The 144,179-nt window shown below is 33.8% G+C and overlaps 2 protein-coding genes, 1 long non-coding RNA gene, 1 other non-coding gene and 2 pseudogenes across 4 annotated transcripts; 1 reads left to right on the top strand and 5 right to left on the bottom strand.

Annotated features, from left to right (window-relative positions):
• The first annotated feature begins 48,239 nt into the window (after positions 1-48,239).
• Positions 48,240-49,342, top strand: LOC114371537 (annotated as a pseudogene).
• Positions 49,343-58,048: 8,706 nt separating this feature from the next.
• On the bottom strand, positions 58,049-58,543 carry LOC114371536 (B3 domain-containing protein At2g33720-like). Its single transcript, XM_028328947.1, has one exon. The coding sequence runs from the start codon at positions 58,541-58,543 to the stop codon at positions 58,049-58,051; it is 495 nt and encodes a 164-aa protein (XP_028184748.1).
• An 8,753-nt stretch (positions 58,544-67,296) lies between these two features.
• LOC114371535 lies at positions 67,297-87,211 on the bottom strand (annotated as a pseudogene).
• LOC114372709 lies at positions 75,322-75,428 on the bottom strand. Its single transcript, XR_003658278.1, has one exon. It is a non-coding gene; the product is annotated as a small nucleolar RNA R71 (small nucleolar RNA).
• A 10,441-nt stretch (positions 87,212-97,652) lies between the features above and the next one.
• LOC114371151 (zinc finger AN1 and C2H2 domain-containing stress-associated protein 16-like) lies at positions 97,653-103,858 on the bottom strand. The gene is made up of 2 exons (XM_028328583.1): positions 103,555-103,858; positions 97,653-98,610 (listed from the first exon to the last, which is right to left on the bottom strand). The coding sequence occupies exons 1-2, from the start codon at positions 103,651-103,653 to the stop codon at positions 97,873-97,875; spliced, it is 837 nt and encodes a 278-aa protein (XP_028184384.1). The 5' UTR covers positions 103,654-103,858; the 3' UTR covers positions 97,653-97,872.
• On the bottom strand, positions 102,216-103,547 carry LOC114371152. The gene is made up of 2 exons (XR_003658020.1): positions 103,054-103,547; positions 102,216-103,022 (listed from the first exon to the last, which is right to left on the bottom strand). It is a non-coding gene; the product is annotated as an uncharacterized LOC114371152 (long non-coding RNA).
• Positions 103,859-144,179: the final 40,321 nt, after the last annotated feature.

Raw genomic sequence — 144,179 nt, 5'->3', positions numbered from 1 at the left:
AAAAAAAAATCAAATACAAAAGTAATAAAAAATTTTAACACAACAATGAAAATGGACAGAAACACAATAACCATACACAAACCTAGAAAAAGAAGAATCAAATGACAGCTTCACGGCTGGATATAGAAGAAGTCAAACAGTACTAATCAAAATGAGAATGACAATGAGACAAAGGTTACATTTATTTTTAGTCCAAAGCAAAAATCAAAATGAGACAACATTTGTTTTCAGTCCAAAACAATATACAACCTAATACAACGAAACTAAATGACAATAAAAATGAGACAAAGCTCAAGTATATTTTTTTTTCAGTACAAAGCAAATATACACAAAAAAAACAACTACAAAGGCAAAGCTTTAAACATGAAGGAAAATGAAGAGTCCAAAACAATACACATAAAAAACAAACACAAAGGTAAATGTTTTTTAACACATGCATGCAAACAAACATAAAGGCCAAAACGAGCACATGCATGCAAACCTGTTTAAAAAAAACAAAATAGAAACAGTTGTAGGCATCAAAACGAACAGAAGGGCATAAACAGTAGCAATGTAAATCAGAATCAAGCAAAGCTCACGCATGTTCTCAGCAAAAGAAACTAAAAAAGCTAAACTGACAATTAACACATAACCAAAAATAAAAAAAAGCAAATGCAACACAAACCAAAAGTTCATAAAGCAAGCGCAAAGGAGAGAAATAGTGAACGAAGTGAGCACAAAAAATGCAAAAAGAAGAAATGGGAAAAAAATGGAAAGCAGAAAAGGGAAGAAGCAAAAAGGGACAGGACAGACGAACATAAACAAAGAGGACGAACATAAACAAAGAGACAGCACACACGTGCACAGAAGTGAGCAATCAACAGGACAGGTGGCAACACACGAGAATGAGGAAAGAAGAAGCATTAAACACGACAATGAGCAAAAGAAGGCCTATAACTGGACAGGTGTCAACAGGACAGAGAAAAAGTAGTTAGGGCCTTGTTTGTATAATTATATAGATGATTTGCAAAATCAAGCCATGACATATCTATGGTTCGGAATTAGGATAAAACACTTACCTGTGTGAGGTTGATACACTTTGAGTGATTTTCTTCTATTTTTGTTGGACCCAGTGTTTCCTCTAAATGGTCATTTAGAAACAAAATGCTATCATCCAAAATCTCATTTATGGTTATGAGAAAATTTTATCAGCATACTCTCCTTCCCCGGTAGACACATTGTTTTTCATCCGAAAAGCATATGTTGCTCTGATCAGTTGGAAGTTTTATCTCTTTACTAAAGCATGTTCGCATTTTTAGTGAAGAAAACACCGAGACTATTTTAGTCTCACAGTTATCTAGAACTACGTAGGTCTGAGTTCCTCATTGAGGATACGTAGAAGCAAGAGCCTCGCTTTTATCGGCCGCCCCACAATCTCTGTCATACTAACCCTGAGGTCATGTGACATGCAGAGACAAATTATGGTCATTCCGCACCTTTTCGCCATTCGGAGACGATCGTGTCCGATGGCACGCAGAGACAAATTATGGTCATCCTGCGCCTTTTGTCATCTAGAGGCGGCGAGCCCGATGACATGCGGAGACAAATTATGGTCATTCTGAACCTTTTCGCCATCCGGATACGATCGTGTCCGATGGCACGCAGAGACAAATTATGGTCATTTTGTGCCTTTTGTCATCCAGAGGCGGCGAGCCCGATGACATGCGGAGACAAATTATGGTCATTCCACACCTTTTCGCCATCCAGAGACGATCGTGTCCGATGGCACGCAGAGACAAATTATGGTCATTCTGCGCCTTTTGTCATCTAGAGGTGGCAAGCCCGATCACATGCGGAGACAAATTATGGTCATTCCGCACCTTTTCGCCATCCAGAGACAATCGTGTCCGATGGCACGTAGAGACAAATTATGGTCATTCTGCGCCTTTTGTCATCCAGAGGCGGCGAGCCCGATGACATGCGGAGACAAATTATGGTCATTCCGCACACCTTTTTTCCATCCAGAGACGATCGAGTCCGATGACATGCAGAGACAAATTATGGTCATTCTGCACCTTTTGTCATCCAGAGGCGGCAAGGCTGGTGACATGCGGAGATACCTTTTGGTCATCTGTGCCTTTCGTCAACCGAGAGGAATGAATTTGGCAGTATCAGGATGATGTTGGTCGTTCGGTGCTGATCATTTTCAAAATTTTTGCAGGTTCCGCTGGCGGGGATATTGACCGGCCGAATGATGTTCTGCTCGAACGAAATTAGTGTCTTATCTTTACTTCCCTTTTATCTCCAATAAAAGACAAGTAAAGAAGGGCAACTGTCATACCCTAATTTCGTCTGGGGACCATCTGTTTGGTGGTATGTGACCTTCGCTTGACCACTTCGAGGTACTTGGCACCCATCATTAGGCAATCCGTGAAGTTCCATGACATGTCAGAGGGTCCATCATTATTTTCCCCTTTCAACATCATTAGCACTTGACCAACGCCTTGAAATGGTCCTTTTCGCTTTTATTGGTTAAACGTGGATTTTTTGAAAGCCTAAAGCCAACGCATAACTTTGTTACTAGTTTCAAAAAAATCGAAAGATCGTTTAATAGTCCAACGCCTTAAATGACTTTTTATTCAATCAAAATATATCTTGCAAAAAAGAATAAAAACAACTTAACCAACGTTTAGTTCTCAAAGAAATACGTAGGTCTGATTTCCTTGTCACAATTGAGGAATACGTAGGAGCAAGGGAAACACCCTTGTCGACCACAAAAAGATAAAAAATTCAAAAAGGCATAAAAAGACATAAAAAATGTAAAGGGGAAAATAAAACAAATTGAAGTCATGTTTGCACGCTTGATTAAAGGTTGTCGTCCCTTGGGACGGACGCGTGGGGTGCTAATACCTTCCCCGTGCGTAAATACAACTCCCGAACCTTTCACACTTAAAGTTCGTAGACCACGCCTTTTCCGGTTTTTCCGACATTTTCCTCGAATAAAAGTTGGTGGCGACTCCGCGCATTTTCCTTTCCTGGAAGACGCACCCGTGAGCCCTCGTGTCGCCCTCGCGCCGAAGGGTAGGTTGTGACACTTAGCAAAGCTAAGATTCATTCAACTTGCTCTAGTTTCCTTCGTCTAGTGGACTAACAACATTACAACACTTGTTCATTTTTCTCAGAATGTTCTCTTGTGATTCAAAAACCTTAACACAAACATCTTCAAGATTTACATAGACTTTAGAGCTTTGATCCGTTGAGAGATCCCAGCGAGCCGTTGTCTAATAGCGTTGGCATTTGACATGAGGTTGCTACTGTGCAGAGAGAGAGAGAGAGAGAGAGTGGAACCACAAATACTTTTTGCATTATATCTTCGGAGAAGTAGAGTTTGCCAGTGCTACCTAGTGCTCAAAGCTGACTTTTTGTGTACAAGTCAAAGGAAACGTTAACAACATAAGACAAGACAATTTGAATCTTCCCATTTGTGCGCTTTTGCACAAGTTTATTACTCAACATATGGACGTTACTTTTTTGTGATTGTTTTCAATTCTTAAGGATCAAGTAACTGTTCCATTTCTTTTGTATTGCGAGTCAAGTGCGAAAACACTTGTCTTCTCAGGGTTGGATGCAGAAGTTGTATCGTCTAGTGACTGATACTTTGTCTATCATCGAGATCCTTTTTGTTCATGCTTTTCTACTTGTATTTCATAGAAATAAATAAACCTGTAGCTTAAGCATGAGAGGTTAGTACATAAATATTATACTTTGTTATCATTGAAACCCGAGGAATTTAATTATTTGTTACAATCCAATGTGACTTGGACGCAGCCAGGCTCAACAACTTCCCCTTTGAGTTTTTTAACCCTAGCTTTCTTCCCTCTCAAATGGCCTCTACAAACACCCTCGTCACTAAAGCCATCCTAACCATGGAAATCACCACCATTCACACTGAAAATGAGCCTTCCATCCAAGTAGAACACTTTTTTGATATTTAAGAACTCGAAAAAGTAGGTCTAAAGTTGAATGAAACCCTGTTGTTTTTTGGTGCAAGACACTTTTTCAATCTAGAGTTGATAAGGACCTTCTAGCTATATGTGGAGTTCATTAACAAGAAGACCATATCCTCCAAGGTTGTGGGAGTGAAGGTCGTACTATTAAGTGACACCATTGCTAAGGCAACAAGGTGTTTGCGCGAGGGTATAACTTACCAAGAAGGTTGGGAGAACATGTTACTACAGCTCTCTACTGAGACAATGCTGACAAGGCTAGTGACTAGAAGACCATTGTCTACAATTTGATGTGTGAGAAGGCGAAAATCTAGGCCAACATCCTAAACAAGAGTGCACTACCCAAAGTTGTCTCCAAGACAACCCTCTCTGACCTCCACTAGTTTGTGTTGTTTCACTTGATGGAGAACCTCCAATTTGACCTTCCACATGAAATATACATCAACATTATAAGGAACCTCAAGGGCTTAGGTGGTTTGGATGACATCTACTATGAATCCTTCACCAACAAGCTTCTATAGGATTAGGGAGTCTTTCATGTATTCAACAAGATGGACAAAGATTCCAAGCACACCTTAATAGTTAAGGGTTCAGTGGTTGCAAAACTAAACTGAAGACTATGAAGGTGGCCTTGGAACAAAGCTTGAAGGAGGCTCTAGTAGTGGACGTGGAAGCCATCAACTAGCAAAAACAAGAGATTGGCCAAGTCCATTGCTAATGAGGACCTTGGTCTAGACAACTTTGACATTACAAGGAAAATCAAGAAGATCATGGTTGAACAACAGAAGAAGAAGAAAACCATGAAACAGTCCCAAAGGGATGAAGAAGAAAATGAGATGTTGGAAAAGAGACCAAAAGAAAGCATGAGTCTGTAAGTGAGATTGATGATGATGGTGAAGGACTGGTATGAGTGGCCCTCCAAAAGTGGAAAGTTGTTGCTTCTGATGCACCTGCTCCTAAGAAAGCAAAAGAAGGCTTAACCTGTAGCTGAACCAAGAGCATCCATTCTTCCTTCAACCATTCAACAATGGGTCAAGACAAGGGCTACCAAGGCCAACCCAAAAATTGGTGATAAAGAATGGGTAGTTTCCTTCACAGGAAACAAGGAAGATCCATCCTTCACTTCATCATATGGTGAGTCCACTGATGACACTCCCATCACACCACTCCACAAGTTTGCACCAATCCATAACTGTGTCTACCTCCCTCTCCATTACACCTTGATATGTTCAGAAGGGCCACTTTGAGGGAGCCATTGACAGATGCTCAACATTTCCCTCTAGACTTCATTCATGATAATCTTACACTATTTAATCCTTTCTCTAAAGTCATTTTCACTGAACCCATAGTGAGGGAAACCATATCTACGGAAGCACCCTGATTTAGCTCCATGTGGAGCTTGTAGGACTTGGATCTTCTTCATCAATGGAGTCCTTTGCTTCTTGAAGTTTAATGGTAGCGGAATGGAGAAGGAGGAAGGTGATTGGAGATGCCGCTTCAAGGAGAAGATGAGTCAAGAGCAAGCTCACCACCATAGGAAGCCATGGATAAGAGCTTGAAGGTAAGAGAAGATGAGTGGAGGGAGAGGGAGAGAAAGGGCACAAAATTTATGCCTCAAATGAGGTCTGAACATTGAAGTGTAATTTCTCAAATGATCAAATTGAAAAAATGCACACACAAGTCTTGGTGGGATATTGAGAAGCAATGTGTCCTCTTCCAAAATGTTTAAAGCACTTTATAGAGTTAGTCTTCTCTTGCATACTAGCCTAAGGGGGTTGCTTTTCTATTGTCTTCCCCTTATCATCTTTGTCCAAAATAATGAACAATTTTCAAGCAAATCAAGCATACACATTTTTTGTTGTTGTTTTGAACATGTATTTTGATGTTAATCTTTATCACCTTTTCTTGCTCATTTTGTTTTCTTTTTTGTTCATTCTTTTTCCATTGTTTTCATCCAGATGTCTATTTTATCCAATTAAAATTTCAGCTCAAAATGCAAAGTATTCAAGCCATGGAGGAATTAAGAACACAGTGTGCCAAAACTGACATCAACCAGAATTTCAACCTAGAAATCAAGAGTAGTGTTTATGTTGCTTAAGACTTGGATAGTTACAATTTGTGTTTGTTTATGATCAATTGTCTTGAATAACACAATTCAAGAGAGCTTAAGACTTATTTTGACTCACAAATCCAGCCACAACTCAGCACCACAACTGAATTTCCTCATAGGCATCATATTGGAAACTTAGAAAACAAAAAAAAAGTTCAACAACAAGACTACTTCTAGGAATTGATTTAAAACATGTTATGAACTAAATAACATGCACGAATTAGACTCAAAATTCAAATGATAGGCTAAGATATGCAAGAATAAATGTATCTAGAATTCAATCAACAAAATCAAAATTGAACACAAACTTAGAACATAATGTGACAATTATTATGACTAAAGATGACTCTAAGACAACATGAATGAAGTGATTTACACTAAGATTTTTTTGTTTTCTTTTCTAATCAATACTTTGCAAGAAAATTCAGATCTAAAGGTTCAGCACAATAAGTTTATGACTGAAAAATGATAGAACCTAAAATCAACATAAAAACATGATTCAAGAGTAGATCTATAAAATTTGAACCATAGAAATGCAAGAACAAGTGTAGATCTAAGATTTAATCGGTTTATTTTTTTTGAATCTACTCTAAACAGAACCAAACCACAAGACAATGAAGGAGATACATGGGGAAGAAGATGAATAACAAGGAATTAAAGTTAATTGACTGAACAAAAAGATAGAGGAAACAAAAGAACATCACCTAGATGAAGATGCTCTTGATACCACATGATGTAGCTCCATGTGGAGCTTGTAGGCCTTGGATCTTCTTCATCAATGGAGTCCTTTGCTTCTTGAAGATCAATTGCAGAAGAATGGAGAAGGAGGAAAGGTGATTGGAGACACCACTTCAAGGAGAAGATGAGTCATGAACAAGCTAACCACCATAGGAAGCCATGGATAAGAGCTTGAAGGTAGGAGAAGATGAGTGAATGGAGAGGGAGAGAAGGGGCACAAAATTTATGCCTCAAATGAGTTTTGAACTTTGAATTGTAATTCCTCAAATGTTCAAAGTTGAAAAAATGCACACACAAGGCCTCTATTTATAGCTTAAGTGTCACATAAAATTAGAGGGAAATTTGAATTTCTATTCAAATTTCACTTGAATTTGAATTTGAATTGGTGGAGCCAAATTTGGAGCCAAAATTTCACTAATTATGATTAGTGAATTTTAGCTATGGTTCAGCCCACTAATCCAAGATCAAGTCCAAGATTCTCCACTAAGTGTGCTTAGGTGTCATGAGGTATGTAAAGCATGAAGGACATGCACAAAGTTTGACTATATGATGTGGCAATGGGGTGTAGCAAGCAAATGCTTACCTCCCCCTTAAGATGGTCCAAAATTTAATTGGATTGGGCTTCTCCCAATTCAATTAAATTTATCTCCCAACACACACACATCAAATAGTGCACTTTATGCATGTGAAATTACAAAACTACCCCTAATACAAAAACTAGTCTGGGTGCCCTAGAATATAAGGGCTAAAAAATCCTACATTACTAGGGTACCCTCCCTACACTATGGAACCCTAAATACAAGGCCCCAAAATAATGAAACCTTAATCTAATATGTACAAATATAAGTGGGCTTATACTTAGCCCATGGGCCGAAAATCTACCTTAAGGCTCCTGAGAATCCTAGGGTCTTCTCTTGCTTCTCTTGCCCAATCATTTTGGAGTCTTCTATCCAATGCCCTTGGGGGATAGGATTGCATCACCCCCACCTGGATGCGCTTCAACTATCAGCACACTCCAACTGAAGCCTTTAAGGCTCTACCCTCAGATGCTATAGTCCATTTGCCAGCTCCAACTTGGTCTCATCCAGTGTAGCTGTCTGTTGTCAAGATGCCTCCTCATTGGCTAGCACTTGGCACACCTTATAAAGTTTGTCCCTCCATTGAGGTGACTGCCTCTCCAGCTTGGCGCAATGTGAAGAAGCATAAGAGCTCCTAAGGTAGTATCTCTCAAGAACTATTTGGTAAACAAAGAAGGGACCTTTCACAAGAAACGTAACCTCCCAAAGTTCAGTTCAAGAAAAAGGTGCACCTATGGATGCTAATTACAGGACTATTTCTAGTGCATCCTACAAATATCCAACTCTCAGCTAAGGATTGCTCATCCCTTATCAAGTTACATGAAAAAATGTACTTGCATGATCAAGCCATGATATACCCTCCTGGTCTGCATATATTTAGGGCAACTAATGTCAAGATGGTTGCTAATAGGGTCTGCTTTCATTTACTAGTATGGGATGCTAGCAAGAAGAAGGGATTCAAGTTGTATTACAAGGCACAAATGCCCTCAAGGTAGATGAAGGTCGAGATTATGAACCATCCCTGTAATTGGAGCCCACTATTTCATGGGAAACAATTGATCTAAACTCTTGATGCTTATGATGCGAGGACCTTCTGGAGTCAGATAGTGTGGATAGATTCCCAAAAAACCTCCACCTCTGGCTATGATGGCAGTGATACTATTGTGTACCATGACATTGTTCAAGTTTTACAACATACAAGGAAGTATCACTTTGATGATGTCTATGTCTGCTTCATAAGAGATGATGACAACTACTCCTTTATCCAATGTCTTCTCATGCTTCCCATCATTCAATATGAGGGAACCTACAAGTTGAAGAAGATGACAGAAGCTCAAATGATAGCCTATGTGACTCAACTCTATGAGGCTCAACAAAAACAGAGAGCTGAAGATGCTACTGCTATGATTGCTAAGCAAGAAGCTGCTGAGAAAGAAGTTGTCACCATCGATTAAGTTGAAGCATCTACTAAAGCTGTGGACAACACCATTGGGTGTGGGGTCTTGAGCTTACAAAAAATGGTGTCATGGATGAAACTGGTAAAGCGTCCAATGCAGCTATGATTGATGAAATTGAACTAATCATTCTAGATCCTACGTCTAAGCAGCCAACAATTTTAAATGAGGCCATCTCTCGAGATAAGGGTGACCATGATGCTGTAATTGTATACTCAACAAGTTTTAGTCCTACCCCTCTCAACTACGCACAACCTGCCACCATCATTCATGATCAGGTTCAAGATATGATAGGACAAGTAATAGAGTCCTTTGCAGAACGTCAATGGCAAGAGAATAAGAATTTCTACCTCTCTATGCAGAATGCCATTACAACACATTTCTGCAACCTTGGCGTCATCCTCGTATAGAACATCCAACAAGCTCAAATGTCAATGGTTGGAGCTATTGTTGTACCTGCACCTGCACTTGTATCTCAACTACCCTCCTTACTTGCCTCTCTTCAACCTCCACCACAAGCCTTGGCTCCGATACCACCACCTCCTCCATCCTCTCCCCCACCTTCCCAACCTCTACAACTACCTCCCTTTCAAGACTAACGATGATGTTCTTCAATTTTTCTATCTTCGAACCCATTTTTTGCTTATGACAAAAGGGGGAGAAATAAGAATGATTGTAATGAAAAGTGTCTTTTTAATAAAAAGCAATCTTAAAGTCTTTATATATATATATATATATATATATATATATATATATATATATATATATATATATATATATATATATATATATATATATATATATATATATTCTCTTTTGCATGTTATATTTTGCTGCTATACTTATCATTTTTATACATCAATTTCTTGCCATGCTTGAACTCTGGGGAGTTTAACTACGTTACATTTTCTCTCTTATAACTCTATTTTCTTAAATCAAAATTTATACTATTTGTCATCATAAAAAATGGGAGATTGTTAGGTCTGGACGACCATGTGTCTCATGCACCTTAAATTTTGATGTATAACATAAGTATAAATTATTGATATTTAAATAAGTTTTTGACAATTTGATAGGATTATTATGTTAAAGGAATTTATAACATTAAATATTGTTCAATACTATAGAGAACATGCTCTGTTTTAACCTAGCGTCCAACATGCTATATTTAGTGAGCATCCATTATTGTGCATAACAGTATAACATGCTATCATAAGGTAAACTCGTGCATTAAGTCTCAAGGACTGAGTATCATGAAAAAGGGAAGTTCATATATACTGTTTTATTTAAATATCTTATGTCTCTATTACGTTTGAATAGCTAACATTTGATTTTAAGAAAAGGATAACATAGAAGAGACTAGAGGCCTCCTTGGAATATCCCCCGAAAGGTTGCTTTCAGAAAGGTCAAAAAGCACATGGCATTGTCTGCAATTCGTATAAAATCCTTTCCATTCAGAGCTTGACACATCGACCAATTCCTCTATATGAGACCGTGGTCCTTTCAAGATAATTACATGGATTCCACAACGGATACCTCACTGAAGTCTATAAAAGGATGTCTCCCTCAATGAAGCAACTGGAGAAAAATGCAAAAAAGAAAAAGAATAAGAGCACATGAAATATTTAGAAAGTGAAACTTTGTTAAAAACACTACACGCTCTACACTGTTATTATTCTTTGCGAAGCAAAGTAGTTTGTATATGTACTTAATTGTATATTCACTCTTTGAGTGTTAAGAATACTTGTATTCAAATCAAACTTTTGTTTGTGAAAGCCAGGAGTGGCTTAGTGTTAAAAAATACTTGGGTTCTTAGATTCAAGGGGAGCCTAAGAAGATACTAGAAGTGGTGTTAAGAATACTTGTAAAGCCAGGAGTGACAGGTTAGAATACTTGTTTTGTAAACAATTTTTAATTAGTGGAACCATTTAAAAATGAGTAAAGGAGAACTTGACGTAGCTCAAGTTGAGTGAACCAAATAGAAACCAAGTGTTTCTATTTCTCTCCATATAGTTTTATCGAGTATTTTTATTGTATTTTCTAATATCACTATACATCAAGTGCTTATTGGAAAAACTGTTTTAAGAACCTTTTATTTGTCATTGGATGACCACTTTATTCTTTATTACATATTCCTTTTATCCTTAGTGGAAGACCAATGTTTATCTTTGTATTATTCATACTATTCTAGTTATTGCAAAAAGTTTTTATCTTTGATATATACATTATTCAACTCCCCCTTTTAGTGTGTATCTTGTAGTTTTAGTATGGCAGCAAATTGACAAGGTCATGCTCCAATTTGGATTTTGTCAAGACATACCAAATCCATTGCGAAAGCAAGACAAAGTCTATCATACTAACATGAGAGGACATAGAGACACAAATTGGGCAGAGGAACATTAATGGTGGATTGTAATTTGCAAGGAAAGACACAAATATGTGTTTATCGGCCAACCAATTCTAGGAAAGATTGAACATTTGAGTCATTACATGAATTGGTACTGAGCAAATTCAAAAATTTTCCTAACATGGTTTGCAACTCATCCAAACGTTGCCACCACTTCTTGTTTAGCTTCAGACATGGAAACTGAACAACATCCTCCACAACAAAGCCCACCAATCATTGCCAGCTTGCATGACGAAGGACTACAACCACATGACCAATCATATGAATTCATGGCACAACCTCATCATCACTAAGAAGATTATGGATACAATCTGCAACTCTTCAATGTAGTGGAGTTGACTTTATGAGCAACCTCATAGGTATAGATCTCCAAACACCAGAGTTTGCTTATACGTACATGCAAAGTATGCCCATGCCTTCATTTGCATACTTCGATCAAAGTATTGCGGTATTTCTCCCACTATTGATTTCATCCACGAAAAGCATCCTGTTGTTCCTAATGAACAACTTGAACCACAAGAATATGGACTAGTACATCGACAACCGACAAGAAACAGGCAACCTCCTAGATGTGGAACTAGTGGACACAAATGACATTAATTGCTTGTCATTGTTAATTATGTCGTATTATGATGATTGTGAGTTTGCCTTTATTAATGAAATGAACATTGAACAATGCATTAATTGGCTGAGCCTTACATTTTTTTTATACGAATTGATTGAACATTCATTTCTTTGAGATAATTTGACCCGACGTTGCTTTTCCCCATACAAGTTGACCTCACATTGCTTGTTTGGAGACAATGTGACTGTACAATGCTTTCTACTAGACGATTTGACTAGACACTATTTTTTCGAATTGCATAAACCAAACGTAATTAATAAAGACTCAATCTAAATCATTTATATTGTCAGTGTGACCACCTAAGATATATAGCAGTAGGAGGGTTAGATGCAAATCAATACCTTTATCTGATATTCACCCTATTGCTTAAAACATGGAGAATGTGTCCACTCTTGTGTATTGCGATGGTGACATGATTCCAACAGATGAAGAGGTAGTGTTTGAATACCTTATTGATCCAAAAGTCATCATAATACATAAGGACATGTTGGTTGTTGCCTTAAGGAAAACAATTGTTGGTGCCAAAGGAGGTTGCAAAATTTTAATAAATCATTTTTACCGTCAACCAATCTATGTGGGTGATGGTTGTGTTGAATATGAATGTATGGAGCTCAAATGTAATGATGATGTGGGAAAAATGTTTTTCATCTGTTCAAAATTTAGTACCAAAGGTCTGATTGAGTTGAATGCAACTTTTGGGCATTTTATAGATGAAATCTTTGCCTTGCTGTGCAAACCAAGGAACCCAAGAACGACTGATAATATAATTGCTCTAATGCGTGATGAACCTGTGTAATCATTGCACAAACTACTTGTTGTTACTTTTTTAGAATAAACTTGCAATTCATCATTAGAATTCTGTTGTTACTTTTTTTTTAATATTTTCTACTTTAATCATGTTAGTCCTAGAGGATTATGATGTTTACCTAAGCTTTATTTATCTAAGACTTTTTTTCATCTTCAATCTAGATAAACTTAGTTTCATTTAAGGATTAATTATTTTTTTTTAATACCATTCTAGATAAATTATATTTAAGTACTCATAGTTTTATATCAATCATCAATGCCTACTATTAAAATTGAACATGTTTTATTTATTTAATTTGTTTAGGTAAAGAAATTAGATCACTTAAATATATGCATTTTTTTTATAAATATTTAACTAAATTATGTTTATATTGAGTATTTAAATATATGCATTGTTCTTAAATACTATTCTAGATAAGATATGCATTTTTTTATAAATATTTAACTAAATTATATTTATATTGAGTCTTTAAATATATGCATTTTTCTTAGATGCTATTCTAGATAAGTTATATTCTTTATAAACATTTAACTAAATTATATTTATATTGAGTATTTAAATATATACATTTTTCTTAAATACTATTCTAGATAAGTTATATTTTTTTATAAATTATATATATATATATATATATATATATATATATATATATATATATACAAGGATCCTATAATTCCTCATCCATTAAAGGAATAACAGCTGCACAAATTATCTCAGCTGTAATAAAGCCTAAATTACAGCTAACATAATATTTGATTGCCTGATATTAACTAATAGAATATTTGACATATCTTAACACCCTCACTCAAGTTGGTGCATGGATATCACACATTCCCAACTTGAATAGAGACTCATTAAACACTCTACTTGACAGTCCTTTGGTGAGAACATCAGTCAACTGCAATTCAGATCTTACAAAGGGAAAGGAAATTATTCCAGCTTCAAGCTCCTCTTTGATGAAATGTCTATCAATCTCCACATGCTTTGTTCTATCATGTTGGATAGGATTGTGAGCAATTGCTATAGCCAACATATTGTCACAATACAAACTCATAGTTTCATTTGGTTTAAAGCCTAAATCTGATAGTACATTTTTAACCCACAAAAGTTCACATACACCGAGTGTCATGCCTCTGAATTCTGCTTTAGCACTAGATCTTGCTACTATGATTTGTTTTTTACTCCTCCAAGTTACAAGATTCCCTCCTACAAAAGTAAAGTATCCAGAGGTAGATCTTCTATCATTTTTTGAACCTGCCCAATCTGCATTAGTGTACCCTTCTGCCTTTAAGTTTCCATGATTTCAGAACAAAATTCCTTTTTCCAGGAGTGGACTTCAAATGTCTCAAAATCCTCTCGACAACATCCATATGAAGCTTTCGTGGGTCATGCATAAATTAACTAACGACATTCCCTGCATAGGTAATATCTAGACGTGTATGGGACAAATAAATTAGTTTTCCTACCAGCCTTTGGTATCTCCCTCTATCTATGCTTGCTGAATTTGAGCATTGAAAGAGTTTGTGATTTTGTTCAATTGGTGTATCAACCGGTTTACCTCCAAGCAGCCTATCCGATAGTAAGTCAAGAGTATATTTTCTTTGGCATAGAAAAATACCATGTTTTGATCTAGCTACTTCAATACCCATAGAATATTTGAGGTTTCCAAGTTGTTTCATCTCAAATTCAGATGCAAGGTATTGTTGCAAACTAGAAATATCATCTTGGTCATTTCCTGTAACAATCATCTCATCTACATATATAATCAAAGTTGTAATTTTTCCTTTTCCTCTCTTCAAAAATAAGGTGTGATCAGAGTTACTCGCTCTATAGCCAAAAGCCTTCGTAGATTTGGTAAACCTTCCAAACTATGCTCTTGGGGATTGTTTTAATCCATATAGAGCCTTCTTTAATTTGCAAACCTTCATTCCATTTGAATTTGTCATGCCCGGTGGGGAATCCATATAAATTTCTTCTAAAATTTCTCCATGTAGGAAAACATTTTTTACATCAAATTGTAGAAGAGGCCAATCTTGGTTTGCCGCTAGCGACAAAAGTATTCTTACAGTGTTGAGCTTGGCTACCGGTGCAAACCTCTCTTGGTAATCTACACCATAAGACTGAGTGTAACCTTTAGCCACAAGTCGTGCTTTATACCTCTCAATAGTTCCATCAGCTTTGTGTTTGATTGTAAATACTCATTTACAGCCCACAGTTTTCTTCCCTCTTGGTAAGGACACAAGATCCCAAGTGTTGTTTTTTTTCTAAAGCTGTCATCTCATCAACCATTGCTTCGGTCCATCTAGGATCTGCCAAAGCTTCCTGTATATTACTAGGAATAGAAATTAAAGATAATTGAGATACAAATGATGCATATGACTGGGATAACTTGTGATATAACACATATATACTAATGGGATATTTAACTTTGGCTTGGAGGTCTAGTTCATATTTAGCTGGAGGTTGACCACGATTAGAGCGGGGTGGAAGATTATATTGGACAATAGTAGACTCGGTGTTTGGTGTGCTGGTGGTCTCACACAGACAAGGATCAATTTCATGATCGGTTTCACCTAAATTAGTATTATCAAGGGTAGGATCAAGAGAAACAATTTCATGATCAGTTTCATCTACATTAGTATTATCAGAGATAGGATCATAAGGTACCTCTAAAGAGTTAAGTCGAACCTGTGGAGAAGATTGAGCCAATTGGTTATGCCGAACCTGTGGAGAAGATTGAGCCAATTGGTTATGATCAGAAGACATTGTATTATCCAAAAAAGAATTTCCCATCTTTGGGATTGGCTCACTTCCTACAGAATGATCCTCACACGATAATTTATTTTCACAAGAATCAAGAATCAAGTTTCAAGATTCAAGCTTCCAAGAATTAAGATCAAGATTCATTCAAGAATCAAGAGAAAACTTAATCAAGATAAGTATTAAAAAGTTTTTTCAAAAACTGAGTAGCACATGAATTTTTCTCAAAACCTTTTACCAACGAGTTTTTACTCTCTGATAATCGATTACCAGATTATTGTAATCAATTACCAGTAGCAAAATGGTTTTCAAAAATCTTTCAACTGAATTTACAATGTTCCAATTGATTTCAAAATGTTATAATCAATTACAATCTTTTGGTAATCGATTACCAGTGTGTTTGAACGTTGAAATTCAAATTCAAATGTGAAGAGTCATATCCTTTCACAAAAAATTCTTTGTGTAATCGATTACACTGATTTGGTAATCGATTACCAGTGATAGTGATGTGAACCTTACGGGGCGGAACGTTTGATACAGGCTACAAAGTTTTGGATGACGCCACTTCCAGTGAAGGAAGATAAGTCAGAGTAGACGCCACAAGGATTACCTTGATAAGTCTGAGATTGGTTCAACAAGGAACCCAGAGAGAAGCTCTCACCAAATTTTATGAAAATGCCAAAAGTTCCTTTATTGAAAACAAAAACCAATACTTATAGTGTATCTGAACAAAAAGATAAAAATAGACATGGGCCTTCTAAACAGTTTGGGCCAAAATTACAATAAATAAAAATTATTAATAAAAATAGAACATATTTATTATGGGCCTTCAAATTAATATGGGCCTTTAGCAACAATTAATAGTCTTGATAATGTCTCTGCCTCTGGGCCTTCATCCTTCTCCACTTGGGCCTTCATCCTTCTCCACTCGGGGGCTTTGTCCTTCTCCACTTAGGCCTTTAGCCTGTATTTAGCCAGTTTTAGGATTCTCATCATTCCCTCCTTCTTGGAAAACATTTGCCCTCAAATGTCCAGGATCATCACCGGGTTCAAGTACCACTTCCTTCCTTTTATTGTTGGCTTGCTTGGTATAGCTTTCATTCTTCTTTGCAATTTGCACCTTCACTTGGTCATACAATCTTTTCACATACTCAACTTTGGCCTGTGCATCCTTATGCTGAGTCTCTTGGGGCTTGCTGTTGTAAGTTGGCCTATTAGGCAATGAAGCTTCTGGAAGGAGATCAACTTGATGTTCTATGCTTCTTGAAGGTGGCAGTCCATGAGGAATCTCCTTGGGAAAGACATCTTTAAATTCCTGCAATAAGGGTTGAACACTAGGAGAAACATAAATAGCTAACTGATTAGAATTATCACTCTCTCTCTTGTGTATCACTCCATCTCTCAAGTGTATCACTCTTCCTTCTTCTATTCCTCTATGATGCCTCACTATTGTCTCTCTCTTGTTCTCTCTTTTCTCTCCTTCTGATTTGGTCATCACACACTTCTCTGAGGGATAGAGGTTTATGAATAATTTTCTGGTCATGGTGCTAGAAAGAAATCTTGTTGGTGAAGCCATCATGCACTGCTTTGGTATCCTCTTCAATGTTGGCCCCCACTAGTGTCATCTCCATCTCCTTGTCCTCAACAATCAAACTTCCCTGGGATAACCTCTGGAGTCTCTGTCGCATGGTTCTACTATAGCTAGTTGGAACATACCTCTTTCGCATAACCCTTCTCATCTCAGTCCATGTATCTATCTCCCGCCCTTCTTCTTTCTTCATCTCTCTTTGATTTTTCTTCCACCAAACAAGGGCAGAGTCTGAGAATGTAGCTGCTGCTAACTTCACCTTCTGCTCTTCCGGATAATCATTGTAGGAGAATGCATGTTGAATCTTCATCTCCCAGGTAAGGTAGGCGTCTAGGTCACTCTTGCCTTTAAAAGAGGATACATTGAGTTTTACTCCCTCAATTTTGTCGTGCTCCTCTATTCGGTTCGATCCATCATTGACCCTTTTGTTGCCACCATAAGGTCTCCCAGCATTTGGATTCACTTGGTGCTCTAGTCCTTCTATTCGCCTGTAGAGCTCTTCATTGTTACGTTTCAACAAACGTTGCATTTGTGTAGTCATCGCGTCCAGTAATAAGCGTTGAAATCCGTCTAGTTGATGATATACACCACCATTGTCACTAGCTCCTTCCATGATTAAGGAACAAAGAATTTTGCAGTAATTTAAAAAAAAAATTCAAGACCTCACCACACTCTACTCACATGTTTCTCTCTTTGATGGTAGTTCACTCGTGTTTGATGCTCTCAATATAGGCTTTTGTGTAATGTATTCCCTCTTGCCTTTTACCACTCGTGTTCCCTCTTAAGTTTCTGGATGGACCAAATTAGACACACAAGGTAGTATAAAATAAAAGGAAAGACAATATAATTATCACAGACTGAGTAACATATTTGATTTGGGATAACAACTTGGACTTGATTTGAATAGCAGATTGGATTTGATTTGGATAAAAGATTAGATTTGATTTGGATAATATATTAGATTTGATTTGGATAACAGATTAGATTGGATTTGGATAACAAATTAGATTTAATTTGGATAACAGATATGATAACAAATAAGATAATAGATAAGATAACAGATATGACCAGTAAACTTCAAATGCTCATAACTTTTGCTACGGTTGTCCGTTTGAGGCCCACTTTATATCAAAACGCTCAGAATTCAAAGGAGAATCCAGATAAGGGGATTTGGTACATGATTTTCGGCCAAAAAAAAAAGCCTTTAACTGCCTCAATTTCGTGTTCAAAGATCAAACACCCACTTTCTTTCTTTCTTTCTTTTCTTTTTTTAAATTTCTGCAACTTTTTTTTTTTACCTGAAACAAAACTCAAATAGATTTTTTTTTTGACACAAAGTCTGAAAGACATAAGAAACAAGAACAAGAACAAAAAACGTGACAAGAACAAGAACAAGAATGAAACAAAGACACAAACAAGAACGCAACAAGACGCAAACAAGAAAACAAATAACAGAACAAGGACAAAACACGAACCTGGACAAATTACAAAGAAAAATAATAGGATAGGATAGAACCTGTATCGAGTCGAAGCTCTGATACCAGATGATGTGAACCTTACGGGGTGGAACGTTTGATACAGGCTACGGAGTTTTGGATGACGCCACTTCAAGTGAAGGAAGATAAGTCAAAGCAGACGACACAAGGATTACCTTGATAAGTCTGAGATTGGTTCAACAAGGAACCCAGAGAGAAGCTCTCACCAAATTTTATGAAAATTCCAAAAGTTCCTTTATTGAAAACAAAAACCAATACTTATAGTGTATCTGAACAAAAAGATAAAAATAGACATGGGCCTTCTAAACAGTTTGGGCCAAAATTACAATAAATAAAAATTATTAATAAAAATAGAACATATTTATTATGGGCCTTCAAATTAATCTGGGCCTTCAGCAACAATTAATAGTCTTGATAATGTCTCTGCCTCTGGGCCTTCATCCTTCTCCACTTGGGCCTTCATCCTTCTCCACTCGGGGGCTTTGTCCTTCTCCACTTGGGCCTTCGTCCTTCTCCACTTGGGCCTTTAGCTTGTATTTGGCCAGTTTCAGGATTCTCATCAGATAGTTTCAAAACAAATCAAAAGATGTAACTCTTCAAATATTTTTTGACTTTTTCAAATTGGTTTTAAGTTTTTCTAAAGGTCATAACTCTTCTAATGGTTCTCTTGACCAGACATGAAGAGTCTATAAAAGTAAGGCTTTGTTTTGCATTTGATCATCTATCTTTTCCAATTCATTCTTTACACAAGCAATTTTTCCACATTGATTTCTGAGTCTCTTTGAACTTCTTCTTCTTCTTCTTCTTTCTTTGTCAAAAGCTTTCTAAAGTTTTCTGGTTTTCTAAACCTTGAAAGCTTGTGCTATTCATTCTTTTTCATCTCTTCTCCCTTTGCCAAAAAGAATTCGCCAAGGACTAACCGCCTGAATTCTTTTTGTGTCTCTCTTCTCCCTTTTCCAAAAGAACAAAGGACTAACCGCCTGAATTCTTTTGTGTCTCCCTTCTCCCTTGTCAAAGAATTCAAAACGGCATAGTCTGAGAATTCTTTTGATTCTTTCCTTTCCCATATACAAAAGATTTCAAGGGACTAACCGCCTGAGAATTCTTTTGTATCCTCATTCACAAAGTTTCAAAGGTTTAACCGCCTGAGAACTCTGTCTTAACACATTGAAGGGTACATCCTTTGTGGTACAAGTAGAGGGTACATGATGCAATCCTACCCCGCAAGGGCATTGGATAGAAAACTCCAAGTAGATTGGGCCAGAGATGCAAGAGAAGGCCCTAAGGTTCTTATGAGCCTTAAGGTAGATTTCAGGCCCATGGGCTAAGTATGAGCCCACTTATCTTTGTAAATGTTAGATTAAGGTTTCATTATTTTTGGGCCTTGTATTTAGGGCTCCATAATGTAGGTAGGGTACCCTAGAAATATAGGATTTTTCAGCCCTTGTATTTTAGGGCACTTAGACTAGTTTTTGTGTTAGGGGTAGTTTTGTAATTTCACATGCACTAAGTGGATATTTGATGTGTGTGGTTGGAAATAAATTTAATTGAATTGGTAGAAGCCCAATCCAATTAAATTTTAGAGGGGGAGGTGAGCATTTGCTTACTACACCCCATTGTCACATCATATAGTCACACTTTGTGCATGTCCTTCATGCTTTTCATGCCTCATGACACCTAAGCACACTTAGTGGAGAATCTTGGAATTGATCTTGGATTAGTGGGCTGAACCATAACTAAAATTCACTAATCATAATTAGTGAAATTTTGGCTCCAAAGTTTGGCTCCACAAATTCAATTTCAAATTCAAGTGAAATTTGAATTTCCCTCCAATTTTGTGTGACACTTAGGGTATAAATAGAGGTCATGTGTGTGCATTTTTTTCAACTTTGATAATTTGAATATTAAACTTCAGATTTCAAAGCTCATTTAGAGCATAAAATTTCGTGCTCTTCTCTCCCTCTTCCTTCACTCATCTCCTTCTTCCTCCAAGCTCTTATCCATGGCCTCCTATGGTGGTGAGCTTCTTCTAGACTCATCTTCTCCTTGAAGTGGCGTCTCCTCTCTCTCTTCCTTTCTCCATTCCGCTGCCATTCATCTTCCAAGAAGCAAAGGAATCCATTGATGAAGAAGATCCTAGGCCTACAAGCTCCAATGGAGCTTGCATCATGTGGTATCAAGAGCATCTTCATCTAGGTGATGTTCTTTTGCTTCCTCTATCTTTTTGTTCGGTGAATTCTCTTTAATTCCTTGTTCTTCATCTTATTCTCCATGTATATCCTCCATTGTCTTGTGGTTTGGTGCTGTTTAGAGTAGATTCAAAAAAAAATAAACCGATTAAATCTTAGATCTACACTTGTTCTTGCATTTCTATGGTTCAAATTTTGTAGATCTACTCTTGAATCTTGTTTTTGTGTTGATTTTAGGTTCTATCAATTTTCATTCATAATATTCTTGTGCTGAACCTTTAGATCTAAATTTTGTTCCAAAATATTGAGTAGAAAAAAAAAACACAAAAATCTAAGTGTAAACCACTTAATCCATGTTGTCTTAGAGTCATGTTTAGTCATAGTAATTGTCACATTATGTTCTAAGTTTGTGTTGAATTTTATTTTGTTGATTGAATTATAGATACATTTGTTCATGTATTCTTGTCATTCTTAGCCTATCTTTTGAATTTTGAGTCTAATTCATGCATGTTATTTAGTTCATAACATGTTCTAAATCAATTCCTAGAAGTAGTCTTGTTCTTGAATTTTTTTTTTTTTTTTTTGCTTTCTAAGTTTCCTACATGATGCCTATGATGAAGTTGAGTTGTGGTGTTGATTTGTGGCTGGATTTGTGAATCAAAATAAGTCTTAAGCTCTCTTTAATTGTGTTATTCAAGATAATTGAGCATAAGCAAACACAAATTGTAACTATCCAAGCCTTAAGCAACATAAACACTACTCTTGATTTCTAGGTTGAAATCGCTGGTGCTGGCAGCTTGAACATACGAACTTGTATAAATTACTGGGAATTGGTCACTACGTTTTTTGAGCTGAAACTTTTACTGAATTTTCTAGACATCTGGAAAAAAATTATAAAAAAAGAACCAAGCGATTTGCATTAAAGGAAAAAATAAGAAAAATCTCACAAGTTGGCAGAAAAATCAGTGTCCAGGAAAAAAAAAAGTAAAAGGAAGGTGTGCTTGTTGTTTTGGCTCAAAATTTGTTCTATAATTGGTGCCTATTTTATACCAATCCTAGTTCTGAAATTTCAATTGAAAATTATTGTGAAAACAAGTGCCAAAACTAGAGGTTTCTTGAGTCTTTTTTTTAGAGTTTTTCTACTCTACTCTAGAGCCATTCTAAGTTTCTCTTTGAGTCCTAGCTTGCTTTTATGTGCTTTTCATTGCTTTAATTGTTGAATAATCCTTGAAAATTTGTCTTGCTAAAACTCTATTGGTTTAGCTTTCATTTCATTTTTTTGGTCTTTGGTTATTGCTTGTCTCTTTGTTTCCTTGCTTGTGAGTTGCCATATAGGGAATTGGAAAGGAGGATTGGTGTCATATCTTGAAGAATTTGAGTCAAGAAGCAAGGGGCCAACCACCTTAAGAGCTATTGGACTAAGAAGCACTCCAAATTAAGTGAAATAGTAAAGAGAGAATAGCCACCATAATTGAGGACTTTTTTCTTTGTAATTTTGTAATTGACAATTTGCTTTGCTTTCAAATTTTGTAACAAAAAGGCCTTTCATTGGAAGTAAGTTGGGAGCCTCCGCTAGGTCACCCTACTTCCATTTGTGTGTAATAATTTTAGGCAATTTCCCCTTAGGATAGTGAGTGTTTTGTTGGGAACCTTAAATGAGGTCATCCAAACACTCCTAGGATCCGCCTAGTTTGCATTTCTTGCACTTTAATTTCTTGCTTATTTTCATAGCTTATTTCCTTTACCCTCCATTGTCAAACTGCCTAGATAGCTTGCCTTTTACCAATTAGTTTTTACCTTATCTTTCACACCTCTTTTAGTGTTTATTTTGGCTAGTTTCAACCATAGTTTATTTTACCTTTTGTTTTCAAACCCCCAACAAGAAAGAACCATAACTTAGGAACCAACATGAGTCTTCATTCTTCATCTAGTGTTAATGGTGAGGGTTCTACTCCTAAGGACCCCTTGTATAAGATATTAGATGAGTTGAGATCCCTTAAGTTGTGGAAAGAAAAACAAGAGAGAAAAGAAAAAGGTAAAAAAAGAGTGGAAGAAATAAGTCAAGATGAAAGAGAGAAAATAAGAGAGGAAGAAAGAAGAAAAATAATGAAAGAAATGAAAAGAGAAAAACATGTCTCCTATAGTAGTCATAACTCTTGCAAGAGCTTAAGTGAAGAACTTCGTGACTATTATGAAGGAAGGCATAGGTCACATCTTAGACCTCACTCCCATAGGAGAGAAAATGAAAGAAAGCCTCAAGAGGTTAACATTAAACTCCCATACTTCCATGGGAAGGACAACGTAGAGGCTAATTTAGATTGGGAAATAAGGGTAGAGCAACAACTTAAAAGGAAGTCTACTTCAAAATCTTATGGCTCTTACTCTTATCCAAAGAAAGACCAAGGTAAAGGAATCTTAGGGGTGAGACCTTCTAAGCCCAAAGATGATAAGGGGAAGACAATAGGAAAGAAACCCCTTAAGGCTAGTATGCAAGAGAAGACTAGCTCCATGAAGTGCTTTAAATGTCTTGGAAGAGGACACATTACTTCTCAATGCCCCACCAAGAAAACCATGATTATGAGGGGCCAAGACATTTATAGTAGCCAAGATGAGGCTACTACTTCACCTTCCTCTAGTAAAAGTGAAGAAGCAAAAGGGGAAGAATCTAGTGAAGAGATCTACCCCCAAGAAGAAGGACAACCTTTAATGGTTAAGGAGGAGTGTAAGGAGGTAAGTGTCTCCTCCAAGTGGTTAGCTAAGAAGGAAAGACATTTTGAAATAAAGACAAATATTAAAGAAATTTGCCTTTTTAGACAACCTCCACATTTTCTCCTTTGTAAAAAGACACTTGTTAGCATTGCCACATCTCTTAGGCTTGAGTTTATTCCTCAAGTAAAGGAGTTGTTGGATGAGGGTTTGGTTCGCAAGAGATTAAATCCTTGTGCTTTGTTGGTGCCCAAAATAGGTATTATTAGGCACCAAATCCCTAAAATAGGTGGTGTGATGAAAGCTTTGGGTGGTGCAACACTCTTTTGTAAAATCACTCGTGCACCCAACATCTTCATGATTTGTGTACATAGGGACTCATTAGGTAGGTTTGTTCTTATTTTTAGTTTCAATACAAACTTAGGCACTCATATGGGACACCTTAGGTTTGTCATACTTTTTGGTAGGAATAATCAACATGAAAATACAGAAAAAGGTATGTTCTATTGCTTTACTTTTCTTAATTTTTTAAATTGTGATCAAGGGGTTCCCATGAACCCTAAGAGAATAAAGGTCATTCCTGAATGACCCGCTCCACCAAGTGTAAGAAAAATTTTGGGCTTCCAAGACTTAACAAAATTTTACAAAAGGTTTGCCCCATATTTTTCTATACTTGTAGCACCACTCATTGAGTTGGTGAGGAACCATATTCCTTCATGGGAAGATGCCCAGGAAATGAGTTTTCAGACCTTACCTTACTTCAACATACTAAACACCACTAATACATATGTTTTTGTTCTTTTTACAGGTGTTGAGGAAAAAAGCCCAGAGTTTCAAGAACCTCGGGATTTGAGGTCAAATCCTTTTCAAGGGGGAGGGAATGATGCAATCCTACCCCGCAAGGGCATTGGATAGAAAACTCCAAGTAGATTGGGCCAGAGATGCAAGAGAAGGCCCTAAGGTTCTTATGAGCCTTAGGGTAGATTTCGAGCCCATCGCTAAGTATGAGCCCACTTATCTTTGTAAATATTAGATTAAGGTTTCATTATTTTTGGGCCTTGTATTTAGGGCTCCATAATGTAGGTAGGGTACCCTAGAAATATAGGATTTTTCAGCCCTTGTATTTTAGGGCACCTAGACTAGTTTTTGTATTAGGGGTAGTTTTGTAATTTCACATGCACTAAGTGGATATTTGATGTGTGTGGTTGGAAATAAATTTAATTGAATTGGTAGAAGCTCAATCCAATTAAATTTTAGAGGGGGAGGTGAGCATTTGCTTACTACACCCCATTGTCACATCATATAGTCACACTTTGTGCATGTCCTTCATGCTTTTCATGCCTCATGACACCTAAGCACACTTAGTGGAGAATCTTGGAATTGATCTTGGATTAGTGGGCTGAACCATAACTAAAATTCACTAATCATAATTAGTGAAATTTTGGCTCCAAAGTTTGGCTCCACAAATTCAATTTCAAATTCAAGTGAAATTTGAATTTCCCTCCAATTTTGTGTGACACTTAGGGTATAAATAGAGGTCATGTGTGTGCATTTTTTTCAACTTTGATAATTTGAATATTAAACTTCAGATTTCAAAGCTCATTTAGAGCACAAAATTTCGTGCTCTTCTCTCCCTCTCCCTTCACTCATCTCCTTCTTCCTGCAAGCTCTTATCCATGGCCTCCTATGGTGGTGAGCTTTTTCTAGACTCATCTTCTCCTTGAAGTGGCGTCTCCTCTCTCTCTTCCTTTCTCCATTCCGCTGCCATTCATCTTCCAAGAAGCAAAGGAATCCATTGATGAAGAAGATCCTAGGCCTACAAGCTCCAATGGAGCTTGCATCAGTACATCTACTTGGGTTGTTAACTGAGAATAAGAGAGGGTACATCTCTTGTGGATCAGTTCTAGTGGAGGGTACATCCACTAGGTTGTTCAAAGAGAACAAGGGAGGGTACATCCCTTGTGGATCTTTGCTTGTAAAAGGATTTTTACAAGGTTGAAAAGAAATCTCAAGGACCGCAGGTCGCTTGGGGACTGGATGTAGGCACGGGTTATTGCCGAACCAGTATAAAAACTCTTGTGTGTTTGTCTCCTTCTTCCCTACTCTTTTAATTTATGCCATACATTTTAATTCTTGCTTTTAATTTTGATTAAAATTCTTTTCTACTCTTTATTTACTTAACAACATAGTAAAAGCCTTAGAAGAATAAATTTTTAATTAGTAAAGATTTAGGAATAATTAATTCAACCTCCCTTCTTAATTATTCTGAGGCCACTTGATCCAACACACATAATCCTCTGCCGTCTCTCTCCTCAGTATCAACCTGCTCATGCTCCGAATATCACTCTTTTCCAACACATTCTTGATCATTCAAACGTCATCATCATCATCATTATCATCATCATCATCATTCTTCAACTTCTTCGTATTTCTTGAACCAACGTTGGTTTTGTTGTAAAGCTTCCTCTTCTTGGTGGAAGAAGAACCAAATCCATTTGTCATAGCTGGGGTGCAAGTGCAAGAACACATACCCAATGTTCAATGGGTACAAACGAAACCTTTGCCATAACCCATGATGTCAACTTTCTTTGTTTTTCTCTCACTCAAACAATTTTGTTTCTTATTGTGGCATCAAGCTATTACCTTATATAGCTGGGTTTTTTTTTTCATTCGTTTTAATCTTTCCTGATTTATAATCTTTAAGTCTATCCTTTTTATCTTTCTTGATCAACAATCTATTTTGATAGATTTAATTTTTATAGCCTTTAAAAAATAATTAGCATTTCACATTTTAAAATCAGTGTGTCCATCTTTTTAAAAAGTAATTAACATATCAAAATAATGAGTCGTTTTTAAAGTGTGTACAATTTTAATAGGTCTTATTAAATTGAAAAGTAAATTTGTTTAAAAAAACGAAAATTAAATCATCAAGCATTAACAATAAACAAATAGTATTGTTTTAACTTAAACCAATATAAATAAATAAACAGTTTTTTGAAAAAAAAGTACCAAATTGACTTTTTTTGAAAAAAAAGGTAATTAGGCATAAAATACAGGGGGAAAAAAATAAGTAATTAGGCATAAAATAAAATAAAGTCTTAGCTATGTTCGCTAAAAATAATAATCACAGAAAATACTAGCATATTTATTATGCGGACTTTTATGCAAATAATAATCCACGGGAAATACTTGTGGATTTCTTTGCGGAAAAATAATCTGTTGAAAATAACTTCGAATCTTTTAGTGGATATATATTCACAGGTAAAATTTACTAATATTATAATAATTTGGCAGGAAAGTTTGTTGATAAATTTTCCTGGCAATTTTGTTCCACGGAAAATATTAAAAAAATTATTAGTTTTAAAATAATTAAAAATAATTTTCTTAACAAAATATTATCGTTCTTTATCAATTATAAACATCTAATTGTTTTTAATTTTAATTAAAAATATTACGTAGATTAAATATTTTTTAATTAAATATTCAATTAAAAAGAAAATTATTTACTTATTCCCTATGTTATGTATGTATATTCATATATGAAGAGACGTATATGTTTTTGGTTCCTCATAAATACTAATTTTATGTTTGGTCCCTAAGAAATTTTTCCTTCGAATCGGGTTCCTAATATTTGAAAATTTTTATCTGAGGTCTCTATCGTTAGTTGGAATCCATTATTTGTTTATGTGATCGTTAACCGGCCATGCAGGCATGCCACATGCACTCGCTGCCCGAGTGAGATTTTTTTTTATTTTTAAAAAATAATTACAACGTCATTTGAAAAGCCACTTGATGTAATACTTCCCCCAAGGGTATTGGATAGAAGACTTTAAGAGCATTGGGCTAGAGCTGTTAAAGAAGACCCCTAGAGTTCTAATGAACCTCAGGGTAGATTTCTGAGCCCATGGGCCAAGGTTGAGTCCACTCTTCTTTGTAAATATTAGAATAAGATTTTTCTTCTTTTGGACCTTGTATTTTGACCATTCTAGTAGTATAGGATTTTAGCCTTGTATTTTAGGGCATTTTGAGTAGTCTTTGTAGTAGGGACTTTTTTGTATTTTTATGTATTTTGACATGGGGGATAGTTTATCTATTATAGGGGGGTGTATCTAAGCTCTAGCTTCTCATCTCATGGAGGTGAGCTTAGCTATTAGAGGGATGTGTGTAGCTAAGCTCTAGCTTCTCTAGGAAGCTTCTCAAGGAGATGAGCTTAGTTATTAGTGTGTAGCTAAGTTCTAGCTTCTTAAGGAAGTTTCTCAACAAAGCTTCTCAAAGAAGCTTCTCAAGGAAGCTACCTAGGTTATAAATAGAAATATGTGTAACACTTGCTGTAACTTTGATAAATGAGAGTCTTGTGAGACACACTTCAAAGTTTAACTTCTCTCCCTCTCTTCCTCCTCAATTTCGTGCTCCCCTCTCTCTCTTTCTTTTTCTCCATTGAAGTTTCCTCTCTAAGCTTCTTATCCAAGACACTCTCTTGGTGGTGAAGCTCCTTCTTCCATGGCTTATTCCCTAGTGGATGACGCCTCCTCTCACCTCTTCTCCTTTATCTTCTACTACAACTCCATGGTGAAAAATCACCATTGAAGGACCTTATTGAAGCTCAAAGATCCAGCCTACATAGAAGCTTCATAAGCAAGCTTCCATCACCACTCCTATGTTTCTCTACTGGAGCAAAACGAGACCGCTGCCACACCTCGGTTTCTCCTTTGTTTATCTCTTCCCTCTTTCCAAGCCTCAACAAACATCATACCAGAATACAAATCGACAAGCCACTCTTCATCCCTAATCTTGTGCCACTCTAAAATTCAGATTCACAATCCCAAATCAAAACTCCAATTTCAGATTCAAATAAAAATTGGGATTTAGAGTTGATGGTAAGAGTTTTGCATGTGCAATGTTTACAGTGATAAAGGGAGGGTTGCATGCAAGATTTTGGGTATGGGTGGAGCCGTGGAGGTGGTTGCGACGCATGATAGTGGTTTTGATGTTGTTTTGTTCGGATCTGGTGACGGGTGATGGTTTTGGGTGCGGATTTGACAGATCTAATGATGATGATGGTGATGGGTGATGGTTTTGAACAACATTTGTTTCACGCGTTAAACATGGAGAAAATTCTAGCTTTTCCAACCCTTTTGGGTTCTTACGTGATTACAAGTTTTCAAGGCAGTCCAGTGCCAAGAACACAAAAACCTTGCATGCCCATTTGCTTATAACTCGTGATTTGCAGTCTAATATCTTCTTGATGAACTCTTTGCTCGATTTGTACTGCAAATCCACTGATATGGTTGTTTCTCGCAAGTTGTTTGATACAACTGCTCTTCCAAATCTTGTTTCTTGGAACATCATGATATCTGGTTTTGACCATAATCAAATGTTTGAAAAGTCATTGAAGATGTTTTGTAGGATGCATTTGCTTGGTGTTGAGCCTATGAGTTTAGTTATAGGAGTGTTCTTTCGGCCTCTTGTGCTTTGTGAGCTGCAATATTTTGCAAACAAGTTTATTCACTTGTTATGAAAAATGATTTTATTTCCAGTGGTTATGCTCTTACTCGAATGATAGATTTTTTAAGAGAGATGGCGATGCTCGGGCTGGGCGGCAACAAAGAACTTGGAGATGCAGGGTGGACCAGGGGTTCGGCGGCGGGGACCATGGTGAAGAGGAGTTCTGGGAGGATCACGACAGTGTACTCCACCATGCCATTCCTAACAGCGAGAAAGGGAGAAGAGAGTCAACAGAGAAAGGTGTTTTCCAAAGGGGCAGACTGGGAAAGGAAAGAAAAAAAAAAGAAATTTTTTAAGCATACACGTATAATCCCAGTCAGAAAAAAATCAAACATGACATGCCTGCGTGGCCAATTAATGGTCATATAAGCAGTTAACGGATCCCGACTAATGGGAGGAACCTCGGACAAAATTTTACAAATATTAAGAATCTGATCCGAAGAAAAAATTTATTAGGAACCAAAGGCAAAAAACAAATATTTATCAGGGACCAAAAACATATTTAAGTCTACATCAAAATAACCAATCCTTCTTAATGTGTGTGTACATTAATTAATATGTCATCTTAAATTGAAAATAAAATCACCAAGCATTAATTTAAAAAATGATGATTTCACTTAAACTACAAATGGAGATTTTAATTTCGAACTGAATTTTTTTTATGAGTATGGAACTGTATTTATTAAATCAAAATATAATTTTTTTCCTTACCATCTGAGAAGTAATATTCTGTTTCTTACACATTAAACTAGTGTGACTCTGTGTCATACCCAGATAAATAATATTTATGAGCATTTTTATAAAATAATTTAAATGTATAATTATTTTTTGAAATTTGTTTTAGGAATTATTTATGACGTATAATTATTTTCTCAAATATTATTAGTTATTGGTGTACATTATACATATATAGTTGATTGAATATGTGGTAGACTATATTTGTTAAAATACAATAAATGAGAAAATTAAAAATTAGTTATTTGCTAAGTAAAATAGTAATTTAAATAGTTATTGTGAAATAACATTTCAATCAATTTGAAGAGTTCCTAGTTACATTTAAAAAAATTATAAAAGTGACATTTTTAATCACATATATTTATAAATTAAAACTTAAATTCAGGCAACGCATGTTCCTGTATGACATATGATAATGGATAAGTCTAGTTAGGATACTATGAAACTCGTTTCCATACTCACTTTTAAAAACTACCATATCTGAATTCATATCCGCTAGGTAGTAATTTTAATACTTGTTTCTTTTCTCAAACTTTTAATGCTCCCCGTATCCAAATCCATATCCGTTGGTACCTAAATGCACATATCCATAAATATTACTCACACTTTATTAAATATGGAAAATTAATAAATAAATAATAATGATTAAAAAAAATAGTGATTAAATTGAAACCCATTCAAAGATATATTATAAACGCATAATCATAAAATATTACAAAAAGTTAAAATCGTATTAAAAATCTATTACAAAACATATATGATCTTCAATTTAGCAAATAAAAAACGTGGTCTATCTTCATAAGAGGAACGTAAATTTTTTATTTATTGTGAATTGAGGAATTCGAATGTCATATACGGATTAAGGGACGATATATTTTTTGGGCAAATTAAAGAATGAGATATTTGTTTTAAATGCTTATAGTTACAAAAAAATTAGGTGAGTTGGTTTTGAAGGCTTATCAAGGTTAGAACATAACTTAAGACTTAATGAATACTTATAAATAATTTTCCAACAACATTCTCGCATCGACTGTAGAAATCAAAACAACGTCCTTGTTGGCTCTTTCTCTTAAATTATTATTATTATTATTATTATTATTATTATTATTATTATTATTATTATTATTCAGACTACTTTTTAATAAATTTGATAATATTAAATTATTTATAATTTAAAATATTGTATATATATATATATATATTATTTTATTTAAAAATTTTATCTTTATATGTATAAAAGGATGAGAGTGGGGTAGTTGTGGAAAAATATTTTTGGTGTTTTTTGGTCGATGTTGACTAGGTTTTTTGTGCCAACGTCGACTGGGACAATTTTTTTGTTTGTGTCAGCTATGGTTTTTTGGTCAACGTCAATTGAGGTTATGTTTTGGCCGATGTCAACTAGGGTGTTTTTGACCAATGTTAGCTGATGATGATTTTTGGCAGATATTGACAATAACAATTTTTTTTTTAACATCAACTAGGGTTTTTTCGGTCGACATCAGCTGAGGCTATTTTATCTTTGACACTGGCTATGGTTTTTTCAATAAGTTGTTAGCTGGGACAATATTTTTGCTGACATTGGCTAAGTTTTTTTAAAATGATGTTCGTTGGTGATATTTTCAGTCGATATTAGCCAAAAAAATAGTCCAAACTAACGTTGATAAAAAAACCCTATTTATGCTAGCCGAAAAAAAAGTCTCAACCAACATTCATTGGAAAAAAGCTTAATTAGCTAATGTCAATAAAATAAATAGTCATGATCGATGTCGACCCAAAATTCTAGCCAACAACGGCCAAAAAATGACATTGGTAGACATTGATCAAAATAAAACACTAACAAACATCGATCAAAAATAGCTTCAATTGATATGGCCGAAAAACATCATCAGTCGATGTTGGGCGATAAAACTCTCGAAGACACTAGCCAAAAAGTGGGCCCCATGAAGTTGGCCAAAAAAAATATAGCCGAAATCATGCAAAAATTGCATCAGTCAACATTAGCTGAAAAACATCATCCACTAACATCGGTCATAAAAAATATGGATGATGTGACACCCTATACCCCGATATGCATATTTATATAATAAAATACATGGAAATGCGGAATTACATAAAATATTTTATATTCAGTGCATAAAAGAGTTCATGTGGGTAAAAGGTTCACATCCACGTTAATCATTAAATTAAAAACATCTCCGGTCCAAAATAAGGTCGTCCAATTTTTTTTTACAAAAGAAAAACAAGTTAAGCAGTGGAACAACACAAAGTAACATGTTCAGAGCTTCATGCAATTAATATAGAAACTCATGTCCCAATGTCACATCCTATCAGAGCATTGTGTTCCCAGTGACTTCTAACACAAGGTTCTTTAAAAGTTATCCACTAATCATCTGCTCTCACGAATACAAGGTTCAAGATCATCATAGGATCTAAACACAAACAACACATAGGGAGTGAATTATCACATTCCTAAACAGGTATAGATAAACGAAAGCACATATGTGTGTGTGTGTGTGTCTATATATATATATATATATATATATATATATATATATATATATATATATATATATATAATAGAAGTATAACAAGTTCAACTTTACACAATTCGCATCATTTTACTACTCATTGCATAACATCACTTGTCCCAAGGATTTAATCACAAAATCACATTCCATACCTTCACATTAATCATGTGTTCAAAACAACACATCTCAAGTACAACACAACATCTCACACTCATGCAATTCACTACCCATCATCACGTAGCAGGCCACAATGATCATTACACAGGTTTCGTGCAACACATACACTAAGACTCAATCTTATATGCAATGTGGTACCATATCAGTGAAAACCTCATCGGACGCCTAGGAGTACATGACAAGACAAACCACACACTGGTAAGTCAGGTCACTCTCACTAGGTAAAATCATGGGGAGACCAGTCAAGGTCACATTGTTTTGCGTGAATGCTCCAACCATGTGGGATTGACATAGGCTTAAAGGAGCACCCAAACTAGGTGTATTTATCCCCAAGGCCTAGACTCCGAAGAGTCGTTTAGGACCTTTCCCTCCTAATTCAGGTTCAACCCCATAAAAATATTTTAACACGCAAACTCTATCTATAAACTATACAAAACACATGACTCCTCAATTGTTCTCAAAATAATTTTAACTCGTTGTATCTCAAAATGATTCAACTTGTCTGGTTCCCATAGTAGATCTCATCATAATACTTGTCGTTCATTAACTCATCACCCTTAAAGGTTCTTATAGTCATATGATTATATAATTCATAATTCACAACTCAATGCACACAACATCTCAATACACGTGTGATCTCACAATTTAACACATATTCAACCTGTCACTTACACACAGTTCATCACACTTTCATAATCCTAAGATATCACATTATCATGCCTTATGCATCATATACATATCACACTGTAATAATATTAATATGTTATGTTCATATGACTAATCATCTCATTGAAAATAGACATTTAAAATCATATATGTGTCATTGGAGTTTAAACTATGCAATACACACAACTATTCAGGACAGATCCAACGGTTAACGAGTTCGGGATCATAAATTTACTAGGGCAGGTTTGAGTGTATGCAGGAAAAAGAGAGAATTTTGGGAGAGGAAAAAGGAAAAATGAATTTGCGACGAAGAGAGAGAGCATAGAAACATATCCTAAATGTAAAAACTGACCCAATATGTCTCTATTTATAGTTAGGGTAATTTGAGCCTATTGTTTACTCTATTTTTCTTTATTTTATCATTTTATAAAAATGAACTCTATTGTACTCTTTCATTAAATAAATAACCAATTAAAATATCCCTTTATTTTCTAAAATATCATTTTACTCTATTTATTTTCTAATACTATGAAACCCTTATGTTAATTAAAAAAACTCTTTTCTCTTATTTATTTAATTTCTAAAAACTCTATTAATTTTTAAACAAAACTCTTTTTATTTATTGTCAACCAAAAAAAATTATCGGCCAACGTCGTTCAAAACACCTAGGGCGATGGCTACTAAAAAATAGTCCCGACCAAGGATGACCGTAAAAAATCCTAGCCAAGATTGGTCAAATATTGCCCACAAATTCTTTTGTTATTAAGGTGGGTCAATTTTGATCCATTATGCATTGATTAGAGGATCATTAACCATCCCTAAATTAAATGGATGAATTTGAATCCATCCACCTATTTTATTTTATTTTTTTGTAATGGAGGGATTGGATGAATTTATTGTGGATGAATAGTAGATATATGGATTCATTTGTCACCCCTAATTTATCACTTATAAACATAATTACTTTATTTTTAATTAAAAATATTATGTAGATTAAATATTTTTAATTAAATATTCAATTAAAAATAAAATTATTAACTTATTCCCTATGTATGTATATTCATACACGAAGAGACGTATTGCATAATCTATACCAAGTCTTATAAAAGAGTTGTCTAGGGAAAACCCTATTGTGCCCATGCTCCAGCTGTTGACATGTGTCCATTTTATTGGTTTTTTGGGCATTTCAGCATCCCACTTCCAGGCTGTTGGTTGCTCCACGTAGTGCTACAGGTGTCTTCTTTTGGTTAAATGGTTACAAGTGTCGTGTGCTGCTGTGTTGGCTTTGTTTCTTCTTCATTTTGTTTACATCTGAGTGTTGGGTTTTAGTTAAAAGTTTACATTTTTGTTTTCAGCTATTATTCTCTGGTTTTGGTTTTTCCTGTTCGACTTTTGTTTCATCGATTTTGGTTTTTGCTGTGGGGATTTTGTTTGACATTTTTGTTTTCAACTATTATTCTCCGGTTTTGGTTTTCCCTGTTTAGCTTTTGTTTCGTCGATTATGGTTTTTGCTGTGGGGATTTTGTTTCATCAATGCATGTTGTGTTTGGTGAGAAATGTTGTTTGTTTTCGGTGTTTTGGTTTTGTACTTTGACGTTTTGTTCCGTGCATGCACTGTGTGTTTTTCAGGGATTGTTGTTCCAATGGTGAGTCTTCGGTGGTGCTTTACTTGGTTTGTTTGCTTTGTTTTTTATGCAGCCAATTCTTTTATCGCTTGCAAGTTGGCTATTAATTAGCGGGTGGAATGGAGGAACCGCTTAAATCTGAGGTATTTTGCTCATCTTTTATGCATTTTTCCCTTGCCTTTGGTCGAACTATTTGGCAAGTCATTAATGTTGAGTGTTGGATGGTGCTTCACTTGCTTTGTTTCTTTTCTTTGTTTTGCATGCAGTCAATTCTTTCCTCCCTGGCAGGTTGTCTATTAATCGGATGGTGGACTGGAGTCAACAACTTAATCTGAGGTATTTTGCTGATCTTTTATCCATTTTCGGCCTGCCTTTGGTGGGGCTATTTGCCAGGTTATTAATGTTGAGTGTTCGATGGTGCTTTACTTGCTTTGTTTCCTTGGTTTTTTTTTCATGCAAGTATCTTGTGTTCTAGTTTACCTTTCCTCTTGCTGACACTTGCACTTTTGTGTTCTGCTTATGATGGTTTTCTTTTGTTCCGTGCATGCACTGTGTGTTTTGTAGGGATTGTTGTTCCAATATGCATTTGGTATTTGACAGAGGGATGATGATGGTGGATGGAATGTTTCCTAACATATTTATGCATGTTTAGTTGTTTCCTTTTTGTCATCCAGGTGGTCCCTGAGGCTGCCTTTTGTCCTTTTGAGGTTGATGTCTAATATGTTTTGTGGCTTATTCATTTTGTTATCGGTTTTATTTTATTGTTCCTTCCATTTATTTATGCTTTTTTTCTCGAACAGATATGGCTTATACAACTATTTTTTGGCTGTTGTAGGATGGTATTCATTCTTAGTTAGCAATTCTTTGCTCGCTTGCAAGTTGCCTATTAATCAGTCGATGGAGTGGAGACACCACTTAAATTAGAGCTATTTTGCTCATCTTTGATGCATTTTTGGTCTGCTTTTGGTGGGGCTATTTGCCAGGTTATTAATGGTGAGTCTTCGATGGTGCTTTACTTGGTTGGTTTCTTTGTTTTGTTTTTTTGCTTTTCTTACTTGGTTTGTTTGCTTTGTTTTTTATGCAGCCAATTCTTTCCTCCCTTGCAAGTTGGCTATTAATCAGCGGGTGGGATGGAGGCACCGCTTAAATCTGAGGTATTTTGCTCATCTTTTATGCATTTTTCCCCTGCCTTTAGTGGAACCATTTGCCAGGTCATTAATGCTGAGTCTTGGATGGTGCTTCACTTGCTTTGTTTCTTTTCTTTGTTTTGCATGCAGTCAATTCTTTCCTCGCTGGCAGGTTGTCTATTAATCGGATGGTGGACTGGAATCAGTAACTTAATATGAGGTATTTTGTTGATCTTTTATCCATTTTCGGCCTGCCTTTGGTGGGGGCTATTTGCCAGGTTTTTAATGCTGAGTGTTCGATGGTGCTTTACTTGCTTTGTTTCCTTGGTTTGTTTTCATGCAAGTATCTTGCGTTCCAGTTTACCTTTCCTCCTGCTGACACTTGCACTTTTATGTTCTGCATATGAGGTTTTGCTTTTGTTGTCTTCCTGGTAAGTTTAGTTGCATATGCATGTTTTTTGGTGGAATTGTTTGTTTTTTGGCGTTGATGTATAATATGTTTTGCATCTGATTGATTTTGTTATCAACTTTATTTAATTGTTTGTAACATTTATTTATGTTTTTCAACTTATGCGGCTATTTCTGGTGCTGGGTGTTCGTTGGTGCTTTACTTGCGTTGTTTCTTTGCTTTGTTTTTCATGCAGGTATATTCATTCCAGTACATGCGGCTTTGTGTTCTGCATATGAGGTTTTGCTTTTGTTGCCTTGCCGCTAAGTTCGGTTCCATGTGTATATGAGGTTTTGCTTTTGTTGCCTTGCTGCTAAGTTTAGTTGCATGTGTATGTTTTTTAGTGGAGTTGTTTACTTTTTTTGTCATCCAGGTGGTCCCTGAGGTTGCCTTTTGTCCTTTTTAGATTGATGTCTAATATGTTTTGGAGCTTATTCATTTTGTTATCGATTTTATTTTATTGTTCCTTCCATTTATTTATGCTTTTCTTCTCGAACAGATCTGGCTTATACAACTATTTTCTGGCTGTTGTAGGATGGTATTCATTCTTAGTTAGCAATTCTTTGCTTGCTTGCAAGTTGCCTATTAATCAGTCGGTGGAGTGGAGACACCACTTAAATCAGAGCTATTTTGCTCATCTTTGATGCATTTTTGGTCTACCTTTGGTGGGGCTATTTGCCAGGTTATTAATGGTGAGTCTTCGATGGTGCTTTACTTGGTTGGTTTCTTTGTTTTGTTTTTGTGCTTTTCTTACTTGGTTTGTTTGCTTTTTTTTCTATGCAGCCAATTCTTTCCTCCCTTGCAAGTTGGCTATTAATCATCAGGTGGAATGGAGGCACCGCTTAAATATGAGGTATTTTGGTCATCTTTTATGCATTTTTCCCCTGCCTTTAGTGGAACCATTTGCCAGGTCATTAATGCTGAGTCTTGGATGGTGCTTCACTTGCTTTGTTTCTTTTATTTGTTTTTCATGCAGAGTCTTGGATGGAACAATTTTTTGTGGCTTTACATTTTAAATGTAAAATGATACATGTCATATTGTTAATTATATCAATTGTAGATGTTTGAATATATATAGCTGGAGTTATAGTTTTTATTCTGTCATTCAATATATATAATGCATTTATTATATTTTCCCAAAACCGTGCTTTCTAATTATATTGATAGTGTCATTTTTTTCCATTGCAAATATTAATCATGGAATTTATAATGTTATTCATCATTTAGCATAGATATAGTAAATGATTAATATTAGTATGAATTATGGAAATAAAATATGGTTACCATAGTTTGTTTTTATAGAAATTTTATATGAAAGAATAGATAATATTTTACTGCATTTGTGTTACCTATTTTTTTTTCCAAACAAAAAATCAAACTTATTTTATCAATATTTCAAAAAAAAAAAAAAGCAATCTCCATTTTAGTATAACATGTTTACCACATTATTTAAATTTAGCATATCTGATTATTATATTGCTAATTTGGATTTAAATTTTCTTAAAAAAAACATGATATCATTTTCCTTACAAATGATAGGAGTCTATTGTTACAACTATATTTAAATTGGGGCTTCAAAGTTTACAAGAACTTGTCTTCTTTTGATTATCAATTAGCACAACAATTTATATTGTTACAGGAAGATTCCTGAATTCAAATTAAGCATTGATGCTTAAATGATTTTTATTAAAAAATAATATGCAAATTAACAAATGATTTTTTCTTATTGATTAAAAGTTACCACTTCATCAAATTCTATTTTATTTTATTATATTCATTATTACTATTATTATTATTATTATTATTATTATCAATAAACTCTAAGTCGGTTTTTTTCCCTGTTGTTATGCTTTAACCTCAAATACTATCATTATTATTATACCCTGTATTTTTAAAAATAATATTGTAATAACCTCTATTAATACAAATTCAAACATTCCTAACTTTCACCAAGATCGCTTCACCTTCAACACTAAAATTATTAGACATCCATTTCTTAAATAATACACACAAATAAAACACATTCGAGGGAAAAAAAATCCCTATTTGTTGGTTTTTTGGGTATTTGATTCTGACTCCAACTGTCACTTTCTGCATGCATTCACAGTCATTCCTTCAACTACTACTCCAGCTTTTGCGTGCATTCCCGATCATTCAAGAACAAAGAAATTCTTACTCTGTCTTTGCGCATTCTCTCACTCTTTTCTTTCCTTGGTTTGGTTTCTTTTTTTTTTTTGGTTTTTGTTCCTCCATTATTTAAAGTTTGATTTTGAAAGTGCTCTCAGGCCTTCCATTTTTGTACGCATTTGGTATTTCCTAGACTTTTCTTGGTTCTTAGGTTTAAATTTTCCAGCTGCTCGGACTTTCCATTTTGTGCTGATTTCCTATTGTCGTGCATTTTGGTTTGAGTTCTTGCGTTTCTGTTTTTGTGTTTACATTTATTTACAGTCACAACTGTTTTGCTTTGATACATGCATGTTTAGTGTTGTTTATGCATGTTTGTTTGTTACCCTCTTTAACGACCGGCCTGTTGGGTGGTTTTTTTTTTTGTATGCTTTTAGCCAGGGCAAACAAAATCGGGTTTAAATTTTCCAGGTGGTCAAAGTTTCCATTTTGTGGAGAGTTCGTGTTGTTGTGCATTTTGGTTTGAGTTCTTCCAGTTTTGTTTTTTTTCTTTACATTTGTTTACGGTCACAACTGTTTTGTTTTAATACATGCATGTTTGGTGTTGTTTATGCATGTTTGTTTCTTACTCTTTTTTCCTGTTGGCTGGTGTTGTTTTTTGTATGTTTTTAGGCAGGTCAAACAAAATCGGGTAATAGCTAAGCTATCATTGCGAGAGTACTATTTTCCTATCGAGGTCACCTTGAATGGCTATACCTGCAATGTTTTTTGGTTGTGGGGCCTTAAGTTTTGGTCCATATTTATGCATTGTTTCCTATTCGCTGTTTTTTTAATTCATGTTTTCTCTGATGTTATTCATCATGACATAAATTTTTTATGCTTGATAGATACTATATATTGTTGTTCCTTTTTGGTGATCCTGTTGGTTGTCGAAAAAAACAGAATCAGGTCAGTTCCATTATTCTTTCTATCTTAGTCATCCTATTTATAGTCTGACTTATCATTGTTTTTTTTCAATAAATAACATTCTATTTGTTGTTGTTATCAAGTTATCTGGTTGTTTTGTGGTTTCAATTTCTATGTAAGTGTCTGACTTTTTGTTCATACTAATGGCCCGTATTGCTGACAAAATAAAAACCATCAACGGATCTAAAGAAACTCTGAAACTTTCTGTAAGGATAATCGATCTCTAGTTTGTTGGGACACCGGGCAGGTCTGAACAAGCTGAGATGATCATTGTTGACTCTGACGTATGCTCTTAATTTGTTCTTTTTGTTCATGAATTGGTTCTGTTTGTAGCCGTTAATTAGATATTTGTATTATTTATAGGGTGATCAGATCCACGTGGTCTGTAAGCAAGACCAGTTAAAGGCATGGAAAATGGATTTGAATGAAGGTTGTAGTTATGTGATGCACAATTTTAAAGTCACCAAGAATGATGGACAGTACAGAGTTTGTGATCATCCATATAAATTGACATTTATTGGAGTTACGGTTGTCAGACAGTGTGGCTTAGATGGCCTTCCTTTAAAAAAGTATAGATTTGTAGATTTTTTAGATATCATTGCTGGCCAATTACAGTTTGCCCTATTAGTAGGTAAGCGCAGCTAGATTTACATTTCTAATTTCAACACCAGTATTTGTGGGTTTTGTTTTCCATTACTGATTTTTACTTGATTTTTTAGACATCATTGGTGTTGTTGACGAGGTTGTCTTTCATCATATTTCACCCAGAAGTAAAAGAGTTGTTTTTAAGCTTATGAATTTGAGGTAAACATCTTATATGTTCTATGAGTTAATGACGGTTGTATCACTGCATGGTTGTATGTTGTTAATTCATTGTTTTTATAATGAATTGTTTTGTTTCAGTAACGAATTGGTGTCTTGCACTCTATGGGACGATTATTGTGTCCAATTTCTGGAATATTTGGATTAGCATGAGAATGAAGGGCCTATTATTGTATTGTTGACCAATGCCAGAATTAAAGAAGGCCAGGGTATACTATGATATATAGTTAGTTGTTTTTCATCTTCATTGGATCCAACTTATGCTTTCATTTCTGAGTGGTACAGGATCATATCCATGCTCGGTTAGCAATTCTTTGAAGGCTTCTAAACTGACTATTAATGAGCCACTGGCACCAATTGAAGAATTCAATCAGAAGTATTTGCCTCCTATTGTTATTAATATATGTTTGCTTCTTTTTCCTTCGGTCTGTTATTGATTTATTATGTATAGGCTTTTAGAATTAGGCATTGAGATCCGGTCAGTTTTGACACGTCGTTCCCAGTAGAGTTCACAACCTTCAGGTTCTGCTTAGTTATCATCAAGGGAGACATTCATTTCCAAGTCAGAGGCAAAGAGCATTTCTGAGATAAACAACCTTTGTGAAGTAATTCACTTATATATGTTTACCTGTTTATCGCTTCTTTGGATGCCTCCTGCTGAATTTTATAGTTGTAATATTTCCTGCAGGAGTTTGTTTGTGTTACTGTTGGTACAATCACAAGGATTGTTATGGACAATCATTCATGGTGTTATCCATCTTGCATTCAGTGCTATAAGAAAACAGATGTCTATCCAAAACCATTTGTGTGCCCATGTGGCAAACATAATGATCGGGCTGTGCTTAGGTCTTTGTTATGCTTTTTAAATTTCTATGCCCCTATATTTATGTTTTAATTTCTTTTTAGTATTTAACCCTATTATATGTGTTTCCAGATATAGAGTTGAAGTCATGGTCAATTATAAAGATGAAAATAAAAAATTTCTCCTATGGGATCGTGAATGCACTGAATTGAGATCCTATTTTATGGAGTTGTTCCTCTTCATTATTGTTATATGTATATCTTATTTATATGCTTATTTATTTTTGATTGACTACCGGTATCAATTAACATCTTACGCAGACATGTTCAAAGATTGAAGCTACAACACCGTTTGATTCCAATGATCTTGTCCATGATGAATGCGTAAGTTTTAAGTTTTACCGTCTTATTGCAATATAGCATTTGCATAGACATATTTGGACTAGGATTCTAATCCACATTCATAAACATTATCAAATGGGATCAAGAATCCCGACTGCCATTTGCATAAAGTTCAGCTTTGCATCGACTTATTGTTATTGTTTGTTCTATCCAGCAATCCATTTCTATAACAGTAGACCATGATCCACTTATTGGACTTCCCTTGACACCAACAAAATGACAGTCATTTAATGACTGTGATGATGAAGCAAGAAGCTCCCAGATTTCACCAGCTCAGTTATCGTCCAACAAATTAGCAAAACATGAGAAGATAGAATAGATTTTGTTGCTTAGGAATAGCCAACACTTTTTTCTTTTTTGTTGGTTTTTTGGAAATTGTAATTGAACTATCTTTGTTTTATCTTGGTGTGTAATCCTGGATGGCATGGGCTATTCCAGTATAACATTCTGTTTATTTGTAAATTGTAATAGAACTCTTTAATTTGTTTTATTTTCATCTATCATTCTGTCAAACATTATGCTTATACTAGCATGCATTATTCCAGGCTAACATGATGTTTATATCTTTTGCACAATGTTTAGATGTGTTAATTTATTAACCGAGATCATGATTTATTATTTTTTTATATCATATTTTTTAAAAAAACATTATTTATTCCACGGTAACTGAAGCACGCATGGATGATTCAATGTTTATAATTGAGTAAATGTCTTGATTACCAAATTTGGTCAACGCCTCTGTATAGCTTAATAGCCTAAGCTTAATTTAATTTAAGTTAATTTATCATATGTATCGAGCAAAATCTGGTATCCACTTTCGCATCTATACAGGAAGAAACAAAAATTGCTCTCATGTATTCATCATATAATTTTGTTCACTTTTATAAAATAATAAAATAACATAAGCTGTGACTTTAAAGAAGGTCAAGCTAAATGTTTTATCAATTAATTAATTAATTATACTTCTGTTCGTCACAACATACTTGATATTAAATTCCTTATCAATCAACACCTGTATCGAGCTTAATATCCTGAGTTTAATTTAATTTAAGTCAATTTATTATATGTATCAGCCAAAATCTGGTATCCAGTTCCGCATGTATACAAGAAGAAACAAATATGGTTGTCATGTATTCATCATGTAATGTCGTTAACTTTTTAAATATTATACAAGATATGACTTTAAAGAAGCCGAGGCTAAATATTTTATCAATGAATGAACGCTACTTCTATTGCTTGCAACATAGTTGATATGAAGTTCCTTATCAATCTTACCAATCCATGTCTATAGGTACATGTGTCATTACTATTTAAATTAAAAGTATCCAAATTTTGCCAACTGTAAATTCCAAATTTGTTATTACACTCTTTTAGTTGCATTTCATTACTTACTGCTTAAGTTAATTATGACAGAGCTCATTTGAATAAGCTTTAACCAAAAAAAGTTCAACTACAACGTCCTCAACAATCCTCATTGTTTGTTTCTGTCTTTTACCATTTGAGTTTGCAATATAATTGTTCCTTCCAACAACACTCCACTGTCCAAATATAAACTACAATATCATCAACTGAAGACAACAGGAAGATGGAAAACCATAGATTTATAAGCAAGTCTGATTCAGCAAAAGCCAGGAGCAACAAAAAGCGTATTAGACAACAAAAAGTCCATCTTGATGTTCAACATAGTGTCCATGCAAGTTTCAATCCAGCTTCATCCCATACTGAAGATGATTATAACCAACCAAAGACACCACCTCATAGTGTTCATGCAACTGCCAATCGGGCTCCACACGATGCTGAAGATCATTGTGCGTTATCAAAGTTAACATTTTTATATCTTTACATTCAGCTCATATCAGTAAATAATGTTAATACAATATCCATATATAGTTTGTTGTTAAAATGTAAGGAATTCGTAGATTTGATGCAAGATTATACCAATGCATGTCATTTCAGCATTCAGTTTGAATCATTATCATTATTTGCGAGTGAATAGGCAATTTAGTCCCTGAGATTGTACCCATTTTGCATATTAGTCCCTAACTTAATATTAAATTCAAAATAGTCTCTATCTTTGCATAAGTGTTACAAAATAGTCCTTCCGTTAAATTTTAAAGTAACGCTGTTAGTGAGGTTAATTTTAGTGCCACATGGACTATCCAACGTGGCACTAAAGGATGGCGTGGCACAACACGTGGACGTACCTCTTAAAAGATGCCACGTCATTTGATGATAACAAAACGAGTAAATAGGCAATTTAGTCCCTGACTTTGTACCCCTGTTGCATATTAGTCCCTAACTTAATGAAAAATTCAAAATAGTCCATATCTTTTGCATAAGTATTGTAAAATAGTCCTTCCGTTAAATTTTAAAGTAATGTTGTTAGTGAGGTCAATTTTAGTGCCACGTCATTTGATGATGATAGAATGAGTGGCTTCTTCAAATTTGATGGTTCTGAACCAATTGAGGCATATATACGAAAAAGAACCCACACACACTTGCACAAATAAAAAGAACCAAAAATCCATAGCAACAACCTTATCTCTGTAGCCATCAACACCAATGGGCGAGGTCTGCATAATCATTCTCTTTTCCTTTTTTTTTCTTCAATTACCATCAATGTATCATTCCGGGTTCTGATTTTTTTTTTTTTTTTTGTGTTTTGAATAGGAAGAGAAAAAACCAGAGGAAAACAAAGTGGAGGAGAAAAAAGCAAATGAAGAAGAAAAGAAAAAAGAGAAAAAACCAGATGAATCAAAAGATGACAAGGAATCCAAAGAGGAATCTGCGCTGCAACTTTCGTAGAATCTGAGACTATTTCTTCAGTTGGATATCCAAACTGTGAATCCTCGCATCATGATTCTTCAATGGACACAGGAGGTAAATGTCTTATAGAATTCTTTTTGTTTTTCAAATGACACAATAAAACATATTCTAAACTATTTTGATGTTCGCTACCAGTTAATGTTCTTATATCTATTTTAGCCATTCCTATGAAAAAAAATTCTCGATGGTTACGGTTATGGTCTAATATCTAATGTTATTATTCCAGAATATTTTGATCTTGGTGACCAGCTCATACAATGTAGACATTGTAATGCTAAAATATGGTATAATGAAAACATATCAAAACGTTCAAATGGCTCAAGCCCACGATTCAACCTATGTTGTGGAAATGACAAGATTGAACTTCCATTGATACAGAATCCACCTAAATTTTTGCCGCAACTTCTATTTAAGCAAAATGCAGCTCATGCAAAAAATTATCAACAGAACATAAGAACTTATAACATGATGTTCGCATTTACTTCTGCTAGTATTAAATTTGACAAAACAATTGGTCATTCGAGAGGTCCTCCTACAATCAAAATTCAGGGTCAACCCTGTCACAGAATTGGAAGTCCATTACTAATGCCTAGAAAAGAACCTAAATTTGCACAATTATATATCTATGAAACAGAAAATGAAGTTCAAAATTGAATTAACACCATGAGGTAGTTAACAACACTGTGTCAATATAAGATCTGTGATTTAGATTGATGTCCATTGTTTATTTTACATTAACATCCTCTTAATTTTTGATATATTTGAATATCTGGATTTTCAGCCACTATAATGAAATAGAGGCACATATTGTCTCAAATTTGCAAAAAATGTTGGATGAAAACAATGCTCATGCAAAAAGTTTTAGGATGGCAAGGGATAGATTGACAAACACTCAAGTGCATAATGTCATACTCAAATTGATTGCTGGTCGAGAAAAAGATGGTCGTACATATAATATACTAAGTGTTCCAGAAGTTGTTGCACTTATTGCAGGTGATATTGATGCAAATTCGAACAGAGATATTATTCTTGAAACTCAAAATGGGCAATTACAGAGGATACATGAATTACATTGTAGTTATCTAGCTCTACAATATCCTCTATTGTTTCCTTATGGAGAAGATGGATATAGGACTGACATTCTACATCGTGATTCATTAAGTGGGAAAAGAAAAAAAAGGAATCGTCTTACAATGAGAGAGTGGTTTGCTTATAGACTACAACGCAGACCCAATGAAGGTCAAACTCTGATGCATTCTAGAAAACTATTCCAGCAATTTGTTGCTGAATGATACACAATGATTGAATCCGAAAGAATCTCCTATGTTAGAAACAACCAAAAGAAACTCAGAGTTGACAAGTTCTGTAGCTTGCAGCAGTCATCCGAAGCTGGAAATACAGAAGGTTTAGCCCAAGGCAAGAGGATCATCTTACCTTCAACCTTTGTTGGCAGCCCACGTTACATGAATCAACTTTATTTTGATGGCATAGCTATATGCAGTCACGTAGGCTTTCCAAATCTTTTTATTACTTTTACCTGCAATCCAAATTGGCCTGAATTCATAGGCTGCTAACACCTTTGAATTTGACAACAATAGATAGGCCAGAAATAATCTCCCGCATTTTCAAGCTTAAATATGAGCAGATGTTATCAGACCTTACAAAGAATCACCTGCTAGGCAAAGTCGTCGCATGTAAGTTGATGCTAATTCCTATTTGTAGTGTTACAAATAGATAAGCCATTTATTGTAAATTATGTTTTCTTTAATACATTTCTATTAATCATATTTGGTTACAACTACAGACATGTACACAGTGGAATTCCAAAAACGAGGGTTTCCTCATGTCCATTTATTGTTATTTTTACACGCCAACAACAAATATCCATCTCCAAACGATATTGATCATATTATATCAGCATAAATACCTTCACAGAAAGATGATCCAGAACTCTATAAATTAGTGCAAAATCACATGATTCATGGTCCATGCGAAATTTTGAGGCCTGCATCTCCATGCATGAAGGAAGGCAAATGCAATCGATTTTATCCAAAAAAGTTTCAGGCCACAACTCTTATAGATGGAGATTGTTATCCTGTATATCGTAGAAGAAATACTGGTCGGACAATAACCAAGAATGGTATTATAATTGATAATAAATGTATTGTATCCTATTATCCAAAATTACAGAAAAAATACCAAGCACATATAAATATTGAATGGTGTAACCAAAGCACTTCTATCAAATATTTATTCAAGTACATCAATAAAGGATACGATAGAGTTACCGTTGTGATGGTACATGATGACAATGAAATAGTTCTGCATGCAAACACTCCAAATGATGAAATCAAGGAATATTTGGATTGCAGGTATGAACCAAGTTTAATATGTAAATCATCTTATGATTGTATTTTTAATATTTTTTTATTATAGATACATTTCTCCATGTGAATCTGCTTGGAGGATCTTTGGTTTTCCAATACATGGTAGAAAACCTTCTGTAGAGAGGCTACAGTTCCATCTTCTAGGCCAACATAGCGTTCTCTACCAAGACCATGATGATATTGATGATATGCTCTCTAACCCAAGCATTTCTGAATCAAAATTTATAGCTTGGATGAATACAAACCAAGTTTTTGTTGAAGGTAAAAACCTGACTTATTTTGAATTTGTGACTAAGTTCGTGTATAACCAGAAACAAAGATGTTGACAACTTAGGAAAAAAGGTTATACTATTGGCAGACTTCAATGGGTTCCTCCAACTAAGGAATTATTTTATTTAAGGATGATGCTGACTGTCTGTAGAGGACCAATCTCATTTGAAGATATCAGAACAGTGGATGGTGTTGAATATTCTACATATAGAGAAGCATGTTTTGCTATGGGTTTTTTACAGGATGATAGAGAATTCATTGCTGCAATCTAGGAAGCAAAAGACTGGGGCTCAGGACCTTATCTAAGGAATATTTTTGTATTATTACTTTTGACAGGTACCATGAACAAACCTGAAGAAGTATGGGAAAAAACTTGGCATTGGTTAAGTGAAGATATTGTATATAGTCATCGCAGATCATCAAACACTCCAGGTTGGCTTACATATAGCTTGACACAAAAAAATTTAATCATAAACATTATCTAACTTCCTTTTCAAATGTCTTAGGATTACATATTGATGACTCCAATCTGATGAATCTGGTATTGCTTGAAGTTGAAAAGCTGTTACAAGCCAATCAAAGATCACTTAAAGACTATCCTTACATGCCATATCCTGAGAACGCAAATTTACTAACACATGCAGACAACCACCTCATTTTGTCTGAGCTAAATTTCAACAATGAAGAACTTAGATCCAAATTCCTTAACCTTTTTTCTCAAATGACAGGTTTATTTATTGTACTAACTTGCCTTCCTTTTTTTCCTCCCTTGTGTTTCACTCTGAAATTTCAACCTGTTATTAAAACCAGAACAATCTTTATGCCTACAGACCAACAAGCAAAAATTTATAACCAAATTATTCAGGCTGTCAATAAAAATGAAGGTGAAATGTTTTTCTTATATGGATATGGAGGAACAGGAAAAACATTTATTTGGAAGACACTTGCAGCCTCATTGAGAGTTGACAATAAAATTGTTATTATGGTTGCTTCTAGCGGCATAGCTTCTTTGTTATTGCCTGGAGGAAAAACAACACATTCCAAATTAAAAATTCATGTTCCTATATTTGAAGACTCGACATGCAATATTCATCAAGGAACATAATTGGCTGAATTATTGAATGAAGCAAGTCTTATAATATGGGATGAAGCCCCCATGGCTCACAAATTCTGTTTTGAAGCACTTGATCGAAGTCTAAGAGATGTTATTAAGGTGAAATCAAGTTCTGATAAAATCTTTGGTGGCAAAGTTATGCTATTTGGTGGAGATTTTCGGCAGATTTTGTCAGTCATTCCTAGGGGTAGTCGCTCTGATATTGTTAATTCAACTATTAATTCATCTTATCTATGGAATCATTGCCATGTTTTGGCACTGTCGAAAAAACATGCGTTTAGAAGCCAATACAGATGCAACAGACAAAGAAGAAACTGCAACTTTCGCGAAGTGGATCCTTAATATTGGTGATGGAATTGCTGACCAGCAAAATGATGGCTATGGTAATTCAATTGAAATTCCAAAAGATATGTTAATCACAGAGTATGATGACCCACTCTATGCAATAGTTAATTCTACATTTCCAAATTTATCTCACCATCATACCAATCCTAAATACTTTCAAACCAGAGCCATATTAGCTTCCACAAATGAAACCGTACAAGAAGTTAATGATTATATACTATCATTGATACCAGGTGATTATAACATACCTAATCTAATTCTTATTATATATAAATTTGGACTCTATGTCATTCTTATCAAACATTCTGCAACATTACTAATCAAATCTATTAAATATTTTTTCTCCATAATGATCTTCTAATTTTTTACTCTTTTTATTCTTTATCCAATATGATAACCTGATAAAAAATCACAGGTGACCAAATGGAATATCTAAGTGCTGATTATATGAACAAATCAGAAACACTAGAGAGTTCTCACTTTCGATCACTAACAACAGAATTTCTTAATTCATTAACAACATCCGGTCTACCGAATCATAACATCAAAATCAAAATTGGATCACCTATCATGTTGTTAAGAAACTTAGACCAAACTCAAGGACTATGTAATGGCACTAGATTAATTGTTACAAACTTAACTAAACATGTGATTGCAGCTGATATAATTTCTGGCAAAAATATTGGTCAGAATGTTTATATTCCAAGAATGTCTATGTCTCCTTCACAATCATCATGGCCTTTTAAGCTTTTGAGAAGACAGTTCCCAATAATGCTTTCTTATGCAATGACAATTAACAAGTCCCATGGTCAATCACTATCCTCAGTGGGTCTTTATTTACCTAAACCTGTCTTCTCACATGGACAATTATATGTGGCATTGTCAAGGGTTAAATAAAAAAAAGGCCTTAAAGTTTTAATCCATGACAAAGACAAAAAAAATTCAAATTCTACAACCAATGTTGTCTTCAAAGAGGTCTTTGCAAATCTTAAAAGGTTAATCCATTTCATATATATTCTCAATGATTAGTTTGTATGCTATAATATTCGATAGTTGCTTATTCATTCTCTAACATGCAGTTAGATACAAAATTATAGCTGCCAGCTTTCGACACATCAATTCCAGTTCCTACATATGAAAGCTCCATTTTTGCTGCAACCTTACAAAATAATCCAGCAAAAAAAGAGCTTAAGCCAAAAGTTCAAGATATAGGCAGAACCATATTCTTCATTCATGTACTTGAAAAAATATTTGATACAAGTATTTTGCTTACACCATTTAATATTTAAATGTGCTTCCTGTATTTTTTTCAATTCTGAATCATAGAGCTGAATATATCTACCATCAATTATAATCCCTTTGTTGGTTATTGTCCCATCAGCATTTCTTGACTTCTCTTATTTCCCTTCTTCATACATAGACACAAAAGCCTCAAAATTCCACATGAACCATTAACCACATAATTTTGTAGTAAAAATTATATCTGTCTTCGAATTTGCATCAATATCACCTGCAATAACTGCACCAAATTCTGAAACCATTGGCATCCTAAAACTCTTTGAATTAACATTAATAGAGGATGCAAATGTCTAAGGCAAATCTATTTTCCTGATATTTCATTCAATAATTGGTACTGTCCAGCAATCCAGCAACAATCTATATATATATATATATATATATATATATATATATATATATATATATATATATATATATATATATATATATATAGTAACATAGAAAGCCAGCATTCAATATTAACAATCATCCAGAGCAAGTTTAATCATTCAATCAATGCTATTGTCCAGCAAATACATAAATAACTTAAATCACATTATTTAATTAACATGATTTTAGGAAAACAAACTATATTTATACCATATATTCATTGATTAAATATTTAGCCATTTCTGGAATACCAAATTTACTATGAAATACTATAAATACGTTTAAACAAAAAACTAAAAAAGATACTTAATCTTTAAATTCTTTACATGAAAATAAAAAATTTAAACTTTATTTTTTACAAACACTTATTTCTTACAAATATCATCTAATACTCATCAATCACACCATATTTCAGGTCTTCCATTTAATCATCAGCATTTGTACAAACAACACTTTTTCTTCCCTTCATTTTTTAAGATATATATATTGCTCATGACATTCAACCACTGAAGGAAAAGTAGAAGGTAAAAGGAAAAAAAAAATATACACACGATCTAAACCATGATTCAGCTCTTGGATAATTTACAACATTCTGTGGTGTAAGGGAACAAATTCACTATTACCAAAATTCAACTGCCCCTACATGTCCAATCCATCGGACCAGCATTCAATATTCCACGATTTGCAATTTACTTGCCACGCCTCACATCACATATGTTGGCTAACCAACACTTTACTGACTAATTTATAACACAAACATCATTTCCTTACAAACATTCACTTCTTTCAACTTTGCTAAAAAACAATAGCAACTGAGCTCCGACTATGAGTTCAGACTCATCAACTGCTTCAAACAAAGTAAAATTCTTGACTCTTCTTTCCGATTTTGACTTCTATTTTTGATTCTATGATGAAATTTATTATCTACATTTCAAATTTCCTCACTTGGTTGCAGAATCCTTACCGACTTTTTCTTCTCTCTCAGTTAATGTTTTGAATTCATGCACCCATATATTTTATGTTTTATAGTTGACATCCATTCGACATGTCTAAAATTATTCTACATTAGGACTATATCAATTATTTGGACTGTTGTTTCCGTATGACCTTCAGTTTGTCTGCTTTGGAAATTTCTTTTTTGTTTCATGCATGTTGGAATGCATTCTCCAGCATTGCTTCAACTATTCTAACCATGCTTCCTCTGTTCTGGTCTTTTCTCAGTTTGTTGATCATTTTTGTATCTTCATCACTTCCACTCGATTTTTTCGCCTGCTCACACCTTCCATTTTGTTATGGCTTTGCTTTAACTTCAACCTTTCTTGCTTTTTAGATTTCATTTCTGTTCTTGCTTACTCTGATCACCCATTCCTAAAACTACCATATCATAACTTAGATCTTAACTGAATTTCCTAGCTCACAAAACCATATTAAATAATTTCATACTATCAACTATACTGATTATTTCAACTATTCTTTTCATATCGTGTTTATTTGTGCATGTTAGCCTCCCTCATTAAATTTTGTTGTTCATCATTCTATCAGCATAACAATGAAAACACTCCAGCTCAAGATTACTTTTTCTTACATATATCTTTAAAACATTCCATTAAACTTTAATTCTCTTTAATTCCCTGTATGTTTGATCAGCAATTGTTCAAGTTTATATCCATCTAAATGTCCTAATCTAGAATTACACATGCCTATAGAGGCTTAAATAACTAAATGAACACGACAAAAGATTAGAATTGAGTTGAGTATCTAACAAAGTTGTTAATATAATTGAATTAAATGTGAAAAAACCAGTACAGCAAGATGGCTAATCTGTGATGCTAATCAAGCTTAAGATAAGATGGATATTACATGGTCTGTAAAACATAAGCAATCAAATAGGCAGCAAATAAATATGAAATTACTGCAGCACGGAATGGCTAACACGAAACTATGTTGATGCGACCATCAATTGTTTTATTCTTGAATAGCTTTTATACTTTGTTTCAATAAAATTACAGCAGAGAGGAAGAACATGGATAGACATCATTTTTCTATCATTTCAGCATATTGTTCGACAATTTTACTCCTCTAAAATGACTAACCATATTTACACTTTCTGTACCGGCTTCATAGATTAAACTTTATTGCTTTGTTTCTTCCTAACTCCACATCTTTGATTATTATCTATCTGAATAATACAGCTATATTGGTTTTTATGTCCAATCTCATTCTAGGAAGAACTTCCATTTATCAGAAAACCAGCAAACATGCAGTTTAGAGCCACATTCCACAACGACAGGGTAATATTGGATTAAAACTCTTTTTTTTTGTTTTCTTCCCAGCTTATTTATTATAATTTTACATTCAATATTTTCTTGCAGGACATAATAAAAGTCCCGTTTTTTTACCGCATTCAGTGGGCACCAAAATATCCCGAATATGTTCGTTTCAAATATAATGAACTTATATATCAAATCCAACTCAGACTTCATAAGGGAAAAATCTTCTTTGCTGAAGGACTGAAACAGTTTAGAAAAGAATTGGCCATTTATGAATCCACCATCATCCATTTCTTTGCAATCGACCACATCTCAATATTCGACCTTCATTTCAGTCCATCGCTGGAACACCAGACTTTCGGGAGACCCTGGATGATATCCAGGCGGCATATTTGGACACTTGAAATAACACAATCAATGATTGACAGACCGCGGCCTTTGGTAATGATAAAATTTTTTATTATGACTCATATAAATACAAAACTAAATATTATTATTATTTATCCTCTTTTGCAGAATCTTCCAAACTGTATAACTAGACATCTAAATGTCTGCGATCACCACATGGCAATCCTTAGAAAATTTGGACCTCTGTTACAGTGGAATGTTATTGTTCTTGATATTGGAATTGACCAAACATATGTTCTGCAACCTTGGTATCAATTCCTTGAAGACAGTAATTTTTCTCATGGTGATGAAATCTCATTCTACTATAGGCATCATGAACAAATTTGGAAAATTATTATTTGGAGACAAAATAATTGGAATAACAATGATAGTGATAGTGACTAAATTAAGTTTAGGTTATTTCTTTTGTTTACTAACATTATCTTCGTCAATGAAATACAAACGATCTAATTATTATTAATATTACCCATATTTGTGTTCATTTTTATTCTGTTTTATTGAATAAATTAAAATTCGTACAGAATAAATTACAAGTGACCCGTGCATACGCACGGGTTACCAACTAGTTAATAATAAAATTGTATAAAATTGAAAATAAAATTCTATAGTTAATGATTAAATCAAATTATAAAAAAATAATTTTTTAATATTGGAAACTTTTGTCGGTTTGTGTCTTACTCATGTGTCCCAATCCCATAGAAAGGTTTTTTATTTTACTAAAATGCATTAAAAATGAAAAATAATTACCATATGGGTTAATTAAGAAAATATTTATTAAAATGAGTGGTTTTTGTCACCTTGGAATGTAGGAGGTTTAGTGCTTTTTATTTATCATGTGTATTTAGTCGACACAAAATATTTGTTTAAGATTATAAAACAGAAAAAGTTTATTCTATTAAAAAATACTTTTTAAAAAAATTTTAAATGAAACCACTGATTCTATTTTTATTTTAATTTTTAATTAAGCTTATAAATATAAATAAAAAACAAAGTTTTGGTGAAGTTTTGGATTAGCTATTAATTTTTTAAGAAAAGTTTTGGTGAAGTGCATGAAATAAAGATAAAACAAAAAACTAATTATGTTCATTTAAAGTTTACCTAATTGAATACTCATTTAGAAGGAATTTTAGTTTTTTTTTTTAAAAGTCTGGGATCATTTAATTCTATATTTTTCTTAAATAAAGTAACTTACAGTGTCCACTTGTACCCTCTTTTTAGGCTTCCCAAAATAGAATTTTTTTCCTAATTAGTTTATATGAAAGTTCTACTTTTAGGTCTTTATTATTTGAAAACATTTTTTTCTAATTTGGCCGTTGTTTGATCATTTATAAGAAAATTAGTTGTGATTTACTGAAAAATACTTAACCAAAAAATTGTACATGAAAAATTTGAGGTTCAAACTATTTTTTATTTTGTCTCACAGAGATATTTTTTATTTATATTTTAAAGTTAAAATTTTCACTCAATATCATACAACAAAAACTTATACAAAGAGGGGTATAAGAGGGAAAAAATATAATGATTTTTGTCGATATGATTTGTAGTATATTATAACAATACTAAATTACATAATGTTCTTGGTTACCAAGAGAAATAAAAATACATACGTGTGTTGTTTCATTCTTTCGTTACAAACAATAAGTACCTTTTTTCTAATTAATTATACATTTATACTAATTATAAATAGTTTCATCAATATAACACACACATGATTGGTTGATATGAAAATAAATTGTTAAGTTAAGAGTTTAATTTTAAAGGTATTTTGCATTGATCTGACCCATGCTAAATAGAGTGAAAATGTGTCAAGTGATCTTAGTCATTAAACGAATATTTAGCGATGGTTTGCTAGTAGGGTTCCTCCATTCTTGTGTTATAAATATCACCATATTGATAAATACTTTCTTGACCAATCTATATTATGGTAATTTGTTTTTGTTTTTAAAACATTTTGTTAAAAAAAATATGTATCAAAGTATAATAAAAAAGGATTTTAAAAGAATTTTATTTTAAAAAAAAATCTTGAGATGTTCAATCATGATTTTTAAATAATAAAAATTAAATAAGTTATGCGGTATTCAAATAAGACTACTAAGATGTTTTAAGAAATTCAATAAAGTCTATTAGTATTCAATTAAGATTTTTTACAACTTAAAAAAAGTCTTTTAGTATTCTAAAGTATACAAATTTCCTAGATTCTTTCTTAGGATGAATTTTAATAAATTTCATAAGACTTTTTAGGAGAAAATAACATTAAACCATATCACCAAAATCCTTGAATTTTATGAGACTTTCATTCTTTTTTTTTCTTTTCCTACAAATTGAATGTTTTTTTTCTCACACATAATTCATTGTCTCTTTGTTAAAGACATTTTTTATTTTATTTTTTTACTCTTTTGACTAATGGTCAACATGCTTTAAATTCATGTGATAAGTGAATAAAATTGATTATCTTTATCAATAATTTTAAATGTTCTTTTTTAAATTAAGTCTTTTGAAATCTTAAAAATTGAAAATATTCTTTTAAATTTTATGAATTCTTACATAAATTCATTAAAATCTAAACTACAAAATTCTAATGATTAAAAGTATTTTAAAAATTCTTTTAAAATCATATTGCAATACACCCAAAAAAAACTCAATTGAAAGTTCTCTTCTTCTATCTATCTGATTCGCTTCTTCTCTCTCTCAATCTGATTCACTCTTTTTTTTTTCTTCCCAATCTATCTATCTGTTATTCTTTTTTCTTTTGAGAAACGTTTTGCAATTTGGAAAGTTCATTGGTTTTTGGATAATTTGTTGCTTTGCTTGGCTCATGTTCGCATCGCATGCATGGCTCACGTTTTTGTGATTTTGAATTTCGAGTTTGAAATTTGAGTTTTCTTTGCCGCAATCTCCGTTATATTTGCTTTAATCTGATCCTTTTTCCTTTTCTGTTTAATAAAAGTACGAACATAAGGCGATCGTGGTTTTGGGTAGTGTAGTTACGATGCTCATTTATTTCTAATTTGTTATATGAATTTTTTGTTTCTCTTTTCTATTTGATTCTCATTCTTGTCCAAAAATCACATGAACTTGTTGGAATTAGGATTCAATGCTTGAATCTGAAATCACTTTTGTTGTCCATTTATTACTTGATGAAATGCCAATTTGGTGTGTGCCTATCCGATGATTTCAATAGAAAATTTATTCTAATGAATTTTCACTGTGTAAAAATCACATGAACCTCTGTTAATGCTTAAATCAAGCATGCTAAGATTTTTGCACTGATTCGGGAATATCACCAAAAAGGCGATTTCCAGTGAGCATTAACACCTGCAGGTTCATAAGCTGTCAAAATTCTGGTGGAATTGTTCCGATGAATCATTTGAAGCCAAGTTCAAGAAGATGAGATTTGAACACAGAAAAGGGTTTGCCAATTCCTGATTTCCTCAGGAAGATCACCACTTGAATTGTTCTGAGTAAGGATACGAACTTCTAGCTTCCCTGGAGAAAAAATGCTTCCCGGAATAGGACCTTCAAGGTGGTTTGAATGCAGGTTAAGTATAAGCCAAAAAATGATTCTCATAAGCAGCAAAAACTCTTAGACTGGTCCAATTCCCCACCATAAATGGTATCAAACCACTGAAGTGATTGTCGAAAATCTTGTAAACTCTCAAGGCCCTGAAGTTCCTAAGGTATCTCTCCCACGGTCCCACCAACAAGTTATTGGAAAGGTTCTATGTTTTGAGTCTCCTTAGAGCACCCAATTCTGGTGGAATTGAACCTTCTAACTTGTTTAAATATAAGTCTAGATATTCAAGATAAAATAAATTATTTCCAAAAGCAGGTGGAATCATCCTATGAAAATCATTATTTGAAAGTTCAAGCACTTCAAAGCTTTGAGTCTGATGAGAATGAGCTTCTCCACAAGTGAGTGAAACCTTCCCAGGAACAGCAATCTGAATTGTTGGCATTCCATGCAGAAACTCTGAGCTCTTGTATGATAGCAAGTAGTATAGTTTGTTCCTGGGACTCAGAACCCACAAGCAGAGATTGACAGATACCAAGTTAACAGAAAATGCAACAAGCATAGAATTCTCATCACTGAATACACCATCCTCCAAAAAGTTCTTGGAAATGTGAAAATTTATGGAACGAAGAAAGCTACTATTTGCAACACACCCTCAGATGAAGATCAGTTTTACTTATTGCTTCATTACAAGAAAAGAGGTTAATTCACACATTTTATCCTTATTTTCTTAGCATTCAGCTATGTTAGAGTAAACATTGTACTGTGAATTCCTCTCATTTTAAATAAGCTTCTAATTCCAAATAGAGCTTCTTAATCTGTATTGAATATGTTATTGATTTCTCCTCAATTCCAAAATGTTTGAATCCCTATCCAAATAGTTCTGCCATGGGGCCGAGACATGCATCTATGTTATAAAATAACTCCTAATCACAAGTAGTTAAAGCAAAGTTTGCCACTTCAAAATGACACCCATTTGAAAGAAGGGAAAAGTGTTAAGGAAAAAATAAACAAACCAAGAAAACAATTATCTATATAAGCAAAAGTGACAGAGATTAATTAATCCTGAAAATTAAGATATTTCTCCATGTTCACATGTATCTTATTCTATGGCATAAACTAAAGTAACTATTCTGTTATGATTCATGCTCCGCTAAGTAAACTTTAAAAGCATCTTATCTATTTTAAATTCAAATTCAACAACACAAGCTAACTTGAATTTAAATTGAGGCAACATAAGCTTGTAAAAACTTAAGTCTGAAATTTCTCTATAGATAAGGAACAAAAATGGTCAGACCAGACCAACATCTTTTCACAATACAGTGTTTCTGATATTTTTGACTCAGAAATTTCCATTCATCTCATTGGAAAAGTCCAACCCACATTTCACTGTATATTAGATTCAACTTCTTGATATCATGTGCTAACGAAGCACAAGATTTAGACTCATGATATTGAGTTCGGGATACTCAGAAATTTAATCTACAATGGGCATTTTGTTGAATAAAAAGCAGGCAAAAATTAAAATGAACAAAATCATGCCAATAATAACTATAGAACATTAGACAACACTGACAAACTTAGTCGCATTAGCCACTAATTGAATAACAGAGCTTAGTTGCAAAATAGTAGTAAGCCAATAAACATACACAGAACTAGACAATTAAGAAAAAAACCAAAAAGAGACAAAACGGGGGATATAGTTGTAGTTCAAATTTCACTGGAAAAGATTACAGTAGAAGCATATATGTCTATACATAAGACCTTCAAAACAAGACTTTGAAGGCTTATAATAAATGGAAGAATGGTTAGAACCCCTCATTCTACACAATTGACTACAGTAAAAAAAAGAATAACTACACAATTGACTAGTGGTGCCTATCCCATGTAGTTGACTTGAAGAACAGAGAATTCAAAGCCATTCTTGAATGGATTCCATTGAAAACCAATCTCATCTCCTTTCCTTAAACCCCTTCTTGCAACAAAATCTTTAATCCAATTACCAATGAAGACATAGCTTCTTGAAGAGACCCATCTCTTGAAAACAAGAGAGTGCATGGAGTTGGTGTCCGCATCCCAAATCTGAACAGAAACTCCACTATCAATCTGATCAGCATCATCCCCCAACACAGGCAGCACAAACTTCTCTGCCATTTCTCTCGTCAGTATCAACCTGCTCATGCTCCCAACATCGCTCTCTTTCAACACTTTCTTGATCTTCCAAACCTCATCATCTTCATTCTTTAACTTCTTATTTCTTGAACCAACATTGGCTTTGTTGCAAAGCTTCCTCTTCTTGGTGGATGAAGAACAAGCAAAGCTTGGGGTGCAAGAACACATACCCAACGTCAAATGGGTGCAAACACTAGCCATTATACTGGTACGAGAAGAGGTTACTTAGTACTTATCACTCAAGCGGTTGTTTGTTGTTTTTTTTTTCTTACAATAACATATATAAAACATAAAACTCCCATCTTCTTTTATAATATATTCGATCCTTATTGATAGATTTAGATAATATAGCCGTTAAAAATGTAATATTTTTTATATAAAAAAGATTACATCTTTTTTTCTTTCGGTGAATGGTTCAAAATGTAATCTTGTTCAGGATTGTTAAAAATAATTATTAAAAATAATGATAATAATTACTCACACAACACACAACTGCAATGACTGTCCGAATCAAAAATAAATAAAATAATCTAATCCGAACAAACTAGATTAATTGTCCTGAAGTAATCTTGTTCAAGTTTGTCTAAAATTTTATATCACATGAAATATATGTAAGAAAATATATAAAATTAATTTAAATTAATTAACATTTGACCTTTAAAAAATAATATGTCCATCTTTTTTTAGTCAGTCCTTCTAAAATGTGTGTTCATTATTTAATATGTTTTATATCAAATTGAAAATAAAATCACCAAGCATTAATTATAAATAAAAAAATCATTTAGCTTAAACCAAAAGTAGGAATTTTAATTTGGAACTGGATTTATTTTATCAGTTTGGAAATGTTTTTTATTAAATCAAAATATCAACTATATAATTACCAACAAGGTCCAATAGAGTTGGTCAACAAAGTCCAATAAAGATGGTAGATGGTTAGATTCTTTAAGCATATTGATTGGGTTTTGTTTCTCTGGTTGAGCATGAACAAACTTTGTTAGAAAATACAAAACTTACTTCAATGGTCTCTATCCCTTTGAGATTAGTCTCATGACTTTCGGCTATAAGAATACCTTATTTCAAGCAGAGAAAAAAATATCAGCTATATAATTTACTTTTCTTACCATTAGAGATATAATATTTGATTTCTTACATGCAAATTAAACTAGAGTATCTCACTCGTGTCATGCACGGACAAATGTTATTTATGAATATTTTATAAAATATTTTAAATATATTATTCTAGAAATTATCTACAATGAAAATATTACATTTTTAATTATCAATTTTGGTGTACATTATAGATATATAGTTGATTATATATTTGGTAGACTATTTTTTTAAAATGAAATAAATGAGAGAATTAAAATTTTTCTATTTAAATATTTATTTTAAAATAACATTTCAATCAATTTAAAGACTTCCTTATTACAATAAAAAAAATTATGAAATTATATTTTCCATATATATTTATATATTTTTTTAAATTAAAACTTAAATTCAAGTAATGTGTGCCATGTATGACATATATGCTAATAAGGATCACATTAGGTAACATCCTAAACCTTTTATAAATTTCTACCATTAAAAAATAATTCATCACCACCATAGTTGTTTCCAGCACCACCACTATTATATATCAAAATAATGAGTTATTCTTAATGTGTGTACATTATTTAATACAATTTAATGGTCATGTACGACCAATATAAAAGAATTTTACACAATCATGGGTTGTGATTAGATAATGATGTAAAACTTTTATAATACTTATCTTAAAAGTCAACAAACATACCATACTCATGGGTGTAAAACTTTTTACACGGTCAATGTATAACTTTTTTTCTATTTAATATGTCTTATTAAACCGAAAACTTAATCATCAAGCATTAATTATAAACAAATAATGCTAATTTAACTTAAAACAATAAGTAATTAAGTAGATAGAATTGAACAAAATAAATAATAGAATGACCAAATAAGTAATTAAGTCTAAAATAAAATAAAGACTTAAACATTAAAATATTATTTAATTTTTTTTATGCACTTAATACTTTGACATACTTGGTGTCCTGAATACTCTGTAAATTTCTATCATAAAAAAGTGACTCATCACCATTGTCATTGTTGTCACTACTGCTATATATGAAACCAATGAGTCATTCTTAATGTGTGTACATTATTTAATATGTCTTATTAAATAGAAAATTTTGATCATCAAGCATTAATTATAAAAAAAATAATGTTGATTTAACTTAAACCAGTATAAATAAATAAATAATTTTGAACAAAAAAGACCTAATGAATTACTTGTTTTTTAAATAAGTAAAGACCAAATTGAATACAATAATAAATAGTGACATCAAATAAGTAATGAAACCTAAAATAAAATAAAGGTATACTTAATACTTTCACGATTATCATCGTTATTGTCATCATTATTACTATTATCATTATTATCATCATCTCTATTACTATTGCTATTTTTGTCACCATTATCACTATTATATCATGATCATCTTATCATTATTGTCACTATACTATCATCATTACTAATATTATCATTATTGTTATCACTAGCACCATGAAAACTATGACATTAAGCTTTTAGAGTTTCCACCATATACCAGGGTCGTGGTTGCCTCGATCAAGGCAAGTTTGATTGTGGCCTTAGGCCCCAATTTAAGTTCTTAATAGTTTTTTATATTTTTAAAATTTAATTTAAATTTAAATTAGTAGGTTGTATATTATATTATATTTATTTGTAGTTAAATTGCTACTAAGATTATACAATTAAAAATATGTATATACATAAATATTATAACAAATTACATGTGCCTTTCCTGCATTTGAGACTTATTGCATTCACCTCCCTTTTTATTTTGACCCTAAGCAAAATCCCCTGCTCCTTAACAATGCTTAGCCTGTTAGCAGAATTCGGCACATGATTAGCATATGATGGGGTTATATTTTTTTCTTCCAAAATTACCCTCCTCCCCTTCCTTCAATTGCCAAAACCTAGAACATGAATGTGAAAAAAAATGAACTTTACTGTCCATCGTCAGGAGACCAATATTGATTCACAAAATGAAGATGGTGTAAAATAAAATTCAACAATCTATTCATCACAATGGTTTCATTATCCCAAACAAAGTTCACCAAAATCGATATGTTTATACCCATTAACATCATTGTTGCACATCATAAAACCAAAAATACAATGAGATATTTTTTCAATGTTAAATTTAAAAAACCGCTGCAAAATCAAAATCAATAATCTTAGGGGTGTATCAAACAAATACTTTTTCAAAAAAAAAAGTCATTTATCCACTTATACACGGTTAACTTCTCAAAGTTCATTAAAAATAAAAATATAATCAAGAAGCTCTAAATTTAAAAATTGTGAAGATCTCTCAAATAACACATTCTAGGACATGTTGTTGATGGGCTAAAAGAGTAAAAAGAAATTATAAATATCTACAACTTTCAACAAAGAGACATGAAATTATGTATGATAAGATAAGAAAACATGTCAATTGACAAGAAAAGAAAAAAAAGTATAAAAAATCTCAAGATTTATGTGAGATTGTTTAATGTGTATTTTTTACCAAAAAATCTTGTGAAATCCATTCTACAAGAGAACCCATTGAAATTTATATATTTTTTAATATTATAAGATTTTCTTTAAGTTGTAAAAAATCATAATTGAATATCAACAAATTTATTAAATTCCTTAAAAAATTGTAATAAGCTTGACTAAATACCACAAAGCTTATTTTTATTATTTAAAATTTTTGATCCAATACCCCAAAACTTATTTCTTAAAAATAACTTTTAAAATCTTTTATAAATGTTAATTGAATACATTTTTCTTAATGTTCTTTGTCGAGCTTTGGATGGGAAATAAAGTGCTGTCTTTAAATGCCTCCAAGAGATCAAAACAAATTAAGCCTAGAAAATGTAAGTGGTTCAATCCTTCGAAAGACTTGCGGATGAAAACATTGAGATTACTAATCTTGGAAACAAATAGAAAAAGAAGCCAGAGAACATGGGAGATACGCGCGTATGACTCCGCAAACACAGCGGCAGCACCAATCCTTTGTTGCCGGATATTTTTGCACAGTACGCAGCCTTCCATTGTGAGAATAGGGTTAACTTGAAGGGTTTTTTGTGACATTTCACTACAAGCTAATACTGTCAATTAACAGAATTGACATATAGGGATGTCAAAAAAATGCATTTTATCGTAGGGGAGTGAACTCTAATCAGTCCTAAACATAGAAGAGATGGATGTAATTTATTCTAAATATTATCCTAAATTATTTAAGAAGTTTTATTACTCATTAAAGAAAGTTATATAGAAAAATCATTTTATATTTGTTTTAATGTCAAACAAAAAATAGCATATTGAAATCTCAAATGAACATATAGATTAAAATTCATAATAGTACGATCTAATGTATGTATAAAAATCAAACATTCAGTTGAAGATTTTTTTTTTGGATTTTATAAAAAAATATCTCATTTAAGTCTTGATTTTTTTTATATATATCAAATCGATTGTGTTTCTCTTATGTAAAGCTAATCTAAACAAATTTCAAAACATGAAATCACTTTTGACTTTTTTTAAAAATTTTAAAGGAGAGAAAACTTAGAAATATATATATATATATATATATATATATATATATATATGTATATATATATATATATAGAACAAATTTAAGTATTAGTGACTATTAATTTGATATTAATCAAATTAAAATGCATGTAACAATTATAGAATATTATTAATCATATTTGTAATTGTTATCATTCTCAAAAGTTTTGTAAATTAATTTTTTTAGATTGAATTTAAGATCATCTATGTTGCAAGATAACAAAATCCACTTTCAAAGAATAAAATCACGTTCACGCAAAATCTTTCTCCAAATAACAAAAACATAAAATTGACTAAAAACATTTCAGTTTATATTGTTTTTATCAACCCTTGCACTTTATGTATGTGTATAAGGAAATTGCCAATTAATTATACTTTACAAAGATTTCCATGGCATGAAGCTTTTCCTGGCATCACAGATGAAAAGAAAGAGAAAAATAAATAATTGAATTTGGAATATAGAAACCAATATTTCCATATATATCTTGGACCTAGAGCACCGTCAAAGCAACATTGCTTGGAAACCTTACCATTTTGACCAATAGTTAACTTCAGCAGGATTTCTTCACCAACTGCTAGAATATATAATTCGGTAACAAGTTTGTTATCTGATGTGAACTTGAGTAGGAGCGGATCGCTTGATACAGGTTGTAGAGTTTTTTGTTTGACGCCACTTCCGGTGAAGGAAGATAAGTCAGGGTAGACGCCACAAGGATTACCTTGATAAGTCTGATAATTGGTTCAACAAGGAACCCCGAGAGAAACTCTCACCCAATTTTATGAAAATGCCCAAAAGTTTTTTTATTCAAAACAAAAACCCATACTTATAGTGTAGCTGAACAAAAAGATAAAAATAGACATGAGCCTTCTAAACAGTTTGGGCCAAAATTACAATAAAAATAAATTATAACTAAAAACTTATTTAACTTAGACCTTCAAATTAGTTTGGGCCTTCAACAACAATTAATAGTCTTGATAGTGTCTCTGCCTCTGGGCCTTCATCCTTCTCTACTTGGGCCTTCATCCTTCTCCACTCGGGGGCTTTGTCCTTCTCCACTTGGGCCTTCGTCCTTCTCCACTTGGGCCTTTAGCCTGTATTTGGCCAGTTTCATGATTCTCATCATTCCCTCCTTCTTGGAAAACATTTGTCCTCAAATGTCCAGGATCATCACCGGGTTCAAGTACCACTTCCTTCCTTTTCTTGTTGGCTTGCTTGGCATAGTTTTCATTCTTCTTTGCAATTTGCACCTTCACTTGGTCATACAATCTTTTCACATACTCAACTTTGGCATGTGCATCCTTACGTTGAGTCTCTTGGGGATTGCTTTTGTAAGTTGGCCTGTTAGGCAATGAAGCTCCGGGGAGGAGATCAACTTGATGTTCTATGCCTCTTGAAGGTGGTAGTCCATGAGGAATCTCCTTAGGAAAGACATTTTTAAATTCCTGCAATAATGGTTGAACACTAGGAGAAATAGAAATAGTAAACTCATTAGAATTATCAGTAGAAATTTTACTGTCTTTGCAATACTGTAGATTGAGTGGTTCATGAGCAGGTAACACTTTCCTCACTTCACTCGCCTCTGCAAAATAATTAAATTTTCTCTCATGTGTATCACTCTCTCTCTTATGTGTATCACTCTTTTCCTCGGGTGTATCACTCTTCTTTTTCATATTCCTTTGTGGTGCCTCACTATTTTCTTTCTCTTGTTCTCTCTTTTCTCCCATTCTGATTTGGTCATCACACACTTCTCTAGGGGATAGAGGTTTAAGAGTAAATGAGGAAGATTTGGCTATTCGTCTGTAAGGCTTTTCTTTGTTACGGTTCAACAAACGTTGCATTTGTGTAGTCCACGCGTCCATAAATAAGCGTTGAGATTCGTCCAGATGATGATATACACCACCATTATCACCAGCTCTTGCCATGATTAAGGAACAAAGAATTTTGCAGTAAATTAAAAAAAAAAATTCAGGACCTCACCACACTCTACTCACGTGTTTCTCTCTTTGATGGTAGTTCACTCGTGTTTAATGCTCTCAATATAGGCTTTTGTGTGATGTTTTCACTCTTGCCTTTTACCACTCACTCCTTCTTAAGTTCCTGGATGGATCGAATTAGACACACAAGCTAATATAAAATAAAAGGAAAGACAATATAATTATCTGAGTAACAGATTTGATTTGGGATAACAACTTGGACTTGATTTGGATAGCAGATTGGATTTGATTTGGATAACAGATTAGATTTGGATAAAAAAAATTGATTTGATTTGATTTGGATAATAGATCAGATTTGGATAACAAATTAGACTTAATTTGGATAACAAATATGATAACAAATAAGATAACAGATAGGATAACAGATAAGATAACAGATATGACAAGTAAACTTCAAATGCTCATAACTTTTGCTACGGTTGTCCGTTTGAGGCCCACTATATATCAAAACGCTCAGAATTCAGAGGAGAATCTAGATAAGGGGATTTGTTCCACGATTTTCTTTCCAAAAAAACACCTCTAAATGCCTCAATTTCGTGTTCAAAGATCAAACACCCACTTTTTTTTTTCAAAATTTTGCAACTTTTTTTTTTACACAAAGTGTGAAAGACACAAGAAACAAGAACAAGAACAAGAACAAGAACGAAACAAGAACGCAAATAACAGAACACAAGACGCAAACAAGAACGAAACAAGATGTAAACAAAAACGCAAATAACAGAACAAGGACAAAACACGAACCTGGACAAATTTCAAAGAAAAATAATAGGATAGGATAGAACCTGTATCAAGAGCCGAAGCTCTGATACCAGATGATGTGAACCTGAGTAGGAGCAGATCGCTTGATACAGGCTGTAGAGTTTTTTGGTTGACGCCACTTCCGGTGAAGGAAGATAAGTCAGGATAGACGCCACTTCCAGTGAAGGAAGATAAGTCAAGATAATTGGTTCAACAAGGAACCCGGAGAGAAACTCCCACCCAATTTTATGAAAATGCCCAAAAGTTTTTTTATTCAAAACAAAAACTCATACTTATAGTGTAGCTGAACAAAAAGATAAAAATAGACATGGGCCTTCTAAATAGTTTGGGCCAAAATTACAATAAAAATAAATTATAACTAAAAACTTATTTAACTTGGGCCTTCAAATTAGTTTGGGCCTTTAGCAACAATTAATAGTCTTGATAGTGTCTCTGCCTCTGGGCCTTCATCCTTCTCCACTTGGGCCTTCATCCTTCTCCACTCGGGAGCTTTGTCCTTCTCCACTTGGGCCTTCATCCTTCTCCACTTGGGCCTTTAGCCTGTATTTGGTCAGTTTCATGATTCTCATCACTATCAACAACCAGCAGCTTTGAGAAATTTATCATAGGGACTTGCTCCTGGAAATTTGAACAAATGAGGATGATTCTGAATGGTTGCACATAGCAATGGAACAGGATAACAAGTTGGTTTGATTGAATCCATAGCAATATTCTCATCAAAGAAAAGTTGCTCTCCTGCATGGTATTAAATTTAATGAGGTGCTAAAGTAAAAAATTGTAAATATATGTAGATGATTATGTCACAACCTGAAGGCATTAGAATAGAAAGCAGTGTGTGTGGGTTTAACATCCACTCAACATATAAACTTCTATCTTGATAGCCATTATTTCAAGCTGAATTGAATATATATAGCCACCAAAAGTGAGTATACGTATTTATGAAATATGTACTGCAATCATGAATTTCTAAATCAAGGAATTACCTTATGAAAATCTACATCCAGCACGTGGGAAGTGGGTCCATATTTTTGAATTCATGTTCATGATTTTCTAAAAGATATTTCATCAAACATTCATGCTCCTGTTGGGCACTCATCAATCGGGACATTTTTTGTTTTCCCATCCGAAGTACCTCACAGTTATGCATCATATCCTTGTAAGGCATATCATATGTAATTGATATGGAAATCCTCCTAGCTTCATTAGGTGTGTCCGAAACCTACAATCATGATGTACGCTGTTAATCTTCTTATTTATATGAGAAGAGCTTCAAAGTTCGTAGTTTCAAACAATTTACGATGTAATAAACAGTTGGCATACTACTAATTCCAAAAGTTGATTAGCACTCAAAAGACTAGGGACCTCCATGGACAATCCTGGATTTTGTTTTATTTTACTATCAAATATTTCAATAATATTATCATCGCCAGCTGAAACTACTGAAGCATCCTATAAAATGCGAAGTAATTACATCAGTTGCTGCTAACAAGCTTAATTATAAACAAAGAAACAAGATATGGCCATTAGTTTCCTAAAAGATCCATCACTTGAGATCCATTTGACATACCTTTTCTGGTATATCCATGGTTAATTGGGATCCAAGTGGACACATATCATCTGGTGAGAATTCTTTTAGTAGCGCTTCCCTCATTGAGGATAATTCAGGCTGCACAAAAAGGCATCAGGATTATGGTGTATAGAAATGCAAATGTTTTATCTCCACATACTGTCCAAAATAATATTGACTTTGATATAACAAGTAGTAGCTTTACTTCTGATAAATTTACCAAGCTCCTGACAATTTCTGAAACAAATAATTCTTGATCTTGGTGGTTAAAAGTCGATAACTCTGAAAGTGTTTCTAAAGCCCTATCGGTATCTTCTTTTGATCCATAAGCGATCAGATTGTCGGGTGCAAAGCTGACAGCTTGTAACTTGTGATCGTCAATCACATCAAGGAAGGGATCAACCTGCATCCAGAATATAAAACTTCAAGGTTATATTAGATTATTTACTTCCAAGCAGGAACAGGATGCAGAAAAACTTCAGAACCAACTTACCTATCTCTGTAAGTACAGCCCCGGCACTATGGACAAGAGGGACAATGTTGTATGCTTTTGACGAAAACAGAATCATTGAAGTTGCCAAAGTAAATAGTGATCTACGATGTGATGGTGGCAATGGCCCTGCAGCAAAAAGTAGGAATTAAGAGCTGAAGTGAAATGCTTGATTTCCAAAACCATAGTCAATCTGTTCCTTCATGACTTACAGAATCATATGGTAAAACAGGAATTGTTCAAATCATTGATGTTCCACAATCAATTTTGTTTAATAAGTCTGTGTTAGTCAATATCAGATTGGATAGTCTTCTAAGGACAACCAAAATTGTTTAAAAGAAATATTCAGCAAAGAAAACGTATGTTGCATACTATGGACCAGGACCTCATGGAACGAATTCTGCAAGACAATAAATTTGTAAAAGATGTTAAAGCCAAAGAATTCCCATTCATTAAAATGGAAAAAACAAATATTAGACAGAAGATATCAGCATTAATAATATTGACTAGACAGCTTTAAGCTTTTTTTTTCTGTTTTAGCAGTATCAGTATGGCTCCAGGAAAATTCACACCAAGTATAAGAACTTGTTAAATCATGGATGTTTATGACACAGTCATAAGGACAATTTGAGCATTGTTTATTGTAGCATTATGGAAGTATGATATTTCTAGCAGCAGAAATGAGTCCAGAGGACAATATCAAGGACCTATAGTATTACGATTATAAATGAAAAACTACTACATCAAAGTTGTACACAACATAAAAATGATCAAGGGACTTTGTTCCTGAAACTTGACCTCATTGCCATAACCAATTTATAAACATATAGACCAAGTTTTATCGATGCACATGTGACTATTGCTTGTTTGTGTTATCCCGGATTGTGAAAACCATATTTATAACACTTCACATTTTCCTTATTTTCAGCCCCCAGCCCCAAAAAAACATTAAATTCTTTTGAACATTCAAATACTCCAACAGTAAGCACCAATAATAATGTATCAAGTTTGCTAGTATCACATTGAAAAGAAACAACACAACAATCTACAAAGGGAAAGGACACCTTCAACAAGTAAAATTATCTAAACATCATAAAAAGGGTAAAAACATGGGAGTGTTCAATTCGTACCTTAGCTCTAGAATACAGAAGCACCAAGTTGTATGTATGAGCAATTGCTTCATAATTGACAGGCATATTTTAACTTGAGATAGACTGAGCCCAAATTGATGATAGCTATTTGATGGCTACTCAACTTGAGGGTTGTAGCCTCATGTGTGTTAGGAATAAAGAATTGAAACGAGAAAGAAAAGAAAAGATTTTATTGAGTAGTAAGAAAAGAACAGAGAATAGGAGAGAAAACTCTCCTCCTCCAAGGGTTTCCCCTTCACAAAGGATTTCTCCTTTCACAAAGAGCTAATGCTCAATCTACAAATGATAAGATCCCCCTCTCCTATCCTTCTTCCTCTATTTATATCTAATAAACCCCTCTAACTAACTCATTAGTAGTCTAACTATATTAACTAACTCTTTCTTCTTATATCCTAACAATACACCCCTCCAAAAAATCAACCTTGTTTTCAAGGTTGGAATATGAAAACTAGAATTGCACACTGAAACTTCCTCAAGTTTTCTCTGATTGCTGGAAGACAATTGCACCCCTTGTAGCTTAATTGGGAATGACCCATTGCCCATGCATGCAAACTGAGGTTTGGTGACTTCAGTGGTGGGAGGGACAAGGATGGACTCCATATAACTTTAATCAGCATGACTGGCTCAATACAATCCTTCTGGCTTAGTTCCATGGCTAAGCTGTTAGCCATAGAGGCAACAAAGTTTAATGCTAAAGGTTGACCTAGCAAGTTGAAATTCCAAGATTCCGATGCCATTGAAGTTCCAACTGTAACATCGCATTTTTCGTGAATTAAATTAAAAAGGTTTTTCATTTAAAATAAATAGAATTTTTAAAAAATGATGAGGCTTTTGTAATTAAATAAATAAGGAGAAATAATTTTATTAATTAAAATAATGGTTTGAGAGAAAAAAAAATTATTTATTCATTTGATAGGGAATAAATAGAGTTCTTTTTTATAAAATAATAAAAATAAATAAATAGAGTAAATAATGAGTTGTAAGTACCTTAACTATAAATAGAGACGTGTTAGGTCAGTTTAGTTTTCACATTGACGATGCCTCCTCTTCCTCTCAATTTCGTTTTTCCCTCTCCTCCTCCCAAAACCCTCTCTTTTTCCCGCATACCACCAAACCTATCTCAGAAAAACGACAAGACTCATTCACCGTTGGATCGTTATGAAATTTGAGCACCAGGTTCGCAACTCAATTCCGAACATTCTCACCGTTGAGAATTTTGAAAATATGTCAGAGCTGGGAGAAAAACCCTTTTTATCGCAACTTTTTCTCTTCTCGCAAAAACCCAAAACTCTCAGTAAAGCTAAGATCTCATATTCGTTAATCGTTGGATTGTCGTGAAATTTTGATATGTGGTTCGCAATTCATTTATGCATACCTTGGCCATTGGGATTTGCAAAATAATGTTCATGGAGAGAGAAAAATGAATCACATGAAGAAATACAAAATGAAGGCCTCAATCACTTATTCTCTCTAACGTTTGGGAACCCTATCAAAGCAATCAGAGAAAAAATTTGAGGAATCTCTGGAAACCATTTGAGATGCCGTTATTGTTGTCACAATGCACACATGAGCCCGCTTAGAGGTAAGGGATGAATTTATCGCAATTGGAGTTACAATGAATATTTGTAGGAATCCTTAGAGGATTAAATTGGGGTTTTTTTTGGGATTTTTATTGAATTATAATTTTTTCCTTTATGATTATAAATACAATATTGATGTTCTGATACGAATTGGTTGATAAAATTGAGTGTTATTGATGTTTTCACTTTTTTATACCTATAATTTGGATTAAATTGAGATTGTGAAATGGTGATTCAAATTGTGAGTATGTAATAAATTGAACCTGTGATGAATGGTGAAATAAATGCGTATTTAGATGTGTGTATTGAGTTGTGAGCTATGAACTGTGCAATCACACAATTTAAGACCCTTTAAGGGTGACGAGTATTGTGATGGGATCCACTGAGGGAACCCGACGAGTTAAAATGATTTTGAAAACAATTGAGTAGTTGTGTGTATTACATAGTTCATAGGTAAAGTGTATATGATTTAGGAGGTGTGATAACGTGTTAAATTAAGATTATACCATTGTAATTGAGATCGAGTGTATGTGATAAATTCAGTATGTATGTGATTGAGATATATATGTGCATTGAGATGTTGTGTACATTGAGTTGTGAACTATGAATTATACAATCTCACGACTATAAGACCCTTTTAAGGGCGACGAGTTAATGCTAAGACCTTTTAAGGGCGACGAGTTAATGCTAAGACCCTTTAAGGGTGACGAGTTAATGCTAAGACCCTTAAAGGGCAACGAGGTAAAACTATTTTGAGAACAATTGAGGAGTCGTGTGTTTTGTACAGTTCATAGATAGAGTCTGTGTGAAAAAATGTTTTCTGGGTTGGACTTGAATTAGAAGGGAGAGGCCCTGACGGACTCTTCGGAGTGTAAGCCTTGGGGGTAAATACACTCGGGTTGAGTGCTCCTTTAAGCCTATGTTGATCCCATATGGTTGGAGCATTCTTGCAAAACAGCGTGATCCTGACTGGTCTCCCTATGATTTTACCTAGTGAGAGTGACCTGACTTGCTAGTGTGTGGTTTGTCTTGTCATGTACTCATAGGCGCCCGACGAGGTTTTTCACTGACATGGTACCACATTGCATATAGGATTGAGTCTTAGTGTAGATGTTGCATAACTCTTGTGTATTGATCGATATTGATTGACTTGGTGATATTGTGTTTTAACCCTTGAGTACGTGAATGTTGTGAAAATGAATGAGATGTGTTATGTTGTGATGTGATGTTGGGCAACAAAATGGTGAAATGATGTGAGCTATATTTAAGTAAGTTTTATTTTGTTTATATGATATTTATACCTACATGTTATCTTGTTTCTCTCCATTAGTTAGGAATGTGATAACTCACTCCTTGTGTGTTGTTTGTGTTTGGATCCTGTGATGATCTTGAACTTTGTGTTCGGGGGAGCAGATGACTAGGTGAATTGCTTTAAGGAACCTTGTGTTGAAGGATGTCAAGACATAATGCTCTAATAGGATGTGACATTGGGGTATAAGTTTCTATATTAATTGTATGAAGTCTTAGACGGTCTTGTTTGAGCCGAGATGACTTTATTATTTATTTGGACAAGTTTGAATATGATGTAAAAGAAAGTGAATGTGAGCCTTTTACCCTGTTGAAAGGATTTTTTTTAAATGTGTTTTAATTTTTTTTAATTAATTATGATTTTTTTTCCTTTTATTAGTTCATATATGTATGGGGTAGAGGGTGTCACACCAACCACCTTCGTGATCGAATTTGGATCTAATAGTGATTCCCGTTTCATCATAATATTCTTTTTATGGAAATCTGAATCTTGAAAAGAATGAGACCAGGTTGCATCACCAGCTTCAACTTCCTTCTTGATCAAATCTGTTGTTGGGTTATCAAGACAATCGTTTATGCAGCCCATATTTGTCACTTTATTTTCCTTGTGTTTCTCCCTCTTTATCGATGGATCAACTTCTTCCTCCATAACCTTTTCAATCTTTGTTCCTCTTACTAATTTTGCTTCATCATTTTTGGTTTCTTCTCCACCACAAAGGGTATGGTTTTTTATTACTGAACATTCTTTATTTCTATTTTCTGATTTCAAGAACTGTAATGGGTCATTGTCACACTCAAAACTTCCACCCTTGAAATCAATTTCCCCTTCTATGCTTCTATCAAAGTTGGGTGGTTCCACCTTTCTTGTCAAAGAACTACCATTTGCTTCACTGCATTTTGACCCTCTTCCCTCCAAGCTATTTTTGTCTTGTTGAGAGGCATGGGAATCAACTTTTTCATTCAATATCTTGCACAACATGAGTTTAGCTTTGAAATGTTGATCCTCTCTTTCAGAACTCTATGGAAGTCTTCCTTTTTTTATGTTAGTTTCTATCTCAATTTTCTCTTCTTGTTTCAAGATACTCAATCTTTTTTTATGTGGGCTGATGTGTCATCATTTTCTCCTATTTCTTAACCCCTTTTGTCACCATTTTAATTACTGATTAACCTTAATTGTCAAATTAATTATGCAGTTTTATCATTTGGGCCTACTGGACTAATTTTGTGATTTTAATTTAATTTCAAGAGAATTATAAGCAATTGGGCTTGAATCCGAAATTGGGCTTGGACTTGAAGAGAGCAGACAATTTTATTATACCAAATCTTATCTTATCCAGATTTTATCTCATCTAGATATTATTTCATATCTAGATTTTATTTTATCAAATCTTATCTTATCTTGTCCAGATTTTATTTTATTAATGGGCTTGGACTTAAAATAGATTTGTAAGCTTTGGGGGCTGAGAACCTATATAACAGCACCAAGGTTTTAGTTTAAGGGCTCTTTTCGTTTTGGGGAGAAAGAATAATTTTAGGTTTTGCAATTCTAGTTTTTACTATTCACGTAGCAATAAAATTCGTTTTCTGCTTCAATCTGCAATTTCGTTTTATGGTTCAATCTGCAATTTCATTTTCTACTGATTAATGGAAGGCTAAGTCTCTAGCATTGTTTTCTCTTGAGGATCAAGCACAACTCTCTTTGAGGTATTATTATTACTATTGAATTCTAATCAGTTTTTCCTCTTCACCAATTACTCTGTATTTGTTGTTATTAATCCATGCATACTTAGTGCTTGATTAATTGTCTCTACGCTTAATTTACGTTCATGCTTAATGATCAGTTTCGTTCAGATTAATTGGTGTATGTGTTGCTTAATCACATAATGACAACCTTATGTTAAATTTCGCTTAGTAATTTAATTTAGGGTTGGATTAAGTGGTTGAACTGATAAAGGATAAATTCTCGTAACCTAGGATAAGAGACTTGCTTGTGAATCAAGGGGAAACAACATGTTTTAATTCTATTATTTTCTAATTCAAATTTGCTTGTTGTTTAATTTACAAAAGCAAACAACCCCCCCCCCCCAATTCGTTATTGTTTTATTACTATCTATTATGAACGTTTGGTTGACCATTGCTCGTTGGGAGACAACCTAAGATCACTTCCTAGATACTGCATTTTTAATGTTTATCTGATTCGGGTATGGCCTCGATCAAATTTGGCGCCGTTGCCGGGGAGCAGTGGGCCAAAGGTTCATAATAGTGTTTAGTTATCTTATTTTGTGTAGCGTTCTGTTTTACATTTCAGTTGCATCCCCTGTTTAGCGACTGTCTCAGCTTTGTGTTTTGCTGTGAACAGTGATTAGCGACTGATTTTGCAATTTAATTAGCGATTTTTGTTTTGATAGTTAGAGTTGTTATTTTTGGCTGATTTTTTGTGTGGTAGCTTCTTTTGATCCATATTTTGTGTGAAAAATACCAGGAGCACTTAGTGTGACAGTATTTGAGATAGACAAATTTTGGGAACTTGTTTTTAGCAAAACTTAAAACGGTCATAACTTTTGCTTCGGGTATCAAAATGACTATTATTATATATGCATTTGGGGTAGAAAAAAATCTCTCATACTCTGAAATAGCCAGTTGTGGTCTCCCAAGCTCCAAAAATCAGCCATTTACTAAGTTTCTTTTTTCAAGTATTATTGTCCTATTTTTCTAAACTTTGCTTAGGTAGTTTTCATAGTTATACTTTGAATTTTTTTTTTTGAAAATTTTTGTGCTATCTTTTCATGATTTAGGGTGTTCCTCACAAAATTTCAGCTCGTTTTGATATCGTTTGAGTATAGCAGTAGTTTTACCCCCTTGTTAGGTGCTTGTTGAGAAACACATTATTTGCTGCATGTAGTGCATGACTAGGGGCAATCCAGGTGATTTACAACCCTTTGATCCTAAAATAGATAGAAGTTTTCATAGATTAGTTAGGCATAGTGTGCATCCTAGTCATTCTGTGCATTTTGAGCATTCTGAGCATTCTGTTGAGGTTAATTCTGAATATTCTGATTTTCAACATTCCACTACAAACTTTCATACTGAGAACATGGCTCAACCTCCACCTCGTGAGAGGACTCTTAGGGAGATGGCTGCACCTGATTTCACTTATGAAAGCTTGTGCATTCAATATCCTGATGAGGGTGTTCCATATGTTCTCAAGACTAGACTAATACATTTGTTGTCCAAGTTTCATGGTCTTGCAGGTGAAGATCCTCATAAGCATCTTAAGGAGTTCCATATTGTTTGTTCCACCATGAATCCCCCTGGTGTCCAAGAAGATCATATCTTTCTAAAGGCTTTTCCTCATTCTCTGGAGGGAGTGGCAAAAGATTGGCTATACTACCTTTCTCCCAGGTCCATTTTCAGTTGGGATGACCTTAAAAGGGTGTTCTTGGAGAAATTCTTCCCTGCATCTAGGACCACTGCCATCAGAAAAGACATTTCAGGCATCAGGCAACTTAGTGGAGAAAGCTTGTATGAGTACTGGGAAAGATTCAAGAAATTGTGTGCAAGTTGTCCTCACCACCAGATTTCTGAGCAACTCCTTCTTCAATATTTCTATGAGGGACTTAGCAACATGGAGAGGAGTATGATTGATGCTACCAGTGGTGGAGCTCTTGGTGATATGACCCCTGATGAGGCTAGGAATTTGATTGAGAAGATGGCTTCCAACTCCCAACAATTCAATGCAAGAAATGGTGCTATTATTCTTAGAGGAGTCCATGAGGTGGCCATGGATTCATCTTCATCTACTGAAAATAAAAAGTTTGAAGGAAAACTTGATGCCTTGGTCAACCTAGTAACTCAGCTTGCCATGAATCAAAAATCTGCACCTGTTGCAAGAGTATGTGGTCTATGTTCTTCTACAGATCACCATACAGATCTTTGTCCTTCTTTACAGCAACCTGGAGTCAATGAGCAACCTGAAGCTTAATGCTGCAAACATTTATAATAGACCCCCTCAGCAGCAAAACCAACAACAGCAGAATAACTATGATATTTCAAGCAACATATACAATCCAGGTTGGAGGAATCATCCAAATCTGAAATGGACAAGTCCTCCACAACAACAACAACATGTCCCTCCTTTCCAGAATGCTGCTGGTCCAAGCAAGCCATATGTTCCTCCTCCAATACAGCAACAACAATAGCAGCAGTCGCAACAAAGACAACAAGCAACTGAGGCTCCTCTTCTACCTTCCTTAGAAGAGTTAGTGAGACAAATGACCATCCAGAATATGCAATTTCAGCAAGAGACAAGAGCCTCCATTCAGAGTCTGACAAATCAGATGGGGCAGATGGCTACTCAGTTGAACCAAGCTCAGTCCCAAAATTCTGACAAATTTTCACAGACTGTGCAGAATCTGAAAAATGTGAGTGCCATCACCTTGAGGTCTGGCAACCAAATTCAAGTGCCTCCACCAGTAGTAGCACTTTCACCTGAACCTTTCAAGCATCATTCTACACCTGAAAAAGAGGATGAGATATTTTCACAAAAGAGAAAGCTTCCTAACAAAAATTTTCATGCAGGTGGACCTTCTTCTAGTAATTCTGACTTACAATAGCCTCTTATCCCTCTTCCTTTCCCACCTAGAGCAATTCCAAACAAGAAGATGGAAGAAGCGGAAAAGGAGATCTTGAAGACCTTCAGAAAAGTAGAGGTGAACATACCTCTGCTAGATGCCATCATGCAGATTCCAAGACATGCCAAGTTTCTAAAGGAGTTGTGCACCCACAAAAGGAAGCTCAAAGGCAATGAAAGGATTAGCATAGGCAGAAATGTGTCAGCATTGATAAGTAAATTTGTTCCTCACATTCCTGAGAAATGTAAGGACCCAGGTACTTTCTGTATACCTTGCATTATTGGGAACAGTAAATTTGAGAATTCCATGCTAGATCTAGGAGCATCAGTTAGTATCATGCCTCTGTCCATTTTCAATTCTTTATCTCTTGGACATTTGCAATCTGCAAATGTGGTGATTTATTTGGAAAATAGAAGTGTTGCTTACCCCGCAGGTTGCATAGAGGATGTGCTGGTTCAGGTTCGTGAACTTATTTTTCCTGTTGATTTTTATGTTCCTAATATGGAAGAGGGATTTTCCCAAGGTTCAGTTCCAATTATTTTAGGCAGGCCATTTATGAAAACCGCTCGAGCCAAGATAGATGTTTATGCTGGCACATTGTCTATGGAATTTGGTGATATTGTTGTTCATTTTAACATTCTTGATGCCATGAAACATCCATCTGAGGATCATTCTGTTTTTCGTGCTGAGATAATTGATCAGATTGTCGATGATTATATGTTTGATTTTGATTCTGTTCTTCATGGTAGGAAACATCCATTTTTATCTGATTTGAATACTTGTCATTCCTTATGCATTGAGTTTGAATCTGAGTTTGAATTTGATCTTGTGGCTGACTTTTATGCTGAAAGTGAATTTGAACTTAAGTCTGATATTGTACCTCTTGATGTCGATTTTTTAGAGTCAGAATGCACTAACCATGTTGCAGGAAGTACATATACTTTTGACTTGCTTTATCAGGTACAGGCTGAGGAACCTTCTTCTTCTCCTACCCTGGTTCCTCCCACTATTCGGCCACCACCCACACCAGAGTTGAAGCCCTTACCTGCAACCCTCAAATATGCTTACTTGGAGGACAAGGAAAAATTTCCAGTGATCATCTCTGCCTCCCTTGCTGCTGAGAAAGAGGAGAAATTGTTGCTAGTTCTCAAGAAGCACAAGAAAGCCATTGGATGGACTTTAGCAGACATTCCTGGCATTAGCCCATCTACCTGCATGCATAAGATACTTTTAGAGGATGGAGCTAAGCCAGTGAGGCAGCCATAGCGGCAACTAAACCCCGTCATTCTAGATGTAGTGAAAAAGGAAGTGACCAAGCTCTTACAAGCTGGAATCATCTATCCCATTTCTGACAGCCAGTGGGTGAGTCCAATCCAAGTGGTTCCTAAGAAGACAAGTCTCACAGTGATCAAGAATGAAAAGGATGAGCTTATCCCCACAAGAGTGCATAACAGCTGGCGAGTCTGCATTGATTATAGGAGGCTGAATCAGGTAACCAGAAAAGATCATTTTCCCCTGCCTTTCATTGATCAAATGCTTGAGCGCTTGACAAGTAAGTCTCATTACTGTTTTCTTGATGGTTTTTCTGGTTATTTACAAATTCATATTGCTCCTAAGGATCAAGAAAAGACCACATTCACCTGTCCCTTTGGCACTTTTGCCTATAGGAGGATGCCCTTTGGCCTATGCAACGCCCCTGGTACCTTACAGCAGTGTATGCTTAGCATTTTCAGTGATTTTTCAGAGAGTTGCATAGAGGTATTTATGGATGATTTTACTATTTATGGATCCTCTTTTGATACATGTTTGGATAGTCTGGATAGAGTTCTTAGTAGATGCATTGAAACTAACCTTGTGCTGAATTTTGAAAAATGTCACTTCATGGTAGAACAAGGTATAGTTTTAGGGCATATCATTTCCAATAGGGGCATAGAGGTAGACCCTACAAAAATAAATGTTATTTCACAATTGCCTTACCCCTCTTGCATGCGAGAGGTTCATTCTTTTCTTGGTCATGCAGGGTTTTATAGGCGCTTTATCAAGGATTTTAGCAAAGTGGCCCTTCCACTATCCAATCTATTGCAAAAGGAGGTGGAGTTTGATTTTGATGACCAATGCAAAGAGGATTTTGATTGCCTCAAGCGTTCGGTGACTACCACCCCTATCATTCAGGCACCTGATTGGAAAGCCCCATTTGAGCTAATGTGCGATGCATCCAATTACGCATTGGGGGCTGTCCTTGCTCAAAAGATTGATAAGCTGCCTCGGGTGATCTACTACGTTTCCAAAACTTTGGATGCTGCTCAAGCAAATTACACTACCATAGAGAAATAGCTATTAGCGATAGTGTTTGCTCTTGAAAAATTTTGTTCATATTTGCTTGGTACTCGTGCTATTGTTTATACTGACCATGCAGCTCTAAAGTACCTATTGAAGAAGGTTGAATCAAAGCCTAGATTGATCAGGTGGATGCTTTGGCTCCAAGAGTTTGATTTGGAGATCCGTGATCGGAGTGGTGCACAGAACCTCGTGGCTGACCATCTGAGTAGGATTGAGAGTGTGTCTGAGGACACACCCATTCGGGATGATTTTCGGATGACCATTTGTACATTCTGTATAGCATTTATGATTCCTTCCCCACTCCTTGGTTTGCTAATATTGTGAATTATTTGGTTGCTTCTGTTTTTCCCCCCTTAGCATCTAAAGCTCAAAATGATAAAATTAAGAGCGATGCTAAGCATTATATTTGGGATGACCCCTATTTGTGGAAGTTGTGCAGTGACTAGGTTATTAGGAGATGCATTCCAGACCATGAGATTGACTCGGTCCTGCAATTCTGTCATTCTTCTGCACCAGGTGGCCATCTTGGCATACAGAGGATAGCTCACAAGGTGCTTGACTGCAGTTTCTATTGGCCCACCATCTTCAAGGATGCGTGGAGAATCTGTAGCAATTGTGAGCCTTGTCAGAGTGCAGGCGGCTGACTTTCATGGAGACAGCAAATGCCTCAACAACCCATGTTATTCTGTGAGATGTTTGATGCCTGGGCTATAGATTTTATGGGGCCTTTCCCTGTCTCTTTTAGTTTTGTTTATATTCTCTTTGTTGTTGATTATGTTTCAAAATGGGTGGAAGCCAAACCCACCAAAACTAACGATGCTAAGGCTGTTGTGGATTTTGTTAGATCTAATTTGTTTTGCAGGTTTGGAGTCCCTAGAGCCATCGTTAGTGATCAAGGCACCCATTTTTGTAACAGATCCATGCATGCCTTGCTCAAAAAGTATGGGGTCGTGCACAAAATTTCTACACCTTACCACCCCCAAACTAATGGGCAGGATGAGATTTCAAACAGGGAGATAAAAAGGATCTTGGAGAAGATTGTGCAGCCGAACAGAAAGGATTGGAGCACCAGGCTGGATGATGCTCTTTGGGCGCATAGGACTGCCTACAAAGCACCCATAGGAATGTCTCCTTATCGGGTTGTCTTAGGCAAGGCATGTCATCTTCCTACAGAGATAGAACACAAAGCTTACTGGGCTGTAAAAACCTATAACTTCTCTATTGATCAGGCTGGAGAGGAAAGGAAGTTGCAACTAAGTGAGCTAGATGAGATCCGTTTAGAATCCTATGAATTCCAAATTCTACAAGGAGAAGACCAAGAAGTTCCACGATATTTTGATAGCTAAGAAGGACTTCGTGGTTGGACAAAAAGTTTTATTATATAACTCTAGGCTCGGACTCAAGAGTGTTGAGATCAAAAGTAAATCCACAGATAAGAGCTTCAAGGTCAATGGACACCAGCTGAAACCATTCCTCACAAATCCCTCCTTAGTGGATGTAGTGGTGGAGGAGACCTTCTTACTTCACCCTACTTCTCTTCCGCCATGACTTAGGGAGTTTTCTTTTTCTGTCTCCTTTTTTACTTTTATTGCACTTGTCCAAATTTATTGATTTTTTTATTGTTCTTGATCTTATGATTGTGCTACATTGAGGACAATGTGTTGTTTAAGTGTGAGGGGGGGGGGAGATTGTTCATTAATTTTGTTGGGTATTCTAGTTTAATTTTATTAGGTTTTTTTTCTAGGTTAATTTTGTTATTTTGGTTTTATGTTTTGTGTACAACATTGCATGTTCCTCTTTGAATTTTGGGTTATGTACATGTAATGGGTAATTGTTTTTGAAATAGGATTTTATTGGCATTTTGTGAATTGAAACCCTTGTTTTTCTCTATATGTCAAGTTAGTTTTGAAAGTTCGAATTAAAAGTGATAGATTTACCCTTGGTGAGAATTTGAGCCATCATCATCTATTTTATTCGGTGTGTTTTGCCTCATTGATTGCTTGCACAATATCCTTGGCTTGACTCTTGTTGATACTTCTTGCTTCACATGCATGTTGGGAGATGATTTAGGCATTTTGTTCTTATAAGCCTCTAGCCAAATGAGCCTACCTTGAATTAATTCCTTTGATAGCCCCTTTGAGCCTATGTTCCCCTTTCTTTGTTTTGAAGCTCATTATAAGCCTTAAGTGAAAAACCATGATTTCACCTTACCCTTAAGGAATTTTGGAGCTTTGGAATTGTTTTGGGAATAAGTGTGAGGGGGGGAGGGGGTATGTTTCATTGGATGATATGTTTTTATTGGCCATTCTTGATGATGTATACATATATTGTCTAATTGTTGCTTTATTTTTCAAATGCTTTCAATTCCTACTGTTCACGTTAAAAAAAATACAAAAAGAATACAAAAAAAAAAACAAAAAAAGAAAGAGAATGAAGTTGAATAAATGAGGTCTTGGTTTGAAGACTTGGATTGGTTGAGGATTTGGTTGATTTTGTTTTGGGTTTACTTTCTAAAGCTTAATTTGTAATTTTGGTTTTGGGGTTTACTACTTTTTTCTTACTTCCCACTTATTCCCCATTGCTCCTCTATCCCTTTCGGTTTTAGCTACTATCCCATACTTTCATCTACCTTGTCCTTGGCCCCATTACAACCTTAAAAGACCTTTTGATCCTCATGTGCATGTGCTTGTGATGTGGTTGTCAATTTTAGAGTCTTGCCAAGTCTATGTGGTGTTTGTTTTCATGGGTGCTCTGAGAGTAAATAGTAGCCTAGACACTTGAGAGATAGAGTGCATATCTTGTGAGGCTTTATCACTTTTCATTCTTGAGCTGATTGACTATCTTGCCATATTTGAGATGCTTGGAGGATTTTCATGACGGCCTTGATTATTTAACTTTTTACGTGTTGGATGTTACCCATTCTTTTCATTCTTTGAGATTCATTGAGAAATATGCAAGTGTTTTTGTGTCTGTTTGTTTCTTTTTAATGTCTCTGGATTTGTTCCTTGCTTTGCTTTTTGATTTTTCCTAGGAGTGCAAAATGCTAAGTGTGAGGGGATTTGATGTGTCATCATTTTCTCCTATTTCTTAACCCTTTTTGTCATCATTTTAATTACTGATTAGCCTTAATTGTCAAATTAATTATGCAGTTTTATCATTTGGGCCTACTGGACTAATTTTGTGTTTTTAATTTAATTTTAGGAGAATTATAAGCAATTGGGCTTGAATCAAGAATTGGGCTTGGACTTGAAGAGAGTAGACAATTTTATTCTACCAAATCTTATCCAGATTTTATCTCATCTAGATATTATTTCATCTAGATTTTATCTTATCTTATCTTATCTAGATTTTATTTTATCAAATCTTATCTTATCTTGTCCAGATTTTATTTTATTAATGGGCTTGGACTTAAAACACATCTGTAAGCTTTGGGGGCTGAGAACCTATATAACAGCACCAAGGTTTTAGTTTAGGGGCTCTTTTCATTTTGGGGAGAAAGAATAATTTTAGGTTTTGCAATTCCAGTTTTTACTATTCACGTAGCAATAAAATTTGTTTTCTGCTTCAATCTGCAATTTCGTTTTATGGTTCAATCTGCAATTTCGTTTACTACTAATTAATGGAAGGCTAAGTCTCCAGCGTTGTTTTCTCTTGAGGATCAAGCATAGCTCCTTTTGAGGTTTTATTATTACTATTGAATTCTGGTCAGTTTTTCCTCTTCACCAATTACTCTATATTTGTTGCTATTAATCCATGCATGCTTAGTGCTTGATTAATTGTCTCAGTGCTTAATTTACGTTCATGCTTAATGATCAGTTTCATTCATGATTAATTGGTGTATGTGTTCTTAATCACATAATGACAGCCTTATGTTAAATTTCGCTTAGTAATTTAATTTAGGGTTGGATTAAGTGGTTGAACTGATAAAGGATAAATTCTTGTAACCTAGGATAAGAGACTTGCTTGTGAATCAAGGGGAAACAACATGTTTTAATTCTATTATTTTCTAATTCAAATTTGCTTGTTGTTTAATTTACAAAAACAAACAACCCCCCCCCCCCCAATTCATTACTGTTTTATCACTATCTATTATGAATGTTGGTTGACCATTGCTCGTTGGGAGACGACCTAGGATCACTTCTAGATATTGTATTTTTAATGTTTATTTGATTCGGGTATGACCTCGATCATGGGATACCATAGTGATCTCTGAATCTTTTGATTAAAGCTGTGGAAAATGACTCCCAATCTGAATATGGGTTTTTTTGGATCCAAATGTAGAATCAATGTATCGCAACACACTCCATGCTCATGAATGCATATTGCAGCTTATGGAATGAAGGAATTTCTTGTACCTTAAAGAATTTTTCAGCCCTAGCAATCCAACCAATTGGGTTTGTCCCCATGAGCATTGGAAGCTCCACTTTCTTAGATCAAATTTGTGCTTCCTCCATCTCTAACACTAGCTCTCCCTCGAAGATTCGACAGGTCGAACCAATTGTTAGGAATCAAGAATTGAAATCAGAAAGAAAAGAAAGGATTTTATTGACTAGTAAGAAAAGAACAGAAAATAGGAGAGAAAACTCTCATCCTAGGATTTCCCCATCGCAAAGAATTTCTCCTTTCACAAAGAGTTAATGCTCAATCTACAAATGATAAGATCCCCCCCTCTTCTATCCTTCTTCCTCTATTTATATCTAATAAATCCCTCTAACTAACTAACTAACTCATTAGTAGTCTAACTATATTAACTAAGTCTTCCTTCTCCTTATATCCTAACACTGTGTTCAAGCAAAAATGTAAACCATGACCAAAGCCAACATAAAATGGTACACCAAGGTTAAAGTGGGTGTATATGATCCAAATTAATATTACAACTATAGGACCTTATCCAGATCCATAATGTATAATCATGAATGCAAGGCTCATCAAGTCCTTATTAGCATTGTCTTTGGTAATTTCATATATTATAGTAGGTTGTAGGGTGCTATTGACACTGTACACTCGACTATAGGTTGATTTCAATCTGTTCAGGGTTCCACCATCGCCATGAGCTAGTACCAGCTCTCCAGCAAAGTTTTCTTTATTATATTGACTTAGATTTTCACTTGAAAACCCTTTCTCTTGTCTTAGCTTCCCAAATAAGGCAGTTGAAGAAGAGAAAACAGAGACTGCTCTCAAGAGTGTTCATGGAACACCCAATGCTTTCAAGTTAGATACAGGAAAGCATAGGTGAGGACATATAGACGCTGGTACAAGAACAATATAAAAGATGCGGTGAGATCCGACTTTGGTTTCATGATCTGGATGGACCATAGTCATGAGTAGTTGATAAAACAATGCCTCAGGGAATGCCTAGAAAAGAAAGAAACATTTTTGCAGTAAATTCAGTCGTGAAACTTAAAGTAGCCAAGAAATCGAGGAAGGAACTAAATCATGGATATTCTATCCTTGCCTTGTTTTTATAAATTTGGCAAGGAAGCTACAATTTGAGCAGTTCTTTAGACTGCAGAGACTACAATTCTCGATATTACTGTAACAATTGAGATATTCTCTAACATCACAACCATAATGTCAAGAATTTGGCATGCTTCTCCAACCTTTCCATGATCAGCATCTTAGTCGTCTTCTATTTTAATATAACTAATAATATATCAATATGACAGATGTTGTTATGAGTCATTTAAAGGGTCTTATTTATTTAAAAAAATTATAGGAAAAATGGCTTTACTTTGCCTTTGGATTCCAAAAAAAAAAAATAGCCATTGAAATGGAAAAGGGTCCAAATTTCATGAAAAACGTGTAATTTGTAGAAAACCACAATTTGATGAAAATGTTAATGATGAAATCAAACATTCTGTTGAAGATTCTTCCATAGAGACTCGATTTGAACAATTTCCACAATATGAAACTATTTTTGGTTTTTTATTTATATTTAAAAAATTTAAAACTTTAAGCGAAGATGATCTGAAAAAATATTGTATTAATCTTGAAAAGAATTTATGATGTGTGAACATTCAGATATTGATGGTCTAAATTTATATTTAGAATTAAAAGTATAGAGAGAAATATTAAAAGATGAAATTGCTACACCAATGGAAATATTAAATTATATAAAAGGATTGGAGTCTTTTCCAAATGTATGCATTGCTTATAGAATATTATTAACAATACCAGTAACGGTTACCACCACTGAAAGAAGTTTTTCAAAATTAAAATTGCTTAAATCTCATCTAAGATCAACAATGTTACAAAATAGATTGAATGGATTAGCTATTTTATATATTGAGAATGAAATATTAGAATTGTTGGATTATAAAACATTGATAAATGATTTTGCCGCTCAAAAAGTTAGAAGATTAATTTTAAAATTTGAAATTTATATTTCACTATTTATTTTTATAAAATTTTCCTTAGGCCTAAATTTATGTAGACACGGCCCTAACAACCAGAATTCTAAAGGAGATGAGAAAAATCTCACACACAAACACAAGAGATTTAACAAGGTTCGACAAGTGTGTCTACATTCTCAAGAGCAGAGCATAATTGTTTCTTTTTTCTTATTCATAAATAATGGGGTTACATTAAAATATATAATATACGCGTATGTTATCTTAAATTGTGCACATTATCTTTCCATGTGCATTATCTTAAATCACGTACAATATCATGCATACCATGGGGGCTTTACCACTGCACCCCTAACCCGCTTCGTAATCCAACAGCAAGTGGTCCTTACGCTCTACTTGAACATTTGTCCGCTCATAAAATATGAGTCATGCACAACAATTTCCACCCTTGTGAATATTTAGTCCCTGGAAGATAAATGGCAAATCTACCGCGGTCTCCTAGATTAGCGGTCTTGTCATTGAACAACATTCAACAAGTCCAAGCAATGCTTGAACTTTTCAATAGTGATTGCCTTGGTTAGCATATCAACTTCATTCTCTGAAGTGTGAATTTCCAGAGAAAAAAATGACCATATGTCATCAACTCCTTGATCTTGTGGAACTTCACATAAATATGCTTGGTTTTAGCATGATACACTTGATTCTTTTCCAAATCGATAGCACTTTGACTATCACAATGCTATTGAACTCCACCTTGCTCAATGCCCGACTCTTTCACTGGCCCTGCTAACCACAACTTCCTTGTTAGCCTCTACTATTGTCATGTACTTTGCTTTAGTTGTTGACATTTCCACAAGAGACTAAATAATGGACTTCTAAGACATACCTTGTTTTACACCTTTCTATCATCCAGATCACCAAAATAGTCAAAATCCACATATCCCACAGCTGAAGGATCACCCTCTTAACTGCCAAACTTGTAGATTTGGCTTACATCATGTGTCAAATTTGGTCTAGTGCACACCATAACATACATCAAGCAACCAATTTCACTAACATAAATTGACATGTACTCCACCTTAGCATTTGTCTTCGAACATTGATCTACATAAAGCTTGAAGTGTTTTGCTAATGGAGTACTCACAAGCTTTTCATTGCTAATGTTGAACTTGTCTAACACCTTCTCAACATAGCTTTGTTCTGAGAGCCACAACTGTTTGGATTTCATGTCCATATGAATCTCCATCCCAAGAATCTTCTTGGCAAGACTCAAGTCCTTTTATGTCAAACTCTTTGCTCAAAAATGGTTTCAACTCACTCACATCACACAAATGGCTACTAGTAATCAGTATATCATCAACATGCATACACTAGTAGAAGAATAAAAGAGCCATCATCAAGGCTCCTCACATAAACACAGAAATCCTACTCACATCGTCTATAGTCAATCTGAAGCATGTATTAATCAAACTGTTTGTACCATTGTCTTCGAGACTACTACAATCCACACAAAGACATCTTTAACATACAAACCAAATGACTCAATCCACCTTTACTGAATCCCTTTGGTTGTTCCATGTAAGTTTGTTTATCTATATCACAATGAAGAATGGTTGTCGATCTTCAAATTCATCTGCTCCAAGTAAATGTCATGATTGGCTACCAAGGCTAGCATTGTCCTGATAGAAGTGTGTCTTACGACAGGGGAGAAAATCTCATCATAATCAACCCCCTTCTAATGTGCATACCCCTTTGCTACCAGGTGAGCCTTGAACTTTTCCTTTTCTTTTTTTGATACTAGAGGTTTCCTCTTCTATGCCCATTTTCCCTATGACTTTTTTGCCCGTTGTAAGCTCAACTAGCTACCATGTTTGATTCTTTTGCAAGGCTTCATCTCCTCCTCCATAGCACCCATCCATTTGTCTTTCTCCTGATTGTTCATAGCTTCTTGAAAGGTAGAAGGATCTCCAACACTAGTGAGAAAATCAAAAGCAACCAATTTAGCTAATTCTTCAAACCCATATTGGATAACGAGTTTCATGGTGAGATGATTTCTATCTTAAATAAGATTGTACTCTTGATGTGGTCCACCTTGACTCACTGATCTAGACTCAAGTGTGGGTGTGGCCTCAAGTCTTGGACTACCTAGTTCTTCCCTTTCAAAAATCATCAACAACTGCTCAAAGTCCACCTAAACCTTCATGGAGCTAGAGGAAGCTCCACCAGACACTGGCATAGTTGTGATGCAATCTTTCCAAGGAGGGGACCCATCACCAGAGCCATGGCCAAGAGACTCCAAGAAAATTGGACTAGGGATGAAGGAGAAAGTCATAGGATTCTCATGAGCCTTAGGATAGATTTTGGGCCCATAGGCTAAGTAAGTATGAGTCCACTTATCTTTGTACATATTAGATTAGGGTTTCATTATTTTTTTGGGCCTTGTATTTAGGGCTTCATAGTGTAGGAAAGGTACCCCACAAGTTTAGGTACCCTAGTCATGTAGGATTTTTCAACCCTTGTATTTTAGGGCACCTAGACTAGTTTTTGTATTAGGAGTAGTTTTATAATTTCACATGCATTAAGTGAACTATTTGATGTGTGTGTTGGGAGAGAAATTTAATTAAATTTGGAGAAGCTCAATCCAATTAAATTTTGAACCAACCTAAGGGGGAGATGAACATTTGCTTGCTACACCTCATTGCCACATCATATAGTCACACTTTGTGCATGTCCTTCATACTTTACATGCCTCGTGACTCTTAAGTACACTTAGTGGAGAATCTTGGATTAGTGGGATAAACCATAGCTGACACTCACTAATCATAATTAGTGAAATTTTGGCTCCACAAATTTAAATTCAAATTCAAATGAAATTTGAATAGAAATTCAAATTTCCCTTCAATTTTATGTGACACTTAGGCTTTGAATAAAGGACTTGTGTGTGCATTTTGCAACTTTGATCATTTGAGAAATTAGACTTCAAAGTTTATACCTCATTCTCTATCTTCTCTGTCTCAAAATTTCATTCCCCTCTCTCCCTCTCCCTCCACTTATCTTCTCCTACCTTCAAGCTCTTATCCATTGCTTCCTATGGTGGTGAGCTTGTTCTTGACTTATCTTATCCTTGAAGTGACGTCTCCAATCACTTTTCCTCCTTCTCCATTCCGTTGTCATTGATCTTCAAGAAGCAAAGAACTTCATTGACGAAGAAGATCCAAGGCCTACAAGCTCTACATGGAGCTATATTAGTTGTCTCATCTACCTGGGTAACATGGACTACTCATCAAGCATTGTATCCTTGTTGATCACCATCTTCTTGGAAACTATATCCCAAAACTTGAATCCTTTACACCTTTGGAACATGTGATACCCTCTACCCCGCACACATATATGTAATAAACGAAATATAAATGCGGAACTAATTAAAAGCTCATTAAACACATAGTATATAAAAACATTTTCAAGGGTAAAAGGTTCACATCCACTTCTCAAGTATCGAAATAAAACTAGCCCAAATAAGGAAATCGAATTTTCTCGGCTCAAAACACGTTGTCCAAGTTTATGAAAAGGAATTCAGCTGATAGCGGAAATCATAAAACAACTACATAGTTCATGAAATTATAACATGTGATTTAAAAGCCCCATGCCCCGATGTCACATCTATCAAAGCATTTCCCTGAGAAAGGTCAAGCCTCTCCATCCCCAACATGATCATCATCATAGGCTGGCTCGCCTGAAATAAAATGGTATTTAGCCCAACCACAAACACACACCGAGAGTGAGTTATCACATTTCTGGAAATATTTATCAAATAGCTCCATTTAATACATCATGGAAATATTTATCACATAGCTCCATTTAATACAATCCACGTCACTTCACCACATTATCATTTAAAATTTATTTTTCAATTACCCATCACATTACACGTGAATCACACACTTGACTCAAGAAGTAACAACACTCACCAATTCCATAATAAACAATTCACAAGTGTTATGCAACAATTATACTAATATTCAAGCCTATATGCAATGTGGTACCATGTCAGTGAAAAACAACACCTGGGCGCCTAGGAGTACATAACAAGACATGCCACACAATGGGTTTATCATGTCACTCTCACTAACTAAAATCATAAGGTGACTAGTCATGGTCACTCTATTTTGCGAGAATACTCCAACCATATGGAATCAACATAAGCTTAAAGGAGCACTTAAATCGAGTGTATTTACCCCCAAGGCCTAGACTCTAAAGAATCTGTTAGGGTCTTACCTTCTTGATTCAGATCTAACCCCTAAAACAACTTTTGCGCGCAGACACTGCTCATGAATTAATAATACCTACAATCTCACATTTATTTTCAAACACCTTTAACACATTGTACTACAATTTAACACATTATATTAATGTGTTTAATCCTTTTTATGTACTTATATATATAATATTTATCCAATGATACGTTTATGATTACTGTTATTATTAATTATATATATATATATATATATATATATATAGTATTGCATGTAATTGTACAGTGGTATGTTATATATATTTGTTAATAAGTCTTGAAGTTAGATATGTTATGTTATTATTATTATATATTTTTATCTAATTGTTAAGTATACTTTGTAATTAGTTAAATTGTGAGATGTTAAATTATAGACATGAGATATGGTTGTGAATGCGTGTGTGATTAATACTTGAAGTGATATTACTTGTCTTGTGAGCTATGAGTTATACAATAATCCAACCAGTGTTTAGCTTGAGAAAAGTTTTTATGCGCAGTGTTAAAGGAAAAGTGTAGGATTTCTAGTTAGGATCTTGAAGGGTTAAACTGTAGCGCAACTTGTTTAATGTGTTTGAAATATAAGTGTGAGGTCGTGGATATTGTATAATTCATGAAGAATTTCTGCATGCAAAAATTATTTTAGGGGTTGGACCTGAATCAGGAAGGTGAGGCCCAAACTGATTGGAGTCTAGGCCTTAGGGGTAAAGACACTCGGTTTGAGTGCTCCTTTAAGCCTATGTTGATCCCATGTGGTTGGAGCATTCTCGCAAAACAGAGTAACCCTGACTGGTCACCTCATGATTTTACTTAGTGAGAATCACCTGACATACCCATTGTATGGTGTGTCTTGTTATGTACTTCTAAGCACCCTAGTGTGGTTTTTCACTGGCATGATATCACATTGCATCTAGGCTTGAGTCTTAGTATAATTTGTGCATAACGCATATGAATTGTTTATTATGAAATCGGTGAGTGTTGTTATGCCTTGATTGAGTGTGTGATTCATGGGTCATGTGATGGGTGATTGAAAAATGAAATTTAAATGATAAAGTGTTAAAATAACTTGTATTGAATTAAGTTGAGTTATGTTATAAATAGTTGTATAATGTATTTTTGCTTATGCTTTTATTTATCCGTATTTTATTTAGAAATGTGATAACTCACTCTTGGTGTGTGTTTGTGTTTGGGCTGATTGCCATTTTGTTTCAAGTGAGCGAGCATGTGATGAGTTCCATGCTAGAGATGGAGAGACTTAGCCGGTGATAGGGATATGCTTTGATAAGTGTGACATCAAGGCATAGGATTTTACTTCATATGTTATAATTTCGTGAATGATATAATTGTGTTATGTTTTCTATTTTATTTTTTTTATATTTATTCAGAATGGATGACTTTGTCTTGAGCCGGAATAACTTTATCTTTTATTTGAACAATTTCCACTATGATTTCACTAAGTGGATGTGAACCTTTTACCCTTTTGAATTGATTTAAATTAAATGTGTTTTAAAAAAATTAATTTCGCCTGGTTTTCTTTCGTTTTATTATTATGTTTAATAAAATTTAAATAAATTCTATATGATTTTATTTCCTTTTATTATTTATTTATATTTGTGAGGATAGAGGGTGTCACATGTATGACATGCCATTATCAAACCTCAAGTACTTGATCTTTATGCCTGCCTAGTTCTCCACCTCAGCCTTCCACAATTTAAATTTCTCAAAGACTTTAGATTTTTGTTTCATGAAGTACACCCAAACCTTGTGAGAAAAATCATCAATGAAGGTCACAAAATAGTGAGAACCACCCAACGATGAATATCTAGTAGGACCCCACAAATAAGTATGCACACAATCTAGAATTCTCTTGGTGATATGCTTTTCATCTTTGAATTACACCCTGGTCAGTTTCCCAAACACATAATACTCACATCTTTAAAATTTAAATTAAAAAAAAACTAAAAGGAAAGAAAAGTTGACTTGAAGAAAAAAAAAATTCTTTCTATTTTCACTCCTTTCAAATGGATCCTTAGGAATAGAAATAGGTTAAGGCGTTGAGAAAAGCCTATAACTTAGTTTATATCAAGGTTAGGTTAGGCTAAACTTTTTTAATAAATAAACTAGACTAAAACTTTTTTTATAAAAATCTATTTGGTTAAAAATGTTAGGATTTAGGTCAGATTTGCTAAAAGGGTTCGATGCAGTTCCAAGAAATTAATGTTGTTACCTGTTAATTTGAATTGATTAGACTATAGTTTATCATATAGTGCATAGTTGTATTGCTCTCTTTGGGATCTGAAATCTCCTTTGGATACGGCTACCTTTGGACTTTTAATCTAAGTTCCTTCGACCAAAAAGAAAATATGGTGTTCATGTAACATGTTTCCCACTGATGGTTTAGAAATAATACAGTTTTTTTTTCCTTCTATATCTTCTATTATTCACTCCTTCGTCTTCCTTTCTTTGAGGTCCGTCAACAATACAACCTAGCGTTATATAAATTCCATACAGAGACGGACCAACAATTGTTTTTTTGGTTGAATTTCAATTTTAGTCCTCTTATTTTTTTTTAAATCTATGATTTTGATTTTCTTGATTTTTAATTGTAACATTTAGTCTCCCTAATTTTATAATTTTTTATTTTTATTCTCCGAATAAATTATTAACTGATAATTATGATTATTAGAGATATTAAATTAAATAAAAATTCTTAATCATTAAATTTTTTTAATAAAAGACTATTAATTCTAATGTGGTGTTAGTGTCACTGGAGTTGCATGCAGTGGTGAAGATAGAAGAAGAGATGTATGCGGAGAAATGAGAAGTGTAAAAAATTAAGATAAATAATTTTTTATTTAATTTTTAATAATTAATGATTTTCATTAATTTATAATTAATTTAATAACTCAATTAATTAGAATTATTTGTTAATAACAAAATCACAATTTTTTAAAACTACCAAATGTTACATTAAAACCTAAGGGACCAAAAGCATGAATTTAAAAAATTAGGGAGACTAAAATGACAATTTAAGCTTTTTTTTTTGTCACGGACCAACAATTTTGGATATTTAGAATCAAACAATACTCCTTTTGTTCTTATTTAAAAGACCCAAATTTAAAATGATGTTTATTTTTTTATAAGACCTAATTATTTTTAGATTAGAAATAACCTTCCTTAAAAGAAAAAAGAGAATCCATTGATAAACTACTGTGAAGTCCGGATACGTGAAAAAAGGAAAAGTGTCGGTGTCGCACCCGTATCCGACACCGATACTCCACGGATACGGCCGGATAGTATCCTAGGAGTATCCAAAAAAAATTTATTTTATTTTTATTTTTTAAAATACAAGATACGGCTTAGATACGGCTTCCTAAGGCTAGACACAGCTTCAATATGACTCCAATACGGCTTGGATTTAAACGCAAAAGCTTTATTATTTCACGAAACCCATTTGCTTCTCTTCTTCTCCATGCTTATGAAGCTCAAACCCATTTTCTTTTCTTCTCCACACTATGTGACAACTGAAAACAAAGTTGCAAAGTGATTATGTTCCGCATCGACATGGTTCTTCTTCCTCGTTGATGGTTTTGCAAGCCATCTTCAACGGCGCCTTCTTGACAATGAGTTCTTCTTCAACAACTCTCTTCATTGGCAGTTCTGCAAGCACTCTTGTTGTCGTCGATTCTCGTCATCATCAGTTCCCATCATTGTTGTTTCTTGTTTGTGGGTGTGTTTGTTGTGCTGTGAAAGATGTCTCGTATAACAGAAATGTTTGCATCTTCAAAATATCAAGATGACCATGCTCCACTGTGGTCATTTGTTACAATAAAGGAAAAGATATGAGATGGGGGTGGTAATAGGCTGTGGAGTTGTAATTTTTGTGAAAAAGTTGTCAAAAGTTCATACTCTAGGGTTAAAGCACATTTGCTCAGAATTTGTGGTAGTGGGATTGCTACTTGTTCGAAAGTTACTGATGCATATTTGGTTGATTTGAGGAGGGTTTGTGAAGAGGCTGAAAACATATTAAAGTCTAAGAATGTTCCTTTACCTACTGACAAAAGGACTCCAACACCACCAACATTACCACCAAAAAGAAGAAAATCAAGCAATATAGAGAGTGCGTTTAATATTGAGGATAAGAATCATCTTAGAGCAGAGATAGTAAAGATGTTTTTATTCTGTCGGCTTGTCATTCCATCTTGCTAGAAATCCACATTTTGTTAGTTCTTATTCATTTGCTGCTAACTGTAATCTAAGTGGGTTTCTTCCTCCTAGTTATAACGCATTGAGAACTAGTCTTTTACAACAAGAGAGGTCTCATATTGAAAGGTTGCTTCAACCTATCAAATCTTTGTGGAGTTTAAAAGGAGTTACATTGGTTGCAGATGGTTGGATAGATGCTCAAAGAAGACCTTTGATAAACTTCATGGCTATATCTGAAGAAGGACCTATGTTTTTAAAGGCCATTGATGGGTCCAAGGAGTACAAGGACAAACATTACATGTTTGACTTATTAAAGGATGTAATCAAGGAGGTAGGGCCACAAAATGTAGTCCAAGTCATAATTGATAATGCTCCTGTTTGTAAGGCAGCTAGGTTATTTGATAGAAGCTGAATTTCCTAATATTTTTTGGACCCCTTGTGTGGTTCATACTTTGAATCTTGGAGTGAAAAACATTTGTGCTGCAAAGAATGTTAATGTTAATGAGAATGTCTTCAATGAATGTGGCTGGATTGCTGAAGTAATTGGCGATGCTTCTTTTATCAAGGTTTTCATCATGACTCATTCAATGAGATTAGCAATATTTAATGAGTTTTCTTCTCTTAAATTGCTTTCAATTGCTGAAACTCGTTTTGCCTCTATGATAGTCATGTTAAAGAGATTAAAATTGTTGAAACGTTGTTTGCAAAATATGGTCATTAGTGATCAATGGAATAGTTATAGAGAAGATGATGTCAGAAAAGCTACACATGTAAAAGAGTTGATTTTGAATGATATATGGTGGGATAAAGTTGATTACATCCTTTCTTTCATGGATCCTATATATAGCATGATTAGAATATGTGACACCGATGCTTCTAATCTTCACTTAGTGTATGAAATGTGGGATTCTATGATAGAAAAGGTGAAGACAACCATCTATAGGCATGATGAAGTGCTAGAAAATGAAGTTTCTAGTTTCTTTGAAGTTATTCATGAAATACTTAATTCTAGGTGGAGTAAGAGTTGTAATCCACTTAATTGCTTAGCTCATTTCTAAATCCAAGGTAATATTTTTATATCAATTTTTCAATAATGTGTATGGCTTAGCTTAGCTCTTTCTCAACCATAGTATGACTAAAATGTATACATATATTTTTTTTATAGGTACTATAGTGATAATTGGCTTAATGAGGTTCCAAATAGTGTTCCTCCTCATAGAGATGATGAACTTTCTAGCCAAAGGAATAAATGTCTTAAGAGATATTTTCCACATGTTAATGTTAGGTCAAAAGTTTATGAAGAATTCTCTAAATTCTCATCTTGTGCGGGTGACTTTGATTCATTTGATTCAATTGAGGATAGATGGGCATTAGATCCAAAAACTTGGTGGGTGATGCATGGATCCTCTACACCTATACTCCAAAAGGTTGCTTTAAAGCTTCTAGTGCAGCCATGTTCTTCCTCATGCTGTGAGAGGAATTGGAGTACATACTCATTTATTCATTCTTTGAAGAGAAACAAAATGGATCCAAAGAGGGCTGAAGATTTGGTTGTTGTGCACTTTAATCTTAGGCTTTTGTCTAGAAAAGAGGAAGGGTATAAAAAAGGAGAGACAATATTGTGGGACATTAATGGAGATGTACATGATCCACTTGATGATAATGCTGGAGTTCTTGAAATGGCAAATTTATCTCTTGATGAGCCAGATTTAGAAGCTATGCTTTTCTTAGATGATGGCAATGGAAGAGAAGAAAACGAAACAATTAGAGTTTGACAATAATTTAGTAATTTCTAACTAGTAATGATACTTTGATATAGGCTATTGTATAAAGCCAATACTTATATGAAAGCTGTATTTTTTTATGTGAAATAGGGTAGAAACGGTATTTTTTGCTTATGATCACAAGTATGTCTTTTTGTAAATTGTGATCATTATATGAAAGCTATAAATTAATGACAAATGAATGAATGATCAAAGTATTACAGGCGTTTGATGTGATTCAATCTCACAATTTGTTTGTTTTTGTTGACTAATTGATATGCTATTATAGTCTCACAATTTGTCAGTGTCACTATCTCTTTTGTGGTTGAGGATGACACCCTTAATGGAGTCTGTCCTATAGAAGAGAAGAGTGATTGCTTGGAAGGAGGTCCAACTATGAATTCTAAATTAAAAGAATTAATATCACATGAAGGTATCATTTTCTGGTCAGACATAGGTGAAAATATCCTGTCAAAAATTAGATTTAGTTGGTACTCATTGAGTTTGCAATATCCTGTCATTTTCTGATTCTAATGATTCTTTCTCTGGTTTTGTCTAGTGACAGGAGATGTAACCAACATAGCATTGGATCCTTTATTCATGTTTGTTTTCCATAGCATTGGATCCTTTATTCATGTTTGTTTTCCATTTGGGTGTTAATGGTGTAGCTATTGCTCATGTTATAAACCTTAGGTTTTCTTGATTTGATGGTGATTTATGTTATTTGTTGTTTTACAAAGCTGAATATGTATCATATGGGGCTGAATTAATTGTGAATTGAATATGTATCAAGTAATGACTTGCTGCTGAATTGAGCTACAAGGTGGAATGAATCAAGTGGATAAATTGGCTATCTTGTCATGAATTTGGCAAATTTATATTAGATTACTTGATTAACTATATATTATGTATACTACTATGTTGTAATGGAATGGAGGTACAATTGTTGTTATCAGTGTTATGAAATGCAATTTAAAATCATGACATGATAATGATTTGGTTTCTAAATTCTATTTCTGAAATAAGTTTTTCTGTTGTGTATCCTTTGTTTTTTTTTTTTACTTTGTTCTTGCTTTTTTTTTCCATGAATTGCTTCCTTTTGTGTTCACATTTTTCATATTTTTACCTCTGTTTTGAACATGCAGCTTCATATCAAAATTCTAAATCTTAAGCTTCATATCATTTTCTAGTCTAGGCAACATTGACATTATGTCCTGATTTTTCATGTTTTATTTTTTAATATGAATTTGAAGCTATTCCAATAAAAAATCTAACTGTTCTAGAAAAAAAAATCTGAAACTATATATAACTTTTTATATATTTTATTAACGTATCCAAGACATATCATATCTTTAATTTTAAAAATTTATCGTATCTCTGTATCTATGTCGTATCGTATCCGTATCGTATCTTGTATCTAGGCTTTATAGATAAACTATTAGGATAGACAAGTATTAATGACAAAAATAATTTTAAAAAAAAGTTATAAATTTAAAAAAAATTATTACTATCAATTAAATTAATCATTTTTCTTAATTTTAATAAATTATACATTTATACTAGATAATTGGATTTAATATATAAGAAGTATCTCTTATTTCCCAAAAATATGAAGACTAAGTTGAAGATGGTGAAACTTAAACGACAATTTAATACTTTTTATTTTGACAGACAATTTAATACAATAATAGTAAAATGTTTGAAATTGAGTGGAGACATGGGCCCTTATATGGCTCGATGTAGGTCCGCCACAGCTTCCAAATAAACAGATTGAGTTTAAACCGGAACTGGAGACCATGCATTTTCATTCTAATTTCATAACGAGAAATTAGATATTTCTACAAGTAAGACCAACGCAAGTTAAGTAGCACTATTGATTCAAGACTTAAATACCTGTATTTTTTTTCATTTTAATCCTTATAAAATGTGTTTATTTTATTTTTCATCAATTCCTGCAGGTCTGGCCTTTTCCGAAGCTGATGAAGTGTCGATTGAAGCAGTCCGTGTGATTCAAAGCATGAAAGAATAATCTTTCAGAGAAATACAGGAAAAATACAGAGTAATTAAACAATGTTATCAGTCCATCGGTGACATAGACATTTAATAAATAAATAAAAAAACTTCAAATTCATATTCACACTTTAGGTGCTGCAAGATCGGGCACATGAATGTTTAATTTTGATATACAATGTGTAAAGATTTTTATAATATCATCTATCAATGAATTAGATTTTAGAAATCACCTTAAATATGACTTTTAAAGTAATTACAAGAAAAGTCAACAATTTACAATTTTTACCACATGATTGAATGACAATGTTTACACTCTCGATGTATTCCAATTAAATTCATGTTTATAAACACTATATTCCTCCAGACTATTTATAGCAAAAATATGCAATTTCTTCAAGTTAAAATTCATTCAATAACAATAGCAACTCGTACCTATGATCTAGAACTTCCACCGTGATCCCTCTCAACATGTTCCACTAGGGCCACCGGATCTCGAAATCCTCTACTACACTTTGGACAAACATCAATTGTAACCTTTGCTCCAGATCGGTTGCGACTCCTTTCATGAACTTTTTGCACATGGTCAACCAAAGTAGTAACTGAGGAAAACTTAGCACCACACTGAGGGCATTGCTCCACTTGACCACTGCTATGGCTCTGTCCAACCCCACCCCTTGCTGTCTGCCAGGAACTTAACTTTGACACACCAGCCTCAGCCGAAGCTCGAACGTTAGAAGCCGCATTAAGAAAGCTTGTACTCCATGAGGTTGCACTTGACTTGGGTTTGGACTCCTGCTTTTTACTCCCATTCAAAAGATTCATGAATGAAAAACTTGATTCCACCTTTGTGGGACCAGGACATTTATGATCAGGTCCAAACCGATGCTTTAAACAATGCTCTACTGTGCAGTCCCTGCACTTAATTGTGTTTGAGAATACTAATATCACTCTGCACCCAGGGACAGGGCATTTTTTCTTCTTTGTGACTTTCTCATAATTCGATGGGTCGCACTCGGTGTTGACATGATTCTCCCAAGTTATGTTTGGATCTTGATCAGGAACTAGGCGAACTCCTTTGGCACAAAGTGGACATATAACTACTGTGACATCTTGCTTGTCAGCTTTTGTACACTGATGTTTATTATAACTTCTGTGGTCCAAACAATACACCTGCAATAGATTTGGCTGATATAGTTAGGCCAAACAAAAAGCTTTTAAACTGAACAGAGGTACAATACTAATCCATAATTCCATACCTAGACAAATTCCCAGAATGTCATCAGGCAAAATCACTAATCAGAATATTGTTTCTTGCATGAACCCAAGAAGTGTAAGTGCTTACCAGAATTAAATAAAAATGATTAATACATAACCAAAACTGAAAATCATAAACAGTGGCGGAGCTTTACCCAAAATTGACTTTTGAGGGGTACAAAAGTTTTTAGTGCAGTTCCAATATTTAGAAGTTTAAAACAAGATAGCCAAACTTAAGAGATTACAAAAACTTGTGGAACTTCTGCAAACTAGACTCATAAATTCATAAGAGTTTACATAGTATAAAGAGTTATATTAAAAATCAACCTATAAATGACGAATTTGGCTCCTCTAAAGTGAAGATTCACTTTAGAAATTAGAAAATAAATTGCACTAACAAACATTGATTGAAAAATCAATGGTTCAGAATTCTGATAAAATCAAATACAAATAGAACAATAGATTTGAAGAAATTTTTTTATGGTTTTGTAAGAATCCCGAAAATTTTCACTATGGTTTTGTAAGAATCCCGAAAATGCAATCAACAACAACAACAACAACGCCTTATCCCACTAGGTGGGGTCGGCTACATGGATCAACTTTCGCCATAATGTTCTATCAAGTACCATACTTCTATCCAAACCATTAATTTCGAGATCCTTTTTTATAACCTCTCTTATAGTCTTTTTGGGTCTTCCTCTGCCTCGAATTGTTTGTCTTCTCTCCATCTGGTCTACTCTCCTCACTACAGAGTCTACCGGTCTTCTCTCTACATGCCCAAACCACCTAAGTCTATTTTCCACCATCTTCTCTACAATAGGCGCTACTCCAACTCTCCCTCTAATAGCTTCGTTTTTAATTTTATCCTGTCGAGTCTTACCACACATCCACCGCAACATCCTCATCTCCGCTACACCTACTTTATTCTCATGTTAGCTCTTGACCGCCCAACATTCTGTTCCGTACAAAATCGCCGGTCTTACCGCAGTCCGATAAAATTTTCCCTTTAGCTTGATCGGTACCTTTGCATCACATAACACCCCCGATGCTTTTCTCCATTTCATCCCGAAAATGCAATCAATCAGAGAAAAATGGAGATGTTGAGGCAAATGAATATAAGAGAGTCAATGGATAAGAATGAAGTATTTGAAGGTGCATCAATATATTGCTCGCTTTTGATATCAAGCTGGTTTGTCATTCAACCTCATTAAATTGAAAAGCTTTGAGAATATGGTTGTAGTCATTGGTCAATATGGGCCACATTTGTCCATTCCAAGCTATCATGACATCGGAGTTCCACTTCTGAAGAAGGAAATTGAATACACTGAAAATTTGATGAAAGGCCACAGGGAGCAATGGGTCAAGTATGGTTGTACTATTATGTCCAATGCATGGACTGATCAGAAACAAAGATGCATCATTAATTTTTTGGTTAACTCTCAAGCTGGTACAATGTTTTTGAAGTCTGTTGATGACTCTGATTTTGTGAAGACAGGTGAAAAACTTTTTGAGTTGCTTGATGCTATTGTGGAGGAAGTTGGAGAAGAGAACGTTATTCAAGTTGTAACTGATAATGGGAGCAACCATGTTTTAGCGGGTAAGTTGTTAGAGGACAAAAGGAAACATATTTATTGGACTCCTTGTGCAGCCCATTGTATTGATTGGATGGTTGAAGACATTGGGAAGCTTCCCTTGATAAAGAAGACAATTAGAAGGGCAATTAATCTAGTTGGGTTTATCTATGCCCATTCTAGTACATTAAGCTTGTTGAGAAATTGTGCAAACAAGAGGGAATTGGTGAGACATGCTATTACTAGATTTTCCACTTCTTATCTAACCTTGGAAAGGCTCCACAAAGAGAAAGCTAATATTAGAAAGATGTTTATTTCTGATGAATGGATCTTAAACAAGTTATCTAAGGAGCCTAAGGGGAAAGAAGCTGCAAAGGTAGTGCTCATGCCTTCTTTTTGGAATAGTGTGGTTTACACTCTTAAAGTCATGGCTCCACTTGTCAAAGTGCTTCGTCTTGTGGATGGTGAAAGGAAACCAGCCATGGGCTATATTTATGAAGCAATGGACAAGGCAAAAGAAACAATTATCAAGTCTTTCAACAACAACGAAAGCAAGTACAAAGATGTGTTTGCAATCATTGATAAAAGATGAAATTGTCAACTTCATAGACCATTGCATGCAGCTGCCCACTTCTTAAATCCAGAGTTCTTTTATGACAACACTGATTGCATTAAGAAGTTGGTTCCACAATTTGATGTGCAACAGAAAATTCTAACTATGTTGCATCTTTACAAGATTGGTGCTGAACACTTTGGTTCTAAGTTTGCAATGGCTCAAAGGAAAATTCATTCTCCTAGTAAGAAACTTTTACCAAATGACAAATACTAATATTATACTATTTTTTTTACGTATTAATGTTACAATTCAGAATTCTAAGTTATGCTCTTGGTTGGTATTGTAGTATATTGGTGGCGAATGTTTGGGTCACAAACTCCAAATTTGCATAAACTAGCTATTAAAATTTTGAGTTTGACTTGCAGTACTTCAGGATGTGAAAGAAATTGGAGTGTATTTGAGCAAGTAATAGTGACAAAACTCTAACTATGCTTTTTAATTCTTATTTAATTTTGATGGTCAAGTTTTATTTGGAGTGTATTTGATATTGAGATCAAGATTTATTTGTTATGTTGTAGATTCCTTCCAAAAAAGAAATAGGCTTGAGCACAAGAAGTTGTGTGATTTGGTGTTTGTCAAATACAACCAACAATAGAAGCAAAGATATAATGCAAGAGATGAAATTGATCCAATTTCTCTTAATGATATTGATGTGTGCAATGAATTGCTTGTGGGAGAGATGGATGAAGATGATGATAATGATGCTGGAAATGATTTAGTATTTGAAGATGATGATGCACTAAATTGGGCAACTGTGTATGAGGCTTCGGGGGTTGGAGAGTGTAGGATGTATACTAGGTGGAAAAAAAGGGAAAGAAAGCAACCAACAAGTGATGGGTCCTACTGCGGCTGCTGCCCACACTTCTAAAAAATGGACAATGGTTGTTGGATTTTCATCAAGGAAGCAAAAAGCAGTCCAAGAAAATAATGAGGATCTAGAGTTTGAGGATATTGAACTTGAATCTGAAGAAGAAGAAATCATGATTAATTTTGAGGCGTCTGATGGAGAAAAGGGTGAGGGAGATACTCCACTACCTTATGATAACAACGAAGAGGATTATGTTGGAATTGAAGAAGATGATTAGAGCCTCAACCTTTACTTTGCACTTTGCATTATGCTATTATCCTTTTGTTATTTTGAACTCTTGAATGAGTTTATTTGGTGTTGGTTATTATGTGAACTCATGAAACTCTTTTAGTTTATTTGAATGTAATCCATTGTTTTTTTAATTTTTTATTTATATTTATTTTTTATCTATTGTTTTGTTAATATTTATTTGTGTGTGTGTGTGTGTGTGTATATATATATATATATATCTATATACATATATATATTTATTTTTTATTTTTTTTGTCCGCCATGACGTCCGTCATTTGCTGCTACACTATCCGTCATATTTTTACGGTGGATTGTTGGCTTTCCGCCATGAACCGTCATCCGTCATTAAAAACATTGTTGTGGGGTCAATGGAGGAAAAATTACATTTGATTTCAAATGTTGACTCGCTTCTTGACTCAAGAGTTTACACGGTTTTAATGAGTTTACATGTGTTTACATACAAAAGAGTTTGACAATGAGTCAACATGCTAACTAGAATAGTAAACTCATAAGAGTCTTATGAGTTAACTCAAGGGTTTAACAACAATGGTTTAAAACATTAAAACAGCCTTTCACACCTAAATATATATACTTTGGTGATACTTCTATATAGTGGACTTTGAGGCTTGTGGAAATAAAAATAAGAGCAATACCAAGATGCAATTCCTTAAGTGCTTTTGGTGTCATTCTCACATTATAATTGGGGTTTCACATTAGTAGCCAGCAAGTAATGGTTGGCACTTGGCATTAGTTACAGAGGTAAAGTGAAACTTCAATATCAGTCTGAAAACAACACCTAAAAAACTTCACCTGTTTTATCCTAAAAATAACCATAAGCTTAAACAATAAGGAGCCAATCATTCCCATCGTTTTGGTCTCCCACTCTTATCAACCACTCTCCTTATCTCTTGATAGGTGTTTGGATTAAAAGTCAACACACAAAAATATGCACGTTTTCTACATGCTAGTATATATAGCTTTATGCATAAGTGTGGCCAAAAAATGCGATTTCAAGCACCATTAGTTTATAACTACTTTTAACCTAAAAAAAGAAGTTTATAACTACTTTTAACCTAAAAAAAGAAGTTTATAACTATTTTTATCGTCATTCCAAATTCTCGAAGCCATCTCTACAATTTTCTTGTATTGTTTTATTATGCACCTAAGTTGGTTAGTACAAGTACAACAACTAACCAACTTCCCATCCCCACTTCAACACAAAAATAAAAATAAACCCATCCTTCCATAGCTTATCATTTCAAAAGTAACTCATTTTCGTCGTTTTAGTTCCTACAAATTTGTGTAAATTTCTACTACTGGGAAAAGAGATTCTCGCCCAATTAGCTACTAACTATGCAATCAAAGTTGATATGATGTTACAGATCAAGCGCAAAAGGTTATTAAAAATTAAAGGAACAATTTTATTCATACTACTTGATGAATAGTCTATGTCCCATTTTTCATGATGATATAATCACTTTAGCAAATTACAACTTTAGGAGTATTTTAATTAACAAAATCGCATGTTTGGGGGTATAATGGAGATTGAGATTGAGAGAGGAAAATGGAAGAACCTGGTCGCAGCAATCGCAGGTGAAGGGCAAGAAATCGATGAGCTTGCAATCCGAGACAGCACAGTGCTTTCCCAGATCTGGGAATTCCGGAGTACCCATTGAACACACTTTCAAACACAGCCTTAAAAATGAAATTGAAATTAGCTTAATTAGGGATAAATGGCGAAACCCTAGAGAGAGAAAGAGAGAGAAGTTAGGTGGGTGGGAATGCAGAGTCGCCGCCTCGTCGGAACTGAGAGGGAGTCTTTCTATGCTGACCTTGACTGACCCCCTCTCCCTTCGCACGCTCCACCCACGAGATGAAATCATCACAATCTAAGTTATTTAAATATGTGTAATTTCTTTTTTGATTTTTTTTTCTAAAATATACTTTTAATCTTCGTGAATATAAAAATATCTAAAATTCATTCTTTCATAATTTCTAATATGTTTTTTATTGTTTCAAAATTAAAATATATAATTTTTTAGCTAGATGTTCAGTTAAATTCATAACTATAATAATTATTTTTTGACACGCATAACTGATATTTATATGATATTTTTTAAGTTAATTTTATATATATAATTGATGTAAAATGTAATAATTTTTTTATTAATTATGCATATAAAAAGTAAAATAAAACATACAACTAGATTAAAATATTTGAATCTTATCTCGAGTCAAAAAAAATAACATTTCAATGAAATTAAAAATATACTTAAACTTTTAAGAGATGAAATTCAAATATTTTTATAGAAGATGAAATATATATTTTATTTTATTATATGGAAACTAGAAATTAATTTTGTTTTATATGATTTTCACCTTAGCTTTTCTTCACAGACTTACCGCTTTAGGTGGAATCAACCATAAAAATTAAATTAAATCTTTTAAAAAATTAAAAAATCTAATTGAACTAAAAAAATATTAAAAGACTAAATTAAATTAAAATAATAAATTAATAACTAAAAAATTAATTTGATCATTGAATAATAATATAAAAATTATTTATACTATTAATTCATATATTATTTATTTTAAATCAATTATTATAAAATATAACAAAATTATTATATGTAATAAACAATTTTATAGTTTCATTTACTATTCTCTTGTATAAATAAATAAATTTAGCATTAAAATTTAATCAAAGTATATTAATATTGTAAAAGTTTATATACTATTATTCGATCATTTATTACTATATTGTTAAATATAATCAATTTTATATCAAATGATTTAGAATCAGTAGATAATATATTTTTTAAATTCCAACACTAACTTTTAAAGAATTACTCATATCCTTTATTTTCTTTTAATTTAACCGTTCTAGCAAGTTACTTTTAAGTATTAGATTAAAAATCAAAGATAAAAAATAACTCTAATAGTTAAATTAGTTACTTATAAAAATTAAAAAAAAAATACATGGCCGGAATAGAAAGTAACTCTTACTCTTTTAGATTTTTTACACATAATATAAATAAAATAATTAGTTGCTCAAATAATACAAATGTAAAATTGTTTACACAAATTATATAAAACATTATTCACGTTGAGAAACCGATTCACGAAAAATTGATTTTTCAAGGTGAACAATGTTTTTTTTTTTTTAATTTTGCCTTATTTTAGAAATCGATTCTTTTCTCTGAACTAAGGTTAAAAAAAAAACTTATTACAAAAATCGATTCTCCAACTAAACGTGTTTTTTTAACTGAGTTTAGAAATTGCTTTTTTTTCTCTAGACTGAGTTTTAAAAAAAATATTTGTTTTTATTTTTTTAATGCCTTTTATTTATATTTTTCTTTTTTAACTATCTATCTTTACGTTTTCTTTAAACTAAAAATAATATTATTTTTTATATGTTGTTGTTAACTTTTTTGCATATTTTTTGTTTTATTATTTTTTGATGAGCTGAAATCCTTTGTGTTATTGAAATTCTTTTTAAAAGTCAGAACACTTTGTAACTTGAGAATCCATTGAGTTTGTGATTGTTGGAAAAAACTTGAAGTCAGAAGTACAAAACAGAAAAATATAACACAGATCGGAGGTTTGTTGTGCCGTGAAAAAACACTGCCTTGAAAGTAAAATTTGGCTAGACCTTGATGCAATCTAGTTTGCCGACTGCTCCCCAAGGTTAACACAACGAGCCTATGAACACGTGCACTCGTGGCCTTAGGCTATGGAAATCACAGAACAATTGCCCAGAATTTTAGAAGTAGATAATAAGAAAAGAATTGAAAATTATTTTCTGCCTGTGCAAGACTATGACAGTCCTCTTTTTAATAGCAAAACCAATGAAAAACGTCTTTCTCTTTTCCTGTCCACAAATCATAATTATTAGCTACACATTTAACAAATTGACCGTTAAAGAATTGCTAATAAAGTGGAGGTTATGCTATTTGGTTTATAGCTAATCAAGAGCATTAAATAAAAGGAAATATTTGTTAAAAGAATAACAATCAAAACTGTTTAAAATCAGTTAGGAAATTTGGGAATAAAGAAAAGGAATATTATATTTCTGATGTGGGACATCACAATGAAACAATTGTGGCTTCAGTTTGCCATTGTCCAACAATCCCCCACCAATGGTAAAGCTGGAAAAAAAAAAGCAATTTCTGGGCAAAAGAGAGAGTAACATTTAAGTATCAATATCATAATGATTGAATTGATACATAGTGAAGTAAGGCAACAATTGTGTCTAGGTAGTGAATTACTCTTGAACTACCAAGTTTTCAAATGAGACCCTTACAACACATGTATTTCTCTAATATTTGTGATTTCCGCGATATTACAAACCAGCGCTTTTAATGGCCATGCGCACACCTTGGATACTAATGAGAGCTCTAGAAAGAAAGCCTAATTCTTTCATAGAAGGCGGCCCACCTTCACTCTTACGAAGTTGAATCCATCAAGTGCGTCTCAAAAGCACCACCAAAGAGGCTATGGATTCATTAAGAGCAAAAAATTCTCATCTTTCAAAATAACAAGCGGTGAGTCCATCAAGTCCAATTCATATGGACCACCTAATAATTAAGGCTATGCACTCATTAAGAACTAAAAGTTCAACCTATCCACAATGTATTACCACATGTCATGGAGATGAGAAATGTAATACAATAGAGTAATCATATGGTTTCGTTTGACCATTGATGGTATCCACCATGCTTTCCTCAACACAAAGGCTTAAGCCCCATCCCCCTCGACGATTCAAGTACAACTTTCTTTGTTAGACCTTTAGTGAACGGATCTGCCAAGTTGTTCTCTGATCTAACAAACTGTAATGAGATCACACCATTTTTTAACAATTCTCTGACTGAACTGTGTCTAATGCGTATGTGTCTCCTTTTTCCATTATAAACACTGTTCTTAGCAATTCCAATAGCTGCTTCAGAGTCACAATGAAGAGAAACTGGTATAGACCGTTTCCCCCACAATGGCACATCTGCCAACAAGTTTCTCAACCATTCAGCTTCTTGACCTGCTAAATCAAGAGCAATAAATTCTGATTCCATAGTTGAACGTGCTATACAAGTTTGCTTGGAAGACTTCCATGATATGGCACCTCCACCTAAAGTAAAAACATATCCACTAGTGGAACTTACTTCATCATTATCAGTAACCCAATTTGCATCACAAAATCCTTCTAACACAGCAGGAAATTTATAAAAATGCAAACACCAATCCATAGTACCTTTAAGATACCTGAGTAAGCGACGAAGTGCAGTCCAATGTTCATTACCTGGATTGTGAGTATATCTGCTTAGTCTACTCACAGCATATGCTATGTCAGGTCTAGTACAATTCATGAGAAACATAACACTCCCTATGATTTTAGCATATTCAGTTTGTGAAACACTAGAACCATTGTTTTTCTTAAGATGTATGCTAGGATCATAAGGAGTTCTCACAGGTAATTCATCATAACAGTTAAATTTTTTAAGTATCTTTTCAATATAATGTGACTGACACAAGGAAAAACCATTATCACTTTTTCTCATTTTAACTCCAAGAATCACATCAGCTTCTCCTAGATCTTTCATATCAAAATGAGAAGATAAGAATAATTTGGTCTTTTCCACTACAGTCACATTAGTACCGAAAATTAACATGTCATCAACATATAAACATATTATCACACATTCTTGTCCAAACAATTTAGAGTAAACACAAGTGTCAGATGAATTCACAATATAACCATCACTTACCAAAGTTTGGTCAAATTTTTCATACCATTGTTTGGGAGCCTGTTTAAGGCCATATAATGATTTTCTCAACTTACACATTTTGTTCTCTTGACCTTGAATCACATAGCCCTCAGGTTGTTCCACATAAATTTCCTCTCTCAAGTCACCATTAAGAAAAGCTGTCTTTACATCCATTTGATGCACTATAAGTCCATGAATAGCAGCTAAAGCAACAAGAGAACGAATTGTGGAAATTTTAGTAACAGGAGAATATGTATCAAAATAGTCAATTTCTTTCTTTTGTGTGTAACCAACAACTACTAATCTAGCCTTAAATTTATCAATGGTTCCATCAGTTCTTAATTTCTTTCTAAAAATCCATTTGCATCTAATTGGTTTACTTCCCTTAGGTAAGTCAACTAAATCCCAAGTATGATTAGACATGATAGAATCTAATTCACTATTAATTGCCTCTTTCCAAAAATTGGCATCAATGGAAGTTACAACCTCATTATAAGTTTTAGGATCTTCCTCAATGAGAAAAGTAGATACAAAAACATCATTTATTTTATCGACATCATTGTTTTCAACCACGAAGGCAGTAACAAAATCTGGTCCAAAACTACTTTCTATTCTCTTCCTTTTACTTCTTCTAGGTTCATTAACTTGTTCATTTGTTACAGAGGAAGAAGTACGCAAATGTAAAGGCACTGAAGTAGTATTACAAGAAGAAATCAATTCATTAACATGTTTTGTTAAAGGAAATTCTTGTTCAAAAAATTCTGCATTTCTAGATTCACAAATAGAATTATCATTCAAACGCAAGAACCTATAAGCAGCACTATTTTGAGCATATCCAATAAACACACAATCAAAAGTTTTGGTACCTACATTAGTCCTCTTGAAATCTGGTAGAGCTACCTTAGCAAGACATCCCCATACTTTTAAAAAATTTAAATTTGGCGCAAATCCTTTCCATAATTCATAGGGAGTTTTATCTAGTCGTTTATGGGGAACTCTATTTAGTATATAACAGGACGACAAAATGGCTTCCCCCCACATTTGGGTAGACATACCAGAACTTAATAACATAGCGTTCATCATTTCTAGTTATTACTACTTTGTCAGCTTCAAAAACCAATTTTAATCCAGCTCTATTTAGACAACTACCAGAAATTAGGTTCCTACGCAGAGAGGGAACATACAAAACATCACTCAAAGATAATGTTTTTCCAGAAGTAAGTTTAAAGAGAATCTTTCCTTTACCAAGCACTCCAGCTGTAGCTGAATTTCCCATGAAAACACATTCTCCGTCATCAGCATCCTCAATCTGGTGAAAAAGCTCTTTGTTGGCGCATAAGTGTTTAGAAGCACCGGTATCTAGAATCCAGTCCACCTTGTTGTCGACCATGTTTGCCTCCACTACCACAGCAGCTATCACTTCTTCATTTTCTGCTAGATGTGCTTGAGGAGCATGTGGTGCAGCAGGTTTCGAGTTGTTAGATTGTTGTCCCTTCCTCAGTTTGCACTCATAAGCTTTATGACCTGTTTTGCCACAAACATAGCACTCACCCTTTCTTTTCTGAATCTTGTTAACACCTTTGTTGATATTAGTGTGTGTTTTCTTTTGTCCTTTTTTCTGAAATCATTTTTCTTTTCCTTTTGACCTGTATTGATCAGCAAACTCAACAACATTAGCATTAACTGAATTTACAGAATGTAAAACATGCTTATTTTTAAGTCGGTTGGCCTCCTCTGTCTTCATATGATTTATTAATTCTTGAAGTGACAAGTCCCTCTTCTTGTGTTTCAGTTGGTTGCGGTAGTCACTCCACGAAGGTGGAAATTTTTCTAGAAGCACATTAGCCACATATTTCTTTCTTCCAGCATCGTCATCGCCGTAACGTTTCAGCAGAGTGTCCCATATTGTTTTCGCAGACTTTTGATTAATGAAAAGATCAAACAGATTATCTGCCATATGAGTTAGCAGATGACCTCTAGCAGTTTTGTTGTCCTTTTCATATTTCTTCTTTGCTTCTTCGTCAGCTTTCTTGGTTTCTGCAGGAAGCGGTGTGACGACAGGGGTGGCAGGAGTTTTAGGAGTAGATGATTCAGAAGCGTTGACATCAGCGGGAGGATCTTCAAATAGCACATAATCAACCTCTAAGGCTTCAAACAAAATCAACAGTTTTTGAGACCATCTCCTATAATTTGAGCTATCTAGAGGTTCTATTTTCGACATATCCGGAATGATTTTTGATAGACTTCCAGCCATTTCTGTTTAGTACTTGATGCAAGGAAAAAAATAAAATTTTGCTTTCAAATTGTTGGAAAAAACTTGAAGTCAGAAGTACAAAACAGAAAAATATAACACAGATCGGAGGTTTGTTGTGCCGTGAAAAAACACTGCCTTGAAAGTAAAATTTGGCTAGACCTTGATGCAATCTAGTTTGCCGACTGCTCCCCAAGGTTAACACAACGAGCCTATGAACACGTGCACTCGTGGCCTTAGGCTATGGAAATCACAGAACAATTGCCCAGAATTTTAGAAGTAGATAATAAGAAAAGAATTGAAAATTATTTTCTGTCTGTGCAAGACTATGACAGTCCTCTTTTTAATAGCAAAACCAATGAAAAACGTCTTTCTCTTTTCATGTCCACAAATCATAATTATTAGCTACACATTTAACAAATTGACCGTTAGAGAATTGCTAATAAAGTGGAGGTTATGCTATTTGGTTTATAGCTAATCAAGAGCATTAAATAAAAGGAAATATTTGTTAAAAGAATAACAATCAAAACTGTTTAAAATCAGTTAGGAAATTTGGGAATAAAGAAAAGGAATATTATATTTCCGATGTGGGACATCACAATGAAACAATTGTGGCTTCAGTTTGCCATTGTCCAACAGTGATAATAACATGAAAATAGAAACAACTTACATAATTTATAACCATGTGTTTAGAAGGTAAAGAAAGAGATAAATGAAATGTAAAAAAATATTTAACATGACATAATGAGAAGATAAACTATAAGAATTGTTTTATAAAAATTAGGAACACCGACGCACATTCTTTTGAACACATCACTTCATATATTTTATTTTCTAATTCATATTCCAATTATTAAATAAATTTATTTTAAAATATTATACTAAAATGAAATAAAGTTGATTTAAAAATCATTTAGTTAAAAATAGCAATATTTTGTATTTCATTACTTTTACATTTTTAAAATAAAATAAAAAAGCTTGGACAGAAGCTCACCCTACCTTACATGTTATGTACTGTAATTATGTATCCAAAATTGTTTTTCTTTAAATATTTTCTATTTCTATTTTTTAGTTTAAAAGTTCTTCTGATACAATAATTGATTGATTGACCACAACTTCATGAGTAGTGTAGTGTAATTTCATTACTCACATAAAAATTATAGAATATTTTGATACCAAAACTAAAAAAGAAGAAAAAATATAGAGTATTTTTATTTCTTTGTATTTTATTTTATTATTAAAATACATATTTAAAATTAAAAAAAAGATATGTAACCAACAAGTTAAATTGAACTAAAATATTTAAATTACCAAATATATATAAAATTACAAACAATATAACAAAATATTTAAATTTGAAACAATACAACAAAATATTTAAAATACAAAGAATATGACATAAATTTAACATTATTTGTAACACCTCAAATTTCAGACTAAAAATATTGCTTGAAAATGCTTTTATTTAATTTATTTTAGAAATATGTGTCATGATATTTAACTGCTACTTACAAGTAGTAAAACTTCTTCCTTTATTTGTTTATAACAAACGAAAAACAATAAACCTTTATATCGAATTAAAATAAATGTGGATATAGAATAACTTAGTCTTCACACATAAATAAATAACACCAGTAGTGCCACGGAAGAAATAATACAAATATAACCCATGATAGTATGAAAGTAAGCAAAATAAACTTTTGCATTCCTGCTTTAACAAAATACACATTCATGGAGAAACCTCTCTCAAAATACATCAAAATCAATAAAGAAAACTAGGACCGGAGCAGACCACTTATCACACCAGAAGCATTGAACTAACTAAGATATGTCCTCAGAAGGATCGTCACTCTCCTCCTTGGATGCATGCTTCAACTGCCACAAAAGTTCTTGGTACTCCTCGATCTCCTCAGACGACATGTCTGTATGGTCTCGATGATCCTCTCTAACCTCCAGTGGGTGCACTTGCTCCAAACTGTATCGGCGAACATTGTCCCAACCATCGTACTCAACTGGAGTCAACAGGAATTCCAAATCATGATGTGGCTCTTCCTGTCTGAAATACAAGCAAGAATCTTCATAATATCGAAGCTTTGTGCGATTGGTGAATCGCCATGGGATATAGCAGGTTAATGTATGGTCTATAGTAATAGGCATTGCATTCGATCTATCTACTAGCACTACGTGGACTCGAGTATGGTAAACGTAACGTGTGGACTGTGTAACAACTCATGGCCATACCCGCTCACTCTACAAGCTATGTCAAGCCCACAAATGCCTCGGTGTACTCGACATCTTCAATACCTGGAAGTTGTTGGTTGTAGGGGTGAGTCCTCCACTCCTCAAATGCCACAAACACACAATAGTCAAACAAAGACAACATGCAACCTAATTAACCATGACGTGTGGTTTCTCTAAGAAAACAACACTCTCGCATCCTAAGCACGTAATTATCACACTTAATTCACCATTGGGCCCAATCACCGCCATCAATCCTCACTACATACGGATACATCGTACATCAACCCCTCATCTCCCAACTCAAAAAGCATAATTTTGGAGCCCGTCAAGAGTAGCAAAGTGAGGCCTCTGAGTTACCCGTGCCAAATGAGTGCACCAAATGTTGGATAGTCACCACTCACTAATTCCCCTAGGTTATTCAAACCTCTCAGCCCACTATATCCCAGTGTATCTTTATCCATCATCCACTTTCTCAATGTAATCTTACTTTCTCACAAAAGAAAATAGAATCATTGATTCATTGTTCTCTCTCATATCCTTTTGTGCCACGTACATCAACAAACATGTATAACACAAACAAACAAACAGGAAATAGCAACGAAGCTCAGGCCTACATACTATTCTCAAGGAACCAATCGTGGTCCCTTAAACGGCAGAAACTACTCATCACACAAAACAATTGGACAACATAACAACTATGATTAGAACCATCTAACAATCATAACAAACAATTTGCTGAGGGTTGAACATCCCTGGACCCAAACCACAACGCGTATAGATAAAATAACAATATATAGATACATATAGCAGAATGTGAATTCGCACGCCACATATATAATTTTCCAAAGCTCACAATTTGCCGGTCTTATCATTCACCAATAATAATAATTAGTATACATGCATTCATCTCATAAATTTCATCAACCGAGAATTATCACAATTTCCAGAATAGGCATCAGTCATCAGATCTCGGAGTTTACCTCAACAATAATATAGTAGTTAAATCAACAGTTCCAGAAAATAAATAATTCTAAGGTAACTTATCCAAAGGCATAGATCCCAATGTTAAGTTGTCTACTGTCTAAAATTACTTTGTCACTCATTCTTACAAAGTTTTGCTCCTAACTTATTTTCAGTGAATCTTATATATTACCCTATATTTTCACACCTAACATAGTCATTTTCGAGGTCAAAACTTTAAGAAAAAAATCCATACAACCATAACAATCAGTTCAATTTCGTGACAGATTTTTATTTTACAAAAGGTCCTTAAACTTGTTTTATTCATAACTTTTGCTAGAAAACTCTGATTTAAGTGAAATTTAAGGCTAAGCCTAATTTTTAACCCCCAAAGAACTCATTTTTAACCTTAAAATTTATAGAAAACAACATATCCTCCAGTTCCAGCCAAGACAGTAGCTATGAATATTTGAACATCAAAACAACATGCAATGAAGCCTAGCTTCCAAAGACAACAAGGTTGGGATTCAAGAAGTGGAAAGACCCCCCTTACCTTGAATGAAGCTACACGAATGACTTAGATGAACAAGGGGCTCTGGTCCTTGATGTCTCAAAGTTCTAAGAATGAAAAATGAAATTTTGGTACCAAAAATAAGAGTTTTGCACGAAAACGATGGACAAATAAAAAGAAAAGAGAGGTTTAAGAGCTTCTTACCAAAACTTTGAGTGAAGAATTTTCAAGAATACTAGTATGGAGCTTTGAAGAAGAACAAAAATGGTGGCTTCTCCTCTCTTGAAGGTCTTGTGCAAGAGGAAGAAGAATAAGGTTCCAAGTTTTTGCTTTGTAGAGAAAATGATGAGTTAATGGCCTAAGGCTAGTGATAAGCTCAATTGGCAAGCATGAATGATGGTTAATGTCTTAATTACGTTAGGATTTACATCGGTCAAGTGTGATCGAATCCTAATTGTAGTATTGAAGTGAAGCTCGGGTTGTCTCCCAAGGAAATAGTGCAAGGATGAATATTCAAATTAAAACCTTTCGGATAAAGATATTTTTGTGTTTTTATATTTTAAACTATCTAAAACTAAAACTAATCAAAATAGAAAATAAAAGATATATTTTCTAGAGAGATTAATGTGCTAAAAATTTAATAACATAAATTAAAAGAAAATGTAAGAAGTTACTTGTTGACATGATAATAATTGTAGACGGAAACAATAACGCTGAGATGCTAAGATTGTACTCGGAATGGTCTTCCTAGAGTCAAAAGGACACCGGCGTCTTCTTTGATATCCATGATGACAAAGTTCACTGGTATGGTGAACCTCCCAACTCGTACAGGCATGTTTTCCACTATTCCAAAAGGAAATTTAATGGAACGATCCGCTAGCTGCATCATCATGCATGTTGGTTCATCGCTACCTTTCCAATTTTGTTTAGCAAAGATAATGATATTAGGTTGATGCTAGATCCAAGATCAGGGAATTCTCTACCTACTGATAGACTCCCAATTGATATAGGAGTAGTATAACTATTGGGATAACCTAGCTTCTTTGGATTCTCCAAGATGACACTGCAATCCTCTTCAAAAGTCATTGCGCCATAGTCTTTCAAACTCACCTTCTTAGTTATGAGGTCTTTTAAAAGCTTTGAGTTTTCTAGCAGCATGTCTATGGCATTGGTGAAAGGAATGGTGAAATTGAGTTTCTTAATAAAGTCTATAAGCCTTCTATATCGCTGCTCCTTGTCTTGATTTGTTGGTTTGCAAGGATACAACTTCTCAGGTGTAATTGCTTGTTTAGCTTCTCATGTTAATTGGTTCTTTTTCTTAATTGGCTCTCGTGCTATTTCTTCAACTATCACGTCCTCCTCTTTTATGGTCTTCCTTCACTTTTTCATTTACCTCCATGTCCTTTCTTACTAGCTTTTTAGTTGCTAACCTGCTTCTTGTTGTTATGACATTGTAGTCAACCTTGATGGGGATTTCTTTTATTTGCACCACTAACTGTTTTACTTGATTTTTTTAATGAATTTTATTACCTCCATGGTGTTCTCGAGGTTATAGTAGGACGTGGTGCTAAGGTTGATTACAACTTTTTCTAATTTTGTAGTGTGTTTTCTCATGAATTTGGCTTCCTTGGCTACTTCCTTCATATAATAAGAGGTGTGGTGGTTACCTCCACACTCTTCACATGAGAGTATTGGTTGTTTTGGCGGTATCAACGATTGAAGTTGTTTTACTATGCTTTTGGTTATGTTTTCCATCATAGCTTTCATTTGTGTTTGTTGTTTGAGGGATTCATCTTCGGTGTCTTCTTTGGGAACATCCTTTGGAGAGTTGCAGTTGCAATCACGGGCCCATTCATTAGCTGCTACATCTTCTATAATTTTCTTTAATTTGGTCATGGTTCCATTGACATAGTATCCTCTTGTTGAAGCGTTTATCATTCGTCTATATTCATTAGTTGTTCCTTTTATAAACATGGAGATTGGGGGTAATTAGAGTAACCGTGGCAAGGACAGCTCCTAAGTAAAGCTTTATACCTCTCATATGCATTGAAGAGAGACTCGAATGTTGTTTATCAGAAGCTAGTTATCCTTTCCTTGATAGCTTTGATTTTTGATTATGGAAAGAATTGTTTGAAGAACTCATCTTTGATTTGCTCCCATGAGGTTAGACTATGGTGTGGTTGAGAATTGAGTCATTCAAGTGCACTTCCCCCTAACAAAAAGGGAAAAAGTAGCATCTTGATGTGACTGTCTTTGATTCTGGGTATTCTTACTAATGTGCATATTTGTTGGAACCATGTCAGGTGGGTATGTGATTATTCAGTGTTGGATCCTATAAATTGAGTGTTATGGAAAGTATTAATGATCCCGCTAGGAAGATTTACTTGATATTCTCCCGGCAGACAAATATGTTTATTTATATTTATGCCTTGGCGGACTTCTAATTTGGTCATGCTTGGGTCTTTGGCCATTTTTATAATTACGTGCGATACTAAAAAATAAATATTTATTATTTCTTTCTAAAGAAGGGGTAAGTGATAAATTTGGACAACACTAAATGATAACTAAATAGAAAATTTATATAAAGAATAAAGTAGTTAGCCTAAAAATTTTCCGATTACAATTTTTTTAATTAAAATGAGTAAGTAGAAATATTTTTAGAAAAACACAGTTTAAGAGATAAGAGGTAATATTGAACTATTAAAAATAGGCAAGTTGTTTTTTTCAAAAATCAATTGGAGGGGCTATAAATATATTTTCTGAGAATTTGAATATTTAAAACGGGAAGAGAAATTTTTTTTCGAAAAATTAAAAGATAAAAATAGGATAATAAATCTACAAAGATAAAAATATAAATATATATTAAAAACTAAAATATATAATTATTTGTTTTTGAAAATTTTATCAAAAAGGGAAACTAAAATTTAATGTTGAAATTGAAGATAAAATAAAAACAGAAATATATTTGTTTAAAATTTTTAATTTTCAAAATTTGTTTATCAAAAGGGAAAATAAAAGTAAGAAAAACTAAATGCGGAAATTCTAAAAGATAAATTAGAAACATAAATTCAAAATATAAATCTATGGTCTAATAAGAAAATTGAATTATATCTTTAAAAAGGAAATAAAATAAAATGCTAAAAATTTTAAAAGATAAATTGAAAGAATAAATCAATTAAATCTAATAGGATAAAGACAAAAGACAATATAAATAACAATATAACAAATAAATAAAATCTAGACAAATAAAAAACATGATAACTACCTAATAATATTAAAGATAATTACTTAAACTACGAATATAATTCCCCAAAAGACAATTCCTAAATTATTTTAATTTGAATTTCAAACAACTATTCCCCGACAACGACGTCAAAAACTTGTTAACGTTTTAATTATGCTACAACTTACATCGGCCAAGTGTAACTGAATCTAGGATTTACGCCAACCAAGTGTAACCGAATCTCCAATTGTAGTACTGAACCAAGGCTCAGACGGTCTCCCAAGGAAATAGTGCATGGATGAATATTCAAATTAAAACCTTTTTGGATAAAGATATTTTTTGTGGTTTTATATTTTAAACTACCTAAAACTAAAACTAATCAAAAATAGAAAATTAAAGATATATTTTTCTAGAGAGATTAACCTCTTGAAAATTTAATAACATAAATTAAAAGAAAATGTAAGAAATTACTTGTTAATGCAATAATAATTGTAGATGGAAACAATAATGTTGAGATGCTAAGATTGTACTCGGAATCCCCTATTTGTTGCAATTCCTCACACTTCTATGTTATTATGTCGTTCATCCCCAATTCACTAATGTATTTTATCCCTAATCCCTTAGGTGATAGACCCTAAATCACTTGCCTTGATTCTCAATCCCTTGGCAAACCAACACAAGCAATCAAAATTATCATTTGGGAATTAGTAAGGATTAACCAAGATTATTCTATCCCTAGAGATAACCCCAATTAAGTATCCGATTCAATTCGAACTTTAATGAGACTCGTCAAAGTGCACATTAATTCCTAAAATCATTTATGAGGTGAGTAAGTTCACAAAGCATTAAGTATAGAAGGCGAATAATAAACTCAAAAAATATATTAATGTGAGAAAATTACATATAATAGAGTTCAATCCTGTCCTCTCATAGCTAAGAAATAAATTAGTCACTTATGAAATACAAGAAGAAAGAAGAGAAGAGAGTTTTTCAGTGAAGGGTGGTGTGTAGAGGTGTTTTTTGCTTTTGCCTATGTCTCTCTATTTATAAAATCATAAATGTGTTTTATAAAGACAAATAATCTCCTTAATTTACAAAGTAATATAATATATACAAGGAAATGATCTCTTTAGCTAATATAATCTATTTTAATTGTTGTAGTTATCTTTCAAGTGATTTTCTTCATTTATCTTCAAGTTATATCTCCATAATTATCTCTATTTTGAATTAATTCAACCCCCCAAAATAGTTTTTCCATTCTTATTCAAATTAAGTGTTTTTAAGGTTTGGAAGTTGAAATATTTCTTTAATAAAATGTGTTTTTGAAATTAAAGGAATTCATTATGAAAAGCAAATGGTAAGTGATGATTTTAATGTGATATATATTGTTATGAAATGCTTAGTTGAGATGAATGATGTTGGTGAGACTTAGATTCCTTGAGAAAGGTCATAGCTAGTGAGATGGTGGATATAGAGATGTCGTATTTAAATCCTCAATGGAATCAAAGAGTAAATATTTTATGAGCATCCATGCATATTAAATATGAGTAGACATAGAAGGTGTGACTACCCAATGAGGTTCTCAACCTAGTGTTGGGTGACCTTTTTGGTGTGTGAATAAGCATATAGAATGTATGAGTGGGCGAAACTCGCATATAGACCAAGGTTTTCTGTAGACCTTGTGTTATGGTTAGCCACCACCCAAACTCATATATTCTCAATAAAATCACTTGTTTCCTACAGGATCACTCATAGGGCTCCCCAAATGGATGGGTGATGAGGACAAGGCAAGCAATAAGGACAAGGAACCTTTAGAAGGACTTGGAGGACCTATGGCAAGGGCTAGAACAAAGAAGGCCAAGGAAGTTCTTCAACAAGTGTTAACCATGCTATTTGAATTTAGGCCCAAGTTACAAGTGGAAAAGCTTTAGATTGTTAATTGCACCATGTTCCAAGAAGAGTAGAGGGTGCCACTTTTGTTTAGTGGTTTTATTAGCATTTTGTTAGTTGAAATAAAGGTCCAAACTTGTGTTAAAGTGGTTGTCAATTCTCTTGGGATTTGCACCACCTATGGGCTTGTTTTAATTTAAAGAAATTAAGGTTTAATAAGGTGAAAACTCTAGGATTGTGGCTGCCTCTTGGCTGACCAAGGAGTTGCACAATTTTGTATATGTTTATGTGTCTTAATTCTAGTTTTAATTAGGTATAATGACACCATCAATTGTTGTTATCAATTCTAGTTTTAATTAGGTTTAATGACACCATCAATTGTTGTCATTGGTGATCATTTCACTTGTGTAACCAACTTGATGTCATTCCTATTTATAGGTTGCACATTTTCTAATAAAAAAATAGACCTTGAATTTGAGTTTTTAATCACCTTCTAAAGTGTGAGAGTGAATCTTCTTAGTTATTTGAGTGATTCAAGAAATTGGTTTATCAAGGATCACCACCTTGTGTGTGACACCAATTCTGGAGGAGTGATTCTTCCAACCCCCTTCTTCATTTTCCTTTTTCATTTTTCTAAACCTTCATTCTTTAATCCTACTTGAACACCATTGTTATCATCTTCATTTTCCATCCAAACACATTCAAACTTTGAACCAAATACCTTACATTCAACCCTCCATAAACTCGTCACTTTCTCTCTCATTCAATAAATTTCATAAAAAAAAGAAAGAAAAACCTTTGAAGATCCATCTTCAACCCTTGTGCAAATGGGTTTACATCATTTTGGTATCAGAGCTCCGGTTCAAGGGTTTTTCAAGAGTGCTTGGGTTGAAATTTCTTGGTACATCCTTCTAATTTCTTCCTTGCCATTTTATATTACCTTGTTCATGCTATTTTTTTTATTGAGGCTAAACCATTGCAAAAATTAGGCCTTTAATTTCTTATTAAAAAAATAGAAACTTATTTTTTTTAAAAAAATATTTGGGCTGAATGGTTCATGCTATAATAGCTTTCAAAAATTCTTGAAGGTAATATAATTGGTTGTTAGAAGGTTTGAATTACGAAATTATGAAGTTTAATTCCTTCAAAAAAATCCCATTGTGTAGTTGCTGGAATTTTTTGTCCTTGTTCTAAGCTTTTGTTAGCCTAACCCTAAGCCTTTTCCTTGTCACAAATTGGTGGTTGAACTTTGTGTAAACTTTATCTTGAATTGCTTTAGAACTCAAGGAGAATTCTAGAGTGGAAAAAGGCAAGAGTGTACAAATTTTTTTTAAAAAAAGCCATATTTGAGAGATACACTTGAGTGTGGTGAGGTTCTATTTTCTTTATAACTATTATTATTTTTATTTTGAATATGTCAGGTGGTGGTGAACATCAATTGGATGGGGCACAAAGATTCTTATTGGATGCTCTCAATGCTCAAATGCAAAACTATTGAGAAACAACAACGAGGAGTTGTATGAAAGAATTGTGAGATTAGAGAATCTTGAACGTCATGAAGAAGAAAGGAGAGGAGGAAATGGTGGTGGTCTAAGGCCAAACTGAATTGAAGGAGTCAAGCTCAACATTCCTCCCTTTAAAGGCAAAAGTGATTCGGAGGCATATTTGGAGTGGGAGCTCAAGATAAAGCATATCTTCTCATGTAACACCTATGAGGAGGCCCAAAAATTGAAGCTAGCAGTTGCGGAATTCTCAGATTATGCTCTTGTGTGGTGGAACAAATTGCAAAGGGAGAGAGTGATATGAACCCTCATGGCACAAGGGCTGACTTAGGATCGTCTAGGATTAAACCTTGATAGAAAATGCGGAAATTGATTAAGGAAAGGATGGAAAATAAGGTGGTTAATTTCGTGGGTCTTAATAAGGTGGTTCTTGGCATAAAATGGATGAATGGGATGGTAAAACGTAGGTTAAGCGGTGGCTGGACAAAAATATAGAAATGGCAATAACTCAAGCTACAGGGCTCCAAATGAGGTGATTCCAAAACGAGGTGAAAGGTATCGTTTTGAAACTCAATTTAGGCTCAAGAATCACTTAATTTGAGTGAGTAAAATAGGAGTTATGGTCACGAGATAATTCTGGGCAGAAGTGGATTTTCTGGAATTCTGGTTTGAAAGAACAAGGTTGAAGATGAAAGGAAGGAAAGAATCACTCTTGCCGGTGAGGGCAACACACAAAGGTTGTGAAAGTCCTTTGATACAGCCAGGGTGTTCTTGAATCACTCAAGAATTTAGGAGAATCACTCTCACTAAAATAAAAGAGATAAACTCTAATTTTCTGAATAAAACTCAACTTGTATTTATTGATAAAATGGTTCAGCTTATATAGAAGCTTTACAACATATTTTAGTAATGACCCACTAACCTAGAATTAAAATAACTTAATGCCATTAACCTAGGGAATTAAAAGAACTTAATGGCTGAGTGTAACTGAAATTGTGGCAACCAAAAGTTACCCCCAATAGCCATCAATCAGCCACCATTTGGTCTCCCAAAAGGCTGATGCCTAGGTTGCCAATTGGGCCCTTATTACAACTTGAGCTAAACCTAACTAAAGCCCTTTTAGTTGATTAACCCAAAATATATTTTTGGTCAGCCAACTTTACAAGAATTGGGTCATTATTTAGAGAAACTAAACACTCTAAAATTGAGACAAAGTGGTGTCATTTAGTCCTCTTCCATTTGGGCCATGATACAACTCACAACCTTGGACTTTTCTCCTTGAAACTTGGGCTTGTATTCAAATAGTATGGACAACACTTGTTGAAGAGCTTCCTTGGCTTTCCTTGCACTAGCCCTTGTCATTGGTCCTCCAAGTCCTTCAAGTGGATCCTTGCCCTTGCTCTTGGTCATGTCCTCATCATTCTTGAGAAGGATTTGTCCTCAAATCGGATTCTCCATCTGCATCAAAAAAGATAAGTCAGATACATTGAAGGTGGAACTAACATTATACTCACCGGGTAGCTCAACTTTGTAAGCATTGTCATTGATTCTTTCAAGCACTTGAAATGGTCCATCTCCCCTTGGTTGAAGCTTTGGTTTTCTTTGTTCCGGAAACCTTTCTTTTCTCATGTGCACCCAAACCCAATCTCCGGGTTCGAAGACAACCTTCTTTCTCCCTTTGTTGGCTTGTTTAGCATAGCTTTTATTTTTCCTCTCAATTTGATCTTTGACTCTCTCATGAAGCTTCTTCACCTCGGTCACGGACTTAGGTGTAGGCCATTCTTGAATAGCCCTAACCTTCTCCTCATCAACTTGCACTCCTTTTGAACTCACAACAAAACCAAGAAACACAACATGATTAGTACAAAAGATGCATTTTTCAAGATTGGCATACAATTGTTCTTCTCTAAGCATAGTCAAGACAGATTTTAAATGATCAATATGCAAATCAAGTGAAGTGCTATAGATAAGAATATCATCAAAGTACACCACAACGAACTTTCCTATGAACTCTCTCAAGATATTGTTCATTAATCTCATGAAAGTGTTAGGAGCGTTAGTTAGGCCAAAAGGCATAACCAACCATTCATACAAACCATATTTTGCTTTAAAATCAATTTTCCATTCATCCCCTTCTCTAATCCTAATTTGATTGTATCCACTTTTTAAATCGATTTTAGAGAAGTAACATGCACCATGCAATTCATCAAGCAAATCATCAAGCCTAGGTATAGGATGCCTATATTTAATGGTGATGTTATTAAGGGCTCTACAATTGGAACACATGCGCCATGTCCCATCCTTTTTAGGGACCAAAAATCACTAGGACAACACAAGGACTCATACTATCTCTTACCCAACCTTTGCTAATGAGTTCATCCACTTGTCTTTGAATCTCTTTGGTTTCTTGTGGATTACTTCTATAGGCTGGCCTATTGGGGAAAGAAGCTCCCTAAATGAGATCAATTTGATGCTCGATTCCCCTCAAAGGTGGTAGTCCACTTGGCACATTTGATGGAAACATGTCTTGAAAATCTTGCAAAAAAGTTTTAACACTAGAAGGCACTTCAAAATCATCAAAAGTGTTAGTGGTCAAAATCTTATTTTTGCAAAACAAGATGTATAGTGACTGTTTAGCACGAAACAATCTCTTGACCTCACTTTTTGTGGCTAAATAGCTCTCCCTCACTTCAAGTGTTTCACTCTTCTTTTGTTCACTCTTTTTCCTCTCAAGTGTTTCCCTCTTTTTCTCACCCTCAAGTGTTTTGCTCACTTTTTCTTTTTCTCTTTTCTCTTGAAGAAGTTTTTCTCTCATTTTCTTTTGATCCTCACACACTTCTTGTGGACTCAATGGTTTGAGCACAATCTTTTTGTCTTGGTTCATGAAAGAGATCTTGTTGGTGTAACCGTCATGATTGGCTCTTTTATCAAATTGCCATGGTCTCCCCAAAAGTAAGTGACTGGCCTCCATAGGAACAACATCACAAAGTACCTTATCATTGTATTTCCCAATGGAAACGTCCACTTCAACTTGCTGCCTCACTTGCACCTCCCCATCCTTACTAAGCCATTGAAGTTTGTATGGCCTAGGATGTGGTTTAGTAGCTAAATGTAGCTTTGACACTAATCTAGCACTAGCCACATTGGTGCAACTACCTCCATCAATGATCACCATGCACACCTTGCCATTGATTAAACATCTAGTGTGAAAGATGTTTTCTCTTTGGCTCTCCTCCTCATGCTTCAATTGACCACCAAGTAACCACCTAATCATCAACAAATCTCCCTCCGGAGTCTCCTCTTCCTCTACGTACTCACTCTCCTCTTCCTTTTCAACATCAGATTCACTTATATATTCTCCTTCTCTAAGAACCATAGACCTTTTGTTAGGGCACTCATAAGCATAGTGTCCTAGGCCTTGGCACTTGAAACACTTCACATCTCTACTCCTTTTAGAGGGTTCCTCTTGGGACTTTGAGCGAGTTTTTGATGGGATAGGTGTGGAACTACTAGAAGTAGCAGCCCCATCTTTCTTACCTTTGTGTTTCTAACTAGAAGAACCAAAGTTGGTAAAACTCCTCTTAGCCACTCCTTTCCTTTTTAATTGTTGCTCTACTTGGATTGCTTTGTGACAAAGTGGTGCCATTTAGTCCTCCTCCATTTGGGCCATGATACAACTCACAACCTTGGACTTTTCTCCTTGAAACTTGGGCTTGTATTCAAATAGTATGGACAACACTTGTTGTAGAGATTCCTTGGCTTTCCTTGCTCTAGCCCTTGCTCTTGGTCATGTCCTCATCAGAGAGCTAGAAACAAGGAGCCTTTGGTGGAAACTTGGGTTGAAATGAAACGGATCATGAGGAAGCGGTATGTGCCGGCAAGCTATACTAAGGACTTAAAATTCAAACTTTAAAAGTTGTCCCAAGGTTGCAAAGGCGTTGAAGAATACTATAAAGAAATGGAGGTGCTCATGATTCAAGCCAAGATAGAAGAGGATGAAGAGGTAACTATGGCTTGATTTCTTAATGGTTTAAATAGTGAAATTCGTGATATTGTTGAGTTGTAGGAATTTGTTGAAATAGAGGATTTGCTTCACAAAACAATCCGAGTAGAACAACAATTGAAAAGAAAAGGTGTGGCCAAAAGGAGTTCCACTAATTATGGTTCTTCTAGTTGGAAGGACAAGGGTAAAGGGGTTTCCACCTCTAATGCAACACCTATACCATCAAAAACTCCTCCAAGATTCCAAGAACAATCCTAAAAAAAAGTCGAGATGTGAAGTGCTTTCGGTGCCAAGGCTTGGGACATTATGCATATGAGTGCCCTAACAAGAAAGCCATGATTCTTAGAGACGGAGAGTACATTAGTGATTCCGAAGTTGAAAAGGGAGAAGAGAGTGAGGATGATGAGGAGAAAGTGGAGAAAACACCGGAGGGAGAATTGTTGATGATTAGGCGGTTACTTGGCCATCAATTGAAGTCTATGGAGGAAAGTCAAAGAGAAAACATTTTCCACACTAGATGTTTGATCAATGGCAAAGTTTGCATGATGATCATTGATGGAGGGAGTTGTACCAATGTGGCAAGTGCAAGACTTGTGTCTAAATTGATTTTAGTCACAAAATCACATCCTAGGCCGTATAAGCTTCAATGGCTTAGTGAGGATGGAGAGGTGCAAGTAAGGAAGCAAGTGGAGTTGGATATTTCCATTGGAAAGTACAATGATAAGGTGCTTTGTGATGTTGTTCCTATGGAGGCCAGCCACTTACTCTTGGGGAGACCATGGCAATTTGATAAGAGGGCTAATCATGATGGTTTCACCAACAAGATCTCTTTCACGTATCAAGGAAAAAAGATAGTGCTCAAACCATTGAGTCCACAAGAAGTGTGTGAGGATCAAAGAAAAATGAGAGAGAAAATTCTTCAAGAAAAGAGAGAAAAAGAAAAGGAGAGCCAAAAAGAAAAAGAGGGCCAAACACTTGAGAGTTCAAAAAGTGAGGACAAAAAGAGGGAAACACAAGAGAGGAAAAAGATGAGTGAAACACTTGAAGTGAGGGAGAATTTTCTAGCTACAAAAGGAGAGGTCAAAGGGTTGTTTCATTCAAAACAGCCCCTATACTTGTTGATTTGCAAAAATTATGTTTTGATCACTAACACTTTTGACAACTTTGAATTGCCTTCTAGTGTGAAAACTCTTTTGCAGGAATTTGAGGAGGTGTTTCCATCAAGTGTTCCAAGTAGGTTGCCACCATTGAGAGGAATTGAGCATCAAATTGATCTCATGCCGGGAGCTTCTTTGCCTAATAGGCCAGCTTATAGGAGTAACCCTCAAGAGACCAAGGAGATCCAAAGACAAGTGGAGGAACTCATTGGTAAGGGATGGGTAAGAGATAGCATGAGTCCATGTGATGTCCCGGTAATTTTGGTTCCAAAAAAAGATGGTTCTTGGAGGATGTGCTCCGATTGTAGAGCTTTAAAAAATATTACCATTAAATATAGGTATCCAATACCTAGACTTAATGATTTGCTTGATGAATTGCATGGTGCTTGTTTCTTTTCCAAAATTGATTTGAAAAGTGGTTACAATCAAATAAGGATTAAAGAAGGAGATGAATGGAAAACTGCTTTCAAAACTAAATATGGATTATATGAATGGTTGGTTATGCCTTTCGGTTTGACTAATGCACCAAGCACTTTCATGAGATTAATGAACCATGTTTTGAGAGAATTCATTCTTAAATTTGTGGTGGTGTACTTTGATGATATCCTTGTTTATAGCACAACCCTTGATTTGCATGTTTCACACTTAAAATCGGTGTTGTGTGCGCTTAGGAAGGAACAATGGTATGCTAACCTTGAAAAATGTATTTTTTGCAAAGACCATGTTGTGTTTCTTGGTTTTGTAGTAAGTTCCAAAGGGGTTCAAGTTGATGAAGAAAAGGTCAAGGCTATCCAAGAGTGGCCTACACCTAAAAGTGTGACCGAGGTGAGAAGTTTTCATGGCCTAGCAAGTTTTTATAGACGATATGTGAAGGATTTTAGTACCTTGGTAGCACCTTTGAATGAGGTAATTAAGAAAAATGTTGTTTTCAAATGGGGGGAGAAACAAGAAGAAGCTTTCAATGCTCTTAAGCAAAATTTAACCAAGGCCCCTATACTTGCTGTGCCAAATTTTTCAAAATCTTTTGAAATTGAGTGTGATGCTTCAAATGTTGGGATTGGGGCTGTATTGTTACAAGAAGGTCATCTAATTGTTTATTTTAGTGAAAAATTAAGTGGTCCTACCCTTAACTATTCTACTTATGATAAGGAGTTGTATGTCTTAGTGAGAGCGTTGGAAACATGGCAACACTATCTTTATCCCAAGGAGTTTGTGATTCATAGTGACCATGAGTCTCTAAAATACTTAAAAGGACAAGGTAAGCTAAATAAAAGGCATGCCAAATGGGTGGAATTTCTTGAGCAATTTCCTTATGTTATTAAACATAAAAAGGGAAAAGGAAATATTGTTGCGGATGCCTTGTCAAGGAGACACTTTTTGCTTTCTATGCTTGAAACAAAAATGATTGGATTTGATTGCTTGAAAGAAATGTATGAAGGAGATGACACCGTTGGTGAAATCTTCAAAAATTGTGAAAAGTTTTCTAAAGATGGTTTTTATAAATATGAAGGCTATCTTTTCAAAGAAAATAAATTATGTGTGCCCAAGTGTTCTACTAGAAACTTGCTTGTGTGTGAAGCCCATGAAAGAGGGTTGATGGGGCATTTTGGGGTTCAAAAGACCTTAGATACATTAAAAGAGCATTTTTATTGGCCTAACATGAAGAAAGATGTGCAGAAATTTTGTGAGCGTTATATTGTTTGCAAAAAGGCCAAGTCAAAGGTAATGCCTCATGGTTTGTATACCCCTTTACCAATTCCGGATTCTCCATGGATTGATTTATCAATGGACTTTGTTTTAGGGCTGCTTAGAATAAGTAATGGTAAGGATTCCATATTTGTTGTTGTTGATAGGTTTTCTAAAATGACTCATTTTATTCCTTGTAGGAAATTTGATGATGCTAATCATGTGGCGGATTTGTTCTTCAAAGAAGTAGTGAAACTCCATGGATTACCAAGAAGCATTGTTAGTGATAGGGACTCCAAGTTCCTAAGCCATTTTTGGATGACCTTATGGGGGAAGTTGGGTACTAAGCTACTATTTTCTACTACTTGTCACCCTCAAACGGATGGACAAACAGAGGTCGTGAATAGGACTTTGGGTACCTTGCTAAGGACTGTTTTGAAAAAGAATCTTAAAAATTGGGAAGTTTGCTTACCTCACATTGAATTTGCTTATAATAGGATTGTGCATAGCACCACTAGTTGTTCTCCTTTTGAGGTTGTTTATGGTTTCAATCCACTAACTCCTCTTGATTTGTTGCCAATGCCTAATATTTCAGTTCTTAAGCATAAGGAAGGACAAGCCAAAGCGGACTATGTGAAAAAGCTCCATGAAAGAGTCAAGGCCCAAATTGAAAAGAGGAATGAGAGCTATGCTAAACAAGCAAACAAGGGGCACAAAATGGTTGTTTTCCAACCTAGAGATTGGGTTTGGGTTCACATGAGAAAGGAGAGGTTTTCGGAGCAAAGGAAATCCAAGCTTCAACCAAGAGGGGATGGTCCATTTCAAGTACTTGAAAGGATAAATGACAATGCGTACAAGATTGAATTGCCCAGTGAGTATAATGTGAGTACTACATTTAATGTGTCTGACTTAAATCTTTTTGATGTAGATGGAGAAGCCGATTTGAGGACAAATCCTTTTGAAGAGGGAGAGAGTGATGAGGATAAGGCAAGGAATAAGGACAAGGAACCTTTAGAAGGACTTGGAGGACCTATGGCAAGGGCTAGAACAAAGAAGGCCAAGGAAGTTCTTCAACAAGTGTTAACCATGCTATTTGAATTTAGGCCCAAGTTACAAGTGGAGAAGCTTCGGATTGTTAATTGCACCATGTTCCAAGAAAAGTAGAGGGTGCCACTTTTGTTGAGTGGTTTTATTAGCATTTTGTTAGTTGAAATAAAGGCCCAAACTTGTGTTAAAGTGGTTGTCAATTCTCTTGGAATTTGCACCACCTATGGGCTTGTTTTCATTTAAAGAAATTAAGGTATAATAAGGTGAAAACTCTAGGATTGTGGCTGCCTCTTGGTTGACCAAGGAGTTGCACAATTTTTCATATGTTTATGTGTCTTAATTCTAGTTTTAATTAGGTATAATGACACCATCAATTGTTGTTATCAATTCTAGTTTTAATTAGGTTTAATGACACCATCAATTGTTGTTATTGGTGATCATCTCACTTGTGTAACCAACTTGATGTCATTCCTATTTATAGGCTGTACATTTTCTAATAAAAAATAGACCTTGAATTTGAGTTTTTAATCACCTTCTAAAGTGTGAGAGTGAATCTTCTTAGTTACTTGAGTGATTTAAGAATTTGGTTTATCAAGGAACACCACCTTATGTGTGACACCAATTCTGGAGGAGTGATTCTTCCAACTCCCTTCTTCATTTTTCTAAACCTTCATTTTTTAATCCTACTTGAACACCATTGTTATCATCTTCATTTTCCATCCAAACACATTCAAACTTTGAACTAAATACCTTACATTCAACCCTCCATAAACTCGCCACTTTCTCTCTCATTCAATAGATTTCATAAAAAAAGAAAGAAAAACCTTTGAAGATCCATCTTCAACCCTTGTGCAAATGGATTTACATCAATGGATGTGAAATTTATGTTAAGGGATGGGCCTAAGATGATAGCTCAAAGTGAAAATCTCCTTAGAGTAAGAGTCTCCATGACATTAGGAACGGTGTGTAGATACATGCATTTCTCATACCATGTTATGGACTCTTTTATGCAATGATCTGATTATAAGAAAATTAATTGAAGGACCAATAAATACAAAAAAATTAATTGAAGGTAGACCAAGCTTTAAAGGAAAAGACATAGTAAGAGCAACTAATATAAGGCATCCTATAGTATATTTTGAGTTCTGAGCCCCACAATGATACGGAGTAACCCATACAGAATAATAAAAAGGAATTGATAACTAAAATAGAATTCTTTCATTAGGGATGTTGTTCTTCTTTTTAATATTTTAAATAATACTTATTTTTCAATTATAAAGATTAATTTTAATTTTATTAATATTTTAAAAAATAAATAAAATTTTCTATATTTTAAAATAAATTCAATAAATTTAGATTTTTAAATTAAAAGATGATTTTTAAATAATTATTTTTAAATCACAATAAATTACTTGCGAATTTTATTCTGCAAGAAAATTCACAGGTTATTTCATGCGGATTTAAAAATTTGTATGAAATTTCTTGTGAATTTTCCTGGAACTTTTAAATCTCCAAGAAATTTCCTATAAAATAAATCCGCTACAAAACATTACTGCAGATTTTTTTGCGACTTTATTCCGCGGAAATTTCCTGTGAATTCATAATTCTAAAAAACCAATTATCTACGAAGATTTTACCTGCTGAATGGAATCCGTAGGAAACTAATTTCTGTGATTTTTTATGAAAATTCTGAATGAAATTATGCAGCTAATAAGAAAAATTTTAGTAGCGTTTTTTCCATTAATTTTTACATTTTATACATAATCCAATAATGTTACTTGGATCGTTACATATAGTCATATGTCATCTCCTCATTTTCCTCTTAAATAGTCCAAAATGCGCGCTAATTTAGTTCAAATAGAAGCCCACACCACTAATATTCAAGGTCTCTAAATTAAATGCACTCATAAACAGTAAATTGTACATATGTCCGAAGTAAATTTATTCTATTGTTAAATAAAAATAAGCTCATTTTGTGAGATCCTGAACCTTTTGCTACAAAATCCAACTTATCTCAGGAAACTGTAAGAAATATCCTGTAGACTTTTGAAAAAATATTTTTTGGGATGTTCTGCCTTTATTTTGTTTTCTACATGAGTACAACGGTACCTTCTTTCTTTTACTATATGTCTTCCCTTTTATATACCTTTTATATACATTTTTCCCTTTATGCTTTCCGACCTTTTACTATGTGTGGACACCTTAATGTGCTTCTCTTTATCCCAGATAATAGAGAGAAAAAATGGAGCACTGGCAGACCTGGTGAGTGGTTACATTTAATTTTTCCAAAACAAGTGATGTTACCATTAGCTTTTCTTCCTTATTTTTATCTCTGATTTTATCATTTATCATGTAGGATGATGTTGTTGGTTGTTTTAAGTACTATGCCAAGCTTGCAGGAGGATTGTTGATTGCAGCTGTGTTCCTAGAAAACCTGTGGAATTTTGATTTGGTTCTTTTTTTTATATATATCAGGTTTTGATTTTGATTTTCTATAGTTAGGATTCAAAAGAGGTTGTTTAAGTAAAGTAGTTTAGTTCTGTGATAGTTGTATCCCCTTCTGCTTTTTATTGTAAGGGGTGATGGATTTTTTACTTTTTACTAATATGAATATGAATGAATGAATAAAGTTAAGGTGAAATGTATTGGTAGCTATTTGTATTTTTTGTAAGGCTGTGATGAGAAGAAGCTGATTCTTTATGTTATTTGATAATATTGTGGATTGCTTTTCTTTTTTGCTTGGCTTGAAGGGAAAACTTGATTCTAATTTTAAAAGTGTCACAAGGGTGAAGATTAATATTTCTCCTGGTCAAGTTTGGAGTTGTTTTGCAATCACTTTTATTTGGTAAATGATCAATTATGATGGACTCCTAGATGTTTCAAAAAAACCGTAAATGTAAAGAAAAATGGGTCTTGGTATGTAAAATCCTTTTGACTCTTCCTTATTCAAATCTTACAAAAATAAAAAAAATGATCATTTTATAATAAAAAAATAACTTCTACACATTGTGAACAATTGAATTAATAAATTCCGTTCACACGGGTGATAAACAATAATGACGTCAAACACTCGAACAAAAAATACTATTTATTCTCTTCCTGAAAATCGTATTGTGGTATTAGTTGGTTACCCAGAAAATGGTATTTATTCGCAGTCCTGGACCTTTTCATTTTTTTTTTGGTAAATGGTTATATTCACCTCTTATATTTGAACAAAAATAGTTAATACTTAATGACCACTGTTCAGGGAAGATATATTTTTAATATAAGTAAATATTAGCTTTGAATGTAACCTTTGTACTCAGCATACATTTTACTTAACAATCATTCTTAAATATTACACTATTAGTCTTTAAAACTTATTTTGGCATTCGGTTATTCTTAATTAGTAGGAACTTAACCATCAATTATATTTAAAAGGATGTTTTACGAATTCAAAATTTACACAAAATATTAGGCAAATTTAACATATCTTTCCATTAATAGGTGCTTAACAAATCAATTTTAATTATTCTATTTGTATTTGAAAATAATCATGTTTTTCAAATTACTAAACATATATTCTTAATTAGGAGGTTCTTAACAATTAATTTTAAATATTTCAGATAATGCATTTTATTGTTTACAATTTGCTGAAAAACGTAAATTGAAAACACTTTTGTTTATATTAGTTAAAATGAGTTATTTAATATTAGTAATCTTATTCATTTCACTTTCATATGAATTTTTTTTTTCCATTAAAAGTATGATATGATCTTTTTGTTTTGATAATAACGAAGTTACGAAAATTGATTCCAGTATTATAAACCCGATTTATGAAGGAGGGACACATATAGTAAAGAGTATTTTGTTTATCACATTTTGTTCTTTCTCTATTTTAATTTATAGCAATTTTAGGATTTTGGAAGTAAAAGAGCTTGCAAATTGATGGTTTTCTGAAATGCATTGCTTGCAATTTTAAAGATTTTTTCTCTACATTTTATGTTTAATGTCTCTATAAAATTGAAACTCATCATACAAAATTTTAAAATTTCAAATTTTTAATTTGAATTATGATATCATTAAGGTTAATATATAATACTTTAACTGATATTATTAATTTATTTATTCAATTATTAACATGTAATCAATTAATATTTATTTAATTTATTCAATGTTGGTGCTAATAGTAATAGTAAACATATTATTTTGATTGAATTTTTTATAATTATTTTAATTGTTATTGAATCAAATCATGTAACATACAATTATTCAGCATCTTAAAAATAATGAGTTTCATTGCATTCATTATTACATTTGATTTATTATATTATCAAATTCAATATAATGATATGTTACTATGAATACAAAAAAAAAAGTTGTATTTATTATTTATTATTTGGAATCAATCAAAATTAAAACATGTGGTTATTACATGTCATGTTCCCTTTTAAAAATTATTTCGATTAGTTATAAATTATCTGGAATCAATCAAATTTTTTCAAACAATCAAAATTGAATCACAATATATTTTTGAATCAATCAAATTCATATTTTAAAGTATATATATTTTATACAACTGTAAATCAAACACAAAGTTAGAAAAATTTATAAACACCATTAACAGATACTTAACAATAATTTTTAAATATTTTGTTCAGATATGCTCTTATGCGGGCGTGCCTCTTTTTGTTACTATTCTCATGTTTTGAATTCAAATTTTTTGTAGTTAGTTATTTGACTTAAATGTCATTTCAATCTCCTTACTTTGTTTAATATGCACATTTGGCTTTTTATCCTAAATACATTTAATTTTATTTTCCTTTATAATTTTGCTCACATTTTTAATTTTTTAAATGTTTTATTTCTTCTTTTTTTATTATATTGAATTCTTAATTTAATATATTCATTTAAGGTACTATTGAAAAATGAATTGGTTGGTTACAAAGTGAAAAAAAGGAAATAAAATATAAGAAAAATGAGAGATTAAACAAAAAGTGTGAATTTTAAAAAAATTAAAAAAACCATAAATTTATATTTCAAACACTGTGTCTATGAACCTATGTATATATAGTTAGATTATTCTACAAACATATTACTTAATTGCTTAAAAGACAACTGAAATATTCTAATTTTTTTGTTATTTGCTTTGGACTCTTCCGGAACATATGTCCTTAATTTGTGCAAGACATTATCCACCTTTATGTTATAATTAAACCTTAAAATTTTCATCATAGTTAATGATAAAAAATTACAAATAATATAAAAATTATAACTTCTTTGTGTAAGCTATTGCAATTCCTCTCTTTTTTAAATTAATTTATTTATTTATTATTTATTTATTTCCAACCACCAAGCTACATGTCACTTTCTAATTGCTGGATTTCACCGCACCATTTAATTCTTCTTAATTCCAGAACTTTCTTCTCTTTGTTCCATTTCTCATTTCTCTTGCATCCGTTCAGATTCTCTTCCCCCCCCCCCCCCCTCTTTCTCTTCCTTTTTTCTTCTCCGCTTTTGTTTCTCCTCCTTTATTCTTTTACAAAAAAATTCATTTCATTATTTTTTTACATCCCTTTCCATTTTATGATAAATTAAAAATACGGAAAATATGTGAAACATAACTTCAATTTTATACGGGCCATAATTAAAACGGGCAATAAATATTATTAATAACATTAAAGATTTTTTTACTGAATTCTCATTCTATTAATTTTATTTCATTCAACATTATAAAATTTAAATTTAAATTATGCCTTTTACGTAAGACAAATGATTTAAAAAAAAATTATATATATATATATATATATATATATATATATATTTCATTTTTAAAATACGAAAAAAGTTACTTCTCCTAATTTAATATTTTATATAAATATAAATTCATACATATATAAGAAAAGTTAATAATTAAGTGATGTGTTCCATCAGATTTTTAAAAAACATTAAACTATGTTCTTTATTTTAACTAAGTAAAAATATGGTTGATATTTTTATCCTTTTCCCTCCTCAATTCTGAAGCTTTGTGTTTTAGCATAACACTTCTCTCTTCCTTAGTGTCAATTGCAATTTTTTTTTAAAAAATTATTTGTTATAAAAAAATCCCTAATAATATAAAAATTATAAACCCTCTACCTTTTTTGCTCACTTCAGTCCACGTGCAAGGCTTCATTTTTTCTGAAGGTTTGTGTTTAGAAGGCCCCTTCTCTCTTCTTTGTGCCAACTGTTGCAATTCCTCCCTTTTATAAATTAATTAATTTATTTCCACAACCACCAAGCCACATGTCACTCTCTAATTATCGGATTTCACCGCACCATTTAATTCTCCTTAATTCCACAACTTTCTTCTCTCTGTCCCATTTCTCTTGCATCCGATTCTCCCCCCCCCCCCCTTCTCTTTCTCTTCCTTAACTTCTTCTCTTTTCTTCTCTATCAATATTCAGTTTCCCCTTTCTTCTCTTCCTCAACTTCTTCTTTTTTCTTATCCGCTTTTGTTTCTCCTCCTTTATTCTTTTACAAAAAAATCCATTTCATTATTTTTTTACTTCCCTTTTCATTTTATGATAAATTAAAAATATGGAAAATATGTGAAATATAACTTCAACTTTATACGGGCCATAATTAAAATGGGAATTAAATATTATTAATAACATTAAAGATTTTTTTACTGAATTCTCATTCTATTAATTTTATTTCATTCAACATTATAAAATTAAAATTTAAATTATGCCTTTTACGTAAGACAAATGATTTAAAAAAAATTATATATATATATATATATATATATATATATTTCATTTTTAAATACGAAAAAAGTAACTTCTCCTAATTTAATATTTTATATAAATATAAGTTCATACATATATAAGAAAAGTTAATAATTAAGTGATGTGTTCCATTAGATTTTTAAAAAACATTAAACTATGTTCTAATAATGTTGATATTTTTATCCTTTTCCCTCCTCAATTCTGAAGCTTTGTGTTTTAGCATACCACTTCTCTCTTCCTTAGTGTCAGCTGTTGCAAATTTTTTAAAAAAATATTTATTATCAAAAAATCCCTCCTTATACGTTTTCGCTTCTCTTCTCTTTCTCTCTCTCTCATGAAATTACGTTTTCACTCTTTCATTTCTTATCTTTTTTTTTCTTTTGTCTTTGTCACTACCTTTTCTCCTCTTTACTTTTCTATACTTATTAATTACCATTTTCCTTTTTTATTACTCTTATTTTGATTATATTAATATCTTATTAGTTATCATATTCCTTTTTTATTACTCTTATTATGATTATATTAATATCCTTTTTATTAAACAATTCTTCTATAACGTTAACTTAATAAAAATAAAGCAAAAATACAATAATTGTAAATGTTGTCATATCAAATTTTTAAAGGGGTTGATAACAAAAGATTCAAATATTCAACGGGGTAAACAAATAGAAAAGTAATAAATAATAAATGATGATTAGATTAGGAACATGTAATTTTTATCACAAATTCCATAGCTATCTTAAAATCATACTTTTTTACCTATATGTAATGTTTTTTGTAAGCCTCTATTGCATTTACAACTGGTGGAATAACAAACTACAGGTGTGGTTTTTATCTAGGAACTCCACTAGTGCAAGTTTATTTTCTTTGATTTTTTGGTTTATGGTTAAATTTTTTCATCTTCATAAAAAAGTTTTGGGTTTTATGATTTTTCCCAAGACAAAATCTTTAATTTTTTTTCAGGTGTTCTCCCTTTATTTTTTTTTTCTGAGTTTTCACAAATATTCTTTTATATACATTCTTCGCATATTTTTATTTGTGCATACCTGTCATATTATATGCATGCTGGTTATTTTTTGCTCATATATTTGTTTCCCTGCATTTTTATAAATATCAATATTGGTTGTGGACATTCAGTAAACAAAAAAAAACACTTTGGTTGTGTACGCCACCACAGATACATTCACAATGATTCACATGACTCTCCACCTCCAATCTTGCCATACTGCATTGAATGCTCGACAATTCTCAAACCCCTCCGTATTCCGCCACTTACACATTTTCACCAACCACTTTGTCACTGCAACATTTATTCTCCACATACCACTTCTTCGGCAAATATTCAATGTTCATTCCTTTAACAAAAAATACTGAAACGGCTCAGAGAATGGCTTCAGAGTTATCGACTGACACAACCAAGACAAGTACCAGTTCTAATTCATCATCAGCAACAAGCAAGGTGAATGTAAAACCAATTACTCGCTTACTTTTTCAAATTACTTTGAATATTACTCATTCTCTGTTTTCCTTTTTCGGTTTGGGTTTTTGTTGATGGGTTTTTGTTTTGCTTCCTACTCGCTCAGCTTTTGGTTTCCTTTGCATGTAATTGTTTTATTTTTTATTTGGTTTTTATGTATATTGCTTTCGACTAAAATACTAAAATAATGTGTGACCTTTGTCATACCTAGGTTTTCTTTGTCTCCTACTATTCTGATCTTGATCTAGCTATGAAACAAAGCCTTCTTTCTTCCTCTATGTTTTGAATGCATACACGGATATATTTTGACTCATTAATATTGTCAACTGTTGTAAACATTATTTTCTTCATTTTTTACCAGCAGACAACAAATACACAATTTCCATTATTATTTGCTCTGTTTATTTGGAATATACCACTGATAGATGTTGGAAAAAACTAGAAGTCAGAAGTACAAAACAGAAAAATATAACACAGATTGGAGGTTTGTTGTGCCGTGAAAAATCACTGCCTTGAAAGCAAAATTCGGCTAGACCTTGATGCAATCTAGTTTGCCGACTGCTTCCCAAGGTTAACACAACGAGCCTATGAACACGTTCACTCGTGGCCTTAGGCTATGGAAATCACAGAACAATTGCCCAGAATTTTAGAAGTAGATAATAAGAAAAGAATTGAAAATTATTTTCTGCACTTGCAAGACTATGACAGTCCTCTTTTAATAGCAAAACAATGAAAAATGTCTTTTTCTTTTCCTGTCCACAAATCATTATTATTAGCTACACATTTAACAAATTGACCGTTAGAGAATTGCTAATAAAGTGGAGGTTATGCTATTTGGTTTATAGCTAATCAAGAGCATTAAAAAAAAGGAAATATTTGTTAAAAGAATAACAATCAAAACTGATTAAAATCAGTTAGGAAATTTGGGAATAAAGAAAAGGAATATTATATTTCCGATGTGGGACATTACAATGCAACAATTGTGGCTTCAGTTTGCCATTGTCCAACAATCCCCCACCAATGGTAAAGCTGGAAAAAAAAGCAATTTCTGGGCAAAAGAGAGAGTAACATTTAAGTATCAATATCATAATGATTGAATTGATACATAGTGAAGTAAGGCAACAATTGTGTCTAGGTAGTGAATTACTCTTGAACTACCAAGTTTTCAAATGAGACCCTTACAACACATGTATTTCTCTAATATTTGTGATTTCCGCGATATTACAAACCAGCGCTTTTAGTGGCCATGCGCACACCTTGGATACTAATGAGAGCTCTAGAAAGAAAGCCTAATTCTTTCATAGAAGGCGGCCCACCTTCACTCTCACGAAGTTGAATCCATCAAGTGCGTCTCAAAAGCACCACCAAAGAGACTATGGATTCATTAAGAGCAAAAAATTCTCATCTTTCAAAATAACAAGCGGTGAGTCCATCAAGTCCAATTCATATGGACCACCTAATAATTAAGGCTATGCACTCATTAAGAACTAAAAGTTCAACCTATCCACAATGTATTACCACATGTCATGGAGATGAGAAATGTAATACAATAGAGTAATCATATGGTTTCGTTTGACCATTGATGGTATCCACCATACTTTCCTCAACACAAAGGCTTAAGCCCCATCCCCCTCGACGATTCAAGTACAACTTTCTTTGTTAGACCTTTAGTGAACGGATCTGCCAAGTTGTTCTCTGATCTAACAAACTGTAATGAGATCACACCATTTTTTAACAATTCTCTGACTGAACTGTGTCTAATGCGTATGTGTCTCCTTTTTCCATTATAAACACTGTTCTTAGCAATTCCAATAGCTGCTTCAGAGTCACAATGAAGAGAAACTGGTATAGACCGTTTCCCCCACAATGGCACATCTGCCAACAAGTTTCTCAACCATTCAGCTTCTTGACCTGCTAAATCAAGAGCAATAAATTCTGATTCCATAGTTGAACGTGCTATACAAGTTTGCTTGGAAGACTTCCATGATATGGCACCTCCACCTAAAGTAAAAACATATCCACTAGTGGAACTTACTTCATCATTATCAGTAACCCAATTTGCATCACAAAATCCTTCTAACACAGCAGGAAATTTATAAAAATGCAAACACCAATCCATAGTACCTTTAAGATACCTGAGTAAGCGACGAAGTGCAGTCCAATGTTCATTACCTGGATTGTGAGTATATCTGCTTAGTCTACTCACAGCATATGCTATGTCAGGTCTAGTACAATTCATGAGAAACATAACACTCCCTATGATTTTAGCATATTCAGTTTGTGAAACACTAGAACCATTGTTTTTCTTAAGATGTATGCTAGGATCATAGGGAGTTCTCACAGGTAATTCATCATAACAGTTAAATTTTTTAAGTATCTTTTCAATATAATGTGACTGACACAAGGAAAAACCATTATCACTTTTTCTCATTTTAACTCCAAGAATCACATCAGCTTCTCCTAGATCTTTCATATCAAAATGAGAAGATAAGAATAATTTGGTCTTTTCCACTACAGTCACATTAGTACCGAAAATTAACATGTCATCAACATATAAACATATTATCACACATTCTTGTCCAAACAATTTAGAGTAAACACAAGTGTAAGATGAATTCACAATATAACCATCACTTACCAAAGTTTGGTCAAATTTTTCATACCATTGTTTGGGAGCCTGTTTAAGGCCATATAATGATTTTCTCAACTTACACACTTTGTTCTCTTGACCTTGAATCACATAGCCCTCAGGTTGTTCCACATAAATTTCCTCTCTCAAGTCACCATTAAGAAAAGCTGTCTTTACATCCATTTGATGCACTATAAGTCCATGAATAGCAGCTAAAGCAACAAGAGAACGAATTGTGGAAATTTTAGTAACAGGAGAATATGTATCAAAATAGTCAATTTCTTTCTTTTGTGTGTAACCAACAACTACTAATCTAGCCTTAAATTTATCAATGGTTCCATCAGTTCTTAATTTCTTTCTAAAAATCCATTTGCATCTAATTGGTTTACTTCCCTTAGGTAAGTCAACTAAATCCCAAGTATGATTAGACATGATAGAATCTAATTCACTATTAATTGCCTCTTTCCAAAAATTGGCATCAATGGAAGTTACAGCCTCATTATAAGTTTTAGGATCTTCCTCAATGAGAAAAGTAGATACAAAAACATCATTTATTTTATCGACATCATTGTTTTCAACCACGAAGGCAGTAACAAAATCTGGTCCAAAACTACTTTCTATTCTCTTCCTTTTACTTCTTCTAGGTTCATTAACTTGTTCATTTGTTACAGAGGAAGAAGTACGCAAATGTAAAGGCACTGAAGTAGTATTACAAGAAGAAATCAATTCATTAACATGTTTTGTTAAAGGAAATTCTTGTTCAAAAAATTCTGCATTTCTAGATTCACAAATAGAATTATCATTCAAACGCAAGAACCTATAAGCAGCACTATTTTGAGCATATCCAATAAACACACAATCAAAAGTTTTGGTACCTACATTAGTCCTCTTGAAATCTGGTAGAGCTACCTTAGCAAGACATCCCCATACTTTTAAAAAATTTAAATTTGGCGCAAATCCTTTCCATAATTCATAGGGAGTTTTATCTAGTCGTTTATGGGGAACTCTATTTAGTATATAATAGGCCGACAAAATGGCTTCCCCCCACATTTGGGTAGACATACCAGAACTTAATAACATAGCGTTCATCATTTCTTTAAGTGTTCTATTTTTTCTTTCCGCTATGCCATTTTGTTGAGGAGTATAAGGGGCACTAGTTTCATGGATAATCCCATTCTTTTCACAAAAATTCTTAAGAAAAATAGTTCCATATTCACCACCCCTATCAGACCTAAGTCTTTTAATTTTACGATCTAATTGGTTTTCAACTTCTGCCTTATATTTTAAAAACATTTCTTCAGCCTCATCTTTTGTCCTTAGAAGATAAACTTTGGCATATCTAGAAAAATCATCTATGAAAGTAATAAAATATGTTTTACCTCCTCTACTTACTGTGTTTTTGAAGTCAGCCAAATCCGTGTGAATTAATTCAAGCAGTTCCGTAGTTCTATTTTTGACAGGTTTAAAAGGCTTCTTTGCATACTTAGCTTCCACACATATAGGACACTTAGAAAAGTTATTTATATCTAGCACATTAATTAGATTCATATTTCTAAGCTTCTTGATAGAATTCACATTCACATGTCCTAGTCTACCATGCCACAAATTAACATACTCAACAATGTAAACAGAACCAACAGATGATATAACATTAGATGTGTTAGGAATGGTGTTCAATACAAATAAACCATCAGCTAAATATCCCTTCCCCACAAAGTTCCCATTTTTAGTTATTACTACTTTGTCAGCTTCAAAAACCATTTTTAATCCAGCTCTATTTAGACAACTACCAGAAATTAGGTTCCTACGCAGAGAGGGAACATACAAAACATCACTCAAAGATAATGTTTTTCCAGAAGTAAGTTTAAGGAGAATCTTTCCTTTACCAAGCACTCCAGCTGTAGCTGAATTTCCCATGAAAACACATTCTCCGTCATCAGCATCCTCAATCTGGTGAAAAAGCTCTTTGTTGGCGCATAAGTGTTTAGAAACACCGGTATCTAGAATCCAGTCCACCTTGTTGTCGACCATGTTTGCCTCCACTACCACAGCAACTATCACTTCTTCATTTTCTGCTAGATGTGCTTGAGGAGCATGTGGTGCAGCAGGTTTCGAGTTGTTAGATTGTTGTCCCTTCCTCAGTTTGCACTCATAAGCTTTATGACCTGTTTTGCCACAAACATAGCACTCACCCTTTCTTTTCTAAATCTTGTTATCACCTTTGTTGATATTAGTGTGTGTTTTCTTTTGTCCTTTTTTCTGAAATCGTTTTTCTTTTCCTTTTGACCTGTGTTGATCAGCAAACTCAACAACATTAGCATTAACTGAATTTACAGAATGTAAAACATGCTTATCTTTAAGTCGATTGGCCTCCTCTGTCTTCATATGATTTATTAATTCTTGAAGTGACAAGTCCCTCTTCTTGTGTTTCAGTTGGTTGCGGTAGTCACTCCACGAAGGTGGAAATTTTTCTAGAAGCACATTAGCCTGCAATATCTCACACATCTTCATTCCTTCATTTAGTATATCACCAACTAGATTCTCATACTCATGAATCTGCTCCATGATTGGTTTGTCATCCATCATTTGGAAACGCAACCAATTTCCTACCACATATTTCTTTCTTCCAGCATCGTCATCGCCGTAACATTTCAGCAGAGTGTCCCATATTGTTTTCGCAGACTTTTGATTAATGAAAAGATCAAACAGATTATCTGCCATGTGAGTTAGCAGATGACCTCTAGCAGTTTTGTTGTCCTTTTCATATTTCTTCTTTGCTTCTTCGTCAGCTTTCTTGGTTTCTGCAGGAAGCGGTGTGACGACAGGGGTGGCAGAAGTTTCAGGAGTAGATGATTCAGAAGCGTTGACATCAGCGGGAGGATCTTCAAATAGCACATAATCAACCTCTAAGGCTTCAAACAAAATCAACTGTTTTTGAGACCATCTCCTATAATTTGAGCCGTCTAGAGGTTCTATTTTCGACATATCCGGAATGATTTTTGATAGACTTCCAGCCATTTCTGTTTAGTACTTGATGCAAGGAAAAAATAAACTTTTGCTTTCAAATTTGTTGGAAAAAATTAGAAGTCAGAAGTACAAAACAGAAAAATATAACACAGATTGGAGGTTTGTTGTGCCGTGAAAAATCACTGCCTTGAAAGCAAAATTCGGCTAGACCTTGATGCAATCTAGTTTGCCGACTGCTCCCCAAGGTTAACACAACGAGCCTATGAACACGTGCACTCGTGGCCTTAGGCTATGGAAATCACAGAACAATTGCCCAGAATTTTAGAAGTAGATAATTAGAAAAGAATTGAAAATTATTTTCTGCACTTGCAAGACTATGACAGTCCTCTTTTAATAGCAAAACAATGAAAAACATCTTTTTCTTTTCCTGTCCACAAATCATTATTATTAGCTACACATTTAACAAATTGACCGTTAGAGAATTGCTAATAAAGTGGAGGTTATGCTATTTGGTTTATAGCTAATCAAGAGCATTAAAAAAAAGGAAATATTTGTTAAAAGAATAACAATCAAAACTGATTAAAATCAGTTAGGAAATTTGGGAATAAAGAAAAGGAATATTATATTTCCGATGTGGGACATTACAATGCAACAATTGTGGCTTCAGTTTGCCATTGTCCAACAATAGATAGCGATTAAATATAATATTCTGCTGGTAGGATTGTTATTTCCTCTGTTTCTTCATGACTTTGCACGTTACAATCCCTTTTTTATGCTTATTCTTTACCTCAATTGTTTCTGGATAGCAATTTATGCTGCTAAACTTTGGAATTTGGGCCTATATTGATCTCTCATCTTCAACAATAGTCGCACATTGTAATTCTAGAGCAAACCACAAAACACTGATAGTCCTATTCATTCATTTTATTATGTTGTTGTCATTCTCCAGATATTTTTCACTTTCCTATTTCAATACCATACTTGATTTTCATTTTTTGCATTTCCTCTTACTGCAGATTCAATATCCAATTAACACAATTCCATTAATCCTACAGTTCACTGCAGTATTACACAATGATATGGTAATGTTACATATTAATTGTTTTTATTCTTCATATAGTTTCATATTTGCTTTCTTGCTATGATTATTTGCAGGACATTATAGAAGTGCCCTCCTTTTACCACCGACAATGGGCACCAGAATACCCTAAGTTTGTCAACTATAGATATGATGGAACAATATACCAAATCAGGCTAAGGCAGCATCGGACAAAAGTCTACTTTGCGGAAGGAATGAAAGAATTCAGAAAAGATTTATCAATTTTTGAATCTGTGATGATTAAATTCTTGGCATGCAACAAAAAATCCATGTTTGATCTTTATTTCTTTCCCTCACTGGAATGCCAGACTTGCAGAAGGCCAAAAGTTATGTCAAGACAACATATTTGGACAGTTGAAATCACACAATCAATACTTAGTGCACCAGGACCACTAGTAACAATGAAAACCTCTTCAATGTTGCTTATTAATTTAGGCTTATATATCATGCTGTTTTTTTCCCATGCAGAGACTCCCCAACTGTGCCATGACACATGTAAATGCCTGCGGTCAACACATGACCATTCTCAGAAGATTTGGACCTCCATTACAGTGGAATGTTGTCGTGGTTGATGGTGGAGTTGGGCGCAAATATGTTGTACAACCATGGTATCAATTCCTTGCAGATAATGATTTCTCCCACGGTGATGAAGTCTCCTTCTATTACAGGACCATTGATAAAATATGGGAAATTGTCATCTGCCGGAGAAAGAATTGGGACTATTAGCTTTAGCTTATATACTTTGATTTATCTATCTTTTTGTCTTTTATGTTTTTCCCCTCTCCTCTCATTTAATTGAAACAACATTTATTTTTTTGTATTGGCATTTTCATTTTCACCCACTCCTTTTGTTCCTTTCGTTTTCTTCTTTTTTACTACACCCATCAAAAATTGGCCTTGCATCTGTTCTCTTGGCTTTTGCATTATGGGTACTGTCATTCAATTTTTAATGTTGTGGGTTTTTTTTGTTCTGCTGACCTTTGTGGGTACGTGTTTTCTTACATGAGTATTTGTTCATAAAAACATTTTTATTTTGTTTTCTGACTTC

Source organism: Glycine soja, chromosome 10, assembly GCF_004193775.1.
Source record: "Glycine soja cultivar W05 chromosome 10, ASM419377v2, whole genome shotgun sequence".
NCBI classification, from domain to species: Eukaryota; Viridiplantae; Streptophyta; class Magnoliopsida; order Fabales; family Fabaceae; genus Glycine; species Glycine soja.
Note: the sequence above shows the minus strand (reverse complement) of the source record. Positions and strands in the feature narration are given on the sequence as shown.

What these genes read in the sequence shown, in the direction of transcription:
- LOC114371536 (XM_028328947.1), bottom strand. Translation starts at nt 58,543, where the DNA reads ATGGCTAGTGTTTGCACCCATTTGACGTTGGGTATGTGTTCTTGCACC.
- LOC114371151 (XM_028328583.1), bottom strand. Translation starts at nt 103,653, where the DNA reads ATGGGTACTCCGGAATTCCCAGATCTGGGAAAGCACTGTGCTGTCTCG. An exon ending in CCTGCGATTGCTGCGACCAG is followed by an intron (nt 98,611 to 103,554) that starts GTTCTTCCATTT and finishes AATCTATTGCAG; the next exon opens with GTGTATTGTTTGGACCACAG.